Genomic DNA, 122,028 nt, shown 5'->3' on the forward strand with positions numbered 1-122,028 from the left:
AACAGGCCTAAGAAAGGGACCTACTAGAGCAAGTGTCTGGAAGTCAGGATGTGGAATACAGTTTCCAGTATGGCATTAGGTGGCCTATCAGTTACATCAACAGATAACAAGCAAAAATCACAACTGTTAAATATTAACATTACAACATTTACCAGCATACTATTCCGACATCCAGGACTGGGACCAATGCTTTATCAAACTGTGTTTTGTGAGCCCCACAGAGGCTCACTAAAGCTCTAAGGCTTCTAAAAAGCACAACTGTTCACGTTTCCACTTATGTATGTAAAGACACCTTATTGTTAAGTCATTCCTGAGATTAGCTCTCCTTGTATAGCCTTTATACTCTTTTTGTGATAAATAATTAATACTCTGGCTCTACATCACTCAGCAGTAAACAACTTTCTACAAAAGTGAGGGACTGCATATCTGTCACTCGCGTTTTTTGCAATTTTTTGTGATAGTATTTCAGAGCGAGGGAATTTCATTTTCGTGAAAGTAAACATCATCATTGACATACATGTAGCTCTAATTTCTCTGTTTTAGGTTTCAGCAACTGAACATACAACTCATCAGGTTTGTTCCTGCACAGTCTGCACACCCCACTGCTGTTTTCTAAATCAAAGTGCTGCCAGACGTGATTTCTCTTTTTCCATCGTCATGTTTTCTGAATGACGTCACAAAATCCAGTGGTGAGAGGTACTCAAATAGTGATTTCCCTATTTTAATACTGTCATCTAAATGAGTACTCAAGTACTCAAGTACCCCTGCACATCACATAACACAAATAAGAGTCACTGGGCAAGACTCCTAATACTACATTTGCCTAATTCTGTAACATTTAGAACAGCTTTTCAATTTTAAAAGGATTGGGAATTTTTTCTCCCAAATTAGGAACATTATCCACCAAAAAGCAGACTTCAGCTACTAAACAGCATGGGCAATCTGATTCAGATGAAGGCAGAAAACCATAAAGAGAACAGAAGAATACTACATAAAACCCCGCCCACATACAGGCCTACACCAATCACCATGTGACCACGACAGTCATCAGGCTGAGACAGCTGGGGCCACTTCCTGTTGACAAATACATTACTGTGCATCAATTAGGCCGATTCCCTGCACTGGGCCAGACTGCTGACGCTAATCAAAAGATGAGGGATGAGCCCCTTAAAAGAATTACAGCAGTCTGGATTGTTGGAGTGACAGCACAAATACTAGAGAATATTACACCATGCCCTGGTGGGCAAGAAGCCCCCTTCACCCTCCCCATCTCAGTGCCTTACCACTATGCACCCACTCCTTCTTAATCTTAAAGGGCTGAATCACCCACCTGATTTATCCTTCCCTATCTCTCACTCTGTCTTCGTACCAGTGAGGATCTTCACTCAACATAGAAAGCCCACCCCTCCCTCTCTCTCTCTCTCTCTCTCTCTCTGTGTGTGTGTGTGTGTGTGAGCTGTGCTCTAATTGCATGTTCATGGAAACTCTGTGCAGATGCTATGAGAATAAAGTCACTAGAACATTTCCCGCATGTAACTCCCTTAAGCAGAGACAGTGGAGGAATCCTATTCACACTGATCTAGGATCAGCTCTCTCTAACTTTAACCAATCTCTGTGTATGTCCCAGACTTCTGCGCTGCAGGGAGCAGCAACGTCATGTGGCTGCAGGGCCTCATTAGCTCAGGGAGCAGCTGAGATGGAGGCAATCCATGTTTTTATGGCTGGAGATATAAATTGATGTATGGTGTGATATATGGCTCAGACGAGCACGGAGAAGAACAGCCTCATTGACAGAGGCGGGGGTCAGAGGGTTCAGGGAGAGAGAGAAAGAAGCTCAGATGCATACTGCCATTGGCCATCATATTGCATGACCTCTCACATCTTCTATATACCTGTAAAATAAAGAGGAAGAACAAAACAGAAGCCTCTATGTGAGCATGGAACTGTGCAAAGTGGCATGTATGGATAATTTGACAAGATTTGCTAATTTACCTCATACTTCTTATGAAACCTATACAGGATACGATGACAAAATCCTGCACTTAATCACTGGAGTTACACACAGGGCCCAAACTATTATCTTCACACCCCCCTAAGCACCCGTTAACTTTCCACAGGGGTCAACAGATATGGAAGTCTCAAAAGTGAGGTCTGGCATCCCAGACCCACCCACCTCCAAGCTCACTTAACAAACCTATCATTTTAACAGCATCTTATATGTAGATCCACATCAGCCTCCATGGTGACTAAGCCGATTCCTAGCCCCACTGGTACCGTTAATGCATGCCTAGTGCCACCAAAGCTTGCCAATGACAAGCCACTGTACTAAAAATGTGCATTCTGTGCATTTCTATCCACAATTGATATGTCCTTTCTGTTATCTCAGATAATTCTTTCATGACTGCCCTCAACACACAGCCTCTAAATCCAAACTCAACCAACAAGGATGTGGCAGACTTTCTTCAAGTGGGACTGCTCACTCAATAAAATAATATATATTGTTTTTGCTCTGAGTACAGCACCATATCCGGCGTTATTACCACAATGCTCTGTAGAACCTAGAGTTTCCTACCTACGTCTGTTCTCAGCCTTCAATCAGAATCTGACTCCAAAGAATAATGCTAAGCTACAAACATTTGGGAAAACTAAGTATCAGTTAGCTTATTTGGTAAACATTAAACATGTTACACTTGAACAGTAATTATTTATAAATGTATAAGTAATGCTCAGACATCTGGGTTTAATTATTCTATCTAATCACTGCATCCGCAGCAGATAACGTTATTTCTTCTTATACTTCATTAACGTGTGTGCCCAAATATTAGCTTAAGGCAAATGTTAATGAACATTTTTATTAGAGCATAGCATATTCCAATTTCTGAACCAGCAGGGCAATCACTAAAATGTGCAAAGTCGTGGGACTTTACCATGATTGGGAAAGAATGAACAAGTTGACTAATATATATATATATATATATATACCCTAACCCACACCCACACAAGCTGGGCCTGTCGACAGACAACTTAATTTCAAGTAAGAAGCCACAGCAGAAAACAAAACAAAATGTGAACATGCAGAAGTAAAGTCCATATTTTTCAGCTCAACACAAAGTTATACGTGTGCAAATACTACAGGAGATAACATTTCAACACTCAGCTGTCTATTGTAAGACTTCAGTCTATTGCCAGAAAGTTACTTTGGCCAAGAACCTCTGCCTTTAATATGACGGGGCCACTTGACTGGGACGCAAACCAACAAATCACAGAGTGATGTTTAATTGTAACATGTAAGGGCATGCAAGTCATAACTGTGCCTCAACAAAAACAGCTTTACATGAAATGTGTTATGCCCACTGGCAAATATGTCAGGATATCTGTTTACTTGCTACTAAGTGCTTCCAAGAAAACTCATTACTTTAATACTTTTCTCTCAGTAATGTTTTTTTCAATCCGGTGACTTCACCTTGCTCTGAAAGGTGCAGTGCTGTTATAGTGATTGGCCATAATATTAAAACACCTGCTTATTATGGTGTATGTCCCAACTGTGCAGCCAAAACAGCACTGACCTGCTGGGGCATGCTCATCAGACCTCTGAAGGTGTCCTGTGGTTTCTTGTACCAAGATATAAGCAACAGTTAATTTAACCTCTAAACGTCCCTGTTTTTAAAAATGGTTTCAGCTCCTTTAAATGAGAATGAAGAAGCCAAAAATCTGACCACTAAGGCAGACCACAAAAAGACTCTGTTCTGAGAGACAATCCAAATACCTGTAACAATGTGCACATGCACCAAAAAAGTGTGAGGTTCTCCTTTTTGTGTTTCAAGTTGTGAGGTGGGCCCTCTAATTATCAGACTCATTTCTCTAGCACATCCTGCTGAAAGGCAACTGCAACTAGGAAATGTCCTCGCTATAAAGGGGTGGTCTGCAACAAGCTTTAGTTAGCTGCTCCTTTTCAAAGTAACATTCACAAGTTTTCAAGCAAAACATTGCAGTGTCAAAATTGATACACCTATGATGTAAGCATTTTCAGGCGTGTGCTATATATTCCCATATTATTATTGTTAACATATGTCCAAAGATCAGCTTAGTGGCAGAGATTTATGTGGCCCAGCAATAAGAGGGCCATGTAGGCCAGGGAAGCCCCTGCACTTGCAGAAGGCCCAGTGTTGGCTCCCCGGCATGAAGACATGAGAGTTGAGCAGGGCAACTCTACCAGTCAGAAATGGCAGGTATAATTGCACTGAAAATCACTCTAAATCTGCTCCGGAAGGATCCCAGGGCATGGGGGATGTCAGCAGCAGTCCCAAGCGGTGAAATATGTTAAGAGCAAAAGCTGAGGAGCTCCGCATACACACACACACACACACACACACACACACATATATGCGCAGAGAGACATACACACACACATTATATATATATATATATATATATATATATATATATATATATATATATATATATATATATATATATATATATATATATAAAAACACATACACATCACACACACACACACTCAGTGGACAGATGAAGCTGTTGGGATGATTCCGCAGGTTTTCCTCTTGGCATCAAATCCACTCACCCGAGAAGACATTTCCTCATTAGGCAGCCTCAGATTCAGACAGCTGTGGGGCTGAGAGAGAGGATAAGTATGTGAGTGTGTGTGTGAGTGTGTGTGTGAGTGTGTGTGTGTGTGTGTGTGTGTGTGTGTGTGTGTGTGTGTCACAGAGAAAGAGAGAGAGGGAGAATGAGACAGTGAAAGAGAGACAGGGAAAGGTGTTGATTGTCCCACAGTCACTTACATATATGCTCCTTTGAAATAAATGAATGTCACCCATTGGGCTCTGGGCATGTAAAACTTATGTAAAACTCAACTTGTAGCACATCGCCATTCTGATACTTTCTGACTCTGATGCTGTTTGCCAATATATATGTCAAAGGCCTCTGTTTGTCTATCTACATTACAAAGCCTTAAGCATTTACAAGTTTGGACTTCAGAGGGAAGAGAGCAATGCACCAAGTGTTTGCAGGTTTTTGGGTGCAGTCAGGGGTTGAAGACCAGCCTTTAAAGGCCGTCCTGTACAACAGGCCCCCGGCAGCTTGGAGTGCATCCTGGGCCGCAGCAGAGGGAAGATGAGGGGATGATAGTGGGAGAGATAAATCACTAAGTGCCTCACCTTGGGTCAGCGATCACACCAGAGGCCACCGGCAATCTCTGTTTGAAGCACTGCTTGCGCACCTTCAGGGCCCCGCACTCTGGCCCTACTATAAATCAGCATACATACACACACACACACACACACACACACACACACACACACACACACACAGGCTCTGTTTTCCCTCTGTTTCTGTTTCCCTCTCATGATTCACTTTTTTTTTTAACTCTAGCAAAACTAACCTCACATATATCTGTGCTTTCTGTCTGGAACTGAGCTCATTGATAGAGCTGTGGTTCTTACAGTGTAGTGTTTGAGGTAATACATGTATACTTGTTATTTTATATATTAATATTAATAATTATACATTTATATACATTTATTAATTCAGCTCAGCAATAGAGAGGTGATGCAGTGCCAAATGCCCTAAACATACTATGCTTAACTGTTATAGGGTCCAAATCATATATCAGTTGTTTGATATAAAACTATATCATTACAAAAATACTGTTTTTAAGGGTATTCTAAGATATGTGTTATAAAAACTCAAATATTTATAAAACATATTTATTCTATATGTATTTAAAAATATATAAAATGAATGAATATCTCACATTTGGAATGAGAGTAACACAGAAAGCTTTTCTTATAAAAAAAAGAATCAAAGAAATCTTAAGAATTAAGCATGATGGCAAATTGTATGCCATTTATGCAAAGCTCTATGTATGATGCAGGTCAGGTTTGTATAATCTGTTGTTGAAAATGAACATATTTGGTTTTATTAATTTGTACGTTGTATGTTTTGGTGGAGGTGTGTACAATCTGTTCAGTCTTGCAAAAGCAGCTAGAAAAGAATGCATCCGTGGATAGGGAAGAATGCACACCTGCACATGGCACATGGTGTAGATTTCCTTGTCCAGTTTGCACCGTATTGCGATGGATGAGAAAAGAGTGGGTTTTTCTCACGCCACCAGGGCTGCATCAGTGTAGTGGCAGTCAGTAAGAGGGGCACTACTGTGAGGAAGTGGGGTTGATGTGTTGAGGCCACTCCGGATGGGCCAACCCCTGCTGTGGCCAGAACGTTGGTATGGAAGGTATGTAGGGTTGTCTAGGAGTGGAATTTGAAACAGAACCATGAAGAGGCTCACAAAGAGAGAGAGAGAGAGAGAGAGAGAGAGAGAGAGAGAGAGAGAGAGAGAGAGAGAGAGAGAGAGAGAGAGAGAGAGACAGGCAGAGAGAAATTGGCAGGAAGTGGCATGCACAAGGCTGCAGCCTAACAGGAAATGCCCACCCACCTCCTGTGGAGCAGAGGCCCAGTCATGAGGGAAGTGGCTGGAGCTTCACTGCAAGAGGTCTGGGTAACTAATGGTTTCTAGGAAACAATAATGCACAGATGCATTAATTGAAGTAGAGGAAAGACATACAGGCTAGGTGAGACAAAGATCCAGGTGTGAGAAAGAGCGAAAAATAGGAAATGAAGATCAAATTGGCGCTCAGCCCACTTCATTCCACTTTAATCTCTAACAAGAACTGGCAAAAAAACACAAGGCTGACGGACTCACATGGCCCATCCGCGCTCTGCGCTCCATGACCCGCCACATTCCTCAATGCCATCTGACCGCCAGAAATATGATTATACACACATAATGACAACCATTTGATGAAATTATGGAACACGAAGCCAATTACCAAATTATTCCCAACTGTCACGAGAACAGCCCCATGTAATTATTTCAAAATTAGCTTTCAATAGCACTACGGTCATAATTTCCCCTTCAAAAATCACTATTTTGAGACCACTGATTATATTTCCTTAAGCCCCCCTCTTAATTTGAGCCTAGCAATTTTCTCCCATTTGACGAAACCAAAATTTGTTGGAGACACTGAATCACTCTGTCATTTGTTCTAATTGTTATTTCTGTGGGAAATGTGGATGAGGTCTCATTTGAGTGAATGATGAGAAAACACACTCTTCACACTGTGCAAACAGACACAAACAAACTAAATTCAGAGGCAAATATTCCTCTTTGTAAGAGTGCGGCCACAATAAATATACTAGAACATCAGTGTGAGATTTCAGCAAAACACATTTATGAGTAAACAGAGAGAAAAGAGGACAAAGTGTCACAAATGATAAAGACGTGGATTAGGGATGTTATTGATGAAATCCATGCGTAGGAACACTCTCTTTTCTGGTATAAAGCTCGAATGGATCACCTCAGGGAGCTAGTTCGTGAGTTCATGAGCTTGTTCATTTTCCAGGAAAGACGGACTAGTGTAAGAGGAGAGCTTTTCTTAAGTGCAGACATGACGGGGAGACGGACTGTCTGTCTGGGAGCCTGAGCTTGTGAGCCTTTCTCTGAGTGAGAGAGCTGATCTGAGATCAGCTCAACTGGCCACAGAACTGAGTTCATTAAGGACGCAATAAGAGCAGAACAGATAGTGGATCAGCAATCTTACTCTAAGAAGTTTGATCCGTGTCTTCCTGGTATGGTCTGGTCAGAAGTATCAATATTTTGTGTTTAATTATTAATATTTCTAATGTGCTTTAACATACTGGAAGACAAAATCCACTGGTTTTTTTTCATGTTATTTTTTCCTCATTCCTTACTTGGGTTAGGAGGAAACTGACGCAACCGGAGGAAACCCATGCAGACACAGGGAGAACACACCAAACTCCTCACGGACAGTCACCTGCAGCAGGCCTTAAACCCACAACCCCAGGAACCTGGAGCTGTGTGACAGTGACACTACCTGTGGCGCCACCGACCCGCCCTTCCATAGGTCAGTGCGGATATTTGACGATCTGATACTGTGTGGGGCGGCACAGTGGCGCAGCAGGTAGTGTCGCAGTCACAGAGCTCCAGGTGCCTGGAGGTTGTGGGTTCGATTCCCGCTATGGGGGACTGTCTGTGAGGAGTTGGTGTGTTCTCCCCGTGGATTTCCTCCGGGTGCTCCGGTTTCCTCCCACAGTCCAAAAACACATGTTGGTAGGTGGAATTGGCAACTCAAAAGTGTGTGTGTGTGTGTGTTGCCCTGTGAAGGACTGGCGCCCCCTCCAGGGTGTATTCCCGCCTTGCGCCCAATGATTCCAGGTAGGCTCTGGACCAACCGCGACCCTGAATTGGATAAGCGCTTACAGGTAATGAATGATACTGTGTGTTGCTCCTCTCATTAAAATGATTATATTTTCTTTAACCTCCGTATTTTTATAGTCAGAGTGTTCTACAAGTTTTTGTGTTCTACTACTACAAGCTGTTCTGTCACTGTCTTGATGCTTATTTGTTTGGTCTGCAACAATGTCAACGGAGCTCAGATTGGCCAGTCTGATTTTAATGTGTCTGTACAACGAAAAAAATTTAAACAGCTTTGCAGTCAGTTTTGTACAAATATACTTGAGCTGTAAAAATATAACTATTACTATTACTAAATGCAGACATTATGACAAAACAGAGATGTTTGCTATTTCTGTTATTTTTACTATGCTTGCTAACCTGCTAAATAGCTTGCTAACCTGCTAACTAGCTTGCTAACCTGCTAACTAAGGCCACCGAGTATACACAATTTAACCAATTTGAGTGAAGGTACTCTAATTTCAGGTACATAGCTGACAAAATGAACTGTGGCGTCGTTTTGCTTCATTGCAAGTGTGTTGTTTTAGCATGTTAGGCTGTTTTAGGTTTCATTTGAACAAAGACTTTTATGTTGATGAGCCTGAATATGGGTGGAGTAGAGAGAGCACTGTTTTTATTGCTGGAGAGCCTGAATGTGGTGGAAGGTTGCCTTTATCGATAACCACATTTATCCAAAAAACTGAATACCCGAATCTCAAAATTAGAAACCGAATGCATACCCAGCGAACACATACCTGAATAACTGAATACTTGGGGCTAGCCCTATTGTTCAGAAAATCAGTGCTCAGCGCCTGTTTTAAAATTAAGGCTTCACTACGGCTCCCAGCATGGCTCCGCTCACTGAGTCATTCGCTAACTCGTGCATACACGGTGCCACTAAGGGCACAGCGTGTGCACAAATAAACCAGAGCTTCCTGGAGGTGTTCTAATTTGAGGTGTAAAGCTGACAAAGTGAACCGTAGCTTTGTTATGCTTTGTTGTAAGTAGGTTGCTGTAGCGTGTTATGCTGTTTTATGTTAAGACTTTTATGTTGACAGGGCTGTGGAGTGGAGGGTTGCTCGCCACATTTATCCAAAAAAACTAATATTCCAATCTCTGAATTATAAACTGAATTCCTACCCAATGAATGAATATCCAAATAGCTGAATATTCAGGGCCAGCCCTAGTGAGGGGCAGATAAGGAATGGGCAGGGAGCAACATGCAAGAGCTTTAAAGCCTACACGTGACATTCTACCATGTCTCTGAGCACAAACACGCTCCAGGACACCTCAGCTACCTGACTTTAGCTTCCCCTCAACATCACCTCACCACGGTGTGTGCAAAAGAAGCTTCAGCAAAGAAAAGGAGTGAGAGGAAGAGGGAGAGCAAGTAAGCGAGCAAGCGAGATTGCAAAAACAAGGCAGTGTGAGAGAGAGATAGAGAGAAAGAGAGAGAGAGAGAGAAAGAAGGAGGAAACATATTGAGCTCAGAAATGAACAGCCTATTAGGATTTGAAAAGCTGTCGGTGCCTTGTGAAAAGACCCTGCGTTAGCCACTCAGACTGGCTCCTAATAATCATCACTACAGAGAAGAGGAGGAAACAGAATAAAGCATTTTATGGAGGGTTAGGGGAGAGAGAGAGAGAGCGAGAGGAAAAATATATAATACAACACAGTACAATTTCAACTACGCTTGCCAAAGAGAGTGTACGAAGTGAGCAAGTCTGAAAGAGTGAGAGTGAGTGACTGAGTGAGTGAGTGCAAATAATTTCACTATTTCTGTTAACCTGATGCGATTACAATGGCTTGATGGGCTGCCTTATTTCATGGAATATTAAGTTCAAATGTGGCTAGCAGAGAGGACAATAGAGCTGGAGGGATGGGGTGTGGAGGGTGGGGGGACAATACCGGCCTCACACACACTTGCCCTCAGCACACATGCTGCTCTAGCTAACAATAAACAACAGCCAATCACATCCGGCAAGGTCTGGTTGAATGCGGCTGTATGTGCGTGCGTGTGTGTATGTGTGTGTGTGCACCACTCAGCCCCGAAGCTTTGGAGATTTGATTGTCTGTTCTGGTCTAAAAGCAGAAGCTATGTCCGTCATCCATCCAACAAAGACACAGGGTGCCCGATGAAGCTAGACAGATGTGACTACCCTCCAACCAGAGAAAACAAGCAAACAAATCCACTCCCAAATAGCACTAATTATTAAGGGTCACATACTCTGACTATCATTGCTCCGTATGTGAATAACAATATAATAATATATTAATCGTGGCTCTTTTAGAATATATACACTGATATATAGCTACATCAAACAGCCAAACAATAAAATAAATGATTGTACCTACATTCACTGTTCATTTTATCTGTTCCACTTAGTATATATGTGCACTTTAAAGTTCTACAATTACAGACAGCAGTCCATCTGTTGCTTTGCACAATATTAACCCCTGTTCACTGGTGAGGGCCGTCTCAGCACCAATACACTGCTCAATACCTTTTCACTGCCGTGACACTGAGAGAATGATGGCACGTTAATGTGTTTGTTGAGCTGGTACAAGTGGATCAGACATGGCAGTGCTGTTGGAGTTTTTTAACAATATGCCACTGTATTAAACACATTTACACATCTACCATGGTGGTCCTTGTAGATTGAGGGACAGTAGCTCATATTTTACTGCACAGTGCGTGTTAGTCCTCCTAGTCCTTCATCACAGGGCTTAAATAGATATGATTTTTACCATTACGACTAGCTTTTATTTCATTTCTTGACTAACAGACCAATATACTGCTACATTAATGTATATTAAAAGTGCCTACAACAGAGGTATTTTAATCAGGGAGTAAATCTGATTGAAATACAGTCAAGTGAGTTAATCTTAACCAAAAGCTGCAATTAAAGACCTTGGTTTAAAAATTCTAATACTCTAATAAGAATTTAGTTCATGCGTTCATACCTACTAACTAAATAACTAATAACTAATACCAACTAAACGGCATATAAGGCAGACATGTCTGGTCAGCTGAGGCAGGCCTGCTGAAAACTCCTATGCTCAGTTTGCGGATGACCAGCTCCTACAGCTCCTGAACTGTGGAATAGTATTCCAGAGAATCTCAAGAATGTAAGCTAAATAGTTGTTTTTAAAAATAGATTAAAGACATATTTGTTACAGCCAGCATATAGAGTACTGTGGCTGATTATGGTCTGAAATATTGCTGTTATTTTTCTTTTAGACAGCAGCGCTGTTATCTTTCCCATGTATTACCTAAATTCTTGTGTAAAGCACTGTGGGTAAAATGATTCATTTATTATTATTTCTATCATTTTTAATATTATTATTATTATTAAAGATAAGAATAGCTAAGATATCATTTCAAACATAAAATATTTTGGCAGCGATAATATAAAGAAAATGCAAATAAAATTAAAGTAGAACAATCAGATAAACTATAAGTAGATGGTCAAGTCATGATATTTCATATGTAGTATCTAAACCAGCAGTTTCTGCTTTTATCTGCAAGTTTTTGTTCCAACAGCAGAGATGTGTATGTATGTATTTGATCTTGATTCATTTAAAATTGATAAAACTCTCTCTTCAAAACTTCCTCCAAGCGATTGATTTCTTTTCTTTCATAAAGGTCAGTGTATGCAGACCCCAGAACACACTCGTTCCTGCAGTTCACTTGCCAGCACTGTGTGGCCACAGAAGTTTTGTGCCATAAAGCTTCTGGCTCCGAGCTCTGTTTTTCTTTAACTTGGACTTACAAAGAATCTCTATGAAGCATTGCAAAAAGGTAAAAAAATATTCACCGCAATCTTTGATCCTGTTGTGTAGTTTTGAGTATGTGCGTTAACATTTGCAATAAAAAAGTTTGGTCTTAATATGCAGTATTCAAAGTGTATGAGATTCAGTTCCTGAACAATGACTCATAATAAAGGTAGGGAAAATGTAACGTATCAAAATGTAATGTATCAGTTGTGTTATGTTTCAAGGACTAAAAACTGACCACTAAACTGAATGGACCTTTAGCAGTCAAAAGATTTGTGACCTATGAAAATTACTACTAAATGAAGGCATGCTTCTCAGTGCATGACTTCTAATTGTAGAAAATGGCACCCCCAGCCCTTATCACCTGCTACATGTATAACTACAAATTGCAATTTCTAAAAGTGATTGCAGTACATGGCTCACGCTGTGTAAAGATGCCTCCATTGCCTATCAGTATCTGCAAGAGTGCAGTTTATTTTAAAACCCTATTTTCAGCCACATATCTCCTGCCTCTCACTGCATGTGAGTATAAGGGGCAGCACTAGAGCTATCTGTGTGTGCCATGGTCTGTGCCTTCTTGTGTGTTGTCTGTGAGTGGAAAATGCTGCCTCCATTTGGCCATCCCTGAAACAGGGCTGGCTCTGCTTGCAGCGAATTCACATTCCAAAAAGACTTGGAATATAATCTTCAACAAAGGTAGAAGTTTTTTTTCTCTTACCTGTAAACTTGCTATTACGAAGATATGAGGTGTTGATAGAGATGTTACATGTCATTTAAAAGATCAAGCCATTGCGTCTAGCTCAGGAAAGACCTACTCAAATGTGTGAGCCGCGGAGGAAAAATAAGCAATATTACAAGTCGTGTAACTTTTTAGATGGAACACTTGTTTCCTGTCACGTTTGGTGATGACTCAAAACGTACTATATGTGAGCAAACCTGTTCTCATGTTAAGTTTGCCATTTTGTTGTTTTTTGGCAGTAAAAATGCACTTGATCCATTTCATGATGGAGCGCCTTGTGTACTGCTGTGAACTGCACTGATAGTTTGGAGGTTGTTCCCTGCTTAGAGATGCACAGCTCATCCCCTGCTAAGTTTTGTCATAAACTCCCACTGCCTCCTTTTCCAATAAGTTCAATATTTACCCAATGCAAATCCTGAAACAATATCGAAAATATCTCATTATTGCAAAAGCCATCAGTTTATCATCGAGATGAGCAATAATCATCTCTTCCTCTCTGAGTTGTGCCAGTCTGTCTTTTATTTGCTCCATTCATCCCCATTCTGGAGACAAGGTTTACTACTCAAACCGTCCCACACCAGCTAATGTCTGTATCAGAATCACACTAGAGCGATACCTTTTTTATTTCAAAAGTGACATTTAAATCAGAGGACGCGGCGGCAGCGGCAGTCTGCTTTGTATCTGGCAATCCATCCGCTGTCAGGCAAGAGCGAGCGATGCAGAAGGAAGCCATCAAGTTCATTTCCAGCGCGCCTGTTCTTGCTAACACTCTGTACACCAGGCCTCCTCTTATTCTAATGATATTAAAGTCGGCCATGCTTCTCAACGCTGCCTCTTGTCATTTATCCTAAGCTGCTCAGGGAATTTCATAAATAACTTGTGTCACAGGAAAAAAAGTAAGTGGGGGAAAAGAAAAAGAGAAGGAGAAGAAAAGACGAAAGGAGAAAGTTTAGTAATCAGAAACATTAGCTCTCTCAAAAGTCACCCAAAGGTTTATGCAAAAAAAAGAGGGGGAAAGGGGGGTGGGTGGGGTTAGGCGAGACGTCACTAAATTAGTTACAGAGCATGGCTTTCCACTTAGCACACTTCCCCAGCTTTATTCTTAGAGCCGAATAACAGGCTCACTTTATTATTACCCTTTTTTTCCAATTCTAATTTGGACAGGACTAAACCTCGGAGCAGCACTTCAGTCACAGCTTCTCTTTCAGCGGGTGGAGAACTCACTAATGTTGCCATTTGGGGGACAATGAAGCTTGAACAGCGGCATGACATCACAGCCCAGGTGGAGGCCGCCAACTCATACTGTCCTCAGAGTGCTGCCAGCAGGGGTGTATAGAGGATGAGAGACAGAGGGAGTGAGCGAGTGAAAGAGAGACTAAAAAGACAAGATGCCCACATCCACAGCTTCTTTAAAACAATTCATGTCGTCCCTCTGGCAAAGCTGGACTCCGAATGGCTCATTGAGCAAATGCACCTCCACTAGTTCATCTACATTCAGTCACTAAAAAAAAGCGAGAACGAGAGAGAGGGGGAGAGAGTGCTGTCAGCATAACATCATTGAGAGCAAATGAAGTCAGGAGGCAAACTTCTGGTCATAAGTCTTGATCAGATGAGAACAGCTACTCAAGCATGGTTATCCTAAGTAGGCCGTTATGGGCTTCCCCTGAACAATGCACACCAGCTTAATAACCCTTCTGCACCCACAGAGAAGGAGAAGCATAAGACATACTGGGAAAAAACACCTATATCACTCAATCAAGAAAGCATAATCATTGCGAACTGAGAAGAATCTAAATAGAAAATAAACCTTATAAATCGTTTTAATATTTATTAAAAATAAATATATTGTTTCTAAAAATAATAATGTTTAACCATTTGAGTTCAAAGTTATTAATCACAAAAACAAACTAAGATTGATTCAATAATACAAATTCCTCATAGTTCACTGAAACAAGCAGAAAAACATTGCTGGAAGGGCAAGTTCTAAATTTTCAATCAATACGTTTATACATATAAGAGAATATATTTCATAAGAGAAAATATATTTTCACTGCAGATACAAAATAAGATCCTTTTGGCCATGCTCCTAAGAACAAAAATCAGACACACAAACACGATACAGGCATTATAAGAAATGTAAATATATAAATATAGCCTCCATCCCTTTCTCTTGTTGCTATAAACCCAGACAGTCCAAAATGATTTACAATACAAACTACATTAGAATTATTTATGTTTATTCTTTCCTTTTCTTGAGTTGTCATTTTGAGGTGTGGGATAAGACAGGGAAGATATATATCATTAAAGATTAACAGCTTTTTATTCTGGCTCTAGAAAAAAAAAACATAAAATATACAAAATCTAAATCTTTTCAGTTTGGAATATCGATAAAAAAATTTCAGCAGCGTTCAAAGTAACACATGCGAAACACAAATGCCCACTTTTCTGTAATAAAAAATAATCAGGAACTGAAGATAGCAGTGGCCGTGGTGCACAGCTAAGAGCCAGTGTCAGCTCTAGAGGCTACAATACAGCTTTAACACTCGCAGTGACCTTGCCACTCTCTCTGTCTCTCTCTCTCTCTCTCCCGCTTTATGATCTCAGCTCTGCGAATGGGCCTGAGCCTCTTCACAGTCACACATTCAAACGTGGCCTTTATATCTCCACAATCACGCAAGTACTAGGTCATATCATTTGCGAAGGCAAGAAAAGATCAACTTTTATTATTATTTTTCAAAAGTATTAAAAGTGCTGGGTACCAACTAGAAAGTGGCAGGAATGTACAAGTCAATGGGAGGGAGAAAAAAATTATGCACAAAAGGTATTGAAAATGTGTTTGATGAAAAGAGAGAGACAGACAAATGAAACTGTATTAATCTGAAGGAAACTTTGCCATTATTACAGCTACAAAAGGGGTGTGCAACACTTTCATATATTAGAAAAATATTACTGACTTTACAAGGCTCAAACTTAAACGCAAGACTGAAATAACCAATGGATTCATTGGTTCGGATGCAAGTGTGTTATACATTCTGAGGTAGTTCCTAATGAGATTTAAACATGCTCATACATACACAACAAATATTTGCACTTTTTCAAGCAGAGATAATGGCAGAATGAGGACATAAGAGTATCTACATGATCTTAGATTTTAGTTTACTCCAGGTGCTCAGGTTTCCTCCCACGGTCTAAAACCACACATTGGTAGGTGGACTGGCTACTCAAAAGTGTCCATAAGTGTGTGTATCCCCCTGCAAAGGACTGGCACCTCCTAACAGGGTGGGTCCCCACCGTGCACCCTGTGTTTCCAGATCACAATCCTGAACTGGATAAGCAGTTATAAACAATAAATGAATGGACGAATTGTTAAGAGTCGGACAACCCTTTAAAGAATGGTTCTGTAAACAATATTTTCTTTAATGGGATGAGTGAGAAGACTCTATTTTAAAGTGGACACAGACATCTAAGACAAACAGGTGAAGTTTTTTCACTAACATATATACCTTGCATTATATAATACTTTATTAGTAGTATTAGTATTAGTATTGAACTTAAAATTGTGGCATTGTGCCAGCCCTCCTTTCAAATACTTAAACTAACAACGAAATATCACATACCAAAGCATATTCTGGAAGATAGAATAAGATTGAGGAATATAAATGTATAAAAGTAGCTGTTCTTTCCAGCCTCAGAGGAAAACAAGTGTCATTTAGCACATCATCAATCATCATTCATTTATTTATTAATTCTCTCGGTAACTGCTTGATCAGGTTCATGTTTGTGGAACTATCAATAATTAAAATGCTCAAAATATATATAAATACAGTATCAAAAATGGTCAATAAGTTGTCTGGTATCTTATGAAGAATCTCAAGAAACTCAACAAAAGTTTGGTTTGATTTTTCCACAACGCTAGCAGCCTTCACTTAGATTTATGAAATATGCCAAATTCCATCAGCAAAATTGTTATTAATCAATGAAGACCTGACAAGCTAAAATCTACTGGAAGATAACAACTAAACTATACTAGACTGGCTCAATTACACATCACAAACAGAAATAAATAAGACAAATAGAAGTGCCATATTAACACAGTGTGTATAAATTCACTAATAAATATAGTTTGCATATATTAAAGAGTACATTAAAATATACAATAAATGCTTCCCTGAATGAAATAGCTTTTGTCAAACAGAGAAATGTATGTTGTATGTGCTCACTGGGTCGGTGTGTGTTGGCACAGAGACAGTTACTATACATCACTATGCATTTATGAAGGACCGTAGTGGGACAAGTTTCCCTATCAAATCCTCCTGAGTGTCCCCCTGTACAGAGTTTTATTATGAGCTCAGAGGGAGAGAGACTGTGTGTGTGAGAGAGAGAGAGACAGAGAGAGAGAGTTCAGTGTTAAACTGAGGTCTGGATGTGTGTTCTTGGCAGACCCAAGGCATTTTGAAAGTGATCACAGCTCCCTAACACTGTTTTCCTCTGCTTTTCCTGCCTCAACCCTCACAGACCTAAGGCTGCTCTGTATGCTGAAGGTGACTAGGGGTGCAGTCAACTACCCATCTTCAATACAGTTGCACTGCATACACAAGACAATATATCGTTGGTCATTCAGCACAATTTTCATTGTAGATTCCAGATTGCATGAATAATGCTATCCTTTTTTATTCTTACAAGCGTACACACGGTTAGACGTTGAGTTAAACAAACCCCTAAGGGGGTAATTCATGCCCAGGCAGAGTTGAATAAACACCTACGGAGTCCATTTAAGTCCAGAAAGACACAATGCAATACTGTAGCTTTCTTGTGTAGATGGAAAAACAGGTATTTAAAGTAGTAAATATTTCCTTAATAGTACACTACATATATAACATACATACATATAAAACAAATAACAAAAACAGTACATTAAGTTGTAATAATAAATATTATTTATTATTTATGGTATATTATTACCTTTAATGACCAGCAACATATTTCTCTAATTCTCTCTCACTTTCTATATCTCAGTGTATCCATCCATCCATCCACCTACAGTGCTGTTCAGTGGTGTCAACACCCTTGTTTACATTAAATTTTACAACATCATCTGGACACTAGTAATCAGTGTTTTACAAGAGATCTGCAGGAATATTATTCCACATCTCTAAAGTTCTGTTCTATAAGTTGGATGTGTTTTCTGCTTCCCACGATGCAAGTAACGCTAAATACATTCAGTGATACTGACATAAGGGATCTGCGGTGGTCCATCCATTGTTCTGAGGATGTGAATATGTTTTTCATTTTTGTCTATTTACTTAGTAAGAGCTTTCTGACCTCTGCATCCTTTCAGACCCATGGTGTTGAGCTGTGTTTACACAGTGGAAGGATTGACACAACTGTAAAACTGTGATTCTGGACTGACACAACAGTGGAGCTTGTTCGGCTTTGTCTCTCAGTACGTTTCAGTACTGTTTGCCTGAACTTCAACACCCTGGGTCTTTCATAGTTGGCAGGAGTCCCATTTTTTCTGTATACTTTAATCATTAATAAATAATAAGTTAAAGTTACTTGTTTTTATCCCTTGATTTCAACCATCTTTATGATCTATATCTACTTTTTTAACAGGATGTGTATTGTTAATATTCATTCATTCATTACCTGTAACGGCTGATCCAGTTCAGGGTCGCGGTGGGTCCAGAGCCTACCTGGAATCATTGGGCGCAAGGCAGGATTACACCCTGGAGGGGGTGCCAGTCCTTCACAGGGCAGCACACACTCACACCTACAGACACTTTTGAATCGCCAATCCACCTACCAACGTGTGTTTTGGACTGTGGGAGGAAACTGGAGCACCTGGAGGAACCCCACGCAGACACAGGGAGAACACACCAACTTCTCACAGACAGTCACCCAGAGCGGGCCTCGAACCCACAACCTCCAGGTCCCTGGAGCTGTGTGACTGTGACACTACCTGCTGCGCCACCGTGCCGCCCTGTGTGTTGTTAATTAAAATCTAAATTTAAAATAGAATATCTATGTCCCCTAATTAAATGTACCACCACATTGAATCTGGAAGGTATCACCACAATGAGTTTTTCTGAGAGTGTATGGCTGTTATGAAGGTTAATTTTAGTATAGCCCTGGAATATAATATCACCCATGTATCACTGCCTTTATTTTAGCTCACATATCTTATTTAATTCAACTCAGAAAAGTAAGGCTAAGTTAAAACTGTTAAACCCAGATGCTCTGCATTATTTTCCATGTCTAATTCACATTGACTGCACTCTTAGCATGCATCTGCCTTCTGGGTGAAAACACAACTCCAAATTCATCATCATCATCATCTTCCTTGTCCAGACAGACAGACAAGCTTCCTACTCACGCACGGAAGCGGCCCAGTGCCACGAGTGGTGTTAGGAAAGAGGGAGAATGAGAGAATGAGTGAGTGAGTCAGAGAGACAGACAGAGAGAGAGAGAGAGAGTGAAAGAAAGAAAGAGGAGGGACTGACACCACTACAGAAGATCCCACCTCTGCTCTGACTGCTGCGGGACCACCACTGAGCTCCACTGGCACGGCTAAGCGCAGAGGTAATTATCATGAAAGCTAACATCCGCCTAAAAAGCCCTCACCTCTCCTCCTGGAGCTGGGGCGAGGGGCTCTTTACGCCTCCTCCATTGTGTTAGGGTCTTTTGGGGTGCGCCGGGGGGTCCCACCATTTTCATATTTGATAAAAGCGAATGGAAATGAGAGACGTGATGAGGGCCCGTTTGTGTGAGTGTGTGAGTGTTTGTGTGTTTTCCAGGGGAGAGTGAGTGTAAAGCCAGGGTGTGAGAGGCACTGGAGACACGTCGCGTCCCTTTAAGTCAGTGTCCTGCTGGGCGGCTCTGAGGAGGATTCTCTAATTTAAGGAACTCACTTTCTCTTTATTCTTCTCGCTCTCCTTGTGTGTGTGTGTATGTGCGCACGGTCTCTTATTCGGCCCGTTTCTCTTTCTTTCTCCTCTCATCATGTCATCCCTTGATCTGTCAGACGGTGCTGTTTCTCTTCGAGCAAAGAGTAGGAAAGACTGAGAATAATAAGAAAACAAAGTCCGGAGTGCTACTGAGTGGGCAGGGGCAGAGGAGTGCGCGCACCACTACAGTCTAACCTTTAAACAACACAAATCCGGTTCACACTACAGTTAAGGGTGACAGTTCAGTTCTCTCAAAGTCAGCTCTCAAACTCCAGCTCCAAAATCTATCATATTAGAAAGAAATTAGTAAATAATAATAAAAAAAAAAAACAATCAACACAAGACATGAATATGTAAAACTGTAATGTAGTACAAATAAATCAAATAGAACAATGACTCTCACTTGTAAGGCTGAGATTGTTTTGCTGAGACAAAAAGGAAATCAAAGTATCCTTTCTTACATTTACAGCTAGAAAATAATGTCTGAGCCCTAAAAATGTCAGAAATATCATAAACCAATGCCTCAGCCACTCTACGGGGTATTTATAATCATGCAGTCACCCCACAAAATGTAATCAAATCAAGGTGTCATATTTGTAAGACATTCTTTTAGCAGAGTTGCAATATTCATAGCAGTATGTAAAGGGTCATTAAATTCATTAATGCATACTTATTTCCCCTCTTACAGTCATCCTGTGACATCCTGACCCAGAATTTTTTCAATAATGCCTGCAGGAAACCCATAAAAATATAAATGTATGTTGAGAGCAGGACACTTGCGCTAGTCACTGCATGTGTATGAGCAGGGACAGACGTATATCAACTTTAAAACAGTCGAAACTCTTGCTCAACTCCGCATTTGGTGGATGTCAGCAGAGCTGCTACTCGGATCCCTATCAATCCACATCTCTACAGCTGATGTCAAGCTATTTCTCTCTCTATTCCTAGGCTTACACCAGAGTCACCTCATGTCATTATAGCAAGAACAATTTTCAACCACGAAGGTTTCTTAGCATTCTGAACAGTTTCACATTCATTCCAGCGCCAAACTTCTGCCCCTATGGAAAAAGTGAATAAACTGGCTATCCATACTCTTTACCCCCCCTCCCCTTTAAGATTGAAACTCCCCTATTAACTGTTCTTCAAATAATACAGCTGTTTCATAATTCATATGGCAAAATCAAAAAGACAAGGCGTCATTAACACCTTTACCGTGTATAATGGAAAAAAATGATTTGTTAGAGGTCTGAAAATAGGTCCTCTTATTCCTACCTATAATTATATCTTTGAAACATATTAAATTCTAGGTATGGTTTCAAAAATGTCTCCACCGGAGTGCTAACAAGCCCTGCAACGACTCAAAGAGAAAGAACCAGAGTGCTTAATTATAGTGGTGCATATATTACTGTGTATCAACCACCTGGCCCTGCCATTAATTACACTATAGACAATTTTTCTCACCCTCATTTTTTTTCCTTCACCTATTACCAACTTCACTTTTCTATCTCCGCTTCTGAAGTATGTGCTGCATGTTGATAATTCACCCAATTAGCCAAAAATAAGAACTAAGAACTTGCTCTGGAGGTGGATTGAAATTATCACTGTGCCAAAACAAAAGTGTGTGTTTTAGATTGATACAGTAAAGAGGACTGCTGCACTGTTGTACACAAAGGCAGGAGAAATCGATTCAGCTTTGCGCAACATTTGTGTGTGTGTGTGTGTGTATGTTGCAAAGTGTCATTCGAAATATTTGGAGAGGAACGAATGGGCCCACCATGAAGTCTTCTTAGGCATGGAAATAAGCACCTGTCACCAGTGGCCCAGTGTTTGGACTACAGTCTTTCAGTTTTATTTCCATTCTGCTTCTGAGTGCTCCTCTCAGTGTCCCGTCACTCACAGATACGGCCAACAGGACCCATAACCATACGCCCCAGTGCAACCATTTTGACCTGCACTTTCTTTGACTTACACGCTATCCAGCAGTGTTGGGCCATATGCAGTCATGGTATACCAGTACCGATGTTTCCCTGTGATATGGATTTTTAGCTTTATTGGTATCAGTAGCGAATAAGCATTATATATTTGAAGATGTCCGATGTGCATTTAAAAAGATTAGATTTTTTACAGATCCTATGTAGAACCCAATAGGCAGTTCTTTATAAGAGAAATAAAGAACTGTTTACAGCAGCAGTGATGGTAATCAGACATCTGAAATTAAACACCTTTAAAATCAACCTCAAAAAGTGTATTATGTTTGAGACATTGATTTATGACAATTCTGCAATAAAACTGCAGCTTTAAAATAAATTCCTGAGACTGTTCCATTTAGAGTTAGTGTAAAGAAATTGAAGTCTATTTGAGCTGGTTTCTGTGAAACAACTTTCACAGAATGGTGTACACAATGTGTAAATTCCCCTTTGTAATATTTTCTGAAATTCACTTCAAATAGATTAACAACAGAATAAATAAGTAAAATAAGAATAAAAAATAAGTATTTATGTATAAATAACTAGCAAGCATGTAAGCATAAAAAAACGATGTATTATTTATTACGCTTACAAACAGTTAACACATTAGTGCAAAATGTTTAAATATTTAAATATAACCTATTAATGATATGCTCAAATATATGAGTAAAAATACTACACAGTGAAATATTCAGCCTGCAAACCAATGAGCATGACTTAACATACAGCGTAGCATTACATACATACATACATACATACACCCCCCCCCCCCCAACACACACACACACATATATATATATATATATATATATATATATATATATATATATATATATATATATATATATATATATATATACACACACACACAGAGCTCAGTGGAAATCTACTGGAACATGAGCGCTACGCTGGACACTACATAGTCATGGCAGGTAGGGATGCAGTGCCTTGATCATACTTGAGCTATTGTACTTCATGTACACTGCTATAGCAGAGACAGGAGAGTGGACACGAGCAAAAGGAAGGCCGAGGAGGGGTAGGGTAGTCTGAGAGGGAAGAGATGGTTGGGTGGTGCAAGGGGAGCGGGGGTGAGGGGCTGCTTTGAAGTCTAGATTCCAATTAAACCCCTGACTGAGTTCTAAGCGCAGAAGAAAAATGACTGAGGTACATGACATGGCCAGGTCCCCTCGTCCAGCCAAGCCTTTCCATTTTAGCCCCTTTGTCTCCCCACAGCCTCTAATATTTATGACCGCCCAGCACCCCTACCCCTCTTACCCCCCCCCCTCCCCCCGGACCACTCCACCCCATCCACCCACCAGCTACTAGCCCCCACTTTTTCTGAAAGTAGAGGAGGCTAAAAAAAAAAAAAAAAAAAACAGAATCAAAAGCACGCAACTCACTGATAGGACTTTAAACCAGCTTCTCACACAAACCCTGAGGTACATGCTCTCTCTCTCTCTCTCTCTTTCTCTCTCTCTGTCTCTCTCTCTCTCTCTCTCTCTCTCAAATCTCATTCAGACAACACAGAGAATTGTTGAGAAACACGTCCATACACGGCAGACGAAGGGTGAGGGACATGAGAAAGAAGTGGAAAAAGGATGAATTATTAGCCAAGGCAAAAAAAAAAATCTAGAAATAAAAGAAACATTAAAAAGTAAATATGCCCATAAATATGCAAGAAGCGCGAGCGTCCCATGTTACATGCAAAGGCTTCCAATTAGTTGACCCCACGGCATTCACCTGTGTGGAAGCTGCGTTCCCCAAGCCTGTGCAACATTTAGATATTTATGTTGTTATTTCCACTTCACAGAGCCATCTTGCTACTGATGTTTTTAATAAGCTTCTGATTAAAGACACAAGAGTGGCCACTGTAGAGAATTTCAAAGTCAGAGAAAGATTTGATGTAACACACTTTTCCTCACTCTGCTTTGTGCCTGCTTATTTGTTTCCGTGCATATCCTCACGCAGTTCAAACCTAGGAGCTCCCTAACTCCTCAGATAAGGACGTCAGCCACTTGCGACAGTACTGAGTGTGTCAGCTGTGTAAAGCAGTGAATTCACAACTACATACACATACATCACATAACATATATAGTGTGCTCCTACACACAGCATGTAGCTTGGGGATGTTAACAGAGGTAAGATTTTGGCTTTAGTGCAGATGTAGGTACTACGTACTGCTTGGTGGCCCCAGACAGGACACTGCATATTTGGGACACTACAATCAGAGCCAGTGTCTCGAATGGCTACTTACAATTAAGATTTATCTTGTCCTCTAACAGCCCTATTTCATCAGACAAATAACTAATCGGGAATAATTTGGCCAACAGTACCACGGGGTCCATCTTTAGCTTACAATTAAGTGTACAGGGGCTAGGTTTAGATAACATTGCTGTAAATCCTTAAATTAAAATAAGATCTTAAATAAGCTCACTGCTGTTGCTAAACTGTACCTAATGACATGACTTTGTTCGGATGACCTCGGGGTGGCACTGGACACACCCATAGTCAAAAACGCTGTGTAATTATAATGTTATTAATATTATAAACTTTTTAATAAATATCTCCTTTCTCAAAGCAATATCTGACAGTTGTTATTTTTCAATAAAGTGCTTGTTAATTGGCGATACATGGAATATACGATGAAAAAAATTGTTTCAGGTTCTCTTTCAGTTAGCATTGGTTTTGAAAAGGGTGAAGGCTTGGGTGCCCCCCCACTAGCCCCCAGTCTGCCTCTGCAGTGCAGCGTACAGCTGCACAACACACGCCGCATGCTCATACACTTGCAGTTTACCTCAGAAAAACGCCGAACACACTTTTACAACCTGCAGTATCTAGGCTAGTGCAGCGTGCAGTTTTGTTTTCTCTTGAAATAGTGATGGTGAAAGCGGCGTAGGAGCACCTTAGCTGGGGGACATGGTTTTTTGTGTTGAAAGGGAATACAGAGAGATGGTGCGTTTCAGAAGCATCAGTCCTGCAAGGCAACCGCAGGCATTTTATACCCGACACACACACACACACACCTCAACCCGGCAAAATGCACCACAGACACACACACAAACACGCACACTTCATCTCACAAAAAAGAAAGACGACTTCTCCATCATTCTGAGACCGACACTGCACACATCTAGCTGTGCTATTGAAAATACACATAGCTACACACACACACACACGTATATATATAAAAAACAAACACATACAGAAAACCTACCATAATGCTACAAAAGCAGAAAATATAAACCCACACACTCTCTGAAACCAAAAATAAAGAAATGGATTTATTGTTAACTACAAAACACAAAGTAGAAGAAAAATTTCCTAAAAACCCCTTTCACACACCACAGGCATAATACACTGAAAGTGTACCCAGAAACACCTGGTCAAATGCTCAAGTAATTCCCACAGGGAAGGTGCTCTGCTTCAACCTTTCTTCGTGAGCACAGAAATAAAGCATGATAGTGGGCTTTTCCACACTGAAAAAAAAATAAGGTGCCGTTTTATTATCATTTTTCTGCATTGTCTGTCCTTGTCCTTTAGCCGTAGATTCAGCCAGAGACGTGGCAGCGTCAGAAGGGGTTAAGGCGTGGAGGCGTACCTTTTATCACACTGGAGGGAGACAGCAAGCAGAGAGTCGCCGGAGTAGTAAATATTTCATGCTGATAGGTGACATAAACAAAGGTTTACTCTCATTCTCACTTTTTAACTTGCAAAAATTTGGGGATGGCAATTCATTACAGTGGAGCGTCTTGACACGCTAATACAGCACTGAAGAATAGGCTCCTGCATCACAGCCCCGATAAAACATGTCCTGCCTCAGCTTACCTGCCCTGAGTTGCTGCACATACACACACAGGCAGAGCTTAACACGTAGCCTGACTTTTTAGAAACCATACGTGATGCCAGTTTTTTTTTATTTTTTTTTTTTTTAAACAACACGAATAATACATTTTTTGGCTTTCATCCCAATTCCAATGTGTTTATATGCTGCAAATAAATAATGATTTTTGTTTTTTTAAGTAAAGTATATGTACTAGATCATTACAGTCATGGTGTTACTACATTCATTCAACTTTCAATGAAAAAATGAGAAATAAGAATCACTGTGCCGCTTTATTAAAGTCCATGAAAAGCCAGTTTACACCTTGTATGTGTATTAACATAATGTAAGAGTTACAGTATCTACCCTGGAGATGAAGAAGGTCAATAGTGGATATGTCAAAAAGTTCCCAGTACACACCCCTTTCCATACACCACACTGTGGCCTGCCAGACCCCTCGCAGCCGCAGCACTTCCTTGGTCTTGTGCACCCTCTGTAGCCCCTTCTATCCGGCCCGCCCGTCAGAGCGCCTGGGGAAGCCAGATAAACCTTTGATAGAGTGGCAGCTGGATGCTCTTGTCTGTAAGCCTGCACCTTTACTGGAGCAGATATGAGGCACTGTGTTCCCCCAGACCAGCAGGGGCCTGCGCTAACATGCTAGCCTTCACCGGCAGCAGGAAGAGAAGCAGCAGGGGCAGAGGAGAGCAAGAGAGAGACAGGAACCAAGAGAGCTTGGGCGAGAGAGCAAGAGCGAGAGAGCGAGAGAGAGAGACAGCGAGAGAGCGAGAGAGAGAGAGAGAGAGAGAGAGAAAGAGAGACAGAGCGCAATTGGACCCAGGAAGCCATTGTTTGTCTGGGTGTGTGTGAGTGATGGGGGGGGGGGCAGTAATCACGGCACTGCTTTCATTCTATTTCCTCTTTTTTCCTTGTATTTGTGTGGATCGGGGGGCGGGGGGTAGCATCCTCTTTGAGAAGGCAGAAAATAGGGCCTTGGAGATTAAAAAAAGAAAAGAAGAAAAAAAAAAGACAAGACAGAAAACATGACCACTATTTTTAAAAAGGCAAATCCGCCATCTCTGAAGATCAGAAAAAGATGAGTGAAGGAGGCGACCTGGCAAAGCAGCGCTGTATTAAAGGTTTACATAAACACGTCATGAGATGGAACGTCCCCACGGACGGCGGCTCACTTCATTCAGTGTGCGCCGTCGCCTTACCTGTTTTCATACATCACAGACGAGCCCCTCATATTCAGAGGCAATATCAGCTAAAAATGGGAGATTTGTCAATCGTTCTGACCTGTGAATTGAAAAAGAAGTTGCCTTTGGTGTGTTAGCGAATAAGATGGATCACAGGAAGAGGCATCTCCTACAGGTTAACAGAGAAAAGACAACAGTAGAGGAGGGAATGAGCAGGGAATGAGAAACAAATCATGCTCTTCTTCCTTCTTTCTGCACTGCTTAAGCGAAAATAGCATGGCAAATGAGTTCGAAAACTCTGACACAAGATGAAGATGAATGGTATCATTTTGTGTGGCTAAAAAACAACACCAGCAATTAAATGATTTTGCCACTGAAAAACAACAAACAAAAAAAGGCTATGTATACAGCTTCTAAAAGAACATTAGCATAACTTGTATATATATTCGTGACTGTTTGAGGCAGTAATAGTCATCATAAACCACCTAGTGTATTTTTCAGCCTGTGTATTTTCAAAGAGATGTGTGTATGTGTGTGTGTGTTGGGGGGTACTGAGGATGTTGGGGTTGGGGTGGTGATAGAGAGAGGGAAAGAGAGGCAGGGAAAGAAAGCAAGAGGAACACTTCAGCACAGCGATAGAGAGTGCCCTCTTCTGCACGCTGGATGTATTGGAGTGTTTCATAGCCTCCATCTTGTAATGGACATAATCGAGAAGAAAGAGACCACATCAAACCTACACACTCTATAATTCTTTACTCTCAAACCACAATAACGTTTGTAAATAAAGTTAATGCAATCACCATCACATAGTGTTTAAACAAGCTAATATTACTTATAATGCTTTTTTCTTTTAAGTTAAAAGAATTAAATCGGTTGTGTCCTGTTTAATTGGAAAGATTAAAAAAATTATTCAAAGAAAGAGGTAATATGAATGTTTACAAAAAGCGTATGTGGCTCCTCCAATGGCTGAAATGGGTTAAGGGGGGGCTGCATTATAAAGGTTATTTAGGGGGGACTGATAGGTCAGCTCTAGTCCCATTTTCTGACACATTCCCTACATGCATGTGATATACAGCTGACTGAGTTTTAACCAATCATGCCCAAAAGCTACAGACGGATGGTCAGTACCGTGGCCTGGGAACCCGGGCATCTGCGGCCAGTAAAAAACGCTGAAAAATGCCCAAACACGGGGCTCACATTAACCTGTGCTCCAGCGAGCCTTTTAAACAGAGGATCCTAGCCCTGGATAAAATCTACAGCTTTTGTTAATTCAGTACAATATTCCAAAAAAATGAATAGAAATCTGCCAATTTGACAATGAGTGTGTCTGTGGCTTACAATAATACAGAGCATAGCCTTTTCTAATATATTTCAACTGCTTCTTTTACCAACAATTTTGTTATTTTATTATTTAGTGAATAATACATTTTTTATTAAATATTTTCACATACTATTAATTAAAGGAATTAAATTTGAGATTCATTTTTATTATGTTTATACCGAAATGCATTTTAATGAATGTTTTATATTAAATTTTAAATTAGTAGCCACTTATTTTAATTATTATAGTACATAGTAATTAAAATGGTTCATTCATCCTTTTCTAAATTTGAAAACACAGATTTAAAATAAATAAATAAATAAACAGTAAAACAAATTACAGTATATTTGTGTCTTTTTTATTATTAATTCTGAAAAAAATTATAATAATTTAGCATGAGATTTTCACACATATTTTTTTTTGTTTTGTTTTGATATTATTTCTGTCTTTGATAATGTGTATGAAGTATTACAGCTATGTGTGCCTAAACTGCTGTATCAGTGAGTAGGCATGTGTGTGTGTGTGTGTGTGTGTGTGTGTGTGTTTCAGAGAAGAAGGTCAACTCTGTGAACATCACACATACACAAAACAGTAAAGGCAGTGGACATCACGAAGGCTATGAAATGATGACCTATTTTTTCTGAGCTGTATTTGATTACCTGGTTTTATTAAAATTGAATCCAAAGAGGCCAGTTTCCCATTTGATTTTAATGAAGGCAGTGTAGCTGACAGGAGCCTCTTGATTTATAAACTGTTATTAAGGGCAGTGAGGCCGAGCAGGACCTAGCAGTGGCCAGTCACAGCTCCTCATACAAATACACACCCAAACACACACACACACACACACACACACATAAGCACACCTCCACTTCTCTGCTCCATGGGCTCTTCCATTATTCATAGTCAAATATGGAGGGCCAGAGATACACACTGATGCAAGAATGAATAATAAATACATTTACCTGAAAACAAAAAAAGAGAGAGAGCCAAGCTGCCTTTTACTATTGACTGGACTCAAGGTATATACAAGCATCAGCTTTGATACTACTGTATCTATTTAATAATAATAATAAAAAAAAAAACCTACTGCTTTAATCAGAGTTTAACCATGCCTTTTTTAGGTATTTTTAATGTGAATATTTGTTACCAAGAATAAAACATATAGTTCATGTTTTATTGAAGCATGAAATTGTGCTCAATGTTAGCAGACTCAGTGCTTAGACAGTGGGCTCGATCCCGAATCCACCTTATCCCAAACAGACCAGGAGAGAGCCTCAGTGCTGACTAACTGACCGCACCCCTGCTCTGCTTGGGGTCACCGGTTGGGGCAGGGGGCCAGACGAAGGCCAGACGATGACCAGACGGGACATTACGTAGTCAGGTTCAAAAACACAGGAGAGAAGGTGCTCATGACTTTGAAAGACTAATTAAATTTAATGGCATGCAAAAAATTGTTTTTTCATTTCTATTTACAAACTAATAATCTGTGCCTTTATACCAACTGTTTTCTGAGCAACAGTCAAACAAATAATTAACAAGAGCTTGACTAATAGCAAATGACTTGCCCTAATGACTTCTAATTATTACACTGGTAATTGTTTTCTCTACATGAGTGCTGTTGATTTCTGTTCTTTCAAATGAAATAATCTGACTGCTTTTGCATCCATCTATAAACGCAAAAATATTCTTTTATGTTTTACAGAACTTAAAAAGCAGCCAAGCAAACATCAAGCACAATTTGCTGGAAGTACTAATATGAATGAGAGGGGGGGTTAAATAGCATTTATTTTTTTTCACAAATATTTTGCTCAACCAGAACTCTGCTGTCGTGCCTTTTTTTTTACACAGAGTGTCAGACAAAAAGAGAGGAGAGAGAGAAAGAGAGCTCCTGAGGGAGGAGAGGAAAAAGAGAAGGAGGGATCCTGAGGGAGGAGAGGAAAGAAAGAGAAAGAGAGGGGGTGGTGGTGGTGTAGAGGGGCTGGAGATGGAGGGGGTGCTGACATGCACTTGTCTCCAATCTCTTCGAATACATTTCACAATTCATCTGCTTTGTCTCTACTGCCACGGCTGAGGACAATCAGTCCAGACGCCCATTAGATTCCTCCTAGTGCCCCCCCAACACCTTTTTTTTTTCTTCCCTATGACATGCTGGCTGAAGGAGAGAGTGGAGGCAATTCACAATCTTCCCCAAATGGAGAAATGTCAGGAAGAGAACCCACATCAAAAAGCATGTTGTCATGGAGATACAGTACAGACCAGATATTACGCACACAAACACACACCAATACACACGCGTGCAAGGCCATGCACAAATACACATCCTGAGCGTGAACATGAAAACACCAGCGAGTGCGATTGGATTTAAGGTAAATGTGAAATTTTCAAGTCATGGAAAACATGTTTTACATCTTATCTGCTATTTACAATTCTGTTCTCTTTCAGATTTGGTGTGATATCGCAGAACAAATTAAGAGTTAAACATTGAAATAGCATTTCTGTTGCTTTGTGCTAGATGTGGAAAACAAAAAAATATTTAATGTTGTAATGTTTATTTATAATGAATTTACTGGTTCTAATACTAAATTAGGACACAAAAATGATCAAATTCATGAATAATAATTTGACAACTAGGAACAAAAATTAAATATATATATATATATAAATTCCTTTCACAGTCATCCTTTTTGTAGGTCTTTTTCTCTGGAAAAAAAAATCTAAATCATCTTTGGCCCAAAAATACAGTATGCCAGAAAATGTCAAATCCTCCGGCATGTCTATATGTGGAATCTTTAGAGGAGTCTCTTTCAGCGAGGCTCTGGGGTGAGGTCATGTGACCGGCGTGCCTGTCCACAGAAGCCATTTTCAGCCAATAGTGTTGTCAGAGACACTATGCAGCCGGAACGCTTGGCATTTCGATGATCTACTCCACAGAAGGGAGAGGAGAAAAAAAGGAGAAAAAGAGAAAGAGCACAGGGAAAGGAAAATGGAAAGTGCTGCTTCACTCTGCTTCTTTAGTGAGGGCTGGAGCGGTGAATCTGGGGCTATTCTGCTGCTGGGCCGCGCTGAGGAGAACGTGCCCGTGCTCCTTATGGGCCTCGGTTCAGCCCATGCCTCTAATAACCATATTCTCATGCAGCGCAGTCCAGCGTCTGGGTCAGTTTAAAGGGGGTTAGTGCTCTCTGTGCTACAGAAAAAAAAGGGAGCGATTGGGGGGATATTAATGGTAAGCGTGGCATAGTTAAAGCTGTAAAAACCCCAGCCTAGCCCGTCCCTTTTTTCTTTGTTTGGCCAAAGGAGCTGAGGGCTCAGGGATAAAGGTAGAAGCTCAAATCATGAGACAGAGGCTAAAGCCAGCGAGAGATAGCAAACGCCCAGCTAACGCCACACAGCCCGTATAATTAAAACACCCACAGCCCCACGACGGCCCTCATCCATCTCTTTTCTTTTTCCACCCTCGCTCTGTCCTCACCTCCATCTGATGAAACAGTGCGCACAAACACACACACACACACCAATGCACATTTAATATGATGATGATCCACCATAGCATGGCAGCCCACAGATCCTTTATGTAAAAATACAGCTCTCAATGGCTTTCTCGTCCTCCATATATGTTTTCATTTGTGTTTTTGAGGCTTGTGAGCGATTCCAGTTTTTTATCTGATTACACCCAGACTGCCTACCTCCACTGCCTCCATGAAAACCAACAGCACAACAGATCAAGCTGCCTTTAAGAGTTGTCCTTCAGGTTGAATTTCACATTTATTCCTCTCGAGCTCATGGAAGGAGACGACATGTCTGTCTGGACGCCAATGAATGGAGACATATTTTATAGTGCATGAGCACTCTTAAGGCCTGGATATGCTACATACAAAGACACACTTCACTTTTACTGTGTAATAATATGTACAAATCCCTGAATGAAATGAAAGGAATTATTCAACAGAAAGGGCAACAAAAGACAGATTTACTCATCCTTACTTTTCTTCCAAAATCAGCACAGAACAAACACTGTGAACACAAAGGACAACTGGCCATCATCTCTGTGCATGTAATAACAAAGAAGCAGTGAAGGAGCAGAGATATATATATTTTTTTTATGTATGCACTGCTCAAACAATAAAGCCCTGCTGATGGCCATGCTACTGGGCAGCACACACTGCCCTCTGTTGGACAATTGATATTCAAGCACAGAATGAGAGGAGGATTACAGAACTCTACAAAATGAATGGTGGCACAGCCTCATGTACATTTTCAAAAATTTCCACCTAGTGGACAAAACCAAAGCACCTTTTCCACAGGCCATGAGCTGATTGTAAGAATGATATGTGCATGCAAAAAGCTCCATCTTTTTCGCTTTCCTTATTTTGTGGCTTCGAAGCTGGGTGTCGTTTGATTAGGTGAAAGAAAATGGCCGGCTTGAAGTGACTCTCTTGGGAGCGTGTTATGCCGGCACAGAAAGCAATGCTTCATTGTGGCCAGCGTTTGTGGCAGGGCTGTTGCTGGAAATGGGTATTATTTTTCAGTCATAAGCCCAACTCTATATGATAATACATCTTAAACACATGGGTCCATGTTGGTTTAATTACATAGAAGGCTTTGATCTCTGACAGACCACCATTAAAAGGGGCTAGTAAAAGTTTAACATCAGCCAAGACCAGGTCCTTCCCTCTAAAGAACAATAATACATGTAACCATCCTTGGGTTACAATGGGTGTATTTTCTAATACACTTGGAAATGTGGTTTGCATTGTTTATAAATGCCAAACTGATGTGAAATTCTGTTATGAATTTCAATGAATAATTCTGCAATTAAACAGATTCTAAAAAAAGATCTGCCTTTATTATATATAGACTTTACTGACTGTGGTGTTACTTTTTTAAATTTTAATTTAATGATTAAATATTACATAAAACATTTAGTTTAAACTGTCATTCAGTTGTATGGATGTAAGTGGTTTAGGGCTTTATCATAAGGAATGGTTCATATACTGAACAATGCATGAAACCTGAATATATCTGTCTGGCCCATTGATCACTTGTATGACAGTAGTGTGTGATGCATATTGAAAACGCCAACACAGAGCGGTCCATCTGGGTCATGGTGGCCACACTGGGGTCAGGGGTCGTGGGAAAAACAGACATGTGGCTAAATCCACTTCAGTAAGTGGGACAGCATGTATGCACATGTATGCACAAGCCCTTCACAGGTCAGTCAATACACCCTACAATTCTTAACACCAAAAAAAAACCACAATTCCTCTCAAACACTTCTAAGGCTTCCTGCATTCACATCGTATCAACATTCTCTGGATACAAGGGATAAATCTATTGGCATGGATTTCTCACTATCATCTTTTCAGATACTATTGAGTTGGAAGGCCAAACACTGTTTGATTGCCTTAAGAGCCATTCCGAGAAGTGGAGGCAGCAGCGTCTATGTTTCTTTGAGCCTCCGCTCTCTGTTAACACAGCAGTAAATGGATGGGGTTAAGCAGACCAGTTCTTGTATAGTACTGCACTTCTACTACTGGAGGTGGACGACACTTACTTAAGGCTATGGTTCATCTGAAAATGCTACAGGAAGATACACAAAAGATATGGAGAATATGAGAGGAAGTTAGTAACACATCAGCTCTGAATTCTGTATTGAAGATGATATGAAAAAACGAATCTGCTGAATCACTGTCAGAGAGGAAGGGTGCCTTGTGTCACAATACAATAAACAAAAGAGAGAGCAGTTAGAAGCACAGGTCAACAGGCTTTTCTCCATAGGTGAGCAGATAATGTGTATAACAGACAACGTGTGTGTAAAATGGTGACACGAGGACTTTTACAACAGTCAGGGTCCTTTAACACACAAAGCTGCAGAATGTACACAATGTCACTAATACTTACAGTTGTCCGTGATATCATTTTTAAAGAGTTTAGATTGTATATTTATAAATATAAAATAAAAAATACAATTGTTTTATCAATTGTGTTGTAATTCTATGAACACATCTGAATATGTTTCTTAAATATGAATACATCATTACTGCTAAAACAAAACTTCTTGTATGATTTATGCAATTGTTATTTTGAAATTTTTGAAAAAGCCAGCTGGCATTTATAATGAGCCTAAATATCTCAATGAGTTTCCAAACAATGAAAAAAAATACATTTAAATAGAACAGTCATTGAGAGACAGGAAGCAATCTATCTGCACTCTTGTTTCAGTTCTGAAGAAATGTCTAGTGTCTCTTAGTGTCTATCTTTAGTGACAACACAATGCAATGGGTCTAAAAGGACGGGGCCCTCATTCTTGCTACTCAGAAAAAGAAATAAAAAAAAAGCAATTCTTTTTTTTTTAGATTAAGAAAAGAGCTATTCTCTGAGAACATTGGGCTCAGAACCCAACGTCACTGAATGTGCCAGGAATTATATAGATCAGAAAAGTAGTCTTCTGAGACTGAACTTTGACACACTAATAGTGAAAACCTTATATTAACACATAACTAATCAGATTTTCTTATGGATTGTCCTGCTTTTTATAAGATAATTACTGTGTATTAACTAGAATATAAATATCCAAAATGGGTGATCTCTGACATCTGTACTGTACATACTTACCTACTTATTTATTAATAAATGAACGAATGAATGACTGTTCTATAAGTACAGAGTATGACTTTTCCTTGTGCTTCCCGTGGGGCCATCCCAGATTTTTTTGGAAGAACACCCAACATATCGAAAGACTTTTCACTTATCAAGTTAATCAGTATACACTGGTGATACCAGCATTATTATCAGTTACACCAGTCAGTGTCTCTTTAAATAAATCTTACTGTACTTCAAGTTCTGACCAAATAACATTAGTGTGCCTCTTACTGTCAGTGTGCCTTAGAGGAGGTGACCACAAGGCTCTCAGGTCAGAAGCAGCAGGTTTGACTGTACTGGGCCACAGGCCGGCTCTATCAGAGCAGACACCCCAAGACTGGGCTCTCTAATAGGGACAAATTGGCAATGTCTGTGGCGGCCGGTACTGTGCAGCTTGGAGCTGTGGATTGATAGTGATGCCTAATGATCCTCCTGGGTAGATCAATACCAATAATGCCCTTTCCTGCCCATCCTCGTTATTGGCAATGGAGAACCGAAGAGGAGCCTGGGAAACTGCAGAGAAAGAGTGACAGCAGCCGAGAGTTCAGCCTGGACCTCATCGGAACACTCGCATACACACAAACAGGAGTGCGCGCTTCAGCAATACACACTGGCTTGCATTCTCACACAACCCCACAGGCCCTGCAAAAGTGTGGAAATCAAATCAAACACGTATTGTCCAAGCGATCGATATTTATTCTGCTGTTATGTATTTATTAGTATGTACAATTTCACTGGCCCAATAAGACCTACTTCATATTAATTATTTCTGAGGCAGTGCGGCCACAGGCTCCAAAACTTAAATTGAGATGTGGTCTGAAGCAAAGCAAATCCTACATCCCAGTAATGCAATTAAAGCCACGTCTGCAGCACCACTAAAAGAAATAAATGATACAGCATTATTCATTCTCTTCTGCAATATTGGAAAAGCATTTGTTTGGTGTACCATGGGCTCAATATTTTTTAACAGGACAAATAACGCCACAGAACAATAGTGCAAATAAACATGATGGAGTTTTGTTAACTCCATGCATCATTACAAATATAAGCTAGGCAATCAATTCATTTCTTCCAAATATCAATAAGTAGAAATGAGTTTTTTTAATCTTGATTGTGGTTCGTGGAATCACTAATAGGAGAATTGGTGACTGCGCTGATGTGGATTAGGCAGTGTGTGTGCGTGTGCCTAAGTTGGAGATATATTTTAATAAAGAGGATGATATGAGTGGTCATGCATTCGGGCCTGGGTGTTCAGCGGTGCAAGAGGGAAGTGAAGTGTGCAATCCCAGAGGACCTCGGTCTGAAAGAGTGTGTATATGTGTGTGTGTGTGTGTATTCCTGCATCCTAGTGTGCATGTGTGTGTATCTTAGCCTGTGCATCACAGCCATAAAGCATCAAATCACACGAATACACACACACACATACACCCCGATGGGCACACAGGGCTCATGCAGCTGATTACTCCAACCAAACACATCCATACACTGTAGGCCAGCTGCCAGAGCACATCCTCATTACCCCAGACTCCAACGTCACACTACACTGCCCCCACCACCCCACACACACACACCAGCCTTCATCCACAAGACCCACAAAACACGAACATAAAGCACCGTCCATCAGCTCACACTGTTTAAATACTCCTCTTGAATCAAATGCTCACATCCTGAGCGGACGACACCAGTGTAGCACATTATTGGAAATACAATAATAGACAGATCAATAAAGCAATAAAATCAATAAAATCCTGGTGCAAAAACCTGCTCACACATTGATTATTCAATTATCACTTCATTCCCCTGTCTGGCAGAGTGAAGGATGACATGCTAATAGATCAATTAATAAAACATGGAGGACTTCCACAACATGCAACAAAAACATACATATTCAAACATTCACACCATGTAAAGTGCAGCCGCAGTTTCCAAAATATGTAATCAACACAACAACATCGCCAACTTTGAGATATATCTGTCCTGACAGTGCTACAATTTAAGAACAACCAAATCCATATGGAAATACATATGTGTACTTGAAAACTGAAACGTCTGAGGTATGGAATTTAATTATTATTAGTTTTATGTTCTGTATTTTTAACTGATTCTCAGAGACTAAATTTTGGGTAGAAAAATATCCCTGGAGAGCTTTTTGAAAAACTGAAAGCAAATCTCCTAAAGAAAAAAAGCTCTAAGGTAAGGGGTGGACTCAGAAAATATTACCTCTTTAATATATATATATATATATACATTTTGAAATTAAACAGTATAATAGACACACTATAAAATGTATCACAATTGCGTTCATTAAAATGTTGTATACATTAATGTTACAAACATTCCCTTCATTTAATTGTATGAATGGTTTATTCATGCACAGGCATGAATGAATATGTTTGTGTATATAAATGCACAAGTTCTATTAGATGTCAAAAGTTCAGGGGCTTGACTCTGATTGAAAGATAAGGTTCTAAAATAGTAACCAAGATGACATTACTGCATGCACTGGATCTAATCAGTAAGGAGGCCCTGGAGTTCTACTGAACTTGTAATAAAAAAACGTATCACAGAATAAGTTAAATGAAGAAGTTGTGAGACAGTCCAGGCAGGTGAGATGGTCAATAGCAGTGAATGAACTTGAAGCAATATGGTGGCAGCCACTCCAGTCTGTCAGAGGCTTATGGGTGATATGTGTGACACACCAGGTAATGTTAGTGGAGACACTTGCCGGAGAGAGACCACAGTGCCTTTGCCTCTTTTAGCTTCTTACAACCATCAGCTCATCCTGCACATCGATCAGTAGGAGGTTAAAACACACACACACACACACACACAAATAAATAAATAAAATAAAATAAAACTGTGGTTGCAGTATGGTTGTATATTTGTCCACGATTTTCATACTTTTGCTCCAAATAATCCAAATTAGTTCCACAATTTGTTAAGACTTATGTTGATTTTCTATGTGAAAATAAGTTACCACACATTCCTATTTTTGATAAATATTTTGGAAATAATTTATATGAAATAACACGTGCTGTAACGTTTGCCCAGGCCTCATTTCATTATTTAAATTCAGCATGTAAACAGCAGTTGTGCACTGTGTAAAGTGTGTCCTCCAAAGAGGACTAATACATTTTCACAGAAAAAAATCACAAAAAGTGTAACCTGACAAGTGGCACCCCTAACTTTTCCACACAAACATAATTTACACTGGTACTGAACACAGATAAAGCAACAGAATACAAATACAGACTAGAACTACATAGGACCCACTACGTCAGTGATGTTATTTCAACTAAAATGCATTGTCTCTTACAGCCACCGATCACAGCAAAAGGTGAATGAGCAAGAGCTATAAAAATCAAAAAGTGGCAATGTGGCATAAAGTGGAAATGTAGTAAAAGTCAGGCAAAAAAGAGCAGCGCAATTGGACAAAATGGAGCAGGAGTGACAGAAAGGGGTGAAAAATAGGGAACGATGGCAAGAGAGAAAGAGATGGAAGGGGATAGCAGAGAGATGAGAGCAAGAGTGACATGCCCGAGAAAAAAAAAAAAGTCAGATAGAGAGAGTGAGAGAGACAGACACACAGACAGACTGAGTGAAAGAGAGAGAGAGAGAGAGAGAGAGAGAACTAGAGGGAGAAGAGAAGCTGAGCTGCTGCTCCTCCTAACCCCTCTTCCTCAGCCTAGGCAGATTTACAGAGGATTGGGTTTCTTTCTGATGGTCTTAGTGCGGCTCTTCAAATAGACACCATCCCAAATACACTCCTACTCCTACGAGGACCAGCTAAGAAGGCTTTTATTAATTTTTTTATTATTATTATTATTGAAATTGAAACATAGCTTACCTAAGGTTTTTCTTTTTTATGAGCCTGTAGTGCAAGGCAGCGAGTGTGAGCTTAAACGAATCCCAACAGTGAATTATCTATTAGGGGGAATGATTCTCTCCTTGATTTTAACCTTCAGTACAGACGAACCCCCTGATGTTACAGGAGAGGATAGGAAGACTTAGTAAGACTAAAACCTCCTCGTCTCTGAGAAACCGGTGGGCTGAAATGTGAGATTAGAATGATGGGAAAATTCATAAGGGGCATTTGTTAAGTCATGCAAACAGACCCTGACGAGGTACTATTTGCCCTTGAGCTGGACACTTAAACTTGACAGGGTGTCTTTGAAAATAATCTAGAGGCATAGCGTTAGGAAATATAGGAGCTATACCAGTCCACTGTTATATCAGTTTTACAATGCAGCATATGTTACTGCATTGATTGATCCCTGTGCCTTGTGATTGGTTAAATTTTCCTTTGTTCATTTTAAGAGAAAATTCAAATCCAAACAAGGTGCATTAGGCACACATGACTATTTTTAGCATAGAGTAAGAAAACATATCATATAAGAAAAACATGGGTTCCTTAAAAAATAAATGTATCCTATGACCAATCTGTAATAAATACACTTCAAAATATAAAGCTGTATTATTAGTGCAACACTAAAACCTGTTTATACAGGAAACACACAGTTAAGACTTGGCTGCGTTTATTTTCATATTTTTCTGTGAACCTCATTTCCTTCCTTCCACAGCAGAAAAACAATTCAGGAAACTAAAAAATAAAAGAAAGCCAGAAGTGTAAAGTGGTGACACTGTACGTGTACGTGAAGACGTGTTAGTGAAGAGCCAGGTGAGAATAGACAGAATACTGTATTTCCCATGGTCATGATCCCCCCGTCCCTGAGCGCGTGGCCCAGCTCAGAGAACAGCGGCTAAATGTGAGCGTTTAATTCATTACATCATTATGTCATCTCATACTAATCTGCGCAGCCTTCCACCGCTTTGACATGCAAATTGCGTGCACTTTGGGGAGGGGTGCATTTGGAGGAGAAGGGGGATGGAGGGAGTGGGGGGGGGGGCTGCAATCATCATGTCTTGTCAACGGCGTGAAAATACGCCCTGAAGCTTCAGTCGCCACCCCCCCCCCTCCCAGATTTTTTTTCTCCCTCTGACTGTATCTCTCTATCTATTATTCCCACCTCTCCTCCTCTCTCTGCTCCTGGCATCCCTCGCTCCCCTCCTCCTTTTCCTCCTCCTCCTCCTTCCTCAGCAGCGTACGGCAACAACAGAGCAGGGGTGATCATACCAAACCCTGGCAATCTGCTGAGTATCAGGCTCCCTATAGAGAGAGTGCAAACACAGCAACGCGTGGCGCTCTCACACTAACCCGAAACACCCTCCCCACGATCCCCTCCCACCCCTCCCACCCATAGCACGCGCTGCTCATCTGCATATTCACAAAAAAGGCCAGCAGCAGCAAAGCTCACAAGGCAGCTGTCCTGAGTCATCAGCTTAAACCCCTCCCTAACACCTCATCAGCACACGCCTGCTACACTAACGCCTGCTAATTAAGGGCGGGTGGCACTGGGACCACACACGTGAACTTCTTCGCCAAATACAGAAGTAAACGCACATTTAAGAAAAGTTGTATATATACACAAATACATCAAAATGATGTAAAGATGACATGGCAATTTAATTTTGCTGATTAAGAGAAGCCATTTTACAGTACTATGTTATCTACAATTACATGCCGTAATGTCATATTATGAGTAATTTTAATAGTTATATAGAAATATACATATATACGTTATAATACAATGTCTTCTTACACTAATCATCTGCACAACCTTCCACCTCTCTGACATGCAAATATATAAAGGCATCTCACTTTAAGAGATATGGTGATGCCAGGTATGGTGATGCCGCATTCATCATTTTTTTTCTGTACACTCATTCTCTCTCTCTCTCTCTCACTCTCTCTCTCTCTCTCTCTCTCTCTCTCTCTCTCTCATTCTCCCTCTCTCCATTCTCTCATCAGCAAGGCACCTGGTGACGAGCGGCCCATGATAATCCGGAGCCGCTAACCAATCAATCAGCAGCATCGTAATCAGCAGTGCAGAGACAGGGGAGGGAAAAAAAGGGGGGAAAAAAGCCCACCACTTACCCGGAGTTCTCTCTCAGTCTCTCTTCTCCGCTCAGAGGGAAGGATCAGGCTAGGCTCTCAGCCTCAGCAATCTATACTCTTCTACTAAAATAAAAAAATAAATAAATAAATAAAAAGAGAGTGAAAGCTTTTACCTCGTGCCCTACTCCACTCTATGTGAATGTTTTTTTTTCACTGCGTGAACGTGTCAAATCTGAAAAGCTCCTGTTGTCTATTTATATTTCTCTCTCACTCTTTCTGTATTTCTTTCTGCCTCTTACTCACTCTCTCTTTCTCGCTATCTCTCCCTTTCTCTCTCTCTCTATCTCTTTGTCCTTCCGTCCCTCAGTCTGCCTGTTGCGACCGCGAGGACACAACACACTATGGAGGGAAGATATGTATTAAAAAAGCACACATCTACTGTAGTGGATATAAAATGCTGGCGACTACAGTATCCTGCAGATCAGTTGGCCTGAGTGTGTGTGTGTGTGTGTGTGTGTGTGTGTGTGTGTGTGTTGGGGGGGTGGCGTATTGGGGTGGGAGGGAGTACAGAAAGCAAGGGAGGGTCAAACCTAAATGTTCTACAAAGAACAGGGGGGGACCGTGTGGACTTTTTTCCTCTCTCTCTCTCTGAATCAAACATCAGAACACTCCCTCCCTCTTAGTCTCTTTCTTTCCAATCTTTCTTTCTCCCTCCCTCACTTGCCATTTTTCCAGCTCATAGGCATTCCCTCTCCAGTCTCCAGCATCCTTTGAGGGGGTTAGCTTGTCTCCGAAAGCGGAAGAGGTACCAGCGCCTCAGCAGCAGTGTACATTTTTGCCTTGGGGCTCAGATAGCTGGGGAAGCCATGTGCTATCATCACTTTTTAAAGCAAGAGACGAGTGAAAAGAAAAGAAAAAGGGGGCGAACAATGGCACAGACAAGGAAAAAATAAACACACACTTACACACATAAGACTAACACAGGTCTGAGTGCTGAATTTAGCATTAGGATTATACAAAGGATACGACCTCATGCTGCCTAGCCCACATCATCTCAGGAGCATTAATTCAGTCTCTATACCCATCACAGCCTCAACGCTGAAGCGTTAGCCTGCCTTCTTATACAAATCAACACAGAATACACAGAGCAACTGTGTGGCTTTCAAATTAGAAGTGAACTCATAAAAATACATTACAACAAAAAGGTGGAGGGAAAGAGAGACAGTAAGAGAGTGTACATCTTGAAGGCAAGAGGGTGCACAAAAACACACAGGCCAAGCAGATAATGAGATAAAGAGATAAAGAGAGCGCTAAGAAACGAGAAAGAAAAGGAAGTGCAAAGAGACAAATGCAGAACGAGGAGAAACAAACAGGAGAGAAAGAGAGAGAAAAAAAGAAGAAAAGACACGTGGTAGAGTGGAGAAAGAGAATCAAAGTGAGAATGGAAATGATGAGAGAAGAGAAGAAAACAAAGCTTGTGAGAGTGTAAGAGAAAGAGAGGAAGAGATAGGGAAAAAGAGAAAAAATAGAGACAGAGAGAGAGAGAGAGAGAGAGAGAGAGAGAATACAGATAGGTGGTCCACCGCACCTCATCTACCTCATCCACACATGATCTTTGTCCTGGTTAAGTAGGAGTGCGTTACGAGGAAGAAAACACAGGCAAAAATCAAACAGCACTGGCTCTCCAGGGCCCATGGGGCTCCATCTCCTGCTGATATTAGGGAGCAATGGAGGAGAGAGGGGTGAGCAAGAGGGTGCAGGGGCTCTACTTGATGCTTTGAGTTCTGTCCTCTCTCTCTCTCTCTCTCTCTCTCTCTCTCTCTCTGTGTTGTTTTATTAATCTAGTTTATTTCAGCTGCTGCCTACCAGCCTCACCCAGGAGTCTCCCTTGGCCCTCTGACCTGGCAAACACACACACACACACACACACACACAAACACACACAAAAACCTCTCCTTACACACACATGCATATCCACACACCCACAGCTGCTGAACATTCTCTAGACACCACCTGGTCACGATACAGCAGCGGTTCTCAGGCCAAATAAAGTCAAGCTTCACCTGCAAAGCACATGTTCTCCAAGTAGTGCCCAAAGGAGAACACAAACCAACACACACACATACACACACCATGAGTGATACAATCTCATATTCCCTTGGTTAACAAACAGTTATTCCTTTATGATCTTATTTCATACCAACCATAGTAAGACCCCAGTATACCCACATAAGAACATAACTAAAAATTACAGGTCATGTGATGTATTGTATTGCTGCTCTGTAAAAAAAGCAGCTCTGGTTGAACATGTTTGGTACTGCAAACAAATATCACGCCTGTAGAAATGAGCAGCAAGGTGCGTCATGGTACGCTTTGTTAGACTACCTGAGATTACACAGGTGAAACTGCTTCAGAAAAGTAGTCCGAATATTGTTTGGCATTCACAGTTCCATCCTTTATAATTCGTTTTTATACATATATACTGAAAGTTCAATTGTTGTTCTATTATTTCACACTCACATGCTGTTACTCTTTGCTCTCACATCCCCTTCAGTGCCAGTGATGACCAATTTAAAGCACTGCCTTTATTTATTCAGTAATTCATTAAAATAAATAAGAATGCCCCATTACAGAGAGTTGAATATTCTGCAGAGGTTTTGTCCCATGTTTGTTGCCCAAATAAGAGATTACTTATTTGTCTAAAACAAGACAAAAAGTACGCATTTCTCAAAAAAGCCAGAAAGAAAAAAAACAGTATTTAAAAATGTGAATGTTGTAACACATCATGGTCCAAAAAGCAAAACCGTCATTTCAGCTGAACATCATGAGTAAAGAAAATACCAGCAACATGTCTTTAGGGCATAGAGTGAGTGTGCTTAGGTAAGCGTGTGTGAAAGGGGGAGGTAGTATATATATATATATATATATATATATATATATATGATTGTGTGTGTGTGTGTGATGGAAAGGTAAATCTCTGTGTCTCCATATTGAGGGGGGTTGGGGGTGACCATGTTTTCCGTGTGTGTCATGAATATAAGGAAAAGGATCCATCTTCCTGAAACACAATTTCACAGGTTGTGACAGAGACCGAGAGAGAAAAAGAGAGAGCAAGAGAAAGAGAATGAGTTAGAGAGAGCGAGACAGACAGAAGAAAGAGAGAGAGAGAGAGAGAGAGAGAGAGAGAGAGAGAGAGAGAGAGAGAGAGAGAGAGACGGCTGAGCTAACAAAGCCTTAAGCTATATTATGTGCCAGACATTGGCAGATTTCTAGCTGCCTTACAAATGTAACTTTTCCTTTTGTAAAAAGGTACAGTTCCACTAAAACCTAAGTGTGTTGATTGGTTCACTTCTATTCCGTGCATGTCCACAGTGCAGAGCTCACAGTTCTTAAAGTACACTTCCTTCCAGGACTTCATCATAGCAGTAAAGACTTGAGGTGACTTCTGATATTAGGCACCGCACTCAATTTTTCAGCGCCATACAACCATATTTACACAGTATGTGAAACGTTTCGTCTGCTTAATCATGTGTAATTTTGGTTATTTAAATTTTAAAAACATTTATTATTTATAACAGCAGAGATAACTGATTCGATAATATTTTAATGTATTATTTTAAAAATACAACATTTATACTTATAAATAACATTTCCATTCAACAACACATTGCATTCAAGAGAAAACTAAAGTCTATTGAGCTCAAGGCAATTTGCATTTAAAGAAAAAGTATGATAACAGTGCTATTCAGATGAGCTGTTGGTGTGACTAGGCTCCTAATTAATTATCTGATGAAAGAGATGAAGATGTAACACATTTGATATACTTACATATTTCCCCACGCCATATGAATCTCATTAAATATGTGAAAGTGCTAATTACAGGTGGGAATTTTCCCAATTATACCTGTTATTTAACTAATTATAATTAATATCATCAAGAAATCAAGGGTAATTTCCCCCCATGTTTAACTTATGGTAAGTCACAGTATTTAACACTGAGTAAATGATCTTAATGGTGTGTTAGTGGAGACGTTAATTAGAGCAATTAAAAGATAATTAACCCTCTGAGGAGAGGAAAGTGATTATATAAAAGGGGTTTAAGTACTGTATCAAGTATGTTCAAGTGTGGGAATGCCTCACAGCCCTAGTGTTTTTCCAAGGAGCAACATTAAACACATCACAGAGAGCCTTTCGTCCTGAAATAGGAAATCAAATTATTTCCAGCGAATGGCACATGGCTAATGGTAAATGACAGCTGTCTGCAGGGCAGCGACTCTTTCTCTGAAGATGTAGAAAAAAAATGCCCATTGTCAAAGTAAATCATTCCAGCCTTCTGTACAGCCAAGGATAAAAAAAACAACAACAACAACAACGTCAAGTTCAGGTTGAAGGAGCAAAGTATCCAGGTGGCTGTACAATTACAACAAAAGGAACGTGAAGCACATGCAGAAGAGTCAAAGAGAAGAAACCTGACAACCTGCAGGAGCCAGATGGAGAGAGGGAGACATGGCTGGAATACAACAAAACACACTTTGTGCGAAGCAGCAGGGGCATTGCTATGCAACTGAACGCATGCTTTTAAAGTCTAACAATGTACATCGCTATTAAAATCCCTGTTTAATGCATAACTTGTCTTTTAATTGCACCCTGGTTTAGTTGTATGTGTTTCACCTCCCGTCCATTTTTCATCCTTGTTGGAGCTTTTGTGTGTGTGTGTGCGTGTGTGTGTGTGTGTGTGTGTGTGTTGGTCCAGGCTCAGTGGTCATCTCCAGGCCCCCCTCAGCAAGCACACACACACACACACAGACCAACACCCTGATGAAAAACATGAGTGACAAGATTCATGGCTATCAGAGCAGCTGATGGGACGAAAAGGCGAGAGGGTGATAAAAAATGGGGGGCCTCTTTTTTTGATTATTATTCAAAGAAGTGGCAGAAGATGGAGGGAGCTGATACGTCACTAGACAAGAGTGAAAATGAAAAATAAATAAGGGTGACTGGCCAAAAGCCCCCCCCACACACACACAAGCACACACACATCCAGCTTTCTTTGACCCCCCCCCCACCACCACCACCCAATATCATCACCAATGGGTATGAAAAACAACAACAAAAATGAAAACAAGGAGTAATCTGAACGACAAAATTACAGCAGGAAAATACTAGTTAAAATACACTATCATTATTAATGTATCCTTAATTTTTTAAAACCTACATTAAACTGGGTTAATTGTGCATATTTCTTAAATATATAATTTCTGTTGATATTCTGATAATATTAATTAAATTAAATAAATATATAATAAATTTTGTGTGTATATATATAAATATATATATATATATATATATATATATAATAATAAGTTCATAATCTAAATAATCTAATTTTAATGTAAAATATGTGATTTATTTATATATATATATATATATATATTTAAAGATTTTTAAAGGAAAGACAGTAAAAGTGCCATTTTTGTTGACTTAATTCAAAAGAACTCGGGGAGGTGGTTTTACGGCAGGGGCAGCAGCAGCTGTGTGACCGTGGCGGTGGTCCTAGCTGCATGTTAAGGACATATGAGAGGATTTTATTCTGTTCAGGCAGACTTGGTTTTGGCAGGTCGGCCAAAGAGCTTTTGAGTGTAAGAACAGTATGAGCTGTTTCCCCAGCCTGAAATCGCTGGTCAGGCCGTGTGCCATCATTCACCTCCCGGAGTCAGAACAAAGATTAAACATCACTAAATTAATTTATACTTTACCTAAATTTAAATATAATTTCTATATTAGTAGTTTATAAATATGTAAAAGGCAAGAAACATAGTTAATCATTATAATTTACTTTAAAATTTTAAATAATTTGAAATGAATATTGTACACTAATAAAACAACATATAATATTAAATGTATTTTGTTAATGTTTACTTTTTATATTTGTATATTTATTACGGCAATCAACAATTGGTTGAAATAAAATGGTAATTGTTAAATTAACCGATGAGTAGTATATAATATTTATATTTAAAATATCAAATGCTGAGCAAAGGTTGAGCAAGAATTTCTGTACAACACCTTCAAAATAAAATACTTTTTTTATCAATTCTGTGTCACATTTAGACCTAATTTTCCCACAAGCGTATCTGCATTTTTATTCAGGAGAAATGATAAAGCGGATGCATGCTTTCTTGAGGAAAGTGCTGTGGATTGGAGTAGAGGTGACAGATATCTCGACACCTGCATCTCAGTCGGTGGGTTAGAGAGTAGAAATAGTCCCTGCTAACACAGTTAAGAGAAGGGTTACTGGAGGGGCAGGTTGGATTGTGAATCGCCCCAGATTTAGAGCTCTCCCCCACCCCAACCCCCAGTTTTTTTTTGTCCATTTGCAGCATTTGGGAACGGCTTTCTGACAAGATTGCTTCCATTGTAGCCGGCTAGAAAAACCAAAGCGAAAAAAAAAACACCTCCAGCTCTCCAGCAAGACAGTACGGCTCACAAAGGCATTTAAAAATGACTTACAGTCCAGCTCCGACACGCTGCCTCAATGTTCCCCTTTTGTCGGCTATTCTAAATTCAACCCTGCACATAATAAGCACCTGAGCACATACTGTCTGAGGGGGAGAAAAAAAAAATCCAAAAAGCCCCCTCTGCATGTTGTGCCCAACTTTTCAAATCTGAATGAGAATGATGACGACAGTATTCAAGCTCTAGTCAAGAGGAAGACAGTACTAACACCCAACTGCGTGTGCACACAATATGGCGAAATAAAGCTATTCAGCCGGGACAAAAAGCACTTTATACATTTAAAAAAAGAAAACAATAAATGGCAATAATGGGCAAAAACCCTGTTTTCTCCTGAGCAGAGGGCCAGAAAGAGACAGCCAGAGCCCCAGGAGTGGCATTCTGTGCTGTCTTCTCCTCAGTCTGTCCTTGAGTACAGTATTACAGGAGGTCAGGAGCAGTCTATGGTTTCCTCTGATCTGGACTGAAGAATATAGTTTAAATGTAGTGTTGGGCAATATAAAGCGTGTTACTGGTGTTACACTGTGTCAGCTTTTGTAGTTTTACTTGCTTAACACTGGATAATAAGAGAGAATCATTTACATTCTTTGAAACCGTTTTTAAATTTTTAATTCAGTACTGTGGACTTTACATATGATATGCAGTGCAGCATAGACAATGTGAAACATCTAGCACAAAGGAAAGAAATTTAATAAAATATCTGTCTACGAGCCAGGATGATACAAAAGTACTAGTTTAATACATACACAAATATATATATATATATATATAATTTATTTATTTATTTATTTTTTATTATCAACCCTGATGAACAGTGTTGATAATAGTTGATAATAAAAACTCTAATTTGTTTAAGAGGAAATATAGACGCCTTTTCTAGCTGCATATCTACATAAACTATTTACTTGTTTTATCTACCTGAATAAAATTTTTAATCCATTGTAAGGTTTCTTTTGTTGCAATTTTATTCTTTTATAGTAAAACACACATTGCTAAAAAGCAAAAATAAAATTCCTTTTATACTTAAATATTTCCTAACATTTTGATTCCATTACACGGATTACCTTTTTTTTGTTAAATTTAAAAACACCAAGATTTATATATAAACTGCAAGTGCAACACTAGTGCAGCTCCTGTGACTTGACTAAGTTAGAAGAATGAACCATTACCTTTGGTTAAGCATGCAGAGGTCCTCAAAACTAATGCTGAAAGAGCATCTCAGAGAATTGGCTGAGGACCCCGGGGTGAAGCCATGTTCACTCTGCAATTCTTTAAGCTCACTCATGCTGAAAAACAAAAACACACACAAAAGAAAGAGGAAGATGGGTGAAAAAGGTGCCTTCTTGTGTTTACCATTTTTGGTGGTGTTACAGGAATTGTCCAAATTGTGGCGATCGCAGCACAATGAAATGGTGCAGAAAGGGACGCAGAATAGGAAAGCTGCATTTCCATAGGCGTTATAAACAATATTTTCAGTTCTCTCTCTTGGATGAGCAATCTGAATGATGCCCAGCCACATGCCGGGAGCGTTTGTGGCTATATATGATAACCCTGCTTTTATTTTTCCTAATGTAGACCCCTGCTCCTCAAATTTAGTAACAGCACAAAGCTTTCAATGTGTGAGTGTGTGTGTGTGTGGATGTGTGTGAGATGTGATTGTGCAGTGAGGAGGTGACAGACTAAAGCTGCTAGATATGGCAGGAAGGCTGTGTGTGTGTGCGCGCATGCATCACATTTTCTGGGGTGACCTGGGCCCAGAGGGACAGGCATACAGAGACCAAACACAGAGAGTAGATGAAGAGTCACAAACGGACATGGGGAGAAAATGAGGGATAAGGGCAAGTGAGGAAGAGAAAGGAAGGAAGCAAAGGAGACAGAGAGAGAGGAAGAAAGGGAGAGGAATGATACTCTCCGCTTAATCCAGCAAATGCCCAGTCGAGAGGAGCTCTGCGTCTAAGGCCTCCAGAGCAGCCTGCATCAGAAATAAAGCATGAGCGCAGGAACACACATGGCAGCAAGAGCGGAAGAACACAAAATCTCCACACAAGCTTGTACAAAGAGATACCACATCCCTTCCATCTTATGCTTCAAAAAACAACAAATAAACCAAAACCCTATATAAAGAGTGTACAGGCTTTAAAAAAAATACAGACTTTGTGCTACTGTAGTTTGTATTAGATCATCCTGGCTGCATTCAGATGGACACTGGATCAGTGCAGCTGTTGTTTCTCGGGCAGCCTTGCTTTTGTTGTGTGTCTGGATTGGTGGTGGAGGGTTGGGGGGTTGTGTGAATGTGCAGACTGCGCAGAGGGTTATCCTTGGGCTTATCATGTCAGGCCATACGAATTCATTTCATATTCTGCCGAATGGCTGTTCACTGCGGGGGGCTCATGGCGCTACCTATCCCCCCTACCCCCCTTTCCCTTTGATTTGGCTCATTTGAGCGGTGCGGTCCCCGGCAGCTTGTTAGAACTGCCACCTCACTGACTTGGCCCCCTGGATGGAGAGCGGGGTAAGAGAAGACGAAGAAGGGGGGGGGGGCACACAGAGAGTGAGAGAGAGCAAGAGAGAGAGAGAGAGAGGAGAGAGAAAGAGACAGACAAACAGACAGAGAGTACGATGAGTTGGGGAGGCCTCACCAAGAGCACTGTCGCAAGACACTGGTGAATGAGTACAGCTCCCAGCAGGAAGAAGAACCTGTAAATCTGGCCAGGGCACGCCATCTTCTGACCAAACATAGGAACTGCACTAGTCTTGGCAAGTAAAAACAGAAAGAGAAATAACAGCAATGAGAAAGACATGCAAATATATACCAAAAATACATTGAATTTTTTATGTCAATTAATTAAAGCAGTCACAGATCATTTCAATAACATTCCAACTGCAAAAGAAAGGTTCCAAAAAAAGGGTTCTCTGGAGCAATGTATTCAAAGTACTGCAATCAAGACAGTCAACCACTCCTCCTGAAGGATATTATTTCATGAGAAATGCTGCAATGGATATAGAGTAATAGCAGCTCTATCAAGTCTCTCTTAGACCTAACTGCAAAGTAAACTTTGTAAAAACATCAACAATCGTTTCGCAGAGCAATGGCAAAGACAGAATTTTTCAACTACCTGCTCCTTTTTTATTGTTTCCGACAAGGTGTAAGGAATGATCTTCTCAGGTCAAAGGCACAAGAGACTTAACTGCCTCAATTACCCATAATGGCTCACATATGCAGCGGACACCTCCATTTTGCACGAATCAATCTAAAAGCGGTAAAAATGTACGCCTACATTACAGACGTAGGGGTGAACACACACAACCTTCCGTCTTTTCCATACAGGTCACAAACCGAGAGAAGAGAATGAAATTATTAAAAAAAATCTGAAATGATCGTATTTCGGCCTCTCTATTTGCCAAGGTCAGACTCATTCATCACAGCGGGGAGTGTGGACGAGACTGGACCGAGGCTTGAATGTGTAATGGCGGCAGACGGGCAGCATGCGATGTGGGAATGAAGGTGCACAACAAATTCAGCCCCCTGAAATACATCCCCTGAAACCCAGCCTGTAAGATTAGACACACAGATGTGGAGTAACCTTGTGGTGGAGCAAATAAAGGGGGCCAAGGAGGGGTGGTAGGAGAATGGGGTTGAAACAGACAGACGGAGAGATCCATCCAGACAGACAGACAGACAGACAAGACCGGCATGGGACAGACCCTATTTGCAAATTATTTTTTATTTCCCTCCTTCTCCATAGATATAAGAAAACAGCAAGGCACCATTACTGACCCCCAGCCCCCCAAAACCACCAACCACCCCCATCCCCCATCTCTCTACACCCCATGAAAAAAAATAAATCTAATTTTCCCATCTCCGCCACCGAGCGCCATTCCCCTCCTGCAGGCTCCCCCGGCCCCTCCCCTCCATCTCTCCTCCTCATACTGACGCACTCCCCTCTCTCTCTCTCTCTCTCTCTCTCTCTCTCTCTCTCTCCCTCTCTCTTTTTATTCCTCCTCCAAGCAAGGCTCCATTTTGTAATAAGTTCTGATCAGTGTTTCTACCAATTTGCATTCTACCCTGAGAAAATGGAGGAACGGTCTTGATGGTGGAGAAAATGGAAAGAGATAGTGGAGTGAAAAAAAAGGAGAAAAAAGAAAGAGAGAGAGAGAAAGAAAGAGAGGCTGAGAGAGGGAGAGAAGCACCGAAATAGCAAGAGAAAAACAATCAAATATCCGATTGGATGAGTGCGTGTGGAATAGTGAGCACGGTGAATGAGTGCACTGGGGGTGTGCCTCTTTTATGCATTTGTGTGTTTGTGAGAGAGACGTGGGCTTATCTGTGTATGTGTTTACGCGCATGTGTGTTTGACCATTTCCCAATAAGGGTGGTGGAATGCCAGAGAAAAGCTCATTGTACCATTTGCTTATTCAAATTCAATCAGATGAGCTAGCAGAGCAGGCAGGGAGACAGGTGGCTGTATGAATTTTTGATCACCTGGCTGATCAGCTGTGAGCTAGATGTGAAATCTTGCTCAAGCCATCTGTCTGTCTGCGTGTGTCTCTGCTTACAAGCAGAGGTAAGTAATACACAACAACAGACACTACTACTAAGCCTCTGCACCAGCAAAAATGTAATTAACTACACATTACGAAACAGTAGCTAATTATCTACTTAACCATTTACGGAACAGTATTGGGGAGCATTTTGCTATATATACGGTTTGCTATATACACAGGATATGCACAGGTTATCCTAAATGAATCAGAAAGAAATAATGAATTCTAGTGTATAAAGGATTAGAGGAGTATAAAGCTCACCAACATCACAGCTCTGGAACTTTCTCTTGAGTGATGGACCTGCACTACCTTTAAGATGAGCTGGAGTGGTGTATGTGATTTAGGGCTAATCAAATATCACTACATTCTTCATTCATTATCTGTAACCGCTTATCCAGTTCAGGGTTGTGGAGGGGGGTACCAGTCCTTCACAGGGCAACACACACTCACATTCACACCTATGGACACTTTTGAGTTGCAAAAGTGTTTTTAGACCGTGGGAGGAAACCGGAGCACCCGGAGGAAACCCATGCGGACACTGGAATCACACCCAATTCCTCAAAGACAGTCACCTGGAGCGGGACTTGAACCTACAACCTCCAGGACCCTGGAGCTGTGTGACTGTGACACTACCTGCTGCATCACTACATGACATCTCAAATTTTCTTGTGGTTAAATGCAATCAAATTTTCACAGCAATGTTCCTACGTCTAGTGTAAAGCCTTCCCAGGGCCGAATGATCCTTACATTAGATGTTGTGATGTCTAAAGATTTTTTTAGATGCAAATAACCTCATAAAACGGGCTTGTAACTGCGCCACAAGGGGGTACTATTCAGTGGTTCTCAGCAATGACACTTTGTGTCCTTTTTTAAAACAGTATGGAAGCAAGATCCACACTCCAATATAAATCTAATGTCTCTTCAATTAAACTGAGCTGGCTGTTACTACTACTAGTACTATTACAATACTACTACTACTTCTACTACTACTACTACTACTAATAATAATAATAATAATAATAATAATAATAACAGCCTCCTCCAGGGTGTATTCCCGCCTTGCGCCCAATGATTCCAGGTAGGCTCTGGACCCACCGCGACCCTGAATTGGATAAGCGGTTACAGATAATGGATGGATGGATGAATGAATAACAATAACAATAATAATAATAATATTCAGTTCAGGGTCACGGTGGGTGGGTCCGGAGCCTACCCGGAACCACTGGGCGCAAGAAAGAACACACCATGAAGGGGGCGCCAGTCCTTCATAGGGTGGCACATATTCACACCTAGGGATACTTTCTGAGTCGCCAATCCACCTACCAACGTGTATTTTTGGACTGTGGAAGGAAACCAGAGCACATGAAGGAAACACACATGGAAACGGGGAGAACACACTAAACTCCTCACAGACAGTCACTCAGAGCAGGACTTGAACCCACAACCTCCAGGTCCCTGGAGTTGTGTGACTGCAACAATACTACTAATACTACTAATAATAATAATATCATATACCTTGGTAGGACGACTGGCTGTGCTAAACTCACCCCTGTTGTAAGTATGTAAGTAACCGGATGAATATGTGTCATCCTGCACTGGACTGGTGCCCTGTCTGGGGTGTGTTCCACCCTTGCACCCAAAGATTGATAATTGGTTTATGGAAAATGAATTAATGAATAAATCAAACAACAAGAAATAAATAAAACAATGGCCCCTCATTAGCCTTCAAGTACGGTGCAATCTACTTCCTCACTTCACTGACGTAAAGCATTATAGTTGGATGTTGTCACTATCATAAAAATGTATTAAATTCTTTTTGCAGCCATTTAAACTTTGTAAAGAAACGTATTTTAAAAACTGGGTCTAACTATGCTTGTTATAAAATACCATTGAAGCAAAGTTGAAGTTGACTGAAAGAAAATGGTTGTTCGGAAGTCCACTGTATCCTCTTAGGAAGGTGCAACTTGAGGAAGATATCCCTGAGAGACTATAAGATCTGACTGTATCTACTGACTGTGAAAAGCTTTGTACTTGACCGCAAAGAGTAATCACTGCACTTGCCAGGTCTAAAACTTTGGAGTAATGTATAAAGAAGTCACATCTACAAAGATCCAACCCTAAAAAGACTAGCCCAGGCAAACTAAGGCTTCAGGTCAGACCAGGTCAGGATCTGAGGGGTCCAGTGCTAAGGTCTGGGCAAGCATTAATGGGGGCTGAGCCTCCGTTCAGGATTGTGGGCCAAGATAGCAAAGTTAATTACCGTTTGGCTGGATCGGCCTTTCCTCAGCATGTGTATGGAATAAGTTTTTCATTAACAGCATGGAGGAGATCAGCAGTTATCTGCACCTCCGGAGGGACAGTGAGAGAGGAGGGGGTGACAATCGCAGATTCTTTCACACAGTTTCTCCATCTAATTTCCGACCGTGCATTTCGGAACGAAATTAATTTCCTCGGCTATCTAATAAATCAGAAACAAGTGATTGCTGTTGCTGCCAATCTGAGAGGACACAATGAGATCGGCCCATCTCGAGCTGGTGTCTCCTCTCCAGCCTGTGCCAGAGGCTTACTGCATCATACACAGCTTAAAGTGGCGATCCTCCTCTATCTGCAGAATGTCTCAACCTCACCTACGGTAACAAGCAACTGCTGTCACGTTCAAATGGAAAGGGACAAATGTAAATGCGGTAGCATTATTTGATATTTGACAAAACAATTTCAGAAGGAAAACGATTATAAATCAAACAATTAAAATTACATAATAACAACATGCTAACATGCCACTTTCTGTTTGTTACTAGCCATTTTATGTAGTTACTATGCACAGCTGGTTGTGCAAACAGGCTGCATAACTGGTCTTAATCTGGCAGTTTGTTTAGCTATCTAGCAGTACTGAGTATATCCATCAAATGCACACATGAATATAAATTACTAGCAAATTAGTATGGGTAGCACAGTGCTGGGTTCTGGGTTTAAATGCCACCTCAAGTCACTGTCTCTGAGGAGTTCTCCCTGTGACTGAGTGGGTTTCCTCCATGTGCTCCCATTTCCTCACACAGTCCAAAAACACATGTTGAAAGATGAACTGGCTATTCAAAAGTGTCTACTGGTGCAAGTGTGTGTATGAATCTGTGAGTGTGTGATACCCTGAATGGGACCCTGTCCAGGATGTGTTCCCGGCTTGTGCCTAATGATTCAGGGAAAGTTCTGGACTCACCATGACCCTGAACATGATAAACAGTTACAGAAGAGGAATGAATGATTCAATAAGGATGGCTGTACGTGAATAAACCATCTCTGTTATAGATATTTGTTATGTTATATATGCAAAAAAAAAACAATTAATATATAAACCCACCTAGCATATGATCCAATTAATCATGATAACGATAAAATATTGCCATTGTGTCCACCTCTAATTGCAGTTATTTCTGCTACAGTTCTCTTTTCAAGCCGAACTCATCACACTTTATTTACCATTTGCTGTAATAACTGTAATTATAAAATTTATAACTAAGTAAACATAAAAAAAACACTGGAAAAAGTCTTGCCTGTCGGTAATATGTGGACAGCGTTGGATTCTGCATCTTGTCACATGGCAGATTTGCATGCTGGAATTAGCTGATTTGTTGAGGCTCTGAGGAGGGATGCGTTGATTTTATTATTCATGCTCTATATTGGATGTCATGTGATACATTATACATGCGGTGCCTTGTAAGATCCAATGCATGTTTTCTGCATGGTTTCCCACAGAAACAACTGAAGTAAGGGGTTTGCAACACATTGTGTGCCCCAGGCTACTTCTGGCAAGGCTAGCAGGCTTTAGCTGTGTGTGTGTGTGTGTGTGTGTGTGTGCGTGTGTGTGTGTGTGTATATGTGTGTGTTTGCTTGAAAATGCTTTGAGGTGAGAGGTGTCCTTCCTCAGACTCCAGTCCAGAAGGTTGGAACTATAGTATTGGGTCACGTCTCTCCACCAAGGTCCTGTGTAGACATGCACCAGTACTGTAATAGTGGGTTTGTGGAAAGGGTCAGTGAAAACAAAGGGCATGAATGCTACTGGGGAAGGGTTAAATGATGCCGTTGTAAAACATTGATCCGTCTCAGATAGAGAGGCAGATATCCCCACTTTTCCCCAACACCATCACAGAATTAGCCTAAGCGCAGAATTGGCGACATGGAGCCGAAAGGCCACGCCAAGTCCCTCTCCACCGTCCTATTGATTTTCACGCCCAGAGACGCCATGCTCCCAAAGGCCAGTAAATTACAGGCCATTTTACAGGGAATTACACCTGCAAAGGAAACTTTACAGGGACACGTGCATCAGGGATCAGTCAGTCACACAAGGAAGGAGCAATCACGAGAACTAGAACCTTAGACTGAGGCTACAGCAACTATGTCTGAACCACAGCTAGCACACACACACACACACACACACACACACAAGAAAGCAGAGAGAGAAAGTGAGGCCTCCAAATGCCATAAACACAATAGTCCTCCCCCCATAAAACTGACAGTGAGTGAATAAAACTACAAGTGAACTGAATGGCAGCCCTCTCCAATTCCAACTACATCCAATAAGCAATGGAGGCCCCTCTCTCTTTTCTCTCAAGAAGCCAGCTGTTAAGCAACAGAAGCACATCTAATGGGGACCATACACAAAAAAGGATGGAGCACAAAACCACAAATGTGGGCGCCATAAGCTCAGTGAAGGCATTATGGAGAGCAGTGAGCATCATAAGGAGCAGATTAAGTCCTACAGGAATCAAGTCGTCCCTCCTCTGATCCTTCCTTTCACCCAAGTGCACCACTCCATTTCTCATGCAAGAGAATACCCAGCTACACCCCAATACGCATATAAGGAATTCTCACTTTTTTTTTTTGATCCCTTGACATCTAGTGACATGTGCCACATTCTATCGCGACACTGTTAATGTTTGTGCATTACCACACGGCAACAAGCGTTTCTGATTTTATTTAGCGTCTGGAGCGTGTTTGATCCTGGCTCGGAAACTATCGTTTACAATAGCGCGTGTCATGTCAGAGACTGAGAGAGGCAAAAGCCCTGAGGATAGAGGTTAATGCAGGGAGGAGACGGCTTCCTGAACAGCCTGCTGTATCTCTTTAACATGCGATAAACGAGGAGAAACTAGAAGGCCCTGACACATGTAGATTTTACATACGTACTCTTAATAAACAAAATGACATGCTAGACATTGACATGAATTGTTTCTGCTTTGCAAGTAGACATGGCAGTTAAAAAAAAAAAAAAAGAAAAAAGCTCATAGAACATGTTGAATGCAAGACAGTCAAGGTTGGCTGACTAATCTAAATAAATAATTAAATAAAAATATAATAAAATAATAATAATGATAATAATAATAATAATAATAATGATTAAATATCCACCCTGCCCTGTCAGTGGCACCTGGCAATCTCATGAAGGATCCGATTACGTTTCATTTCTTCAATAGCTTTGCTCTCGCCTTGTAAAATTTTCTCTGTACACTGGCCTGTATTGACCTCAGGAGAGCCCCACCAACATGAAAGGATCTTTATCTGTTCCAGGTGTGTGAGAGCTCATGCTGTGTGTGGGTGTGAGTGAGTGAATGAATGACTGAGTGAGTATTAGAGAGAAAAAAAAACACAGGGGAGAGGGATAAGGAACAATGAATATACAGTATATAGAGAATAATTGTGCTTTGCAAACACACCCTTATAGCAGAAGCATTACACATTTCAGAAATTCTTGATAACACACTGAGCTTGCACACTATCATGCATTTACAAACGGTATATAAACAAACACTCAAAATTTGTAAAGGATAGTTAGAAAATACACTCCCATTCAAAACATTGTGACCATCTTTGTTTGTACACTCACTGTCCACTACGTTTTCACCTCTCCACTAACCCTATGGAAGCAATTGGTTGTTCCACAATTACAGACTATAGACCCTACTTCATCTTTTCCTCTACATACTTCACTGTTTGCTCTCTTACACCCAAGAGCACAAGAGAGCAAGTATGATTTGGGTGGTCTGTTATTCACAGCGCTGCAGTGACAGTTGTGGTGTGCTAGTGTGTGTTGTGCTGGTACAGTGGATCAGACACAGCAGTGCAGCTGGACTGCAGGCTGAAATTGTACAACCACAAACTGCTCCTGTACTGACAGTTGAGCTGAGAAAAAGGAATGGGCAATAATAGTACAAACCAGGCACTGGTCATAATGTTATGGTTGATCAGTGCATAATCACAATTTAAAAGCTGCAGTGAATGTTGTTCTTAATACAATACAAAAACAATCTTGTTGCAGATAATTATATGAAATAATTATAATGTGTTAGTCCTATTTAACAAGATGCTTTAAATAAACTGTGTACAGTTTGAAGATCCCTGGTCAAATTACATATTTTCTTTACTTAATAAGTGAAAATTATGTTTTTCTTTTTACATTTACATTTTTCATTTCTGTTTCACTTTCATTTCTATACTGTCTGTATTATTATAAGATGATGAAATTACATTAATAGATTATTTGACATAATTAAGCATTGTTTAATAAATTTATTCTTTTTCCCAACTTGAATAAAACATCTAAAAAAACTCTTACTAGTTGCTCTTTTCAAACGCACAAGTGATTCATAACCTTTGAACAGTAGCATGTATACAGCACAAATAAAAATAGTGATGATAAAAGCAGTAATGTGCACTGTTCTATTTTGGCTACATATAGAAGAATACAAGCTCTATGGCATCAATGTTTTAAGCACCACAGAATACATCCTAATGCATGTGCAATTACTTCAAATTCACCTTCTTTCAAATTATCATGGAATTTTTACACATGCACTTCTTCAAGCTCAGACAAAGTTTTAAAAAACGATAAATCTGGATCCGTCCAATCACATTTTTCACTGATCGTTCACTTACACCCTTATTTTATCATCCCCGACCATGACCAGTCAACTGATCAGTGAACTTGACCCTTCACACTTGACCTTTTTATTCTAACGCACAACAGGGCTCAAAGAGCACAGCTGGACGAGAGGGTCCGCAGACCTCGACCTTGATCTACAGGCTGAGCTCTGGGATGACCATGAGCCCAATTGGAACATATTACAAACCAAATGGTTGGCTATCATTCACTCAAGCCTAACCAGAACCATATCTGCTCTGGATCTGGCTTGCATTAATTAAAGGGCAGCGGTTGACAGCTGGGATGGGCAGATTAGTACAGAGTAGTCACTAGCTGACCCCAAGCTAATCATCCCACAGGGTAAAGAGGCACACAGACAGACCAAAGAAAGAAAGAGAGAAAGGCAGAGACCAAACGTCTTCAAGAAGATGCCACAATACAAGACATTTGACTTCAAATGCCTAAACACAGAGTAATATTCAGATAATTTCATATTTCTCATTAAATACATTCTTTTGGATTAGCTAAAAAGAAACCCACAATGCATATCAAATAAAAACAAATAACTGTGCTGTTAAATGTATTCAGGGTCACAGAATTTAACCTAATATTCATCAGGCTTAAACCTAATACCAAATGTGATGTGCAATATGTTAAAAAGGAGCATAATGTCATAAACGGTATTGTTACTAAACAAAAGTTCTCATCTCTGTTTTACATATGTAAATGGCCAGGTCTCATCCCATCACATTAGCATGCACAATCTTATTCATCTACAGGTAAAATGTGTCAAAACAGCAACAGCCTATTTCAATAAAAATTAAAAGTAATGTAAGCTACTATTTTTTGCTTTACTGTTCTTTAATGCACAGTGAACAGCTAGACTCTGTCCTGAAATGCATATTTGTACTGGGTATTACACTGTGTATATTTTATACTTCAGACCCTGCAAACATGTACAAATTCACATATTCTGCTCATATCTTATCCTACACTATCAAATTTAGCTTAATTTATTACTTTTGAACTTACATTTTTTCTCAAATATTGTAAATAATATATGTACTTGTCTAGTTTGTAAATATGTCATGTGCCATACATACGTACATATTAGTGTGTTGAACCGTTTACTGTGTTGCACTGAAAAAATCATTGACCTTCTTATACATACTCATAACTGGAGATAAACTAGGCCACACACAAGTTTTCGAAGTCGTTGGATGGGACGTTAAAAAGTTATCATAAGCTACGGAAGGTTGAAGCCACCTTCTCCATTTTTCAGCTTTGTTACATTTTGCTGGACTCATTATTTCGGGCGTTTGGGGCCCGCTGTGTCAGCCGCTGTGACCGCTTGATATATGAAGAGCGGTCCATCACTTAGATCCCCTCCTGCCACAGCCAATGAGTGGCGCGGGGGCGCGGACCTGCTCCCTGCCGTGTGTGGACAGAGACAGATGGCAGGGCCTGACTGTGGCGATGGGGAGCAGGGGACTCTGGCTCTGGACAGGTTACAAATAGGCCTGAGAGTGAGGAGCTGAACCTGAATAAATGCTGATCTTCCACTGAGCCACTCATCCACTAACTGTCATATCAGAGTGCTAGTACGGAAAAGAGGACAGCATGGGGAAGAGGCCCCAAAGAAAGAGCTAGGGGACAGTGGCCGCTGGCTGATGCAAGACACTAATCTATTAGCAGCTCGCAGCTTAGGTGAATTAAAACGTGGTGGAGAGACTAAGAAAGGAAAAAAAAAAGATTCCTAATGAAATTGGCCAGTGCTCAAGCTTTTTTCCCCTCCTTGTTCTTTGGCTGCCAACTCCAATGTCTCTTTTCTCCACAATCAGTGTCAGAAGAAGGAGGCGCAGAGCAGTTTGCGAGAAACACTTATCTAACGCAGCGGCAGAACCCTGTTCCTGCGCTCTTTATCTCTCCAGGAGATGGAATTCAATATACAAAAAACGCCATCACGCAGAGGCAAGCGCGCCTGCGCCACAGAGAGGGCAGGGTTGCCAGGTAATTGGTTGCTGGTGGACAAACACAAGGTTTGAGACTACCCATGGAGGAGTAGAGGATATGGCGGGGGCGGTTTAAGGGGTGTCTTGACAACCCCCCCCCCACACTAGCCCCATCCGCTCCCTCTGTAATCTGTAGCCCCGGTGTACTCTGTAAGTGTCGATGGCTCATGCTCAGCTCCAATAACAATGCATGTCACCTTAACTATCACAAGAAATGGGGAAGGAGGTGGAAAAAACCAATGTTTTGTTTCTTTTTTCCAGTTAGACCTTTTTCTTATCCCCCGCCTGTGCATTAATTAGAAAAATCACTCACAACCGTGACATTTAAATTAAAATTACACAAGATAATGTCATAACAAGAAGTGAAACACTATTAAAAAGGAAAAATAATTTCTCTTCTTGGAGATAAATGTAAATGGAGGACTGGGGGTCGGGGTGCTGTTGTAATAACAATAAGTGGCAAAGCACAGAGGGGGTGGTGCAAACAGGAACCCCGCCTGCTTTACCATTTCCATCACTCTTCTCATTCGGGCCTGGGTAAAGACAGACAGCAGGGGAGTGAAAAAGAAGAAGGAAAGAAAAAGAGAGTGCACAATTGGGAAGAAGTCACTCCTCTGATTTATTTATGATGCAATGAATGTATGCTGAACGCATCAGAACCAGCAGCAGCGGTCAGATTGTCAGGGATGTGTTCATAGTCAAGTGTGCAAGTGAATGAGTGATAAGGAGAGGAAAGGGCCTGGGCAATGAAATGTAACATCTTTATGGTGAAGACTGCATAACTTCAGTGTTACAGAGAATTACAAACTCTGTGTCATTCAACACAGCATTTCAATACAAAATTCATCAAACTTATCAGCATCCGAGGGCTAATAAGCCGAGATGTTTCAAAATGTAGACTGATGATTGGCCTACTGAACTTCTCTCTGCATGCACGCTATTTACCAGAGTGCTTCTTGATTCAGTTCTGTGATGATACTGTGAATGAATATAGGTTTAGTCAGCAATTCAAACTCATTTCAGGTTTAAATAACAGACATTTTAGCAAAGAAAATATAAAACCAAATCTGATATTTTAGGTTACATGAATACATTTGGTGAATACATGCTTTATGAGTACTGCTAGTGTATGCAAATAGAATAGGTTACAAATCTAATAGTTTTTTTTTCTTTTAACGCACTGGGAATCACTCACCAAGCGACAATATCTGACTTCATTGACAATTTCCAAATAATTATATACATTAAAAAAAAAAAGTAAGAAACAATACTTATGCCACTTGACAGTCCTTTTTAAGCATAAGAGGTCTGCTTTAAAAAGAAGAAAAAATAAACACATAAAAATAAGTTCAAATCAACATAGCAACTCCTAATGAGGGTAGGGGCCAGAAGCAGAGCATGGCCAAACACACAGCTAAACTAGTATTAATAATTTTAATAGAGCCCTGTATGATAAGGACAAAACTGAGGAGTCTTCAGAGAGCTGAACATTAAGATGATAAAGACAACACCGCCCTCTGCAGTTGAACAGTGGAACACATAACATACATAACATCTGCACTATCAAGGTCCTAGATCAGAGGCTACACAAAGAGCTCTGCCTTATTACACTATCATGAGACACACAGTGCTTCCTTTGTGTTATTTCATTTTTTCCCCCCTTTGTTTATCTGTTCACTGAGAAAATGTGTTTTAGACTTATTGACTGTACTGAACTGGGTTACCTTTCAGCTTTCTTAAAATTAGACTTAATGTAAATAAATTAAATCAATTAGCAGACTTAAACAGATTGGAATCCAGTCTAATAATAAAACAGAAGATACAAGTTAAAGCATAAGAATAATTTGATCAAGAAACAAGGTAAATTCACTACTAAACAAAATGACTTAAAACAAGCAGCAAAATATCTAAAAACATGATGAATAACTACAGACACTATATATATATATATATATATATATATATATATATATATGATCATACGAACCTGAAGTCTGACTGCCACATAACTATAACTAGAAATATGGATGATGTTGTGGAGTTTGCTTGGGTTGCATTAAGCTGAAATCTCAGCTAAAAAAAAAATAAAAAAAAAATAAAAAAAAAAGCTGAAAACTCAGTGGGCGAAAGTAAATGTCCCCTGCCTTCTCTAATTCAGCCCTAATTCTCCCAATTTTACCTCATCATTATGGGACCAGAGCAATTTCCACTGACGGGGTGAAATCACCTTGACGAAACACTCATATTTATGTAACCATTGCTCTCCCCTCGCTGCAGTGCCCATCCGAAGATTTATTAACAGTTTTCGGCCCAGCATGTATTTGAAAAATACCAGTGATTTCATATAATTTAATGGGCCGCAGATGGGCCGGATTCAAACCGCTCGGTCAGAAAATACGACCCAAAATTGCCACGCTTTCTAATATTGCAGGCATTCCGGGCAGATGGGAATAAACCGGAATGGAGCACAAATGTACTTTTCATATTTGCAGGTCTGCTCTGAATCTTCACCTCGTAGGTGATAAAAATTGGACTGCGGCTCAGATTCAAATAAGCTGGAGAGACGTCGCACACATCCATCTTAATGCTGCAGAGAGAGAGGCGGGTGGGTAGAGAGAGAGAGAGAGAGAGAGAGAGAGAGAGAGAGAGAGAGAGACCCCCTCCATGGCTACAGAAGAGAAGCTAGTCCTGGTGGATTGAAGCTCCAGCACTGCTACTCCACACTGCAGCCATTTAAAGTCAAATTTCACATCCATCTAGCCATAAAGTGTTGCTGCATTTCAACTAAGAAAAGCTGAGTGCAGGATGCATGAAATGGCAGATCAGAGCATATATCTCTCCACACATAAACACACACACACACACACACACAAACACACTCTCATGGTCTGCACAATCATCCTGTGGACACCACAAAAACAATATGTCCCTTGCTGCAGAGTAACCAACTGACCCTGCAAAAATTGGGGGGTGGGGGGGGGGGTGGGCATTGAAAGATCTCCCTCTCTGCCTGCTCCTCTGTTCTATGTGGCGCATTATAGAAAATTCCAGAAATCAGCTAGACTAGATTGGGTCTGAAGTGAGCCCTTTGATACCTCTGCGTGTCCTTTCATCTCCGGGAACGGTTGCCTTCACTTTAGTTTAGCAGAACAACACTTTGCACGCTGGAGAGAATACCCTTGAAACACGACAGCGGAGATGCCTTTCTTGTGTGCGGGCACAGGGAATATTCTAGGCTTCTTTTTTGATGTTATTTTCCTTCCCAGCAAGTTTTCATGATACACTGATACCTCATACACAGATCCAATTCTGTTTATTTTTTCCTCCTTTTTTGAAAAAGAGAAATGAGGATCCATGCACTGAAAATCAGGTTTGATGGATTCACACTCAATTTTCAGAAGAACTGAGAGAAGCTTTTTCATCTTGCACTCAGCCTCTCTATGCATTTAAATCATTTCTAACAAGCTATCTAAAAGTTCATCTATCGATCACTATCGCCACATCTTACTATACAGCTTGGTAAAAAACTATAATATTGATAAGATCTCCTTTGCTTATGCTGGCTTTTATTTTTTTCCACCGGTTTTATCCCGAGATTGACCCGCTGCTTTTCGCTGCTGTGTTATTGAAGACCTGCCGGCGAAGCCTTTGAATCGTCTGATGCCTAAGCAACGGCACTCAAAGTCCAAGGTTATTTCAGCAGGATTTCCTTTAAAATTCTTTAAAGGCCGCCGCGGATGGGCCGCATACACATTATACATAAAAAATGTGGGCAAATAAACTAACAGAAGTTACCGGATGGACCAGCATCAAAGGCCCGCAGCAGCAGGCCGGAGCTGGGGCTGAGCCCAGTCTTTGTGCGCTGAAGCCGTGGAGATGTTCTGCATGTTTCAGAGCACCTCTCTGCTTCTATCACTGGATTACCAAGAGGGCTTTGAAGCCCCAAAACCCACCTGCTCTGATCCCCGCTCTGCCTGTGCTTCCGTTCTTCCAGGATGAGTTCCTGTTGGGGGACGGCAGCATGAGGGGATGAGTCTTGCCCCTGTGGGAGGATTCCTGTGTGGAACTCTAGTCCTGCAGAAGAGAAGAAGCCAGGATTAAGCCACTTCTCCAGCTTGGCCTTTTACACATGTACACTAGAGATGGCATGATACCCCTTTTTCCTTTCCGATACCAATACTGACATTAAAACCCAGAGTATCAGTGGATAAGACAATGTTGTCCTTTACAAACCGCTAAGATTTAACAATCTAAAGCAATATCAACAAACTGACGGGAGAAATATTTATTAAACTCATAAGATCATATTTTTAATACCATTTATGCCACAAAGTGCCTGAATATTTAAGTTTTAAAAGACATAATGATTATGTGGGGGAAAAAAGCAATTAAAATATCATGATTTGTTCATGATATATTTTTTATGATTTATTTTTCATGATCAAAATGTATTAGTAATGCTTCCATTTTCCAATTACAAACAAAAGAATTGTGAACGAGTGTAAAATGGGCAAACGTTGTTGCAAATGTTTAGATATATCAATGGTCACAATCAAGTATAATCAAGCTGTATTTGTTAATGGAATACAGGATTATTACTTTGTTCTCCTGCAGAAATGGTCCTAAAACCAGTATTGTGTTACACACCTGTGCAAAATAACTGTACAAAAATTCTCTTGATATAACCCAAAAAATTAGTTGCTTTACAAGGTTTTAACACTGTTAAAAATACATAGAGAGAAACTACACTCACAAACTGCATGCAATATATTTAATGTGAATACGCTATTAAACAGTGAGAAAGGGTCCCGGCAAAGCCCGGGAAATAATGAAAATGACAGGAGAAGACATCTGTTGTGCATCAATTAATAATATTTCTCTTTCCGAGTGTCAGGAAACCAAGAGGCCCACTTCATTTTCATGGGGTCAAACACACAGGTGCACACAGATAGAGTGCCTGCTCCTTCGCGCTCACACCCAACGCACATGCATGCGTTCACACACACGTCTGGTGTGACTGTTCACGTTTTTTTTCCTCAGGATTAAAAAAAAAAAAAGAAAATCAAATATAAACAGAAATGGCCTGTGTGAATTACCAAAAGCTAGAGAAAAGCCAAATGTCAGCAGAGGCTCACAGAATCTGTACCCGTGAGAAAAGATCCAATACATGAGCGGGAAGGGGCCTGCATGAAAAGGGGGCCATCTCGCATGCTACCTTCAAGGTAGGATGAATAATGAATGGCTTAGCGATGGACACAGAGAGAGGCCCATCAATATTTCACAACTCTCCCCCCTCTAATTTCACCCACGTTCTCCCAGACCGCTACTGCTGTCCCAACACAAATCCTCAACTGTTGCTGCTGAGCAATAAGCCCAGTATACACACACACACACACACACCTCCTGGGTCGCCGCTGCAGTTCAGGCCGTTTAAACATGGCACTGATTTCTGCTGGCTATGAACATATATATATATATACACACATACACTCTGCTGACACCCAATGAGCACTCACTAAAATAACATTTCAGGCAGGATAAAAAAAAACTGACAAAGAAAGAAAAGAAAAAGAGAGAGAAAGTGTAAGACAAGAAAAGTGCTGACAAACCTTTGTAAGCAACTTAAAGAGAGCAAAGCAGAGAGAGAGAGAGACAGACAGAGAGAGAGAGATGGGAGAGAGTTTTCGAAAGATGTCAAATTAGAAGTCATGTCATTTGAAGGTAATGCAGAACGCAGCACAGGCGAATCCCTCAACCCCCATTTAAAGGCCTGTCACTATTGGCATAATCGCATGTAAATGAATGCATGCAATCAAGCTAAATTGGATGCACTCAAACTTAATTCCTTCACTTTCATTCTTATGTATTCATGTCCTCACTAATGACCGCATTAGATATTCTTACGCCACGCTTTGTGTGTAAATCCAATTGTCATTTCCTTTTCATACAGTGTCACTATTCTGATTAGGGCACCGCCAGTGGGGAGAGCTTGAGCATGACGGGTGCGCCATGTTCACTGACCCCAACTGCCAACACACACACATATACACAGCGCAGTCTGATCTCATCACCCTCCTGTGTGACTGAGCAGGGGAAGTGGATGCCTCGGCTCCTTCGCAACTCTGTGAGAAAGGCAAGGATGGCCAGCATTCAGAGAGTAGAGATGTGAAACTCAATACACGTTTAGTAAAATGACTTTAAATGTTATTACAGAACTGTCCTGTTCATGCTAAACAAATTATAGCAACTGTTTCTAAGTTGGACAAACTTTACAGAAGACTGGCATTCAAGATAAGAGAAGTTGTATGGCAAAATGTGTGTTCATTTCGAGTGGCATTTATTGCGTATGCATGTGAAATGCCACACTGTCGGGATAGATCAGATGTATTTTTCTGTTATATCAATTTAATTTAAAGTAATTATTTAAGATTACAGGACCTTTCTCATAAAGTCAAATAGCAAAAAATACAAAATCAGAACAAGTCATTTTATGCCTTGTTTACTGACATTGGCACACTAAAGAAAACTGTCTAGGTTGTTTATTTAACAGTTTGAGAGTTGGTAAGAGCTCCAGATCACTAAATTAATGTGCAAATGTACTAAAAAAGTGATTTATTTAAATATCTCCTTTAATGTTTCAGGCATATTAAAGGTATTTCTAACATGTCACAAATTTTTCTCTCCCCATTTCACAAAACAGCCCCTAATTAATCAGCATCCTACAGATTTTTATTTACTATTTTTAAAAAAAAAACCTGATGTCAGAATACTGAGGATTATTGCTTTAGCGATAGAAAGTAAGTCTCTTATTTAACATCTCACTGTTTATCTAGAAGACAGTCAAGTCTAATTATAAGAGCACCCATCCCTTTAGCATCTATATGAACATGGCTGTCAGGTGAATTATCATTGGAGCTCAGCTGCCTGCCAAAAGGCCACACATTTAATGTTCAACCAGAGATGAGATTAATTTTTAGAGGCAAGTCACCTCAAACTTTCACCTGTAACTCGATCATGTTTAGTGGCTCATGTATCCAAATAGGGTGGTGCAACTGGTAGTGTCCCTCTCACAGAGCTCCAGGGTCCTAAAGATGGGGGTTCAAACATCACCTCAGGTCACTGTCCATGTGTTGTCTCTGTGTCTGTATGGGTTTCCTCCAACAGTACAAAAATACATGCTTGTAGGTGGAATGGCTATTCAGCAGCATCCGAATGTTTGAGTGTGTGATGCCTAATGATGGATTGGCCCCCAGCCCAGGGTGTTTCCCTGTCTTGTACCGAATGATTATGGGGAGGCACAGGACCCACAGCAACCCTGAATAGGATAAAGCAGTTACAGAAAATGAATGACTGACTATGTCCAACTACTCCATATACTGTAGTCCTGGCTTATAATGTCCAACCCATAATTTTATTACATTTTATCAGCAAAGCCCTTTTTATATTGGTGTTCAAAAGCAGCGTTGCCAAATATCCAAGCTTAGAAAATGTCTCAACAATCTGAAATATGAGTTAGTGCCCCTCACATCTCCATAAAGTGCCATAAACAAACAGATAAGAAAAGTTAGTGTTTAACACATCCATGCTTAACTGAAATTTTTGAGCATATTTGAGGTTACCGCTGCCCTGAACTGGATAAGCGGTTACAATGAATGAATGAATGAATGAATAGCTTGTTTTTTGAGCTTGTTTTTCTTTACTGCTAAGCTACTAGCCTAGTGTTAGCATACGCCATGCTGTTCAACAGCATAGTGGAATTATTTCATGTTTTCAACTCGCTTGTTTTCACAGCATTGTGAAGGCAACAGGCACAGGCCCCTCACAATATGCCCACTACTGCAGTTGTATGGAAATTATATAAGGCTACTAAGATTAATAAAGAGTGCCAGCAAAATCATGTAGAAATGGCTAACCTCTGGTTTGAAAAGCATTTTCTATAACTGTACACTTACGGAAATAAAAGGCATTAAAATCATTGCCATATTACAATCATTGTGTTAAAGTCCTACATTCACCTCAGTTAAACAATGGTAATACTCTCCTTCCAATTCTATTACAGCAATTAACAACTTTTATGACAATGTCAATGTTAAGCATTCAGTAGAACTGTATCTACATTGCAAGCTGTGTGTGTCTGCAAAAGTAGTGTGACTTTACATCTATCACACAGTGGCCTTGTTTCATTCAGTGCTGCTTAAGAAAAGTTTGTCTGTCCTCTTTCTCTCAGGCAATCATGCACACGTGTGTGTGTGTGTGCGTGTGGCTGGTGAGTGGGCACGCAGGCCAAACAGGAACTCGGGACGAGGAAGTGGAAAGCGGAGGGAGCCCTGGCTCGTCCGATTAGATTAACCCACCAGCTGATGACGCTAATTAGCCAGGGCAAATTTGCATTAGTGCATTACGTAACGGGGTGGCAAGCCGAGCAGGGTGGCGGGGCAAATGGGGCTAACTAAGCGTGGCACCAGCTAGAGTCACAGCTTTAGTGGCAGCGCCGCCCTGCCACTTCATGCCAACGTGGATGTGGCCGATCATGCAGAGAAGCCGGCAATGCCAATTAGACACGAGCGGGGTAATTGTGTTGGAGGAGGGGCTGGTGGCGCAGGGGGACCCTGTTAAATGTCCTCAGGCAGCCCAGTGTCTCTGCTCATTTTAATACTCATCAAACCACACGCCTGTACTCGCTAATGCACACAGACAGACACACATACACACACAATGGGACAGTGATCAAATGGGGACTTTTAGAATGGGGGGGTGGGGTTAAAAAGTAAAAGCAGATAAGGACTTTGATATAACTTCAGGATCACTTTTACTGTGTACTTGAATTAGGAAAGTGCATGTGTAATGAGTTGTGGAAATGCCATAATATTGATCTCTAAATCAATATGAGGCCAGACGTGACAGTAAAAGACAATGGGTGTGTGGTTAACACTGATACTGTGATATTTATATATATATATTTTTGTTTATTTGTTTTTTTTTTCAACTTCCTAAACTAAATTATTCAAGGTCAATTTAGAGGGAGAAGAATGATACAAAGCATAGAAAAATTCATCCTGATCAATTATCTGCAGGTATTTAGGTTCTGGTTAGCAGAATATTTATAAAAGATTAAAGCACATCATTAGCATATGCTTATTTGAAGTCATAATATATTAACTAGCAGACAGGCTCAGTAATCAGCTTTAGCTCTACTTTACACTCGGCCAATTCCAGCATTATGGATGTGACATTTGGACTCATATTGACTTACAAAATGTCTCAGAGCAGAAGCTTAACACCAATGAGACAATTTGCATATGTTATCGTGTAACCTTTTGAGAAGAACACAAACACATTTTCAAAACTCTGATATTCATTTACATATTACAGATACATAGCAATTTATCAGTGTTATGGGTGTGGCATGAAGTAGAAGAAGAAGAAGAAGGAGAAGAAGGAGGAGATGTAGAAGAAGAGTCAATTTATTAATCCCTTTGAGGAAATCGATTCTCTGCATTTAAACTATCCATGGTAGTGAACACATTACTATTTAATTGTATTACTTTTAAAAAGCACACTCTAGGAGCAGTAAGCATATATAGACATCTAGAGAAGTAGTGTACATGGCAATTAGGTGCTTTGCTCAAGGACATTTCAACCACAATATTTAGGGAGGAGAAAGCTCTGTTCCATCACTGCATCCAGCAGTCCTGGGGAATGAACTAGAGACCTTCTGGTCCCAAGCTTGATTCTCTAAATTTAAATATTTTGTTAAAGACACATTATCTGCTACACGTGAACTTTAAAAATTATTGCAGACAACATATAATATGAAAGATACTTAAAGGAACACTACATTTATGTTTTGCATTAAAAATGAACCCTTATTAAAGCACAACTGCCATTATGGGCATCAATGCTGCAGTGACACTGTTATGACATATTAGTCTATGTTGCACTGAGTTAAGAGGATCTGACATTGGAGTTTTTATACAATGTGTCCACTCACTGGACACTCAGATACACCTAACTTTTTGTTCCACCATGAAGATGGAGTCAAAGGCAGCTTACAGTGCGATATACACTAATGTGACACTACTTAGCCCAGAGCCTGGGTGTGAAGAAGGAAAACACTGTGTAAAGGATGCCAGTCCAGAGGGCATAAACACACACTCACCCATTCACTCACACCTAAGGACAGTTTTGCCAGTTTTGACAGTTGGAAGGCCAATTCACCTACCAACATGTGTTTTTGGACTGTGGGAAGAAACTGAAGCACCTGGAGGAGAACCACACAGACAAAGGAAGATTCACACCAGAGACAGGGATGGTAGTTTGAACCCAGGACCCAGAGATCCTGGAGCTGTGTGTAAGATATGAATTTTAAATTGATAAATGCTGTAAGTAAATAAAATGCAAAGACAAAGGAACTTGCCCTTGCCTTAACTATGCTTTATTTTGACACTTTGTGTCTCAGGTGACCAATCATAGAAGGTGTGAATTCACACCTAATACGTGAAAAATGTAGAGCTTTATGCTCTTTTGCAGCATAATGAAACAAACCTCTAATTGACCCTTTTACATCGAGCAGCTTGTTTGTAATATCTTCAGAGACATTGGCCAAACTCCCTTTAACTCATCAAAATCTGCATGGCGTGCTTATCTATATCAGGTCTAGTACAATAAATATGTATTATTATTATTATTATTATTATTATTATTATTATTTGTTTAATCAGAATAACAAATATCTGCTCCTATTTGCATGTAAATATTTTTGTGTATGGAAGTCAACAAAAACCTATCCAGCAACTTATTATTATTCATTTGTTATTCGAACAATTTATTTTTTTTTTATTTTAGGCTAAACATCAGTTAAGTCACTATATTTTAACTTTATTATCTCTCTTTGTGATCTGCTTCAATGCTTTAGTGTGCTGTCTTAATGGCCTGGACATAGCCAACACTGGCTTGGAAAAGAGACTGGGTCACACATTTAAATATATATATATATATATATATATATATAAACAAACGCTCTGAAGCTCTCCTCTACAAATTCTAAATTCCATTCTGAAAAGAAAGCAAAACCGCCGATGCTCTGTCTAGACCACTCTTACTTCTGCAGTCTGTTTGAAGAGAAGATAAGCTTGAGACCGACTCTAATGAATGAAAAAGAGCAGGCAGAGGAGCACACCTTGGAGATTTGAAGTCAAAGCAGCATCTCCCCAAAAGTGGGCAGACATGTGGTGCTTCGCTGTTGTAATTGTTGTCAGGTGAGGTGCTCAGAAGAACCCTGGTCAGCACAAAGTCACACAGCAGTAATCTATTAGTGTACTCCCCATTATCATGCCTCTTAGAATGTAAAGCAGTGAAAAAACAAGAAAGGGTTTATTTGTATAGAAGGAAACCAGGGTCTTTAAAAAGAGCACCATACTGAGACCTGCACGAGTCCTCTTCAATCCCAATTGTGCAAAAACACAAAGTATGACACATGGAAAGAGGAATACAGAGCCTTTGCCCTTATTCCAGATTCAAGCAGTGAAGGCTACAGTTCTCCAGCAAGGACCCCCATTCCCTCCAACTTTCTACACCTCTGCCTCCTCATCTCTCCATCTTTTTTCGACCCCTCATCAGGGCAGAGCAGAGCAGGATCTCACGTTGCGCGATCGTCCACTTCTGGCCTTCCCCAGGTCGCTCCTGGCTCTAATTGGTCCAGGCCAGTGTGTAATCCTTGTATGTTAATGCTCCTACAGTAACATTCTCCCGCCTAATGGCCGCCCAGCGAGAGGCATTTTCAAGCGCATTACCTCTTATCGAGTTACAGAGCCCCACCGTTCCAAATAAGACAAATTTAATTGATCCAGTCTATAAAAATCCTGTGCTGCTGTGAACGGCCCAGTTCCAGGCCTCTCCTGCTTTATTTATTCTCTCTGTTTTCCTCCGCTCGGGTCGAGCAGGCCCTGCATGTGGCGCGGGGAAATTAGGTTTATTCAACTCCTTTACAAAGAGGAGGGACAGTGGAGAGAAAATTCAAAAGGCTTCAAAATTAGATCAATGGTCTCAACAATCAATCAAAGGCTGGGCTCCTAGGCCGCTGGGCTCGGGAGGAGATGTGAAATGAACCTTTAAAACAGCAGGCTTCTGTTCCACACCTCTGTCTGCCATGCAGGGGGGAGATACTAAACTGCAGTGCTATTCGATGACTAACAATGTTCAACACTCTTTCTACAGTGTTGCAAAACATTCTGAAAGTTAGAACACACGCACACACATAAGGACTTTAGACCTCTTATAGAAAACCAGCCCAGCAAACATCAAAAGCAAAGCAACAAACTGCAAATACCAGAGAGAAGAAATAAAACCAAACCCACAGCACTTCACTTAGTGTGGCCATATTGTAATATGTTTTGTGTTAAATAAATCTCTATATATTTATATGTATTTACAAACACCAAAAAGGGAGAGTTTTGAAATATGACAGATAACGTTTTGTGGTAAGTGGCTGTGGTAGAACGTGTGCATGCATGGCCCTAATTTCACCCTGAGTGCTGGCTAATCCTGTTATTGTGTGCTGGACTATTGGGCTCACTGCAGCACTGCACAGATATAAATACATTAGATCCACTATAAGAGCGGAGCGATGAAGCTTCAAAACACTGGCCTTAAACTTTTCAGCTGGAAAAAAAAGAGAGAAACAGAAACAAGGGTATGAAAGAGGGGAAACTGGACTAGAACAAATGCTGAGCTAATCCTAGGTGAAGATTATTCTCACACAAATACGACAGTGCAACAGGGAGGGGAAGGAATGGTTCTTGACTTTGTCTTTTATACCTGTGCTTTGGCATCATTCTCTTACTACCCTTACTTATGACTAAAACAGAGCTCCCCCAACAAATGTTGCATCGTCCATCACAGGCATTCACAGGAAGAGAAGAGAAGAGAAGAGAAGAGAAGAGAAGAGAAGAGAAGAGAAGAGAAAATAGCAGTGGAGTAATGCCTGAATATTAGTTGATGTCAGGGTAGTGTGGAGCTTTATGTGCCTGGGGAGATTTTGCAGCTTCTGCGTGTTGTGGAGAAGCAACAAAATTAAAATCTGGTCCATTTAATCCTGTGTCCGCTCAGAAAATTCTCTTTCCCTGACCTTTTAGATAAATTTCCATCAATCTCATTTTACGCACGATTAGGATTTTAATGAGAGATGGGCAGTATTATTGGTGGGGCTAATCTGCACCTTCTCTTCTTTACCGCTTCAAGCTAGCCTTAAACAGAGCTGATAAAGCTAAAGCCTGAAGATGAAAATAACTGTTTCTTTGGAAAAAAAAAAAAAAAAACATAATTTACCTCAATGTCAAAAGCAATTTTCTTTTTATTAACTTATTTGGAAACACCGTCCCATAAGCAACCTGAATCTAGAAGTTAATTGCTCATTATATATACTGAGATTTATCAAAGTAATCAAAACTCCCCCTTGAATTTCATTAAATGTTTAATCAATTCATGATTGATCTGAGGACCTCTCATAATTCACTGTGTTATTCAAACCATTGAGCTAATGAAGTGCTATAATTTGAATGATCCAGTTTCTAAGTGTGTTTTTATGTTTGAGCAATAGGGAGTTGTTATTTCATGCAACTTGCAGCACACGGTAACTTAGGTCTGCTTTGAGATTTTTGTGTGCATTTTTCTCAAAAAAGACACATTCATTCATTGATTCATTTCTGTAATCACCACTTCATCCTGTTCAGGGTTGAGGTGGGCCCAAGACCTCAAATCAGAACACACCCTGGATGTAGTGAAGTGTAGTGTGCAATCACACCTATGGGCACTTTTAAATACTCAGTCCATGTAGCACATTGTGTTTAAGGACTGTGGAAGGATACCGGAGCACTAGGAGGAAACCCATGTAGGCACAGAGAAAACAGTAAACCCTTCACAGACAGTGACCTGAAGCAGGATTTGAACTGACAACCTCAGAACCCTGAGGTCCTGTGTGAGATCTACACCACATGTTAAATCAACGCTTTACACCAAAATACACATAAATATGTCTTAATAATAAGAGACACCCATACAAAGAGTAAATAATCAAGTATCTACAAAACTACAAATCGATTGAAAACGTGATCAGTATAAAAACAGAGGAACTGTATATTAAATAACACAGTGTTTCAGAAACTGTAATAAGTTATCGCTGTAAGCTAATCTGCTGATTTACTGAGAAGCTGAGTTTAAGTGAAAGCATATTGACATTTCTACAAAGGTTTCACAACACAGTGTAGCTACAATGAATTTGTCCCATGTCACTTCCACTCTTGCCTATTATTAATTTAAATCAAATCTTAATATCAATCTGTCAAGGACACATTTCCATCGATTACAAGTTCAGCCAAACAGCATTGTACTCAGCTGAATGTGGACACACTGACCAGGCACTTACGTGGACATTTTTCTTGTATGCCTTAACCTAGTCATCACATTATTATCTAGGGCTTCCAGCAGGCACTGATAGAAACCATCCACCTATGCTATCGGCCTCTCCGGAGCAGTGGGAGAAATCCCTGGTAAAGTCCTCCTCTTTGTGTGTAAGCTGGGCATAGGGCGGGGTTGATCCCCACAGCGGCAGCTCTTTTGAATACATATTGGAATGGCTGAGCCCCTAAGAAACAGCAGTAGACCCTCAGGCCACTTCCTGTTTATTACACACACACGTGCACACACACACACACACACACACACACACACACACACACACACACACACTCTTTTCTGCTTCCCTGGGGTCTAGAGCTACCCTGTGCCTCAAGAGAGAACACTTCATCTGCTAATGTGCCAGGCTTCGCCAACACACAAGGCCACATACAAGAAGCACTTTACTGACCACGTTTGTATGTACATCCATAAATGAAACGAGGTTCTCTATGAAGTTTTCACAAACACGTAACATCTGGTAATCTTATGTCAGTCAGAAGGTGTTAACAAAGGAAGCATCTAGCATTTAGGGGTTAGATGTAAGCAAACGAAAAGCTCAGCTAAGCTTTATATGTGAGCAAATGAGAAAGAGAATGAATATAAGAGTGACAGAGTGACAGAGAGAGTGTGTATATTAAAGTGTGCATGAGAATGAATTAGAGACATCCCTTAACATCGAAACTCTCCTTTGGAATAAATGTTAATGAACCTAAGAGACACTGGGGGGAGTTAGATAGAGGGAGGGAGTGGGGCAATTAAAGAACGCCCGCAGCAACGATATTGAGGACAAAGCATGCCGTCTCCCTAATTAAATTCTGTGGCAGACATCTGCCCTTTCACCCCTCCTTCTCCATCTCCCCAGTGCTTGTGCGAGGCAGTCAAATGCTCCTTCTCAACTGTCACCTACTGAAGCTTTCTGTTAAATCTGAACTTACTTCACTCTAGTACAACAGAGCTTGAGGTCACTAAGGTTTGTCCTTTGATCTTCTCAAGCAATACACCAGTGTTGTAGAAGAAGGACGAAGACCTGAAGAAAGCCTATAGCTATAAAGTTTCATAATACTGCTCATATTCATATATTCATGAGGTGTAATGCCATATAGATGATACATTTAGACAAATGTTCTAATTGCTATACATATTACTCTAAAATAATGACCTCAGGGTCATCAGAAATGAAAAATGCAAACTGTAAATCTATGCACTGTTGAGGGGCTAACCCTGCGTACAATACCAGATGCGCCAAACATATACAGTACACTTCACAAGTTTGACACGCCCACTCAGGGAGGGTTTCCTTTGGTTTGGGCCATTTTCCACATATTGTGAATGTACAGTACCAGTCATCTTCTCATTCAGTGTTTTTTTTTTGTTTTATATTATTTTCTACATTGTAAATGAATATGGAAGACATTAAAACTATGAAGGAACACATATGGAATTATGTAATAAACAAAGAAGTGTTAAACAAACCAGAATATGTTTTATACTTTAGATCTTTCAAAGTTGTCATCTTTTGCTTTGATGACAGCTTTGCACACTCAATCGGCTTCATGAGGTTGTCACCTGGAATGGTTTTCAGTGAACAGCTGTGGCCTCGTCAAGAGGTAATTTGTAGAACTGGTCGCCTTCTTGATGTGTTTGAGACCATAACTTGTGTTGTGCAGAGGTAGTGCTGGTACATAATGCTGTACAGTGAATAGCCCTATTCCACCTATGAGTAATGAGAAGATGTGTCCAAACTTGAGATGGGTACTGTATATTCCTTGGGTGTAATGGGTATGTATATTCTTTGTTTATCTTACCTATTCTATGCCAAAATCATAATTATCATAATGTAGTTTTACTGAAGGCTGAACACTTTCCACATTCAACATAGACAAAAGGATCATGTGGCGACAATATTTTCAAGATGTGTAGTAGTTATCTCCTATACTTCTTGAAGTTTTCATCTGAACTGTTTCATGTCTCCACATGACATCATTTTGCCCGCAATGCCCCTCATACGTCTTCCAACACCTCAAGCAAAAACAAGCATCAGTGCACCTGTGGCACAGTAAACTCAAGACACAAGAAATAAACCTAATGCTGGATTATTTCTGAGCCAATCAGGCCACAGTCTACTCTCTGCAAGATATAACCAATTTTCCAGGATTCAGAGCATTTTAAACACACAAATGTACACAAAAGTACAGTGCTGCTTAAAGTTAAGTACACTAAGTATAATATCAAAGCTATCATTTGTCCACTCTAGTGACGAAAATTGCCAAAATTCCCTGTTACAGGGTCCGAGTCCAGAGTGTTAGATCTCAGTGCACTTCTTCCACCCTCACTCTGCAGAGCTCTTAAAGGTGAGACACCATCAAGAATGAGAGTGTGAGGTAATGGCACAGAAGTTAATAAAAAGGAGGCCAGGTAATGGAGATTGGTTTTAAATCACTGGCCAAGTTCCTCTCCGCAGACAAGGAGACAAGTTTAGCTAATGAAGCCTGACAGCCCATTCCAGAGTGGCTCCATGCTTACAGCAGCTTCAGCCCAGTCTGCGCCCGCCAGCTCGTCCTCCCCGCCACAGCGGGCCACGGCGAAGGGGGAAAGTTTAGAGAGACTAACTACCACCCATTTCCTGCTTATTTAACACCCAATCTCACTTCAAAGCCTGTAATGGCAACAGGCCTCGCTTAACATCAAACACTTCAGTTCCTCTGTGCTGCTCTCTCTCTCTCTCTCGCTCTATCTCTCTTTCCCTTTCGCTCTCCGGTGGCACAATTAACTCCTACCATCAATGCTTCAAGCTCCATCCCCGTACCAAGAATTTGCCACTAAATACTTAGGACTTGTACTTCAGAAAAGGAAGTGAACAGAACTTCTCATTGTGCATGTTCAAAAAAACACAGTGCACTTATACTTACAACTATATGAACAAGCACTACAATATAATTTACCCACTAATCATACCTTTAGAAACATTTCTGATGCAGCGATTTGTAGAAAATTAACACTTCAAGGATCCCATTCTGTGATGCCTATGTTACACATAACAATGAAACCTCCTGAGAGAGCAGAAGGTTGGCCTAAATCAAGATTTATTGTATCCCCCCTTCACAACCTCTCAGAGACCCATATTATCCCAAAAGTTCTCTAGACGGAGAAAACGAGTCGAAGCTGAAAATGCTCATGAACCTCGCTCCCCAACATATTTCACTCTGCCTTAGTAAAATGAAGAGAGAAAGCACTGGACTGGGGCTAGAACAAGAGGTGCTGTTAATTTACAACACATGGCAAATCCAGAGGAGTTAAGATGGATGGAGAGGGAAGGAGAGGTAGAGAGAGAGAGAGAGAGAAAGAGAGAGAAAGAAAGAGAGAAGGATATATTATGAGTCCCTGCTCTCTAATAATCCTCAGACTCCCCCCTCAGAGTGGACTTCCCCTAACCTCTTCAGCACTCTCCTCTGTTTCATACGCTTCCAAGATGACCTGGAACTAATGCGCTGTTTATTTCCCCCAGAAGATAGAGTCTGGCCTGGTCTGCTCACGCAACCTGTCTTCATCCATACACAGGTGAAGAGACAAAAAGGGGAGGAGGAGAGGTCGACACCTGTGTTACCCTGTAAAAATGGGTTTTTCCATTTTCTTTTAATGACTTACTCAAGCGCAGTGCAATGAAGCCCATACGACCATGTGTTAAACTATAATAATACAACAAGTAAGATTTCTATAGTGCTTAATATTACTTCTATAACAGCAGGCTATAATTTAACCTCTAAATGATATTTCTATGTACAGTGTTTCTGACATAATTTAAAATATTTGTGTAGTACACAAGAGAATTTTGGAAAAAGTAATGGACAAAAAAAAATAATAATAATAATAATACGTTTATATAGTGCCTTTCACAAACCCAAAGACGCTTTACATAGTCAAAAAAAAAGATTTCCTTTCAAATAAGAGAATAAATCATTTTACTAACAGACCGTACTAAAAGCAAAAGCATTATTATACCTATAGGAAAGTGCTTTTTAGACACAAATAAAAAGAAAAAAATCACATTTAGTCCCAGCTAGAACATCCTCATGGATGTTTCTCAGAAGAAGGATGGCCATATAAGATGTCTGTCAACTGACAGGGCGCTGTAATAAACTCTTGTGAAGTGTCCATGCCTCTGAGCTCATGCAAAACAACAGGTGACAGCAGAGACAGAGCTGAAGACGTCCGTGTCACTCGAACCCAGGCGTGTCACTTCCTGTCTCTCAGAGAGTGTACGGTTGATGGGCGCATAGAGTGATTTGAGCTTTTTTTTCCCCTCTCCATTATTGTTGGCCGAAGGAAAAGACAAGCCAAGATGATTTCCAACAGACTGGCCAAGTCAGTTGCAATAAAGCCTGACAGGAGCTGTCAAAGAGCCTAACGCATGCTCTTTCAACACTGCACCAATGATCGCTTCAGATTGTGTACCCTGATAAAAGTTCCCCCTGCACACTCTGTAGAAACACAGGGGGGACCTTTGATGTTAAGGCACCAGGGACGCAGTACTATGGGTGTCTGAGAAGCCAAAGAGGGACCTGGGTTTGGCTTACTCTCCCCCTGAAGATCTGTAAATAAAATATCAAGGCAGTGAGAATCCTGAGACAATCCTTCTCCAGCAGCAGAAGCACATGAAACCCAGAGTGTACGGTTCAGCCCTCAAGAGATGAAGAGGTGGGCGGCACTGCACCCAACTGAACCCTGCCTGAGTTGGGCATGGGTGTTAATGAGACGGGAACGAGGCCGTTTTCTTCATCAAGCCCCTCTGTGCACCAGCTCTTGGGCTGGCACCAGCCAGACCCCTCGTGCACCCCACGAATAGGTGCTCAGTCTAATCTGACTTCATTTTCTGCCTCTTTAACCGGGACCAATGTATTTAAACGGCTGCTCCTTTGACAGATGCTCAGTTCAAATTATTCCTAACTGGAAATTTGCTGGAGCGATATTAAATATCCTTCAGGCCAGGCTGCCTAAAGAGAACGGGCAACATCAAAAGACCGAACACTTCAAAAAACTAAAACTAATGACCCCGGCCCACCTCCGGAGGGGGGAGGGAGGGTGGATGGCGGGAGGGCTAGCATGGTGCCTCTGTCATCAGATCCTGGCCAACCCAGATTTCAGTGCTTTAAAGGTAGATTTTTGACGCTCCCTTGACTCTGGTTCCTAGTACAGAATACAGAATGAGAAACAGATAGTGCAGTGTATTTCACCATCAGCTGACAGAGCAACAGATCCAAGGAGAAACTGAGGGGGAGTTTTCAATCTGACGCATCTATTCACAAGTCATTTTCACCTTGTCAGGCTCAACATTATCACCTCCCTGTGTCCGCAGTGTGCAGTCTTACTGTTGGGGCAGTGACCTGACCAGGTGTGTACTGTCGGTTACTGACCACCTCCCACCCCATCTGGCCATATAGACCTAATCTCACTCTAGCAACCCTGCTGCCCAAGCTCTAAAAGTGAAGCTCCATCCCCACCACGAGGCCAGCATGAGCGGAGCACCCTGACTGTGGATGTGAGAAAGTACAACAGCTGGTAACATTCACCCTGGCTCCCTGATCAGAGCCGACAGGAGTCATTAAGTCATAAAACCACACAAACTCCCACACTCCAGATGAGCAGGACTAGCATGGCAGCACAGCTGGTCAGGCAGGACAGGGTTACGAAGGCTCAACACAGGTCTCCCTCCATCACACTCTGCCCTGGGAGTGGGACAAATGTCTTAAGACTGGACATGAGGCACAGCGTCCTAAATGAGGTGCATGAAAACAGTATGCACTCTGAAGCATATGGGGTCAGAACCACAGACTTAAAACCCTGTAACCATTAGTCACAGAAAGAAAAAAAAGTCCTTTCAATTTTTTTCCTGAGCTCATCATGCATAAATACTGCAAAACACAGATCCAAAGTAACTCCAATATGTAGTAAACTTAACCTAACACACAGCACAACAGTCTAACAGTCCAACAAACATGCCACAATGAATCAGCAGAATAAACGTCAAGCGCAACTTAAAAGGACAGCCCACGCACATTAGTGACACTTTGAAATATCAAGAGTGAAATGAATGGGCACAGTATGGTGTGCCATACTTTTTCCCCCCGTCTCCCCTCACTTCAACGAGGTGATTCAGCCTCCAGTTAAAGGCAGTATTTTGTTTCTTCAAGCAGTAGGGTTAAACAAAAAGCAAATGTTAAGCCTGGTTCCTCTGAACTTGTGCCTGGCTTTGAAAACTAAAACCCAAGTCCTCTCGCCTAGCCTAGCCCACCATTTTACAAGTCAAATCGAATGCCTTTGCATATTGATGCTCATAATTCAAGACAACTGCTTTTTTAATCCTACTGTGGCATCACTGTAGAGAAAAAAACACAGTGGGGTGAAAGAGGCTGTCTGTTTGATGAGCAAATGTGATGGCAGCCAATTTGAAAGAGAGGTTTGAACGTGAAGCTGCTTAAGAGCCTTGAACATGCTCCCCAAATACAGTGCTAATATTTGGATACATGAAACAGTGAGGATGGAGAGATTTCAAAAATGTCAAAAATTCATTACACACAAGCCCATTTCTCACATACTTTTGCAGGTGCACTGCATTGTTATATGATAGAACCCAAAGTGAACGGACTACAGAGGCATGTTAAGGAACCAGCAGGCACAAATCCCATTCAAACTCATTACACCAAAGTACAGAGACTTTAAAAAGCTATTCTATTTGTGTTAGAAGCCTGAGATCCCACATCTTTTGCCATTTTTTTAAGGATCCAGCTAATGTCTGCAGGGCTGGGAAAAGAATGGGTTCTACTGTGAAATATTACAATGCTATTAATTATGTAGGGGCAGCTTGGCTCAGTAATAAATGTTCCTGCCGCATGATACATTCCTCCAGGCCAGCCTCTTAAAGACTGCTAGCAGGTCCATTAGACCTTAAAAAAAAACCTCTGACATACTTAAAGTCCATGGGATTAAAAAGTTACCAAGGACAAGGTGGAAGCCTCTATAGGCCATATGAGATAATTTCTCTGTCAATCAGTTTAAAATGAATAAACCTTTACAATTTCAAGCATAAATGAGGGTCAGTAGGCCAAATTAGGTTGTTGGATTCTTAAAGTGATCAGTTACCTGAGCATCTTAGTTTAACTGTAAATGTCTGATGTGAAATATTGTGTAAATTTGGATTACCAGCTAATGAAAAATGAACAGTGCTAACGGAAGTCTTAATGAAACATTATTTTCACTAAATTGTCATGCGTTATGGTATACCTACATAATAGAACAGAACAGCAAGTAATGGGAAAGCAAAGGAAAATGTAAGGAATCGAGGAGGACAGATGTAAGCCTGTGAGCACAGACCCAGTACAGTCTTTCCTCTGGCCAAGGAGCATCGTGAGGTCCACCGTCAGAAGAATAAACCCACAGTCCCGTTAGCCGCTCCGCTGCATGGCTTTAATTTTCACCATCTGCTGCCTTCATGCTTCCACGCTTTCCATCTCCGCTGCACATTCTTCTCAAATTCAGTAGCTTCCTTCTTCTACATTTGTAAATGTTGTTGACTGTGGAAAGGCTCCATGTTTACTTTGAATCCCTGGCCATCCCAAGGCCTCCTCTAATCACCTACAGCTGTTCACTTCTCCCATGCTTTCCTTGGCCAGTCCCTTCAAACACACAGGGCCTATTCTCAATGTAAATTGTAGATCTGTAACAGACTAAATAAAAAGTCAGATTGTTATTGGAAGCAACATGGTTCATGGTAATAATGATATTTCAGAGTTTATCCTTCTCTGCAATTATAATTTGTCCCGGCATTCGTCCAGTCGAGCACAAGGTGGCAGCCATTTTTTTTCTTATCTGTCATGGTGCACACTTTGAAAGGTGTCAGTTTTTGAACTCCCAGGACAGAATGTGCTGCAGCGTCTTATTTAAACAGCCTGAGAAGACTGTAATAAAAGGCTAGGAGTTAACCTAACAGAGAGAGGCTCACGGCTCGACATGTCAGTTAAACTCTACACATTCTCTCTTATCACCTGTCAACACAATTGGCTTCCGAGTGCACGCGCCCAGAGCATCTGTAATATAAACTATTTCAGGCTCACCACCAGTAAGGTAAGGAATCCTGCCTCTGCGTTTGCCTGATTATGTTTGTACTTAAAACATTTCAACAACATGTTTATCCTCTCGTGAAGGGAGCAGTCCTCTGAATGAGGGATGGGAAGAGAGAGAGCAAGAGAGAGATAAAGATATTGAGAGAGGGAGAGAGAGAAAGAGAAAGAGAGAGAGAAATATTAAAATAGTAGTCGGTTCTATCTGCCCGAGGACTTTGTCTGCTCTCACCTGCTCTGTTTGGCAGCAAGTGGAACAGCAAATTTTACACAGTCTGGGACACAAATTGGCATTCTGAACCACGGTGATTCCTTGAGTGTAATCTAATTAAAGCACACTGCCAGTGGGGTAAAGGCAGGGGGGAAAAAATCAGTGCATTAAAAAGTTCAATAGACAGAGAGACATGAAAGTGTCTGGCACTCTTCTCCAAAGCTAGCATCGAGTTCACTCACTCTGTCTCTAAGTTATCAACCCCTACTAGGAATTACAAACAGTGGGCCGTTATAGACATGATGAAAAAAAAGATGAACAACAGGTCAAATTCCAGGCGGACGAACACTGGCATGTGCACTGCATAGCCAATAATTCAGAGCCATTGTTGCAACATTTTGCCAAAATGGAACTTCCAGAGTCATTTCATATCCTTTGAAAGTCACAAAACACTTATAACAGTTAAACAAGCAGAATTTCCCGATATGAAAGCAATTTTTTTAAATCCTTTGAGAAGACCTCCTTCAAGCTTTTCAAAGCTACTGCAACTCTGAAGACTGATGCAACATCTTGGGCTCAGAGTGGATCAGTTCAGTTTACTGCAATCCCTGATCTTATCCTCCAAGGTCTGAAATATGAGTGAAGAATGGATTTCCATGAGTTGTTATGAGACCAGGGTGTCAGCTGGACTAAGGTTTAATGCTCTGATATGTTAACTGTTAAAAGTGGTCCAACAATGATGTTCACTACATAAACAATTGTACACTGCAGGTAAGTCACCTTCAGTTAGTTTCACTCAATCCTGAGACACCTGAGTTATACAGGTCTACTGCCTCTGTAAACACAACAGGCATTGAGCAAGTTGTTTACATAGGCGTAAATGTAAACTTGCACTAAACCTCAACATATACAAACCAGCATGTATTACAGGCGGGGAAAATTATAAATCCTTAGATGCATCTCTCTAAAAATATTTTGCACTGATTCATGAAACACCAGAATTAGATTTTTATATCAGCATGCCTTTACTCTCACACAGAGATATTACAACACAGACACAATCCAGATTATATGTGAGGAGTGCAGGTTCTCATTAATGAATGTATATTTGCAGTCACAAAGTTTGGGAATATGAAAAGCAGCTCAGGGCTTATTAACAGATAATAATATTAGGAACTGCAGCATAAAAAACCTACAACATTTTGCACGAGGGAAACTGTGAGTATCTTTGATCAACTTAAATGTCAGAAAAGTTAAATATATGTGTAAAATTCTTTAAAAGGAAAAAAAAAAAGTGGGTTCCCACAAAAATGTATAGCTAAATAATAGAGCACCTCAAAAATAACAGGTGAAAATGACCTCATTAGTATGCACAGTTGTTTGGGTTTTTGTCATTTAATAAGGAAAAATGCCACAAATTTTGTGCAGTCAAAAATGTATGGTGATTATCAGTAAACATCTTATCTGCAGCCTCTTCAAAATCTAATTAAATCTCAAGGTGCCTGGGTTGCCACCTCGAAAAATAGAGAAAATTAAAAGATATGTCTTTCCTCTTGCTACAGGAATTCACGCACAATTCACAGTTTTTATGATGTGCTGAAGGTATAAATGTTTGTAATATCACACCTCTTCTGCCAGCCAATCCTCCAACGTTTTCATTTGATGCTGCACTAGCTCAGCATTATTTAGGTCTCATCCTGCTCCTCACATCACTTGATAGCTGATCAGCTCTGGGGACCATGTTTACTCATAAACCTCCTTCTCTGCATCTTGATGCAGATACATTTGCATGCATCTTAACTGTAAAGTGGCATAGTGCTCCTTCACCACTGATGCCTTTGTGTATATATGAGGAATATTACTGTAACCTTTTGGCTTATCTGTGGCAATTGAAATGAAGGCACTGACAGTACAGACACTTTTTACAATCAATGCCTTATTTGTAAAGCCATCATCCCTTAAGGGAAGCTAAGAGTACAGAAGTGCAATCAGACTTGTCAAACTACATATTATGGAAAAAACAGACAAACATAGTACCATTTAGTTATGACAGTACACCAGATGTATTTTGGAATATGAGCGTGAATGTTCTTAGTGGACCCCGCTCTGTCATGCTATTCTGTACTACATTTAAAATGTATTTAAAAGAATTATATGCAGGCAGGGGCATAGCACCAAATTCTGGGCCCAAGTAGTGCACATGGGCCCCCCCCCAACCACTTCCTCAGTGTTCCTCAAATTTCATATAATCATTCGCATCATAAAATCTATTCATTCATTCATTCATTGTCTGTAACTGCTTTTCCAGTTCCAACATTGGATGGAATTGCCTTTAGTCCCTTATTCTAATTAGGCTATACATAGGGCGCAGTAAAACACAGAGCCCACTTTTCACCCCACTACAAAGCCCCTGAGGTTGTTCACAAAAACATAATAATGTTGAAGTCATAGCCAGCACCTCTGAACTTTGATGTGAAGTAACAATAAGTATATTAATATGGCTGGGTTCATATTATATATAATTCAATACATTTTTGATACCAACTAATTTATACATATGTTACACTATGCTACAGTACTGAACCATTGAGTTTCAAGCCGTAAGGATTAAGAGATCACATCAGTATCAGAGAGACAAAAAGAAATCCTTAGAAGAGGTGGCATAAGACACTACCACCACGTTTAAATGTTCCTATCATGTCCTTACTGTAAAACACTGCGTCAGATTTATGCTAGATATAACGGCACAAATGTCTACCAAATATTCCACCTTTGACACATCAGTCCACAGAATATTATCTTAAAAGTTTTGGTGGTCATCTAGATGGTTTTGTTTGGCCAATACAAGATGAGGCTTTGTCTTCTTTTTGGTCAACACTTGTTTCAGCAATGCAACTTTCCAATGACTGCCATTTTACCCAGTGTCCTCTCCTTGTTTTGGAACCTTCTACACTGGCATTAACTGAGGTAAGTGAAGCTGCTGTTCTTTAGAATTTGGTCAGAGTTTTTTTGTGCACTCTTGGATGAATAGATATGCTCTTGGGGAAATTTTGGGGGGGCTAGACCCCAAACTTTCCTGGTAAGGTCCACCAGTTTTCCAAGTCTTAGAGAGTCTTAGTAATGGTACTGTAACCCTTTCCAGACTTTGTTTTGCATCTGTTGAATCGCTTTATAATGTAGCATCATGTGCTGCTTCTTGAGACCTTCAAGTCTGCTTCATAAAATTGAACCCAACTGCCAACTGAATTTGGTTAAGCTGATTTATTAGCAATGGGGGCAATACTTTTTCAAACTGGGTCAAACAGGTTCGAATAGCATTTTTCCATAGTATAGAAAATAATCATTTATAAACACCATTTCATATTTACCTCTTGGTAATAAAAGATAGTAAGTTGGTAATTAAAGTTAATTTAATGTTCTGAAACCTTTAAATTGGACAAATACAAAATTGAAAAAGAAAATGCAAATGGACAAAAAATTTTACACAGCATGGTTTCAAGCAGCACAAAGGCAAGATTCAAGTGGGATCTTTGAGCCATGCATAGGGTCTTGTTCTCTTCAGCTTCCCCTCATGTACCACCAGCACCCACAGCAAGCCAGGAGTGATTAATTACTGGTCTGGAAGATATAAATATGCCTTTCAGCCAGAGATGCTCTGAACGGGCCTTCAGGCCAGGCCCTTCACATCACAGTGGGGCGCTTTTCATTTCGCCGCCCGTAAACTAATTCAAACAAGACCTCACCGCAGCAGGCCTGGGCCAGAGTGCTCCTGAGAGTGAAACGAGAGAGAGAGAGAGAGAGAGAGAGAGAGAGAGAGAGAGAGAGAGAAATGGACAGAGATAAATAGAAAGAAAGAGAGAGAGAGAGAGAGAGAGAGAGAGAGAGAAATGGACAGAGATAAATAGAAAGAAAGAGAGAGAGAGAGAGAGAGAGAGAGAGAGAGAGAGAGAGAGAGAGAGAGAGAGAGAGAAGAAAGAGGGTCTCTCATTTGGCTGCTGTTCCTCCAAGATTCTTCATCCCCTCTGTCAGGAATACTGCAGGCCAGTCTGTTCTGCAGCGTTGTCTGATAACTTCACCATTAACAATCCAGGTTCAAAGAGTTAGTCTTATTCTTCTAAGTAACACTGCCCAGCATTGCATACAGTCTTTTGAGTTGAAGGACACACAGAACATATCATAGGCTACTACAAGCTTTGGCTTGCTTTCTACTGTGTGTGTATTTGTGTATAACATGCTGATCCCATCATGCCTGCTGCCTCTCGTACAAAGCAGGTCATGAAGACCCAGCCGAGTTCTCCTCCAGAGAGAGTGTTTGTGGTCAGGGCATGAGTGCTGCATGCCCACCCCAAAAACCGCAGGGCCTCGCAGATTGTTTGTAATGCCTTTACACACATATCAGTTTCATCTATGGGCACTGAGCTAAAGATACATGGCTGGCGTCCAACTCTATATGAGGCTAGGGTGGGGAGTGGGGAGTGGGGTGGGGGGAACTTGGAAGGAATGCCCTAGTATCCAAGTGATACACTAGAGACCTCTTCAGGGTCTAGGAATAACAGACAGTGTCACCACAAACCAATGACAATTTGGCAAGTGAATGTCTAGGGCGACTTCTATGGCAACAAAGAAATCAGGACCAGAAAATCCGAAAAGGATCATGAGAATGTGAGTCTGAAACATTAACATCTCACATTTATCATAGAGGAAAATAATTCACTAAATTGAAATAAATAAATAAACAAAATGAAAATTTCCTACCAAAAAAGTCATGAAATCTCAATGTAATTCCTTGCCAATGAGACAAACAATAGATCCATGAGGTTTCCTTAACAACAGCAATACATCACTCTTCCAATTATCCATATTACATGCTCAATTAAGCCTTTAACATGCACTACAAGTGCCAAATATCTCTGAGCCACCCCTACGCATACAGATATATAATTAACAAGCAAAGCAATTACTAAAAGAAAAAACCCACCTGTTTATGTAAAAGAATCTTAACACTGGGTATTAAACTTAATACTTTATAATGTATAAAAGTGTGATTATATATATTATTACAAAAAGGGCTGTGCTTATAATAAGGACAGCACTATAACATTAGAATTATATCCATATTTACAGAAATTCATACAAGAAATTCTTAGTAAAATGTTAAACTTGTATTCATTGTACAGAAGACAACATTTAGCGAAGGTTAGGCTACAGAGCTAAAATTTCAGCATTAGCACAACTCTTTATTTGTCTTAGAATCCCAAGCTCTAATTTTAAAATATCTATGTGCACTGTCAGATTTGTAAATGCACCTGAGCAGGACATGAACAACAATGCCATCTGTGGGCGTGTCAAGTGAAACCTCCACAGACATTAAAGAGCAGTCACATTTTATGCTTTATGATTTGAAAACAGGAAAGGAGTTTTCAAGGGATAAAAAAAAACAGGAAATTGTCCACCTGTTTGTTTTCTGGGGCTGTTATCAGTGCAACTCAAGGTGCTTTCACTACTGTCTGAAACTGCTGTAAACAGTGGATAAACCATGACTCTTTCCTGAATCTATTTTTCAGGGGCAATGGCACTGTCTTGTTCAAAACACACAGCAGCTCTGTGAAGTAAGGCTGCCTTTATTAACATCAATAATAACAGGACTGTGGTATAACTGCAATAATCCTTAAAGGTCCATGCTATAACTTGAGATACTGGCACTGCTGTAATGATCTTTAGACTTGTGCCTATGACCACAGTACGCAGGCGCCAGTATCTCACAGTTTAGCACTCCCTATCATGTATTTTTGCTTAAATTAATTATCTGTGGCATTGGAGATTTTTCTTTTTACTCCCAAAATGCCTGGGCAATGTACAATGCTCCACTGTGGAACACACTTTAAAAAGAATAAAGAATCAAGATTATGCTAAACGCTGGTGTATTTCTGACATTGCATCATTTTTGCAAAGTGGTGTCATCTCAAACACAGCTTGAAAATAGCATCCATCCTCTGTATTATATACTAAACCTAATTACATAGCTTCTTTATGCCCCAATAATAAAAAAAAAACCTTTACAAGACACAAAGACTCCAAACTACCACTCTTCATTTATCTGTCCACCCCCTCCTTACACCAGCATAGAGCATTCCCAAGGAGCTAGATGAGCAGGGAAGAATCTGGGAAGAGAAATGGCCGCCGGGTTCCCCTCCTACCCATTCTCCTCACTCGGCTCCGGGTTTTTATTAATTTTATTTAATTATCCCAAGAAGCTCTTTTTACACTATAACACTGCTGCCTGTGGCCCACTCCCACAGTGCGAGCTGTGTAATTTAATAAAACCCCATTTAAGAGGGAATTTGATTAAAAAATTAAGCTGCCATGATCACCTCCCCCATCCCCCCACTTCAGGATGAGATCCAATATTTCACATTATGAACATGTCGAGCAGAAATTATCACCGCGGGACAAATTAATACTTTCTATAGAAACCCTATGATGACATGAGCCTGTCTCTGTGGAGAGGGATGTATAGTGAAGTTGTGAAAGAGAAAGTGTGAAGTGCATCCTCTCTTTCATCCTAGGTGTTCTTTTCCTCTTTACCTCGCCCACTCCCATGGCCAGCCTCTGCCTTCCCATCATGCCCTATGCTCAAATTTCTATTCATAAATCCCCATTTTCCACTTCATCCTGTACTGGAGGAAAGACTGACTGGGTGCAAATCAAACAACTCAGATGGAAGTCGCTTTTGCCTTCCACCTATTTAGTGCGCATGACGACACCGGCCTGCAATTTCACATGGAGGTGTGCGAGAGAGATCCAAGCACATGCTGCCTGCCTGCTGCTTGGCGTGTGCTTCTGAAAATGGCCCCTATCGCCTAATTGTTTACACACAGAATAATGACGCTTTGAAATCTTATCCTGTGTGTGTTATCCTGCCAGGACAAGCATACCCGTGCACAAAACCCCATTGATACAGAAAACCTGCAAGCTGTCAATTCACATTGTGCATGAAAGATAGGCAGAAGCAGAAAGTAGCAGAGGGGGGGGGGGGGGCATCAGCAAAGTTAAATGCAATATGTACGCTGCAGCCTAAAGCTTAAATGCCATTTTTGGCATCATGGTTTTGCAGGAGAAACATAATCCGCACAATTAATGCCTGAAAATTATAGCCTGGATCTAGTGGTGGTTTTGAAGCATAAGTTATTGATTTGGAAATGAAAACCTGTACTCTTCAAGGTTAAATCCAGTCCACCCTCATTACGGCTTTGTCCTTGAGAGGCCCCGCATTAGGGGCCATGGCAAGGAGCAGAGAGAGGCTGCTTTAATGAAGGTGAATTTAATGGGATTTAATGTAGCTAGGGGCAATGGAGCAGCAGAGATAGGGTTTTAACAAAGAGCCGGGGAGCAAGGGTACAGCCCGGATCGCAGCCATTTTCCATTCTTTTTATTTATTTCACCATTCAGCCAGACGGGATGAAAGCATACCATGTCTTAGTTGTAAGTGGGTCCCGCGAGTCAGCACTTACACTCTGCGCTGGAGTCGGGCTGGAAAAAGACCCTGGCTTTTCCACCCCTGCCATCCACATTGTCTATTGTATAGTCCAATATAACATGATATGATTTAGAGAGAGAATATAAATCTATTCCACACACATAACCTTTCAACTTGCACTGAGAACAATGCAAGGCAAAAACTACGCTGCAAAAAAATAACATATTTTATAACACACTGACTCAAGAGGAAACAAATAAATTTTACTAAAAACTACACTAATGAGAACAGTTGGTTAAATTAAATACTGCCAAGTGCTCAGTACTGTCTTCATATAGAAACAGCACAAACACAGAAATTTGCTTCTAGTTTAAATCCATTTATCTTTTTCTGATGCAAATTAACCATGTAATGCACTGGCCAACTTCTCTCCACAACACACATTCTCTCTATCTTTGAAGCAAAAGTGAATGACTTCCTTATATTATACAGTATCTTGGCTCTCTGACCACAGGGTGTACTGGTGCCTCGAGCACCCTCGCACAAAAAGAAATCGGGGACGAGCCGCAATTCAAGGAGTAGTCGACTTTCAGACTTGGCTCCATCATTAACTGCGAGTAGCTTACCCAAGCAGTGTAGGACATTGGCTGAGCAGCAACAGAGAGCTGAAGCTGCGAGGTCACGTCTCTCTCCCAGCTGTGCCTTTGGCTTCTCGTGCACTTGATGCAAACAATGTGTGCTTTCTGCAAATAACATTAAACAGCCCGCTTCTACAGTAATGCCCTATAAATATGCCTAAATCTTGAAGAGCAAAAATAATTACTTTCATACCTTTTTCCGAGCCCGTTGCGCAGAATCATTTCTCTTCTCCCCCACCCAATGCCTGCCCCTTGCTCTTCCACTTTTCTTTTCTTCTCTTGCCTTTCTCTTCCCCCACAAATCATCCCTTCTCTGGGCGCATGGAGTTAGGAGGCTGCAGAAGCACAAACAGCACATTAATTAGAACTGTCAATGCAGTGATATAGCTCATAGTTATGGGTTACCTGTAAAGGTTTAATAATAATCATAGCAGGCCTAAGACTTGTCCATAACAGAGTGCTGCTTTTTTTCCCAAGCTGGGAGAAGCAGGCCTGAAAATGATTCACAGCTCATCTTCAACTTATTCCACCCGTTTTCCTCGGAAGAAAGCACCTGAGACAAGATTTTCTTCTTTTCCCCCCATTTCTGCTTATGCTGAATTATACCTCTCTGCATTTTAATGCTGTTGATGCATCGCTTTATGTGCATTTTATGAATCTCTGTGGGATTTTACCAAAGGAAGGAAAAAACAATGCGGCAACTGGGAGGTCAAACTCAGGGTACATAATTAAAGACATACACCTCACATAGCAGTGCATACGTGAGTGGCCTAATTAATGTAGAGCCATGCTCCTCGAACTCACTGTTCTTCTGCCAAGTTCACCATGTGTGGATGCAGAGCTGCAGCTGAGGGCAACGGGTAATGAAGTAGGGGGCAAAAGAATCCATGCACCCTCACCTCTGCCTTAAGAGATTTCGACAGCAATAGGGGAAGTCGGCATGACAGGGAAAACCTAACAGTCAAAGGTCAGCTAACCACTCAGAATAGTCCATGAAGGCTGAGATAAAGAGAACCAAACAAATAGCATCTCCTACTTAAATTGAAAGGATATGTTATACCAGGGATAAAGTGTTGATATGGACTGCATCATTACCCTAAAGTGTTGATGCTGTTTCGAGAGCATTAAACAATTTTAGAATTCACATTGTGATCACAAGGCCTTTTCATACCAGACCAGCATATGAGCAGTTGTAACAGCGGTAACATGTCATCTTCAAATAAACCAGACACAGAATTAAATATAATAAAGATTTAACAAAACTAGGTAGTTCAAATAATTGTGCACATAATGGGAAATGAGCTTTATATTTCCCATTACAACAGAAATTTTGAACTCATGAAAGTTCACTTGTCCTGACCTGAGTAACACCACAAGTATAACCAGTCTTTTTTGAAGAGTAAAGTCAACTTTAATTGTGGAAGGTATTAGGAAACCTTGTCAAATCTGGTAAATATTTCATAATTACTAATCAGCCATGATCGCAATAAAACAAGCCACACTGTTCGCACATCTGCGTTTTCAATTTAATCCCTGACTTTCATTGGAGCTGTCTGTAATCCCTCAAACATGACTAATGGGAAACATTAAGCACAAGTTTGGGGACAAGTGGTTTTAATTAAAAGCCGCTTCGCAGAGGGCCTTGAGTCGAGAGGAGTTTATCATTTCTACAGAAAGGACTGCATGTGTTTTTCCTTTTATTAGCAGTTATGGATATACTCTGCCCTCACAAAAAGGTGTTACACATTTTCTCCAGGAACTTAAAAGCTGAAAACACGCATCTGAACTGCATTTCTCTTCAGCAACTCCTTTTAAGTGTTTTAAAGGGGGGTAAACAAGGACATGAAGAAGTGGGGCTGAGGTAAGACCTTTAGTGCAAAAGAAATTAAAAATGGACTTTTAGAGTTCAAATGCCCATATTAAGAACATAGTCCTTCCTGTGGGCACTGGCAAAGAAATGGTTTAAGCAGGCTGACTGGCATATAAAAGCGTCCTGTGAGGAAAACCATATTTTACCACTTCCTACAGAGGAAATATTTGGGGAACTCCACTGGAACCTTCATGGGAAAAGTTTGTGACCCCATGCTGACAGCAGTCTGTTCCTCCCTCGTGTAGTGAACTGAAGTTTATAAGAGTTAATGAACAGTACTGGCATACCAATTTTTAGCATGAGTCTGTGACATTGTGACCCTTCAACTTAAAAGGAAAGGTTACACTTTACATATGGGTGTAATCAAATAATCCATTCAAATTCCAGCCTGAATACTGTGCTCCTAAAGATCACATAGGCCTGTGAGAGCATGTGGCTGTAACTTTCAATTCCATTGAATTTGTTCAAGTTTTTTTCCACTAGTAATCCTGCTACAAGCAGCAAAAGGATGACTCGATCAGGAGTAACTTAGTAAGCGGATCTAGACTAAATGCTTGCACTGTTTTTAAAATTACCTAAATGTTTTATACATTTCACTATGGCTGTTATAGGTTATTTGATTTTATAAAACAATTCTACTGAAGTAAACATAGGTCTGATGAAAAGAACAAATGATCAAGGAAAAGGAAGGTCATATTAAATGCTGAAAAAAATATTTAATAACATATTATTGTAGTATATTAGAATGTTATATATAATTCCTCAGGCTTCTATGTAACCTGATGTTAAATATATGTTTTTTCTCTCCATTTATAAAAAACATCACTTATATGGCTGTACGAAACATTGTAATTCCATTTAATTTGCAGTAATTTAGGGTGTGTTCAGATTTTAGGTCCGTTTCCTCGGTTTGGATTTTTTTGTAAACATTATTACATTTTAGTGCTGGTTTGGTTTGAGTTCACACTGACACACTTATATCTTATCCTGCGTATGATTATAATTAATTAATAATCAAATCAAAGCAGATTAAAAAGGCCTCAGAGTCATCAGCTGGGTTTAATACACTTAATAGACAGGTGTAACGTGCTATTTTGTGTTCTATTATGTTTTTGTTTCTTGTTTGTGCTCCCCTTGTCATGTGACTGTTTCCCCCTGTCTTGCAATCTGTTCTCTGTTACAACCTGGGACACCATGCCCTGTGCTTGTTTCAATGCCTTTGGTTCATTGTTTGCGTTCATACTTGAAACGAACCTCACCAGAGTTCAATTAGAAAAAGACAGACCCACCTGCTTAGATCACACCTGTCTGGTGAGAAAGCAAATGTTCACTCTTACTCTAATGAACCGCACTAACAGAGCAATCGCATCAGGGCTCGTTTTAATCAAACCAAAACGGACAGGTCTGTACACATCCTTATTCATTAATACAGTCACAATAAATATTGTCGTTATCCAATTAAGAATGTGAATCTCCTAAATTAGTAACTTTACAGGAGTAGGATAAAACCTTCTTAAATTTCAGTGGGAGTCAAAGCAAACAGATTTTATTCCAAGAAATTTTGGAGCATTTCTATTGGTCCATTCATCATCAAATTGTCAGTGTGAAGGACAGCTGCTGTGTTCAAATAATGTAGAAAACTTTAAGATCCACGCAAATGGAGATACATGTTTTCATTTGGACAGCTACGATATGTAACCAGTGCCCTTCCAGCCTTTAATCTGAATTTTAAAACTGAATCATGATTATCAAAAATGTTTTGTATTTTATACTGTTTTAAGATGTACTTTTGTTCACAGACTACATGTCTAAGAGATGCAACAGATGTGTATCTTTGTTGATTTGAGTGAAAGATTGCCAGCATGTGGGTATCTCAATAGGATTTACATCTATCATGGCTCTTTGCCAAAAAGGGACAGTAAAGCAAGTGTAAATGCAAAGGTATTCTTCAAATCATTGCAAATTTTAGAACCTCATTACTATCAGCCTTAAACTACGAGCTTGTCCATCTGTAATGCCAGTTCCCTTGGTGACCATGTAGCACAGCGAACACTGCTGAGCTCCCAGCATGCTCCTCTCCATGTGGGAAGGTATGTTAAAGCCATTGGTCCGAGCCACTTTTGGGGGGCGATTTTCGAACCGCCTCTCGGACTTGGCGGTGTCTGTGACAGCCCCTCTCCTGGTGAGCTCGCTTCCATGATGAATGGCTACCTTTCCATTCTTTATTGCCCCACTAAATCATACGCCTGCCATGCTTTTATAACCAATCTTTGCTGCTTTTTTTAATCTGCTGCCTGTTTTGGAATAAAACTACAAAGGGTGTACTTTGCATTTTTTTTTCTTCAACAGAGAACATGCAATTCTCAAGGGAGGCCTTTTCCTGTATGGAGTTGTACAGTACTGTTATCAAACAGCAGAATGCTTATCAATACAGGCAGATTCGCCTCTGCTCAAACTTCAACAGTTTGCTCAGTCATAAAAAGAGCATTCTAACATTTCCTGTGGTCAGTCAATTAGTTTAAGAAATGCAAATGAACTGTGATGTGTTAATAAAACCTCCCTGATGCTCTAGAATGGATATTTATATAAAGTTGTGTGAAGTTTTGGATAATTAGTATATTTACTAGATTGCCTCATAAGAAAAAACATTATGTTGCATCTTTGTCCTTGAATGCCACAAAAGCAATTCCTGTCCCACGCCCCGGGCCCTCTATTTTTATGCTCAGATTTATCCATTAGGGTACTACAGGAGTAATGATACAGTACATTATTTCAGTTATTGCTTTTCATGAAAATGCATTTTGTGGGGACTACATAAAGTGTACAGCACGGAGGTAATACAGTAGATGATACAGTACTTTCACCCCTCATATCCCTTCAATATAATGATACTATCTAGCACCTTATTACCTGTAACTATAGCGAGCCTTGCTGCAGGTGAAATAAGCAGTGCGCCTCTCCTCCATCTCCTGTGATTCATTTCATGCAGGCTCTCCCTCAGATTCTCATCCCCACATCTCCCTTAGAGCCGACCATCTGCCCAGTAAACCTGAAAGGGAAAGCCAGTTTTGAAGAAGAAGAAGATGGTTGAAGAAGAAGAACTGAAATTAAGAGATCATATCAGCATTTGAACAATATTAAGAAATCGAACGCTGACTGAAATCATCAGATCTGGTGGAGTTCAAAGGAAGCTCCAGCAATGTCAATATAATTTAGTTTTCATCTTCCTTCACCTTGGACATTAGGAGCGCTCTCCAGCGCAAAGTTGTGTGCATGTTCTCCCTACATGTAAGCGCCTGGAACATTAGAGAGTGTGAGCCGTCCAAGCAAATGATTCAGTTCAAAAGATAATTTCATTTGACTACCCTTGACGAAGAAATTGGAAATGCACCACTAAAAGTCTCAGGCCCGAACTTACAAAGAAGTGCCAGTGGCATTATTTATTTATGTTTGGTTAACAGCCCAATGAGCATTATGTGCAAAGTGTGACGGCACTGAATGGTGGCCAAACTAGAATCTGCTGTACTCCACACTTTTTCAAACCGCAGAAGCACCAACTCTGAAATACGGCCGTCCATTCCTCATCAATCAGCTCGAAGTCCACGCAGACAGACAGACTAAGAGAGCTGCCTCCAGTGCACCTGTAAAGAGTAAATTTAGCCTCACTGACAGAAAGACTTTCACCTCATAGAGGGCTATTCTCACCCACTTTGAGCCAGGTGTTACAGTCATTAGACCCCAGCAACTGAAGGGCTAGCACAGTGCTGAATTTTCATTGTCCATCAGTTTACACATTTTTTAATGTCCTCATGTCGAAAGGCATGCAGATGTTGTCCAATTTGTAGTCCCAAGAAAGGTCCATAAAAGTGGATGAGGGCATTCATGCATATGTTGTACTTTGTCTCCTCCTAGTGGTCTTTTACAAAACAAGTCACTGTGGATCTTCAAGTAGAAGAAATGAAAGAATAAATTATTTCTCAAAGAAAATGTATCCATTGACAAACTAACTTGACTAACATTTCCATATAGTCAGGGTTAGGGCTGCACCAACATGGTACAAAATGGTATATTCTTCTTTTTATTTATATAATCATTTACAAAGTAGGGCGGCACGGTGGTGCAGCAGGTAGTGTCGCAGTCACACAGCTCCAGGCACCTGGAGGTTGTTGGTTCAAGTCCCTCTCCGGGTGACTGTCTGTGAGGAGTTGGTGTGTTCTCCCCGTGTCCGCCTGGGTTTCTTCCGGGTGCTCCGGTTTCCTCCCACAGTCCAAAACCACACGTTGCAGGTGGATTGGGTACTCAAAAGTGACCGTAGGTGTGAGTGAATGTGTGTGTGTGTCTGTGTTGCCCTGTGAAGGACTGGCGCCCCCTTCAGGGTGTATCCCCACCTTGCGCCCAATGATTCCAGGTAGGCTCTGGACCCACCTCAACCCTGAATTGGATAAGCGGTTACAGATAATGAATGAATGAATGAATTCACAAAGTGTAGAATTTGGCAATGGATCCAGCTAGAATTACATTATACTACATTACACCGATTCATAGGGGAACAAATATATTAAAATGAATAAAAATTCTGATATTTCTGTTTGCACAAATCCAGTGTCAACTAAACATTATCTTTTGGAATACAATATACCTCATGTTGGTATAGAATCAGCACACACACACACACACACAACATCACACACGCATGTGGTAATACTGAGCTAATGCCAATATCACTGTGAATCCAAAATTTCTTATAAGAGCAGTATATATTTGAAAGGCTTTTCCACCAGAGCCAGGTATAATTTGATGAGAGACTACAGCAAACTGCTCATACTGTGCTGTGACGGACAGGTCTTTATGAGCCATCAATCACCTAAAGCGGCGCCCGCATGCAAGTGTGCCGGGGGAGGTCTGACCTGCGGCCTAGCGTGACATTCAGGGAGGGAGTGCCGCTCACCCAGGAAAGCCCATTACAGCAAAGCATGATGGATATAGCCCCAAAAATGTTCATATGTGGGCTGACATATAATTTGTTATAATTTGTAAAAGTGATATGGTCACTCTCTTTTCCATCTGTCCTCTTTCCTTATTATGTCCAAAAAAACATACTGCAATTAACCTCTAATTTAAGAAATAGTGGAAAGCAGTATAAAAACTTATGTGTTTCTTATAGTACGGTATAATATTTAAAAAACAATGTTAGGCTCTGATTTACATAGTATGAAGCTTTGCCTTGTTTGTTCTGCTTATGAACAGAAGACAGAGATCTAAGCACAAAAAAAAAAGAAAAGAATTGGCCTGCATTCTCCACCTTTCCCTTCTGTGACCCAGACAAATTTATAGATGTCTGGGAATTTATGCTCTTAAAAATAAAGGACATTAATAAGCGATTTCTTCCATTTTTGGACTCATCTGACCACCACACTTTTCAAAAGTCACCCTCATTTTTCTGGGAATGTATGTTTTAAAACTGTGACAGAGTTGTTGAGGAATGCTTTACAGATCATGGAGGTTTATTTTTGCAGGGATTTATGAGGCCTTCTCTGAGGTGTTTTCAAAATGTAAACATATTAATTTGACAACAGATGGTTCACTAAACGTACTAATTAATGATCTGAAAAGCCTGTGAAATATCTGATGAAAACATTTACTGAAAATCCTAAGTCAAATGTTGCAACTGTGCCATCAATTGTGCAATCGCTTTGAATGAAATGCAAGAGAAGGGACATCATGCAACGGCACGTTATCATTTTACCTTTAATCAATACGGTCTGATAGCAAACACACTGAAGGGCAAAGGTAAACGGAAAGCTCCTGCTTTGTCACAGAAAACAACAGACAAGAAGCCAGAAAAAAAATGTAACCACCAATAGGACTTCAGTGTTTGTCTTGGCTAACACTGCCTCTGGTGGCCACAGCCAAAGCTCATTTCTGTAAAGGCAAAGTTGTTTGTAATTGGAAAATACTGTCAGACTAAAGACAATTGAATTTGAGGCCTGAATATCAAGATATATGTTATTTTTTTTAAAGCAACACCTTGAAGTAAAGCATGACATTATGACTTTCTGTTGCACAGTGAGTAATGTTTACGTGACCAAGCCCTCCCCTTTATGATCCTCTCTACACTGATAAGACCATTGCAAACAGACAGTAGACCAAATCTCAGTTTCGCTCTTGCTGACTTGACACAAAAGAGTTTAAGGGACAGCTTTAAGACGTCTCGTAGCCACAGTTTGTGATAACAACAGATGGTCAGAAGTGAGAGGTGAGAAAGTTGAACTTCCAATCCAAAGTCTCCTAGACAGCAATACTAAAGTATCCCGACTAACAGAAAGCCTGGGGATTCTGAGGATGACTTGAGTGTGAAGACAATGGCAGGCCATTAATGTGAATTAGTGTCTAAACAAAAGTGCTGGGCCACATTCATACGACCTGGATTAAAATCACAGTACCATGAAGATCTCTGAGAGTGGACTAGATCTGGGCACATCAGACTACGCAGTGAGCTTGGACCCAAGTTACACCATGCTGGAGTTTGATAGTCTGAGAGTGCTGCCAGTGAATACAGGTAGGTAGAAAATCTTTTTTGTGGTGTCTCAAAATTCATTCAAGTACACAGGGCTGATTCCACGATTGATATGCCGCTTAGCCATTCATTCGTTCGTTCAATTCCACCTTGCTTCACCATTCTCTGGGTTGTGGTGACCTAGCCCTTGTATTTCTTAAAAATTCAACTTAACTGTTTTATACTTTATCTATATTAAATCCAAAAAGAATCCAAATAAATTCCATTTGCCAATTCTAAGATGTGTTGATCAATCTCCCCAGTCTCTCCTATCTGTGATGAGGTAGTGTCGGTTGTGAGTTCTAGTCCCGCTCCGTGTCTGTGAGGAGTTTGGTGTGTTCTCCCCGTGTCCGCGGGGGTTTCCTCCGGGTGCTCCGGTTTCCTCCAACGGTCCAAAAACACACGTTGGTAGGTGGACTGGTGACTCAAAAGTGTCCGTAGGGTGTGAGTGAATGTTTGAATGTATGTTGGCTGTGAAGGACTGGCACCTCCTCCATGGTGTGTTCCTGCCTTGCACCCAGTAATTCCAGGTAGGCTCCGGACCCATCGCAGGATAAAGTATAGTTACAGTGGGGTGGGTCAGGCAGAAACACTGCTAAACAGTGTTGTAGACCGAATGTAATAAAGTTATAATTTACCTGGAATATTCCAGATTGTTGTAAAGGGCATTTTACATATGTTAAAGAATACATAGTAAAATGTGCATGCAAATTTGAATTTGATGTCAGTGAGAAAAAATGGATGGGTCAAGGGATGATAATTACATTTTTATAGAGATTTTATAGACACTCGCAGACTTTGCATACTTCGGAACATTAGGAAGTCACCTTAAACACCATCAACATGCAGCATCCACCAGGATGATCTGACAGCAGCCCACCAATGCCAGGACGTTCACCACACATCAGCTATTAAGTAGAAAGGAGACTGCCACTTTATAAATGCCCACAGAGATTTCAGCCATATGTGTTCAGCCAACCAAACACAACAAGCCAATGTCACAAATCAAAATATCACAATGAAGCTCTCAGATTCTTCTGGTGTTACTTTTCAGCAGATGCATTACTAAATGCAGCTTTGCTGTTCTCTCAGGGGGTCATTTTTACTGAGTGATACTGCATATGAGTTAAACACACACAGACAACTCTGCAGACACATGCAATAGGTTTGTATTTCAAGGAAATATAACGACCCACTGGTGGGGAGTTCAGAGTCTTTGAGACTCTAGCCAAGTAAGACATGTGTTTAACTCCTCTTACATTTGAAAAACGTTTTGGTCATTCTGTCATCATACAGAGCATCACAAATTCAACTCCAAGGTCTTTGCATATCCAACACCTATCAGTTTTTACATCTTACTTTTGAAAGCCCCAGTCATTCCTCCCTGTTCATGCTCTCTTGGTTAATCTAATTTTTTGTGATCATTAGGAGGCTGTTCTGCTGAATCAGGGCCACTCTGGCACTTTGGAAGATGCGTCTATTACCACTGCTTCTTTCAGTGCACAGCAAGCTTGGTGGCAGATGCATTGTAATCTCTTAATTCAATACAACTGCCCTCTGAACCTAAACCACATTTAAAATACCGAAGTGAAATCCCTTGCTGCCAAATTTCTAAAGTACATAATTTACATACATTACACAGGATAGCCATTGTCCCCACCATGCCTGGTCTGTATTGAGAGTGGATTTGACGGTCACTGCTTCAGAATGTGAAGCAATCCTGAAGAGATATAGAATACTGGCAGAGTGCAATTTAAAAGCCTACAGCACACAAGGAGATTGAATTAAAACAGAGCTAGCAGCACAAAATTAGGCTGAAAATGGCTGCATACCTCAGCTTTCCAATGACCTGTATCAGGTTTAATTAGCTAAATGGAAGGTTTCTTTTTTGTTTTTTTACTCCAACTAATAAGTAGCAGTGCTTTAGAGGACAGCTGTGGCCTAATGGTTAGAAAAGTGTGCTTTTGAACAGCGTGTTGCTGGTATGATCCCACAGCCAGCAGGAAAACTTGGAGTGGGGAGGATTGAAGGAACAGTGCTGTCCACTGTCTAATCCCTCAAAACACAGCTGAGGTGCCCTCACACAAGGCACCTTATCCCCAACTGCTCTGGAACGTCTCCCCACTGCTCAATGATTTGTGTGCCCTCACTGACCCTAGTGCACTAGTGTGCTTGTGTGTGTGTTTACTGCTATGGACTGGTTAAATGGGTTGAAGAACCATTTCATTGTATGTTGTATAACGACTAATATATACACATTTACTATCTCCACAACAATTTTCATGGTATACTGTGGCCAAGGCTGCTCTGTAATTACTCAACTCAGAATCATTTCAGTCACTTCCTTTTAGTGCTGAAATTATTCAATCATGTTGTGTGCAAGGATGCAATAACAGGTCACACAATGAAAAATAATTAACCACTGGGCAACGTTTAAAACACTGTGCTTAATTCTGCTTCATCCATAGGGCTGTAAAAATATAATATACAAAATCATAGTAAAAATCAACTTTTTGGTTTTCTTTAGTACTGTGTCAAATATATATAAATATTTTGGGTTAGATTTCTAGTTTAGAATTACGTCAAGCCCTGATATACAGTACGATGTCGTCGTCATCATCATAATTACAGCCTAAATTTAGAGATAATTTGACTGTAAGTTGAGGCTGCTACAAACACAAATTTCCTTGATTACAGCCAGCTTACCTTTGCTGTCCTTTGGTCGAAATGTAAATAAATCCTGCAGTCGGCTTTTGTTGAAATGTTAAGGGCTTCAATGGATTTATTGTTTCAGAAATGTCCACTATACACACTTATACTGTAAAGAATTGGTTGGTAATATCCAGCGATGGCAATGTTTGTCACTGTTTTCACTGGACAGGTCACTGACAATACCTCCAAAACTGCACGTCTGTGACGTCACAGGCTATAATCACATGACTAACAAAGATTCTACAAGAGTAGCAGCTTTCTCCTCAGAAATGGCAGTTTAAAATCAACAGATTTTTGACCAACAATAGTGTGGCTTTGCATGTTACTGTACATCTTACATGTGCATTAAGTTCTACAACTGACTATTACCGCCATTAATTTATTCTTTCTCTTGACAACAGTGTTAAGTGAAGCCACGCGCTTCGTTTTCCCGCCATTTTTAAAGGTCTACCTGGACAAATTCACACTCACTGCCATAACAAAGATAAGCACTTGTCTTTGTTGAAACATCAGCCGGTTGTTTCCATTTCGATTTCCAATTCATGAATCACATTTCATATAGTTAACTAGTCTTTTCTAGCACGTTTCTTTAGGTTTCATAACATTCTTTTTGTTTCATTTTTTGGGTTGTTTTCGGGGGCTTTTTCAGTAAATTGTTGTGAAAGACAAAAATAAATTAGCATGTTTAATAGGTTTACTACCTTTATTTTCTTCTGGAATTATTGAACACAACAGTTTTATTAATGTCGTTTGGTGTAGTTAACTGGACCAAAATTTAGTTAAAGATACGTATTTTACTGCCTTTTGAAACTAAACTTTTTTTTAAAATAGCACTTAGTGCTACCTCTAAACTGTGATGGATAGTAACGAAGTAAATATATTTCGTTACTGCACTTAAGTATTTTTTTCGTGTATCTGTAATTTACTGAAGTATTTCCATTTTGGTCGACTTTTCACTTTTACTCCACTACATTTCAAAGTCAAATATCTTACCTTTTGCTCCGCTACATAATGAAAATCTGCAGTTACTTTTTGTTTATGTGTGAATAAAACCGTAACGTGTCTAAACAAATCTCCCGGCTCCGCCCAGTGGCACCGTTGCTAGGAGACGAACGAACATAGTCTCCGCGCTAAAATAAGTGAAAACGGTTTACGGTTTAGATGTCATAAATCACTCAGAGAGGGCGAGAGTCATTTGGAGATTCAAAGGAAAGGAGTGTTTAAAGGAACACTATGTAATGTTTTTACCTTAAAATTACTGCTTTAAAACCATGTTGATAATCTTGGCTCAGCACCAGAAACTTCACTATGCCATTGTGATATACTTGTGCACTAGCATCTACGTCACTCTGCAATTACACCGCCAGACCACTAGAGTGGAACATTTTCTTTGTTAATGTTTAGTCTTAACATTTAAGAGTTAATATTTCTGGACTTTTGAACCATGTTCGTCTGACCACCAATCACAATCATTGTGGTCTGCGTAGATGTGACGAGTTACATTTCTGGAGAGGTTCGCATCAACACAGAAACATTAATTGGGCTTAATACTCAGGAGAGAGCGACCTCTGTTGTTTTGGAGAGGCAGCATAAAGACTGGGGAACCAACAGTTACACTAGAGTCTTTCGCTTATAATGTGTTAAGCATGAGTCTTGTTACAGCAGTTATAATAGGACATCAGAGCCATAATATGTCATCATATTTTTACTTTCCATACTTAAGTACATTTGAAGGTTATGTACTTTTACTCAAGTTAAGATCAAAGACTTCTATTTTTACTGGAGTAATATTTTACCTTGAGTATCTGTACGTTTACTCGTGTACATGGTTTGTGTACTTTGTCCACCACTGCCTTTAATTCGCTAACGCCAAAATATTCTAACTAGGGCCGGGTGTCACAGGCTGTGTCCCAATCTGCATGCTACCCTCGTTTATTCACATGGAAAATGTGGCAAAAAAGTCATTAATTTGACATTCTATTTAATGGAGTGAGTGCAGTTTGTGACACAGCTGCAGAACTTACAAGGGAGAGAGAGAGAGAGAGAGAGAGAGAAAGAGAATGACAGCATTGCATCGACAGGATCACAGAATAACTCACAAAGCAACTCAGAATCTGACACCTAGAAACTAAACCCAGCTCCCAGCTCCCAGTAAAATGTGACTGTTATTTAATCATTATTTATGCATTGCTAATTTAAAAAAATGCAAAAATGGTAGTTAACAGAATTTTCAGTAGGCCTCTACTGCACTATTACTAATGTTGTAGTCTATCAAATCCACAAATCCCCAAATAAAATTTAAAAAGACTTCAGTTTTAACAGGTTCTGGGTGCAAGATTTGCAAAATTACTAATAATTTGTCAAAGCTTTAATTACATTTAAACTTTAAGAGCAACACCAGCAGTCTTTAAGCTCCATCCACTTGAGATGTGCTTAACAAGTGCAAATGCTTTGTCTTGTTGGTCTTTCCTATGATAATAAATTTGAGGCTAGTTTGTATATTGGAAAGCTGTTTTATATGTAACTAGGGAGTTCTAATTGGTGGAAGAAAATAGCAGTTGCCAAAAAGGGGTAGCTGGTAGTCAGTGACATGCCAGCCAACCACTGGCTGCTACTTGCTGCTGCAGCTGCCAATTAGACATGAATATTTACAGGTGGCGGTGATGCTATAGAACCAACCCTGTCTCACACTGGACTTTTTAGAGATTATGAACCTCATGGGACTGTCTACAAGCAAACTCACTCACTCACTCACACACACATTCACTCATAGTTAACAAAAATGCTCAATAAGCTATTAATTGTGTCACTTCAATGTGTCCTTGTTTAATCACATAGAACCGCTGCTGTCTGAATCGGCAGGCAGTTTGCCGCAGGTCAGTGGGACTCTGTGCGGCATCTGCGCTGATAAAGCTACAGGTAAACACTACGGAGCAAACAGCTGCGATGGGTGCAAAGGATTCTTCAGGCGAAGTGTCCGCAAGAACCACGCCTACACCTGCAGGTGGGAACAGACCACAAACACACCTCTGAAATAAGGAGGTAATAAAATTTTGCAGTGTTCAGATTAATCCATATATTACTTTTTTATGTGTAAATCCATATTGTTTTCTGTTTAGACTAAATTTTCTCAGGGTGGTGGGGGTCTCAAGGGTACATTTTCAAAATCTTAATATTATTGTATAATATCACATTGCAATTATACAGTCAAACCTACATTATCTCAGCAACGATATTTGGATTTCAGGCATTTCATTTTCTAGTTTTAAAAAAAGATATATCCATTTCCCCACAGAGAAATTTGTTCACGATACACAACTGTACTTTAAAATCATTGCTGTATCCCTGAGGATACATTTAAATTTTCCACAACACGTTATGATCATTTCATCTAATAAACTTGAGAAACAGATTTTAGAGACATGGCACTCTTCTGGTGTATGATTCCTATCACTACCACTGTTAAACATACAGACTCTTTACTTTCAAAACCATTTAGGAATGAACAACAGTGGGATTCCTCAAAATGCAATCATACCATCTTAGCATCTTCAGTTTCTATCTTGAACAATGCTAAATTCACTCTCCATACTGAAGATCTTATTAAAACAACTTTTAAATAAATATGAGTGTAAACATTTCAGTTTAAAGAAATTCCACAATATGTGATGTTTATACAGATATTAAAATATCCTCATACAATATGTTCAAAACAAAAACCACGTTTACTAAGACATTCTCATACTTCAGGTTTTTAACAATCTAATTTTGCCTCCACTTCTGTCATTACTTATTGGGTTTATGTAAGCATGGCCTTACCCACTTGTAAATATAGTGAATATTGAGATGTACAGGTATACAAGTTATTTCAGTAAAGTAAATATAACACTTCCTATAATTCAAATAGTCCAAGGCACATCTTTCTGTGTCATGTAAGGTGAGCATCATGTATAAAATAATCATCACAAAAATAGATCTGGATTTGTCCAGGCACACAGCCAACAACGAGCACAAGACAGAGAGGTTGATTTCACAGTTCAACTATGAGAGGAAATGTCATTTTCTAGTTGTTCAGAAGTGGCAGTAGCACATCCCCACAAGCACACACAACCATGTACTATTCTCAGAGTGTGACATATGAAGTGTTTCATTGGGTCGATTCTGCTCTCTGGCTGTGCACATTGGAGAATTATAGTCTATCTCTGTATGTGTAGGTTCAGCAGGCAGTGTGTGGTGGACAAAGACAAAAGGAACCAGTGTCGATACTGCAGGCTGCGCAAGTGCTTCAGAGCTGGCATGAGGAAAGAAGGTGATACAGCCGTTGAAGGTTTTTTTTTTTTACTGCATTTGTAATTGGCATCACAAGAAAAGAGACCCAACTGAGTTATTAATGAAATAGTGTGATCATCTGAGATTTTACAGTCTAGTTTGTTGGTTTGGATTAGTGTCAATACTATGACCAGAGCCAGCAGGCCTAGGGCACACATTTTATTTTTTGTCACCCCTAATGTGACTGGTCAAGACTAATTTAATTACTAAAGTAATTAATACATGAATGTACAAACAGTATTGACATATTCAATATCTATTCTTCCCATTGACCCATCAAAATTTCAGTTAACCAGTAACTGTAACAATATGGTTTTTGCTAAACCTGAATCTCTCCAGAGCCACAAACACTCTCCCAGACATCCACATACAGTTTTACAGGATTTCTTATGGTTTTGGGTGAGTATGAGTTTCTTGAGCCCTGCTTAGTTCCAGATTTGATGTAGCATTTGGAGGGATTGATACATTTTTCCCACTCCAATAACCGATCCAGCATTTTTTTGCTGATATACTGATACCCAATACCAGATATCATATTTGTGCCATCTTTACCAAAATTCTTTTTTTTGTAGTTGCTACCTAAACAAGCTGAAAATAATTTCGGAATTTGAAAGTCTGGTCTAACAGGATTGACAGAATCAGGTATTATTATGTATTATTCATTCACAGAAGATTATCTTCTGTAGAAGAATATTTTCGCCCTACCATTCACCTAAGCTCATCATGGCAAGCAGCAGGTTCCATATCATAATATTGGTTGACATTATATAACATAGCGGGTCCTAGAAAAAGAGTGAAGTGAGTTTGAGCTGGATTAGAAGGAGGTGGACTTCTCCTGGGAGATGGTAAACCTCATTACCATGTCTCTCTTCAGCAGGACTCTTGAGCAGAGTGAGTGAGTGGCTCTGTGTAAGCCAGGTTTTATCTGCCTCTGGGTGCTGTTGATAACCAGCAGGGAGGGAAAAAAAACAGGGCAAGGCGTGCCATGAATGGCCTTTTCATATCAATAATTAACATGCCTGAGTATGGTCAAATATTTACTGAGGTTTATTTGAGGGGAACACACACATCAGACCCCGCTCAGTCCTGGAGAATGTTATGCAACCTGGACTGGTACTGCTTAGTATTGAAATCTGAGCTTGACAGCTGCTAATATAGCCCCTAGACTGGCACACTATTTTTTTCAGGTTTATAACATAGTTGTACCTCCTCATACGGTGTTTTCTAAAATCACAGAACCGAATGCAATGTTCCATCTTGTTTGCTAACAAAAATGACTCACTATCTAATCTCTGTTCCTCTTACAGATTCTGTCCTACAGTTTGAATTAAACAGCAGTCATTGGTTAAGGAACTTTCACCACAGGTTTCTGAGTAAAAGCAGACAGGGACTGTAGATGCCATCATTATCAGTCAATTCATAACACAGGCCTTATTATAGATTTGGCAGAGCAGTATTATAATTTTCACAGCCTTCCCAATGCCATTTATAGCCTTGGTAAAAACAGTATTCTTGGCACCACAAACAGCCAAGTTTTTTACAAATTAACCTGTCGAAATCCACAAAGGTACCATGGAATTTCATTATTGCTCAGGATCATAAGCATGCTGGTTGTAGTCATACTCCCATGCTGAACTTTTAGGGGAAATTATATTCATCCATGGATGAATGCATGGCGGTATCGACATATTCCTTGTTTGTTGTTTTTCTCAGCTGTGCAGAATGAGCGTGACCGAATTAGCTGCCGCAGGGAAAGCCAAGGAGTTGGAACTCTAACCATCAGTGTCCTTCTGAAAGCAGAGGCCAGCACACATCAGGTAAGCCTTGGTTCTCTAAGTGAAAATTACAAAAGAGAATCATTGACTAGACTCTCCTTTTTCTAAAACACAAGAAAAGTAGCTGCTGAAGTGATTTGGGAAGACTAGAATATGCTTTAAGAGCTTGAAGAGAAGCAGCCATTAAGGCAACCCTTAGAGACAACAAGATCAGTCCTTTGCCTTTGGTTACCTCTGTGAATGGTGGAATTGCCTCAGGACTCAATTTGATCACAGCCTATTTAATTGAAGTGCATGAGCTTGGAACTGGTGCCAGAATTCAGAAGGTTTTTTTCCCCCAAAGTGTGATAACAACCACACATCCACATGACATGCCAAAGGAGCACACAGAGAACTAATTGGATGATTGACTAATGAGGCACAAAATGAGCCTGGGATGTTTTCCACTGGGGTCTAATCCACATGCTTGCCTTTCATGTGAGCAGTGCAGAGCCAGGTCTGATCCAAGTCTAACAGGTTTTCCAAGAAAGATCATACACGACCATAAGATGTCCATCCATCATTTACCCATCTCATCAAATCTCTTTTGCAAGCATGTTCCTAATCCAGCATCAAGGCATATCGCCATTAAAGTGCATTCCAAACTTTTAAAAATTTCTACGTAAGTTATTGAGTAAACAGGGATACAATGTGTTTTTGATGCAAAGCTCGATAACATCCCCTAGGGGAGCAGTTACTAGATATGTGTTAATATGTGAAAAATAGCACCCCTTGTGGTGCAGTAACCATGAGTGAACATGAGTTACAATCAAGTTCCATGAGGTACCCATAAAAACGATGGGGACAGGATACAGGATTTTTCATTTGGGTAATATTTAAAAATAAATTTAAGTGTATATTAGTTGCTAAATTAATTTACAACATCTTCACTTTAAACTTCCATAAAACAACATTCCAGAAAGATAATTTTAGGATTTAAGAAAAAAACATAAGTTCTCCAGATGTCTGGTTCCCATCACCACTTTTGTGAAACATGTTCTTAGAGACTGGAATCCAACAATTCTGAACGAAGTTTAACTAATGAAGTTTACTTTGTTAAAATATAGAAAAATCTGTGGAATTCTCCTGGTGTGCATTGCCCTCTCTTAACTGCCTATCTTAAACAGCATCACAGTAGTGTTCATCCAGCTGTCTGTGGCTTGTATCTGCAGTACACCTCCTTGACTCTTCCAGTGTGTGAGATTAGCCCCAAGAAAATTGCTCGCCCAGGCGATGTTTGTGAATCTATGAAGCAGCAGCTCCTCCTCTTGGTGGAATGGGCAAAGCACATCCCTGAGTTCTGTGATCTGCCCGTGGACGACAGGGTAAATCATGTCTTTGTTTATTTGACCTCATGCTGAGTCTCACGTGGATTACCAAAGCTCAGTATTGAGGGTTAGCATTTTTGTGGTTTTGCTCTTCTGCCAATGACAACAGGTACCTTGAGTTTGACTTTGTATAAACACCACTATCGGTATGTGTGTGTGTGGACCATGTGTGCTGCGTCTGCATGCAGGTAAGCCTGTTACGAGCTCATTCTGCCGAGCACCTCATCCTAGGAGTGGCTCGTCGCTCTCTGCCCTACAATGACATCATTTTGCTAGGTAAGCATAGTTTCCTGTTTAGCTTGAAAGCATGTCACATTTGTGAGCAGGGATTACAGCCATAATTTATTCCCTCAGGAAATGATTTCATTATCCCTGTGAGTGGCCCAGAGCAAGAGATGTCCAAGCTGGCGGCACGTGTGCTGGACGAGTTGGTCAGGCCTCTGAGAGAGCTGGACATCACGGACACAGAATTCTCTTGTCTCAAGGCCATCATTTTCTTCTCTCCAGGTCAGTCAAGGGTCACTGTCATGTGCCCATTACTTCACCACCCTGCTTTTCCAAAGCAATGGCCAGAAGCTTTGGTCCTTGTCTCAGGCATATGCATACTGGCCTCAAAACACTCTGGTCTGTGAAAATCTATTAATATCTGGGAAGAGGCAGGCAAGGATAGGCAAGTTTTTGCTTTATTGCCTTTTGGCAAGAGAAACTGATTATAAGTGCAGAGCCAGGTCAGCCAAGAAAGAACTCCTTCAAACACACAAAACACCCACCAAGTGTTATCCTCAACCTCCTATTTTAGGTCTCCTTACACAAAGTTCAATATACAGACTCCTTCATGGTCATTCCTTCAACTTACACTTACCACACTGTGGCTTCTCAGCATTTTGGAATATCAACTGTCCCTCAAAGTATTTAAAAAATATTGTATTTTTGGGTTCCACCAGACTGCCCGGGACTGGAGAGCTCTCAGATGGTGCGCAGGTTGCGTTTCCAAGTCCAGGTGCTGCTGGATGAGGCAACCTGTGAGCAGCGAGGGCGCTTTGGGGAGCTGCTATTGCTTCTGCCTCCATTGCAGAGCATGGCCTGGCAGATGGTAGAGCAGCTTCAGCTGATCCGACTGTTAGGAGAGGCCAGTGTGGACAGTCTGCTTCAGGAAATGCTGCTGGGAGAGGGAGCTGAAAGCAGGACAGAATCACAGTCAGCTGCAGCCACTGCAGGTACCAGATGTTTAGCACCTGCTATTGTTAGAAGTAGGAACTGCAGTTGCAACCATATTAAGCTATTACACTTGGAAGAATTGAATAACTATTGAAAACTTTCAAAAACTTGAAGCAGTTATAGAAGCATAATCTAAAATTAAAGTGTGATATGGTAAATTATTCCTGTACTTGAACTTTATTCATACTAGTTATTTTGGAGTTATATTCAATTCCTATCCGCTTCTGCAGTTAAATCGTTCACTCAGTATACAGATATTTTTCTCCAGGACTGAATGGTTATGAGTCATCTGATTTTGCAAAAATAAAAAAAAAAGAAAAATGGCACCTTCTTTCTAATTAAGACTTTCTCACCCTGCTGTTATTTCTATACTCATCTAATAGTTCTGTGCTACAATCCTGAGCAATATATATGATTGTGATTCACACTTCTGTCTTCAGATGTGACATACATTTCCTCTTGTTGTATTTCCAACATTTCATAAGAATCTGGTAAACAACAACTGCTTCCTTAAATTCTATTAGTGCCCTTTAGGGCTGAAAGTTTGACTTTGAATTTTGAATTGTATTTCTTTTCACTTATTCTGCTGTGAGTTTAGACTCCAAGTCCAAAAACTCCCGCGGTGACTCTCAGTGCACAGTCAGGCTCTGTCTGTGTAAGCATGCTGATTTAAGTTAAGCCTTCAGAGCCAGGGTTCTTCCACAGAGGGAGCTGAGTTGTTGGCTGGGTATGAAGATGTAGAGAGTGGTTGATAAATCTGGGCTTGCTTCTCTGATCCATCACAGGGTCAAATTCTGAAGTCTTGGTTTTTAGCCCACCTGCAGATGCAGCCCTGCCCAGGAACCTGCAGCCAGGTCACGTCTCACTATCTAACTTCACATCGGTTATCCTCCCTGTACCATCCGGTGAGTAGACAATATAAGGAAAGATTCAAACTGAAACATACTAAATGTCCAAATGAGATATTTAAGGGTTTCTTACTCCCTTATTCTTCAATATTACTTTGAATGTTGACTGCCTGGAATAAAATAACAATTTAGTTACAGGTGCATCTCAGTAAATTAGAATATCATCAAAAAGTCCATTTATTTCAGTAATTCAATTCAAAAAGTGAAACTCATATATTAAATAGATGCATTACAAACAGAGTGATCTATTTCAAGTGTTTATTTCTTTATATATTGATGATTATGGATTACGATTATGGATTTCTGAGATGGTTATGAAAACCATCTCAGAAAAAGTGATCTGCTGGATGAAATGAATCCGCATTTCCAGAAATCTTGTCAGCAAACGGAAGCATAAAACACTCGAAAATTTCCTGGTAGATGGCTGAGCTGACTTTGGACTTGATATAACACAGTTGACCAACCCCGGCACATGACATGGCTCCCCAAACCATCAATGATTGTGGAAACTTCACACTAAACCTCATGCAGCTTAGATTGTGTGTGGTGGCTCTTGAAGCACTGACTCCAGCAGCACTCCTTGTGAATATCCCCCAAATTTTTGAATGGCCTTTCCTTGACAATCCTTTCAAGGCTGCGGTTATCACTGTAGGAAGGTGGGTGATAGCAGGAGGGTGTCAATGGACATCTGTCAATTTAGCAGGTTTCCTCCATGATTGTGTAACCTAGTGAAACTGACTAAGGGACATTTTAAAGGCTTACGAAGCCTTTGCAGATGTTTTGTGTTGATTATCCTAATTTTCGGAAATAATAACGTTTGGGTTTTCATTGGCTGTAAGCCATAATCACTAACATTAAAAGAAATAAACACTTGAAATAGATCCCTCTGTTTGTAATGAATCTATATGTATTTCACTTTTAAAAAATGTAATTACCTATATAATTTTTTGATTATATTTTAATTTATTATTATGTACCTGTACATATTACGGCCCAGCTTTTGGGGGGTTTTGTTCTTTACCATAATTCAGACAAATACACCCATTCCATCCAGTACTCAATACACACACATTTTGACTGGTTTACCTTCAGCTTCTTTATGATTTTGCTGTTACTCAATAGTTCTGTTGATATAGGGCTGGGCAATTAATCAAAAATTCATCAAAATTGACATTCAGAACTTCTAATCGACATAATCTTGTCTATATCGATTATTTAACTGTTTTTTTTTTATTATTGTTATGTCCTCACAGTGTGTTCATGTACTGTCCCTTTAAAACCACGCTACCAAGATGCAGTCATGTGATTCTGCCCCTATCTGCCACTTGGAAGCAACCTAAACGCTGAGGCTAACCGAGCAACTCGAGCAGCTAGTACCACAGAAAAACACAGCATCTGTGTTTTAGACGTGCTGTGTTTTGACTATAATTAATACAACACTAAACAAAAAGTCAAATGTAAATGCTGAGAAAAAACAGTTTTAGCGACCAAAGCACAATCACACACTAAATATAAATGGTGCTCAAAAAACAAGAGAGGAATAAGCTCCCAGCAAAAATAGAAAAAATATCCCATATTTAAAACTGGAGCATATTAACAATACAAGTCTCGTCACTGAACTATGAGAGTAAAAAACACAAAAACAAAATAATTTGTTCATTCATTAACCGTAATCGTGGTAAAATGTACAATTAATCGTGATATTGGTTTGTGCTCATATCGCCCAGCACTATGTTGATATAACGTTTTTTTTTGTGTTATCTTTGGCTTAATGTCAGAGCTGGATGTTATTTACATTTTATGATCAAATTTATAAATCATTTGGATCCTAATGGGGCCTGGCATACATCAAACAGTGCGTGTGAGAGAGAAAGAGAGAATTAAGAGTTATGTCCTGAATAGTCTCACTTTGCCAGACTCTAGGGAGAGTCTGGTACCTTTTGCCACTTAACGTGGCCAAGAATCACATTCTACTGCAGGAAAAGAGATTTGACTGACACACAAAAAGGACCAATCTCAAGTCTGCTATTTTGGCATGACATGTAGCCAGTCAGAATGCTACTGGCAGAATCCTGACAGTGAGGCCAACTTAACGCACTGAAAGTATCAGACTCTCCGTCAACTTGTGGGTGGCGCGTCTGTGGCTGAGACTATGTCCTGAAGGGTTAGGTCCTAAAAAAAAACATACGCCCACAGACACACACCCTCTCACACAAAACCTAAACATCTGATACCTGTCACCCATCATTAATATTTCCACCACTACAAGGAATATATCATCACTGTCCAAAGAAAAACATATTTCTAAAATACTTACTTTAAAAGAGAATAGGAAAAGAAATCTTCTTAACTTTCAACGGAAGTCAATGTAAAATGACATTTTCACTGTTCATCCATCATGAACTTTTCACACGATGTGAAGGGCAGCTGCAGTGTTCAAATGATGTAGTAAAGTAAACATCAAAAAAATGGAGATATGTGTTTTTATTTTGGACAGCAACTACATTTTTTTTTTATTTTGAGCAAAAGCCCTTTTGTTGCCTGTCAGTCTTATATATGCAATGCCTAACCCATGTTCCTCTCTCCTGAGCAGCTGTGTCGGCTATTCCCCTGCTCTCCACGCAGACTGGCACTCAGCTCTACACACATGGGCAGGCTGCAGACATGTCAACACAGATGGCTATGGCTCTCTGAACCAACCAGAAGAAAACACTCACTTCCAAAATCTGACTTTGTTAAGGGCCTTATTTATCTGCAGGTGAATGAATCAAGGCACCATTCAAGGGATGCACACACAATTAAGGCTCATTAAAAAAATATTAAAAATAAAAATGAAAAGACTAAAATTTAGTGCACCTTCCTCCATAATGGACACAGGATAAAGAAATATAATTTTAGAGGTGATGGATACTAAGTGCCCCAAATATTACATGCCTGACAATGGTGCCATATGAACAAAATGTATCACTGAAAACAATAAAACATAAGTGCTCATGATTATTAACAGATTATAAAAAAGTCACAGTGATTATGTAACATTGAAGGTCCAATGGAATCTTGGGTAAATTATAGTACTGTTTATTGTACTTTGGATTTGGCAGGGACAAGGATATAAGAAGAATAATCTGTCTGACAAATAGTCTGACATTGGACGTATTCAGAAATAGTACTGCTTTAAAAAGAATTTGTTGTCAGAATATTGAAAGTATCCTTGGGCCTTTTCTTTAATCACACAGTCCACTGATTATGTGTGGAAAGCAAACAACAGCTTATCACAAATGTTCTGTCACTCTGCATATTAAAGAGAAAACAGTCAAGTCAAGCTTTTTTCAGAAGATATTTTCAGCCATAACATTGGCACAAATATTACAAGTAGTGTCCAGAATATATTCAGGTAACTGCCAGAATAATGTAAGCACTTGCATTGATTAAATGAGCTGAACTGAATGAAAGCAGGCACTTCAAGTCTAAGTGTGGTGCAGTTTCAAAACCAGTGAATTAACTGCTAATTCTGCACATGATACATTTTCTACATAAAAAAAAACATATGAACATATTACAATAGATTTTTACTAGAAGGGTTTCCAATCAGATTTTTCAAATAATGTTTTAGATGTTTTTAAACTCCAATAAACATATCAATTATTCAGCCCCAATTTAAAATATTCGTATAATCATTAGACTAGCCAGCACTATTTAAAATGTACAGCACAGGTTCAAGTGGTTAATCCAGATCCAGTAGTGTTGACAAGTTTGGAGTCCCGGTCTTCAATAGAATAAATTGTAACAGATACATGTACAAAAACGTTTTAATGAGATGCCAATATTTTGTAGGGTTCAAACCTTTAATATGGTGACATCAAAATGTAATAATAAATCAAAAATCTTTTGCTTTTTAGTACGTTACGGTATGTAGTTAACATCAGTCTATACATTATTAATAACACTACTTCATTTGTAAAGGATTCTAACCTTTTTAAATAGTAAAGTAATTGTAAAGGGAATTGTGGAGAAAAAACTGGATACATTTGCAAAATATACAGTAGAGGGCGCCATTTACTAATTATGTGAAAAGCGAAAAATTCTGATGTTACGTTTTTGTGACACTGCCCCTTGCAAGTTCCACTTTTCCTTAATCCATCTATTTTGAATAAAGCCTGTCTTAGGGCTTTAACATTGTCCGCCATTTCTTTGGTTTCTGTGGAGGCAGCATGTGTTCTGTCTCGTCAAAAACTGCATAACACGCTGGTTAAACTTGACAGAAGGTTCCAGTAGGGATAGTGTGACTCACCAAAAAGCCCCACTTTGACTAACACTCGTATATATTTTCAAATCTAACCTACAAACTCAATGTAAGGGAAGCATAAGAAATATTCCGCTCATGGCAACAGTTGCCACAGCAGTAACATTTACCTTCACTGAGGAACTTTTACTGACTACTGGGAACCCCTGAACTGGGAACACACACACACACACATCTGTGTTAATAAATGATTTTAGCTACTGATTAGTGATATCTACCCACTGTCACAAAGCCCCAAACTATCCAAATCTTCCCCCCTATTCACACAAGGCATTCTTATCTTTCAGTGCTTAAACCAAGTCATTACAAAGCCCAGTTAAACAAAAGGGAATGTTTTGTTTGTTCATTCACACTGTGGAAGTCCAGACTTGCGTTTCAGTGACAGACTCCATATTGCATGTGGTGTATCTGCACATATGTCAGCCTGGAGAAATATGATTTATCGGAATAATAAACCATTAGATTGTTGCCTTATTAGTCATCAGCCAGAGGCCTTCTCCCCACACAGCATATACACTCACGAGAGGTGCATTAAGGGTAGAAGGTCTGCAGGAATGATTTGGATAGGCTTACTAATAAGATATGCTTCTTGTTACCATAAGTACTACATCAAAATCTGTTTTGTTTGATATATTATTTTTTATTTGGGTTGTTGTGGTGGCGCAACAGGTAGTGTCGCTACCACACAGCTCCATGTCTCTGGGATGTAAGTTCAACCTTTTTTGAAAATCACTGTGTGAGAAGTTTGTTTCCCCTGTGTCTGCATGGGTTTCCTCCGGGTGCTCCAGTTTCCTCTCACAGTCAAAAACAAATTCCACTATGAGAAGTTCCAACTCAACATAATATGTCTAAATGAATGTGAACAAAAAAGTACTTACATTGAAAATCAAATAATCATAAAAAAAGTCTATGTGCAAATCAAACAAAGTAATTGTCAGAAAAATTAACTGGCCACCCCTGACCCCAACCCTCAAAATTACTCCATTTGCAATGACCTGGATTGTGAGAAGCAGAAATCTCTACCACCTTCTAAAATGGACCTGTTTCTCCTCCCTGATGATTCTATTGAATGGTTTATCCCTGTTCCAGCTGCCGCCTGGCTCCCCCTTGGTCAGAGATTCTCAGCTGCAGCTGCTCAGGGACTCATTAGCTTTGCATCTTACATAAATGTGAGTAATTATTTGTAAGATCAACAGTGTAATCAGTGTTATGAAACTTGTAGATTTTGACTATTGCCATTACTGCACAAATGTATTGTTTCTTGATTATGGTTTTACCTGTGATACCTTGGACTGCCTGTTTTTGTTTTTGTGTGTGTGTTTTGTTTTGGTTTGGCAACTGCAAGCAATACTCCTTAAAAGAATGGAAATGTAATGCTCTAATGGAAAAGTTTGGACATTGCTGAAAAATGTTATTGTCACTTATCAAGGATTCCGTGTAACTATCTATTAAATGTTTTTTCTGCGTTTTCCCCTCACATTTTACTAATATTTATCTACGTAAATCCCAGCAATGAATTAATGATGGATGAATGATTGGTTAATGGCTTGGCCAGTGCAGTTGTGTTATTGTTAACTCCCTGTATTCAGTATCAAATGTTGCTAATTAAACAAACCAATTATTCACTCATTTTCTGAAACCGCTTATCCAGTTCAGGGTTGTGGTGGGTCCGGAGCCTACCCTACCTTCACTGGGCGCAAGGGGAACACACCCTGGACACTTTTGAATCGACAATCCTCCTACCAACATGTGTTTTTTTTTTAAACGTGGGAGGAAACCGGAGCACCTGGAGGAAACCCACACGGACACGGGGAGAGCAGACCAAACTACTCACAGACAGTTGCTCGGAGCGGGATTTGAACTCATAATCTCCAGGTCCCTGGAGCTTTCTTTTATCTAGTGTACATTACATGGGCTTTTAAAGATTAAATCAGGACAAAATACAAATGTATGTAGATTTATACATTTACATTTTGAACATTTGTAGGGCATTGCTAGTACATCAACAAAAATAATATATATATATATATATATATATATATATATATATATATATATATATTTTAGGACACAATTATATTATTAAACATTCTGTGAAGTACAGATTTTCCTTGTAAATTTGTTCTATTTTAAATGGATAGCTGGGCTTTTAATGAGGCATCTTACTTTTTTATTTTGATCTATGGACTTTAGCATAGATGCTGTGTCATTTTATAATTAAATCTGCACTAAGATCTGGGTGTTATACAAGTAGGAGTGTTTTTGTTACTCCTTGGTTAAAAAAATTGAAAGTAATTGTATAGAAATATCAATAACCAAGGGATGAGGCTTGCTGAAAGCTCACAGATTGAACAAAGTCCAGGTGGCCAATTAAGTCAGCATGGGTCAAGCTCATATCTGATCTTTCTCCTTGTGTTTCATATTGGACCAGAGTTGAGCAGGTGTACTGATGCTGTGAGGCGGTACATACGAAGAGTCAAAACAGTTAATTCATGATATTTTTCATCTGACAAATCCTCAATTAATCTCTGCAATACTTTTTTACAAAAAGAATGTTTCCACTGGAGTTGCATATTGGCCATTAAAGTACAGAAGATAATGTTTTGTTTAGATTCTTTTTTTTTCCAGTATAAAGATTTATTTTATGTTTTACCTAGAAGCCACCTCGGTATTCATTCGAAGAAACAGCCATCTATTTCTTCACGGCTAAACAGGGCTGCTGAATAGTGATGAAAAGCCATTTTTCAACATTCTGGGAAAGGATCAGTAGCTCTGCATTTTTCCAGCTGCCTACTTCTCGCCAGCTCCTTCTTCTCCACTCCTTCTCCTGTCTCTAAGTGCTACAGTACATCTGGGCTTTTCCGTGCTGTTCCAGCCTTGTCCTCAAACACATGCACTTTGGAGAAGGGGCGGGGGTAGGAGGAATAAACGTCAAACCACACGGCTCTCATAGTACAGACCGGGTCTTTCACCCAGCATGTCGCCCTCGCTGACCCAAAGCCTCCCTCTGCCTCACCAGAACCTGCTCAACCTGCCTTCTCTCTCCAGTACTAAAGCATTGGCAGTTTCTCTGAGCTTGGGCTGAAATGGTTTGCGCTGACCTGATTTCAGGCTCCGAAGGAAGCGATGATGGGTGAATGGGTGATGATGAGTCAAGTCGATGTGACAGACGGACAAACTGCAGAGTGGAAAGAATGCACATCACATATTATACCCACAACCAAGCACTAATTTCCACTGTCATATGCACACCCCCATAAACACTCCAGTCTACATATTAGTCTACATTTACCAGGCTCTTCATTTCCACCTCGTTTTCAGATGTATTGACTGTGTTAGTCAGTCACCTCATTTTAACTAATTCTCATAAAGGGTTTAAGCCAACACAATCATGCTGTTTTATATCTGTGCTAGAGTTAGCTGCAAGCTCACCCCGACTGTGTCGTAACAACACAGATGTCACAGATGATGGTGATTGCAGATTGTACGTTTACGATTTCAGACCCTGTACTCTTTTAGATTTAGTCATTTGTCTTTGTTTATAATTTAGTACTGATGACAAAGCACTTTACTACTCCCTAGAGTTGATAAAACACAGCACTAGGGCTGTCTTAACCAAGGCATTTTTTTCTAATAAGCTAACACTGAGAATGTACGTTTTTTTACCCTTTTTTTCTCAGCTCACAAAATAACTTGCAGAATAGATTCATGCTAATTTTACCTTCACTATATTTTTTCTTTTATGGATACACATTTGGTGGATAAACATTCACCTAGATTTTCTCATTTGATGTCATGTACACTGACATCATCTAACGGTATGGCCCCATTTCGGGAAAGAGTATTTTTGTAGAACAAGTCATGTTTCCGGGGCCTTCAATTTCATGACTGTTTTGTCAACATAGCAAAATGATGGACACATCTCCAACTCAGCCTGGCCAAGATATGATGTTATAGGAGTTCTTCAAAATCAAAATCAAGCTGACATACAGCCAATCGCCTCAAACCCTCATGGTTCCACTCGTAGTCGGCGTTCTGTTTAAACTGGTTGAGTGATGACAGAGAAAGAAAAAACAAAGTCCATGGAAACGCTCTCTCACTCCAGCTGCATCCTCACAACAACTCACAACAGCTGTCATATTTGTCTGGAATCGGCCATCTGCCCCAGATCATGCGTCACGTTTGACGGGTCTGTATTTGGTTTATGTAACAGAACAGTGGTTTGCTAAGGTGAGAGAGTCATGCTCATGAACACTAACATTAAAAATCAATATTTTACCAAGGAAATGAATGCAGTTATAATTATTTCACTAAGGTGATATGTGATTAATTGTACTAACTGATGGCATTTTATTGACTATTGCTTGTTCTCCAAGCACACAGAAAAAACAGACTTGCGTAAGTAAAGATTTTATGTTCTGGAACAAAGGAGAAAATCTCCAACAAGGAGGGATAATCTCCAAGGCTTCTAGGCCTTTAGAAACTGCCTAAATATAGTTGCAAATATTGGTTGTAATTTTTTTTTACTCTGTGGTTTAACAAAATCATGTGTAGCATAACATTCTTTCATTCATTCATTCATTCAGAGACACACACTCACACCTATGGACACTTTTTGAGTCGCCAATCCACCTACTAACCTGTCTTTGGATCTTGTGAGGAAACTGGAGCACCCAGAGGAAACTCACACGGGGAGAACACATCTAACTCCCAAAGACATCCACCTGGAGCGGGGCTCAAACCCACAACCCCAGGTCAAATCAAATCAAATTTATTTATTTAGTGCCTTTTACAACTGACATTGTCACAAAGCAGCTTCACATAGTATCAGAACAGAACATTTAAATCAAAGTCCAATGCGAGCAAGCCGAAGGCGACAGGTCCTTGGAACTGTGACAGCAACACTACGTGTTACACCACCCATGTAGTGTATCTGAAATATACAAATGCTATAGTGAATACATTGTTAATACTGGAACATAAAAGTAACATTTGCAAATTAAGCACTAACATAATTATTAACAGAATAAATTAAATCAGATATTAGTATTCAAAAGTAGTGGCACTAATTCTACCGTATTTAATAAAGCAAAATACGTTTGTCAATCGGCGCTAGCTTTCAGGCAACAAAGAATTAGGATCCCATTGGAGCACTAGTAGCCATAAATTTTAATGTAGTGGTAAATATCTTGTTTTTTACTGTGTTATGACATTTACAGCCTGAACTTATAGTCACTGTACGCCAGTTTTGTGCCATATGTGTATTGCATATGTACATATTCAAAGACCAGTGTAAAATAATAACTTGTAAAAAGCATACACCAAAAACTGACCTGTACAACATGTCTACATTCATCTCAAACATGCCCAAAGTTCCAGTTACACTGCTGAGGAACTGTGTTAAGAGGTCATTTTAGACCATTATTTTGACTATAAATGCCCAACTCAGTATGGAACATAAAAACAGCAGTCTGGCTTT

General features: G+C 40.2%; 1 protein-coding gene and 1 long non-coding RNA gene across 2 annotated transcripts; one reads left to right on the forward strand and one right to left on the reverse strand.

Moving 5' to 3' along the window:
• Positions 1 to 49,852: 49,852 nt before the first annotated feature.
• Positions 49,853 to 96,410, reverse strand: LOC136671273 (uncharacterized). The gene is made up of 4 exons (XR_010795685.1): positions 96,292 to 96,410; positions 91,705 to 91,846; positions 64,571 to 64,691; positions 49,853 to 49,900 (listed from the first exon to the last, which is right to left on the reverse strand). It is a non-coding gene; the product is annotated as an uncharacterized lncRNA (long non-coding RNA).
• A 3,168-nt stretch (positions 96,411 to 99,578) lies between these two features.
• On the forward strand, positions 99,579 to 118,545 carry hnf4b (hepatic nuclear factor 4, beta). Its single transcript, XM_066647405.1, has 10 exons — positions 99,579 to 99,940; positions 105,488 to 105,653; positions 106,864 to 106,958; positions 108,692 to 108,795; positions 109,965 to 110,117; positions 110,309 to 110,396; positions 110,475 to 110,627; positions 111,065 to 111,337; positions 112,124 to 112,243; positions 114,840 to 118,545. The coding sequence occupies exons 1-10, from the start codon at positions 99,826 to 99,828 to the stop codon at positions 114,938 to 114,940; spliced, it is 1,368 nt and encodes a 455-aa protein (XP_066503502.1). The 5' UTR covers positions 99,579 to 99,825; the 3' UTR covers positions 114,941 to 118,545.
• The last annotated feature ends 3,483 nt before the right edge of the window (positions 118,546 to 122,028 follow it).

The sequence above is a fragment of the Hoplias malabaricus genome, chromosome 16 (assembly GCF_029633855.1).
Source record: "Hoplias malabaricus isolate fHopMal1 chromosome 16, fHopMal1.hap1, whole genome shotgun sequence".
Taxonomy (NCBI): domain Eukaryota; kingdom Metazoa; phylum Chordata; class Actinopteri; order Characiformes; family Erythrinidae; genus Hoplias; species Hoplias malabaricus.

Excerpts from the sequence above, each read along its gene's own strand:
- hnf4b (XM_066647405.1), top strand. The coding sequence starts at position 99,826 with ATGAAGATCTCTGAGAGTGGACTAGATCTGGGCACATCAGACTACGCA. Across the intron at positions 110,397-110,474 it reads CAATGACATCATTTTGCTAG|GAAATGATTTCATTATCCCT; the intron begins GTAAGCATAGTT and ends TTATTCCCTCAG. Across the intron at positions 110,628-111,064 it reads CATCATTTTCTTCTCTCCAG|ACTGCCCGGGACTGGAGAGC; the intron begins GTCAGTCAAGGG and ends GGGTTCCACCAG.